This window comes from Schistocerca serialis, unplaced genomic scaffold (genome assembly GCF_023864345.2).
Source record: "Schistocerca serialis cubense isolate TAMUIC-IGC-003099 unplaced genomic scaffold, iqSchSeri2.2 HiC_scaffold_1351, whole genome shotgun sequence".
Taxonomy (NCBI): domain Eukaryota; kingdom Metazoa; phylum Arthropoda; class Insecta; order Orthoptera; family Acrididae; genus Schistocerca; species Schistocerca serialis.
Window position 1 is genome coordinate 5,510,137 of NW_026047571.1, and position 144,179 is coordinate 5,654,315.

The window sequence follows — 144,179 nt, forward strand, 5'->3', positions numbered from 1 at the left end:
CATTACTCTCAGAAACGTTTACATTTATCGTCTGGCAACTAATGCAGCGTGATGACGTTTGCGGTCGCACCACTCTGTACGAAGTAGGAGCTTCTGTTGTTGCAGTCACCAAGAAAGAGGCACAGAAATTCAAGTTTTAGTTTCTGAAATTTCAGTTTTTGGCTGCTTTTGCTGCCTTGTAGTTGACCTAGGACCTTAAGATTTTGCATGAACCGAACTCTGGCAGCCACATTACACGAGAAAAAGCGAGAAGTGGTACTTCGTAGTAATAACCGCAGAAAACATAACGTTTACAACATTTGTTTTCGTATCCACGTAACTGAAAATCTTCACATTGGACGCATTACTCTCAGAAACGTTTACATTTATCGTCTGGCAACTAATGCAGCGTGATGACGTTTGCGGTCGCACCACTCTGTACGAGGTAGAAGCTTCTAAGTTGTTGCAGTCACCAAGAAAGAGGCACAGAAATTCAAGTTTTAGTTTTTGAAAATTCAGTTTTTGGCTGCTTTTACTGCCTTGTAGTTGACCTAGGACCTTAAGATTTTGCATGAACCGAACTCTGGCAGCCACATTACACGAGAATAAGAGAGAAGTGGTAATTCGTAGTAAAAACCGCAGAAAACATAACGTTTTCAACATTTGTTTTCGTATCGACGTAACTGAAAATCTTCACATTGGACGCATTACTCTCAGAAACGATTACATTTATCGTCTGGCAACTAATGCAGCGTGATGACGTTTGCGGTCGCACCACTCGGTACGAAGTAGAAGCTTCTAAGTTGCTGCAGTCACCAAGAAAGAGGCAAAGAAATTCAAGTTTTAGTTTTTGAAAATTCAGTTTTTGGCTGCTTTTACTGCCTTGTAGTTGACCTAGGACCTTAAGATTTTGCATGAACCGAACTCTGGCAGCCACATTACACGAGAAAAAGCGAGAAGTGGTATTTCGTAGCAATAACCGCCGAAAACATAAAGTTTACAACATTTGTTTTCGTATCGACGTAACTGAAAATCTTCACATTGGACGCATTACTCTCAGAAACGTTTACATTTATCGTCTGGCAACTAATGCAGCGTGATGACGTTTGCGGTCGCACCACTCTGTACGAGGTAGAAGCTTCTAAGTTGTTGCAGTCACCAAGAAAGAGGCACAGAAATTCAAGTTTTAGTTTTTGAAAATTCAGTTTTTGGCTGCTTTTACTGACTTGTAGTTGACCTAGGACCTTAAGATTTTGCATGAACCGAACTCTGGCAGCCACATTACACGAGAAAAAGCGAGAAGTGGTACTTCGTAGTAATAACAGCAGAAAACATAACGTTTACAACATTTGTTTTCGTATCGACGTAACTGAAAATCTTCACATTGGACGCATTACTCTCAGAAACGTTTAAATTTATCGTCTGGCAACTAATGCAGCGTGATGACGTTTGCGGTCGCACCACTCTGTACGAGGTAGAAGCTTCTAAGTTGTTGCAGTCACCAAGAAAGAGGCACAGAAATTCAAGTTTTAGTTTCTGAAAATTCAGTTTTTGGCTGCTTTTGCTGCCTTGTAGTTGACCTAGGACCTTAAGATTTTGCATGAACCGAACACTGGCAGCCACATTACACGAGAAAAAGCGAGAAGTGGTAATTCGTAGCAAAAACTGCAGAAAACATAACGTTTTCAACATTTGTTTTCGAAATGACGTAACTGAAAATCTTCACATTGGACGCATTACTCTCAGAAACGTTTACATTTATCGTCTGGCAACTAATGCAGCGTGATGACGTTTGCGGTCGCACCACTCTGTACGAAGTAGGAGCTTCTGTTGTTGCAGTCACCAAGAAAGAGGCACAGAAATTCAAGTTTTAGTTTCTGAAATTTCAGTTTTTGGCTGCTTTTGCTGCCTTGTAGTTGACCTAGGACCTTAAGATTTTGCATGAACCGAACTCTGGCAGCCACATTACACGAGAAAAAGCGAGAAGTGGTACTTCGTAGTAATAACCGCAGAAAACATAACGTTTACAACATTTGTTTTCGTATCCACGTAACTGAAAATCTTCACATTGGACGCATTACTCTCAGAAACGTTTACATTTATCGTCTGGCAACTAATGCAGCGTGATGACGTTTGCGGTCGCACCACTCTGTACGAGGTAGAAGCTTCTAAGTTGTTGCAGTCACCAAGAAAGAGGCACAGAAATTCAAGTTTTAGTTTTTGAAAATTCAGTTTTTGGCTGCTTTTACTGCCTTGTAGTTGACCTAGGACCTTAAGATTTTGCATGAACCGAACTCTGGCAGCCACATTACACGAGAATAAGAGAGAAGTGGTAATTCGTAGTAAAAACCGCAGAAAACATAACGTTTTCAACATTTGTTTTCGTATCGACGTAACTGAAAATCTTCACATTGGACGCATTACTCTCAGAAACGATTACATTTATCGTCTGGCAACTAATGCAGCGTGATGACGTTTGCGGTCGCACCACTCGGTACGAAGTAGAAGCTTCTAAGTTGCTGCAGTCACCAAGAAAGAGGCACAGAAATTCAAGTTTTAGTTTTTGAAAATTCAGTTTTTGGCTGCTTTTACTGCCTTGTAGTTGACCTAGGACCTTAAGATTTTGCATGAACCGAACTCTGGCAGCCACATTACACGAGAAAAAGCGAGAAGTGGTATTTCGTAGCAATAACCGCCGAAAACATAAAGTTTACAACATTTGTTTTCGTATCGACGTAACTGAAAATCTTCACATTGGACGCATTACTCTCAGAAACGTTTACATTTATCGTCTGGCAACTAATGCAGCGTGATGACGTTTGCGGTCGCACCACTCTGTACGAGGTAGAAGCTTCTAAGTTGTTGCAGTCACCAAGAAAGAGGCACAGAAATTCAAGTTTTAGTTTTTGAAAATTCAGTTTTTGGCTGCTTTTACTGACTTGTAGTTGACCTAGGACCTTAAGATTTTGCATGAACCGAACTCTGGCAGCCACATTACACGAGAAAAAGCGAGAAGTGGTACTTCGTAGTAATAACAGCAGAAAACATAACGTTTACAACATTTGTTTTCGTATCGACGTAACTGAAAATCTTCACATTGGACGCATTACTCTCAGAAACGTTTAAATTTATCGTCTGGCAACTAATGCAGCGTGATGACGTTTGCGGTCGCACCACTCTGTACGAGGTAGAAGCTTCTAAGTTGTTGCAGTCACCAAGAAAGAGGCACAGAAATTCAAGTTTTAGTTTCTGAAAATTCAGTTTTTGGCTGCTTTTGCTGCCTTGTAGTTGACCTAGGACCTTAAGATTTTGCATGAACCGAACACTGGCAGCCACATTACACGAGAAAAAGCGAGAAGTGGTAATTCGTAGCAAAAACTGCAGAAAACATAACGTCTAAAGACCAAGAACTCTCATGGATATGACGGGGTATCTAGCAGAATACTGAAGTATTGTTCCACGTATGTTAGCTCAGTACTTAGCCATATCTGTAACTTTTCCTTTAGGAGTGGTCGGTTTCCTGACCGATTAAAGTACTCGGTAGTGAAGCCACTTTATAAAAAGGGAGACAGGGATAATGTTGACAATTATAGACCTATTTCTATGCCATCGGTGTTTGCTAAAGTTATCGAGAGGGTTGTATATACAAGGTTACTGCAGCATTTAAATTCACATAATTTGCTGTCAAATGTACAGTTTGGTTTTAGAAATGGCTTAACAACTGAAAATGCTATATTCTCTTTTCTCTGTGAGGTTTTGGACGGATTAAATAAAAGGTTGCGAACGCTAGGTGTTTTCTTTGATTTAACGAAGGCTTTTGACTGTGTTGACCACAAAATATTACTGCAGAAGTTGGAACATTATGGAGTAAGGGGAGTAGCTTACAATTGGTTCGCCTCCTACTTTAAGAACAGAAAGCAGAAGGTAATCCTCCGCAATATTGAGAGTGGTAATGATGTTCAGTCCCAATGGGGCACTGTTAAATGGGGCGTTCCCCAAGGGTCGGTGCTGGGGCCACTGTTGTTCCTTATTTATGTAAATGATATGCCTTCTAGTATTACAGGTGATTCAAAAATATTTCTCTTTGCTGATGACACCACCTTGGTAGTGAAGGATCTTGTGTGTAATATTGAAACATTATCAAATAATGTAGTTCATGAAGTAAGTTCGTGGCTTGTGGAAAATAATTTGATGCTAAATCACAGTAAGACTCAGTTTTTACAGTTTCTAACCCACAATTCAACAAGAACTGACATTTTAATCAGACAGAATGGGCATGTTATAAGCGAGACGGAACAGTTCAAGTTCCTAGGCGTACGGATAGATAGTAAGCTGTTGTGGAAAGCCCATGTTCAGGATCTTGTTCAGAAACTAAATGCCGCTTTATTTACCATTAGAACAGTATCTGAAATAAGTGACATTTCAACACGAAAAGTAGTATACTTCGCATATTTTCATACGCTTATGTCATATGGTATTATTTTTTGGGGTAATTCTTCTGATTCAAAAAGGGTATTTTTGGCTCAAAAACGGGCTGTTCGAGCTATGTATGGTGTAAGCTCGAAAACCTCTTGTCGACCCCTATTCAATAGTCTGGGAATTTTGACATTGCCCTCACAGTATGTATTTTCTTTAATGTCGTTTGTTGTTAGCAATATTAGCTTATTCCCAAGAGTTAGCAGCTTTCACTCAGTTAATACTAGGCAGAAATCAAATCTGCATGTGGAATGCACTTCCTTGACTCTTGTGCAGAAAGGAGTGCAGTATTCTGCTGCATCCATTTTCAATAAGCTACCACAAGAACTCAAAAATCTTAGCAGTAGCCCAAACACTTTTAAGTCTAAACTGAAGAGTTTCCTCATGGCTCACTCCTTCTATTCTGTCGAGGAGCTCCTGGAAGAGATAAAAAATTAAGCAAATTCCAGTGTTACATTCTTGATTTTCTTTATTTAAACTAACGACTTGTTTCATTTTATCTGTTTCTACAATCGTGTTATAATTTCATGTATTGACTCGTTCCATGACCATGGAGACTTCTCCTAAATGTGGTCCCACGGAACAATAAATAAATAAATAAATAAAAAATAAATTTGTTTTCGAAATGACGTAACTGAAAATCTTCACATTGGACGCATTACTCTCAGAAACGTTTACATTTATCGTCTGGCAACTAATGCAGCGTGATGACGTTTGCGGTCGCACCACTCTGTACGAAGTAGGAGCTTCTGTTGTTGCAGTCACCAAGAAAGAGGCACAGAAATTCAAGTTTTAGTTTCTGAAATTTCAGTTTTTGGCTGCTTTTGCTGCCTTGTAGTTGACCTAGGACCTTAAGATTTTGCATGAACCGAACTCTGGCAGCCACATTACACGAGAAAAAGCGAGAAGTGGTACTTCGTAGTAATAACCGCAGAAAACATAACGTTTACAACATTTGTTTTCGTATCCACGTAACTGAAAATCTTCACATTGGACGCATTACTCTCAGAAACGTTTACATTTATCGTCTGGCAACTAATGCAGCGTGATGACGTTTGCGGTCGCACCACTCTGTACGAGGTAGAAGCTTCTAAGTTGTTGCAGTCACCAAGAAAGAGGCACAGAAATTCAAGTTTTAGTTTTTGAAAATTCAGTTTTTGGCTGCTTTTACTGCCTTGTAGTTGACCTAGGACCTTAAGATTTTGCATGAACCGAACTCTGGCAGCCACATTACACGAGAATAAGAGAGAAGTGGTAATTCGTAGTAAAAACCGCAGAAAACATAACGTTTTCAACATTTGTTTTCGTATCGACGTAACTGAAAATCTTCACATTGGACGCATTACTCTCAGAAACGTTTACATTTATCGTCTGGCAACTAATGCAGCGTGATGACGTTTGCGGTCGCACCACTCGGTACGAAGTAGAAGCTTCTAAGTTGCTGCAGTCACCAAGAAAGAGGCACAGAAATTCAAGTTTTAGTTTTTGAAAATTCAGTTTTTGGCTGCTTTTACTGCCTTGTAGTTGACCTAGGACCTTAAGATTTTGCATGAACCGAACTCTGGCAGCCACATTACACGAGAAAAAGCGAGAAGTGGTATTTCGTAGCAATAACCGCCGAAAACATAAAGTTTACAACATTTGTTTTCGTATCGACGTAACTGAAAATCTTCACATTGGACGCATTACTCTCAGAAACGTTTACATTTATCGTCTGGCAACTAATGCAGCGTGATGACGTTTGCGGTCGCACCACTCTGTACGAGGTAGAAGCTTCTAAGTGTTGCAGTCACCAAGAAAGAGGCACAGAAATTCAAGTTTTAGTTTTTGAAAATTCAGTTTTTGGCTGCTTTTACTGACTTGTAGTTGACCTAGGACCTTAAGATTTTGCATGAACCGAACTCTGGCAGCCACATTACACGAGAAAAAGCGAGAAGTGGTACTTCGTAGTAATAACAGCAGAAAACATAACGTTTACAACATTTGTTTTCGTATCGACGTAACTGAAAATCTTCACATTGGACGCATTACTCTCAGAAACGTTTAAATTTATCGTCTGGCAACTAATGCAGCGTGATGACGTTTGCGGTCGCACTACTCTGTACGAGGTAGAAGCTTCTAAGTTGTTGCAGTCACCAAGAAAGAGGCACAGAAATTCAAGTTTTAGTTTCTGAAAATTCAGTTTTTGGCTGCTTTTGCTGCCTTGTAGTTGACCTAGGACCTTAAGATTTTGCATGAACCGAACACTGGCAGCCACATTACACGAGAAAAAGCGAGAAGTGGTAATTCGTAGCAAAAACTGCAGAAAACATAACGTTTTCAACATTTGTTTTCGTATCGACGTAACTGAAAATCTTCACATTGGACGCATTACTCTCAGAAACGTTTACATTTATCGTCTGGCAACTAATGCAGCGTGATGACGTTTGCGGTCGCACCACTCTGTACGAAGTAGAAGCTTCTGTTGTTGCAGTCACCAAGAAAGAGGCACAGAAATTCAAGTTTTAGTTTCTGAAAATTCAGTTTTTGGCTGCTTTTGCTGCCTTGTAGTTGACCTAGGACCTTAAGATTTTGCATGAACCGAACCCTGGCAGCCACATTACACGAGAAAAAGCGAGAAGTGGTAATTCGTAGTAAAAACCGCAGAAAACATAACGTTTTCAACATTTGTTTTCGAAATGACGTAACTGAAAATCTTCACATTGGACGCATTACTCTCAGAAACGTTTACATTTATCGTCTGGCAACTAATGCAGCGTGATGACGTTTGCGATCGAACCACTCTGTACGAAGTAGAAGCTTCTAAGCTGTTGCAGTCACCAAGAAAGAGGCACAGAAATTCAAGTTTTAGTTTTTGAAAATTCAGTTTTTGGCTGCTTTTGCTGCCTTGTAGTTGACCTAGGACCTTAAGATTTTGCATGAACCGAACTCTGGCAGCCACATTACACGAGAAAAAGCGAGAAGTGGTAATTCGTAATAAAAACCGCAGAAAACATAAGGTTTTCAACATTTGTTTTCGTATCGACGTAACTGAAAATCTTCACATTGGACGCATTACTCTCGCAAACGTTTCCATTTATCGTCTGGCAACTAATTCAGCGTGATGACGTTTGCGGTCGCACCACTCTGTACGAAGTAGAAGCTTCTAAGTTGTTGCAGTCACCAAGAAAGAGGCACAGAAATTCAAGTTTTAGTTTTTGAAAATTCAGTTTTTGGCTGCTTTTGCTGCCTTGTAGTTGACCTAGGACCTTAAGATTTTGCATGAACCGAACTCTGGCAGCCACATTACACGAGAAAAAGCGAGAAGTGGTAATTCGTAGTAAAAACCGCAGAAAACATAACGTTTTCAACATTTGTTTTCGAAATGACGTAAATGTAAATCTTCACATAGGACGCATTACTTTCAGAAACGTTTACGTTTATCGTCTGGCAACTAATGCCGCGTGATGACGTTTGCGGGCGCACCACTCTGTACGAAGTAGAAGCTTCTAAGTTGTTGCAGTCACCAAGAAAGAGGCACAGAAATTCAAATTTAGTTTTTGAAAATTCAGTTTTTGGCTGCTTTTGCTGCCTTGTAGTTGTCCTAGGACCTTAAGATTTTGCATGAACCGAACTCTGGCAGCCACATTACACGAGAAAAAGCGAGAAGTGGTAATTCGTAGTAAAAAACGCAGAAAACATAACGTTGTCAACATTTGTTTTCGAAATAACGTAACTGAAAATCTTCACATTGGACGCATTACTCTCAGAAACGTTTACATTTATCGTCTGGTAACTAATGCCGCGTGATGACGTTTGCGGTCGCACCACTCTGTACGAAGTAGAAGCTTCTAAGTTGTTGCAGTCACCAAGAAAGAGGCACAGAAATTCAAGCTTTAGTTTTTGAAAATTCAGTTTTTGGCTGCTTTTGCTGCCTTGTAGTTGACCTAGGACCTTAAGATTTTGCATGAACCGAACTCTGGCAGCCACATTACACGAGAAAAAGCGAGAAGTGGTAATTCATAGTAAAAACCGCAGAAAACATAACGTTTTCAACATTTGTTTTCGTATCGACGTAACTGAAAATCTTCACATTGGACGCATTACTCTCAGAAACGTTTACAACTATCGTCTGGCAACTAATGCAGCGTGATGACGTTTGCGGTCGCTCCACTCTGTACGAAGTAGAAGCTTGTAAGTTGTTGCAGTCACCAAGAAAGAGGCACAGAAATTCAAGTTTTAGTTTTTGAAAATTCAGTTTTTGGCTGCTTTTGCTGCCTTGTAGTTGACCTAGGACCTTAAGATTTTGCATGAACCGAACTCTGGCAGCCACATTACACGAGAAAAAGCGAGAAGTGGTAATTCGTAGTAAAAACCGCAGAAAACATAACGTTTTCAACATTTGTTTTCGTATCGACGTAACTGAAAATCTTCACATTGGACGCATTACTCTCAGAAACGTTTACATTTATCGTCTGGCAACTAATGCAGCGTGATGACGTTTGCGGTTGCACCACTCTGTACGAAGTAGAAGCTTCTAAGTTGTTGCAGTCACCAAGAAAGAGGCACAGAAATTCAAGTTTTAGTTGCTGAAAATTCAGTTTTTGGCTGCTTTTGCTGCCTTGTAGTTGACATAGGACCTTAAGATTTTGCATGAACCGAACTCTGGCAGCCACATTACAAGAGAAAAAGCGAGAAGTGGTAATTCGTAGCAAAAACCGCAGAAAACATAACGTTTTCAACATTTGTTTTCGAAATGACGTAACTGAAAATCTTCACATTGGACGCATTACTCTCAGAAACGTTTACATTTATCGTCTGGCAACTAATGCAGCGTGATGACGTTTGCGGTCGCACCACTCTGTACGAAGTAGAAGCTTCTAAGTTGTTGCAGTCACCAAGAAAGAGGCACAGAAATTCAAGTTTTAGTTTTTGAAAATTCAGTTTTTGGCTCCTTTTGCTGCCTTGTAGTTGACCTAGGACCTTAAGATTTTGCATGAACCGAACTCTGGCAGCCACATTACACGAGAATAAGAGACAAGTGGTAATTCGTAGTAAACACCGCAGAAAACATAACGTTTTCAACATTTGTTTTCGTATCGACGTAACTGAAAATCTTCACATTGGACGCATTACTCTCAGAAACGTTTACATTTATCGTCTGGCAACTAATGCCGCGTGATGACGTTTGCGGTCGCACCACTCGGTACGAAGTAGAAGCTTCTAAGTTGCTGCAGTCACCAAGAAAGAGGCACAGAAATTCAAGTTTTAGTTTTTGAAAATTCAGTTTTTGGCTGCTTTTACTGCCTTGTAGTTGACCTAGGACCTTAAGATTTTGCATGAACCGAACTCTGGCAGCCACATTACACGAGAAAAAGCGAGAAGTGGTAATTCGTAGTAAAAACCGCAGAAAACATAACGTTTTCAACATTTGTTTTCGTATCGACGTAACTGAAAATCTTCACATTGGACGCATTACTCTCAGAAACGTTTACATTTATCGTCTGGCAACTAATGCAGCGTGATGACGTTTGCGGTCGCACCACTCTGTACGAAGTAGAAGCTTCTAAGTTGTTGCAGTCACCAAGAAAGAGGCACAGAAATTCAAGTTTTAGTTTTTGAAAATTCAGTTTTTGGCTCCTTTTGCCGCCTTGTAGTTGACCTAGGACCTTAAGATTTTGCATGAACCGAACTCTGGCAGCCACATTACACGAGAATAAGAGAGAAGTGGTAATTCGTAGTAAAAACCGCAGAAAACATAACGTTTTCAACATTTGTTTTCGTATCGACGTAACTGAAAATCTTCACATTGGACGCATTACTCTCAGAAACGTTTACATTTATCGTCTGGCAACTAATGCAGCGTGATGACGTTTGCGGTCGCACCACTCGGTACGAAGTAGAAGCTTCTAAGTTGCTGCAGTCACCAAGAAAGAGGCACAGAAATTCAAGTTTTAGTTTTTGAAAATTCAGTTTTTGGCTGCTTTTACTGCCTTGTAGTTGACCTAGGACCTTAAGATTTTGCATGAACCGAACTCTGGCAGCCACATTACACGAGAAAAAGCGAGAAGTGGTATTTCGTAGTAATAACCGCAGAAAACATAAAGTTTACAACATTTGTTTTCGTATCGACGTAACTGAAAATCTTCACATTGGACGCATTACTCTCAGAAACGTTTACATTTATCGTCTGGCAACTAATGCAGCGTGATGACGTTTGCGGTCGCACCACTCTGTACGAGGTAGAAGCTTCTAAGTTGTTGCAGTCACCAAGAAAGAGGCACAGAAATTCAAGTTTTAGTTTTTGAAAATTCAGTTTTTGGCTGCTTTTACTGACTTGTAGTTGACCTAGGACCTTAAGATTTTGCATGAACCGAACTCTGGCAGCCACATTACACGAGAAAAAGCGAGAAGTGGTACTTCGTAGTAATAACCGCGGAAAACATAACGTTTACAACATTTATTTTCGTATCGACGTAACTGAAAATCTTCACATTGGACGCATTACTCTCAGAAACGTTTACATTTATCGTCTGGCAACTAATGCAGCGTGATGACGTTTGCGGTCGCACCACTCTGTACGAGGTAGAAGCTTCTAAGTTGTTGCAGTCACCAAGAAAGAGGCACAGAAATTCAAGTTTTAGTTTTTGAAAATTCAGTTTTTGGCTGCTTTTGCTGCCTTGTAGTTGACCTAGGACCTTAAGATTTTACATGAACCGAACTCTGGCAGCCACATTACACGGGAAAAAGCGAGAAGTGGTAATTCGTAGTAAAAACCGCAGACATAACGTTTTCAACATTTGTTTTCGTATCGACGTAACTGAAAATCTTCACATTGGACGCATTACTCTCAGAAACGTATACATTTATCGTCTGGCAACTAATGCAGCGTGATGACGTTTGCAGTCGCACCACTCTGTACGAAGTAGAAGCTTCTAAGTTGTTGCAGTCACCAAGAAAGAGGCACAGAAATTCAAGTTTTAGTTTCTGAAAATTCAGTTTTTGGCTGCTTTTGCTGCCTTGTAGTTGACCTAGGACCTTAAGATTTTGCATGAACCGAACTCTGGCAGCCACATTACACGAGAAAAAGCGAGAAGTGGTAATTCGTAGCAAAAACCGCAGAACACATAACGTTTTCAACATTTGTTTTCGAAATGACGTAACTGAAAATCTTCACATTGGACGCATTACTCTCAGAAACGTTTACATTTATCGTCTGGCAACTAATGCAGCGTGATGACGTTTGCGGTCGCACCACTCTGTACGAAGTAGAAGCTTCTAAGTTGTTGCAGTCACCAAGAAAGAGGCACAGAAATTCAAGTTTTAGTTTCTGAAAATTCAGTTTTTGGCTGCTTTTGCTGCCTTGTAGTTGACCTAGGACCTTAAGATTTTGCATGAACCGAACTCTGGCAGCCACATTACACGAGAAAAAGCGAGAAGTGGTAATTCGTAGCAAAAACCGCAGAAAACATAACGTTTTCAACATTTGTTTTCGAAATGACGTAAATGAAAATCTTCACATTGGACGCATTACTCTCAGAAACGTTTACATTTATCGTCTGGCAACTAATGCAGCGTGATGACGTTTGCGGTCGCACCACTCTGTACGAAGTAGAAGCTTCTAAGTTGTTGCAGTCACCAAGAAAGAGGCACAGAAATTCAAGTTTTAGTTTTTGAAAATTCAGTTTTTGGCTGCTTTTACTGCCTTGTAGTTGACCTAGGACCTTAAGATTTTGCATGAACCGAACTCTGGCAGCCACATTACACGAGAAAAAGCGAGAAGTGGTACTTCGTAGTAATAACCGCAGAAAACATAACGTTTACAACATTTGTTTTCGTATCGACGTAACTGAAAATCTTCACATTGGACGCATTACTCCCAGAAACGTTTACATTTATCGTCTGGCAACTAATGCAGCGTGATGACGTTTGCGGTCGCACCACTCTGTACGAGGTAGAAGCTTCTAAGTTGTTGCAGTCACCAAGAAAGAGGCACAGAAATTCAAGTTTTAGTTTTTGAAAATTCAGTTTTTGGCTGCTTTTACTGCCTTGTAGTTGACCTAGGACCTTAAGATTTTGCATGAACCGAACTCTGGCAGCCACATTACACGAGAAAAAGCGAGAAGTGGTAATTCGTAGTAAAAACCGCAGAAAACATAACGTTTTCAACATTTGTTTTCGTATCGACGTAACTGAAAATCTTCACATTGGACGCATTACTCTCAGAAACGTTTGCATTTATTGCCTGGCAACTAATGCAGCGTGATGACGTTTGCGGTCGCACCACTCTGTACGAAGTAGAAGCTTCTATGTTGTTGCAGTCACCAAGAAAGAGGCACAGAAATTCAAGTTTTAGTTTCTGAAAATTCAGTTTTTGGCTGCTTTTGCTGCCTTGTAGTTGACCTAGGACCTTAAGATTTTGCATGAACCGAACTCTGGCAGCCACATTACACGAGAAAAAGCGAGAAGTGGTAATTCGTAGCAAAAACCGCAGAAAACATAACGTTTTCAACATTTGTTTTCGAAATGACGTAACTGAAAATCTTCACATTGGACGCATTACTCTCAGAAACGTTTACATTTATCGTCTGGCAACTAATGCCGCGTGATGACGTTTGCGGTCGAACCACTCTGTACGAAGTAGAAGCTTCTAAGATGTTGCAGTCACCAAGAAAGAGGCACAGAAATTCAAGTTTTAGTTTTTGAAAATTCAGTTTTTGGCTGCTTTTGCTGCCTTGTAGTTGACCTAGGACCTTAAGATTTTGCATGAACCGAACCCTGGCAGCCACATTACACGAGAAAAAGCGAGAAGTGGTAATTCGTAGTAAAAACCGCAGAAAACATAACGTTTTCAACATTTGTTTTCGAAATGACGTAACTGAAAATCTTCACATTGGACGCATTACTCTCAGAAACGTTTACATTTATCGTCTGGCAACTAATGCAGCGTGATGACGTTTGCGATCGCACCACTCTGTACGAAGTAGAAGCTTCTAAGTTGTTGCAGTCACCAAGAAAGAGGCACAGAAATTCAAGTTTTAGTTTTTGAAAATTCAGTTTTTGGGTGCTTTTGCTGCCTTGTAGTTGACCTAGGACCTTAAGATTTTGCATGAACCGAACTCTGGCAGCCACATTACACGAGAAAAAGCGAGAAGTGGTAATTCGTAGTAAAAACCGCAGAAAACATAACGTTTTCAACATTTGTTTTCGTATCGACGTAACTGAAAATCTTCACATTGGACGCATTACTCTCACAAACGTTTCCATTTATCGTCTGGCAACTAATTCAGCGTGATGACGTTTGCGGTCGCACCACTCTGTACGAAGTAGAAGCTTCTAAGTTGTTGCAGTCACCAAGAAAGAGGCACAGAAATTCAAGTTTTAGTTTTTGAAAATTCAGTTTTTGGCTCCTTTTGCTGCCTTGTAGTTGACCTAGGACCTTAAGATTTTGCATGAACCGAACTCTGGCAGCCACATTACACGAGAAAAAGCGAGAAGTGGCAATTCGTAGTAAAATCCGCAGAAAACATAACGTTTTCAACATTTGTTTTCGAAATGACGTAACTGTAAATCTTCACATTGGACGCATTACTTTCAGAAACGTTTACGTTTATTGTCTGGCAACTAATGCCGCGTGATGACGTTTGCGGGCGCACCACTCTGTACGAAGTAGAAGCTTCTAAGTTGTTGCAGTCACCAAGAAAGAGGCACAGAAATTCAAGTTTTAGTTTCTGAAAATTCAGTTTTTGGCTGCTTTTGCTGCCTTGTAGTTGACCTAGGACCTTAAGATTTTGCATGAACCGAACTCTGGCAGCCACATTACACGAGAAAAAGCGAGAAGTGGTAATTCGTAGCAAAAACCGCAGAACACATAACGTTTTCAACATTTGTTTTCGAAATGACGTAACTGAAAATCTTCACATTGGACGCATTACTCTCAGAAACGTTTACATTTATCGTCTGGCAACTAATGCAGCGTGATGACGTTTGCGGTCGCACCACTCTGTACGAAGTAGAAGCTTCTAAGTTGTTGCAGTCACCAAGAAAGAGGCACAGAAATTCAAGTTTTAGTTTCTGAAAATTCAGTTTTTGGCTGCTTTTGCTGCCTTGTAGTTGACCTAGGACCTTAAGATTTTGCATGAACCGAACTCTGGCAGCCACATTACACGAGAAAAAGCGAGAAGTGGTAATTCGTAGCAAAAACCGCAGAAAACATAACGTTTTCAACATTTGTTTTCGAAATGACGTAAATGAAAATCTTCACATTGGACGCATTACTCTCAGAAACGTTTACATTTATCGTCTGGCAACTAATGCAGCGTGATGACGTTTGCGGTCGCACCACTCTGTACGAAGTAGAAGCTTCTAAGTTGTTGCAGTCACCAAGAAAGAGGCACAGAAATTCAAGTTTTAGTTTTTGAAAATTCAGTTTTTGGCTGCTTTTACTGCCTTGTAGTTGACCTAGGACCTTAAGATTTTGCATGAACCGAACTCTGGCAGCCACATTACACGAGAAAAAGCGAGAAGTGGTACTTCGTAGTAATAACCGCAGAAAACATAACGTTTACAACATTTGTTTTCGTATCGACGTAACTGAAAATCTTCACATTGGACGCATTACTCCCAGAAACGTTTACATTTATCGTCTGGCAACTAATGCAGCGTGATGACGTTTGCGGTCGCACCACTCTGTACGAGGTAGAAGCTTCTAAGTTGTTGCAGTCACCAAGAAAGAGGCACAGAAATTCAAGTTTTAGTTTTTGAAAATTCAGTTTTTGGCTGCTTTTACTGCCTTGTAGTTGACCTAGGACCTTAAGATTTTGCATGAACCGAACTCTGGCAGCCACATTACACGAGAAAAAGCGAGAAGTGGTAGTTCGTAGTAAAAACCGCAGAAAACATAACGTTTACAACATTTGTTTTCGTATCGACGTAACTGAAAATCTTCACATTGGACGCATTACTCTCAGAAACGTTTGCATTTATTGTCTGGCAACTAATGCAGCGTGATGACGTTTGCGGTCGCACCACTCTGTACGAAGTAGAAGCTTCTATGTTGTTGCAGTCACCAAGAAAGAGGCACAGAAATTCAAGTTTTAGTTTCTGAAAATTCAGTTTTTGGCTGCTTTTGCTGCCTTGTAGTTGACCTAGGACCTTAAGATTTTGCATGAACCGAACTCTGGCAGCCACATTACACGAGAAAAAGCGAGAAGTGGTAATTCGTAGCAAAAACCGCAGAAAACATAACGTTTTCAACATTTGTTTTCGAAATGACGTAACTGAAAATCTTCACATTGGACGCATTACTCTCAGAAACGTTTACATTTATCGTCTGGCAACTAATGCCGCGTGATGACGTTTGCGGTCGAACCACTCTGTACGAAGTAGAAGCTTCTAAGATGTTGCAGTCACCAAGAAAGAGGCACAGAAATTCAAGTTTTAGTTTTTGAAAATTCAGTTTTTGGCTGCTTTTGCTGCCTTGTAGTTGACCTAGGACCTTAAGATTTTGCATGAACCGAACCCTGGCAGCCACATTACACGAGAAAAAGCGAGAAGTGGTAATTCGTAGTAAAAACCGCAGAAAACATAACGTTTTCAACATTTGTTTTCGAAATGACGTAACTGAAAATCTTCACATTGGACGCATTACTCTCAGAAACGTTTACATTTATCGTCTGGCAACTAATGCAGCGTGATGACGTTTGCGATCGCACCACTCTGTACGAAGTAGAAGCTTCTAAGTTGTTGCAGTCACCAAGAAAGAGGCACAGAAATTCAAGTTTTAGTTTTTGAAAATTCAGTTTTTGGGTGCTTTTGCTGCCTTGTAGTTGACCTAGGACCTTAAGATTTTGCATGAACCGAACTCTGGCAGCCACATTACACGAGAAAAAGCGAGAAGTGGTAATTCGTAGTAAAAACCGCAGAAAACATAACGTTTTCAACATTTGTTTTCGTATCGACGTAACTGAAAATCTTCACATTGGACGCATTACTCTCACAAACGTTTCCATTTATCGTCTGGCAACTAATTCAGCGTGATGACGTTTGCGGTCGCACCACTCTGTACGAAGTAGAAGCTTCTAAGTTGTTGCAGTCACCAAGAAAGAGGCACAGAAATTCAAGCTTTAGTTTTTGAAAATTCAGTTTTTGGCTGCTTTTGCTGCCTTGTAGTTGACCTAGGACCTTAAGATTTTGCATGAACCGAACTCTGGCAGCCACATTACACGAGAAAAAGCGAGAAGTGGCAATTCGTAGTAAAATCCGCAGAAAACATAACGTTTTCAACATTTGTTTTCGAAATGACGTAACTGTAAATCTTCACATTGGACGCATTACTTTCAGAAACGTTTACGTTTATTGTCTGGCAACTAATGCCGCGTGATGACGTTTGCGGGCGCACCACTCTGTACGAAGTAGAAGCTTCTAAGTTGTTGCAGTCACCAAGAAAGAGGCACAGAAATTCAAATTTAGTTTTTGAAAATTCAGTTTTTGGCTGCTTTTGCTACCTTGTAGTTGTCCTAGGACCTTAAGATTTTGCATGAACCGAACTCTGGCAGCCACATTACACGAGAAAAAGCGAGAAGTGGTAATTCGTAGTAAAAAACGCAGAAAACATAACGTTGTCAACATTTGTTTTCGAAATAACGTAACTGAAAATCTTCACATTGGACGCATTACTCTCAGAAACGTTTACATTTATCGTCTGGCAACTAATGCCGCGTGATGACGTTTGCGGTCGCACCACTCTGTACGAAGTAGAAGCTTCTAAGTTGTTGCAGTCACCAAGAAAGAGGCACAGAAATTCAAGCTTTAGTTTTTGAAAATTCAGTTTTTGGCTGCTTTTGCTGCCTTGTAGTTGACCTAGGACCTTAAGATTTTGCATGAACCGAACTCTGGCAGCCACATTACACGAGAAAAAGCGAGAAGTGGTAATTCGTAGTAAAAACCGCAGAAAACATAACGTTTTCAACATTTGTTTTCGTATCGACGTAACTGAAAATCTTCACATTGGACGCATTACTCTCAGAAACGTTTACATTTATCGTCTGGCAACTAATGCAGCGTGATGACGTTTGCGGTCGCACCACTCTGTACGAAGTAGAAGCTTCTAAGTTGTTGCAATCACCAAGAAAGAGGCACAGAAATTCAAGTTTTAGTTTCTGAAAATTCAGTTTTTGGCTGCTTTTGCTGCCTTGTAGTTGACCTAGGACCTTAAGATTTTGCATGAACCGAACTCTGGCAGCCACATTACAAGAGAAAAAGCGAGAAGTGGTAATTCGTAGCAAAAACCGCAGAAAACATAACGTTTTCAACATTTGTTTTCGAAATGACGTAACTGAAAATCTTCACATTGGACGCATTACTCTCAGAAACGTTTACATTTATCGTCTGGCAACTAATGCAGCGTGATGACGTTTGCGGTCGCACCACTCTGTACGAAGTAGAAGCTTCTAAGTTGTTGCAGTCACCAAGAAAGAGGCACAGAAATTCAAGTTTTAGTTTTTGAAAATTCAGTTTTTGGCTCCTTTTGCTGCCTTGTAGTTGACCTAGGACCTTAAGATTTTGCATGAACCGAACTCTGGCAGCCACATTACACGAGAATAAGAGAGAAGTGGTAATTCGTAGTAAAAACCGCAGAAAACATAACGTTTTCAACATTTCTTTTCGTATCGACGTAACTGAAAATCTTCACATTGGACGCATTACTCTCAGAAACGTTTACATTTATCGTCTGGCAACTAATGCAGCGTGATGACGTTTGCGGTCGCTCCACTCTGTACGAAGTAGAAGCTTCTATGTTGTTGCAGTCACCAAGAAAGAGGCACAGAAATTCAAGTTTTAGTTTTTGAAAATTCAGTTTTTGGCTGCTTTTGCTGCCTTGTAGTTGACCTAGGACCTTAAGATTTTGCATGAACCGAACTCTGGCAGCCACATTACACGAGAAAAAGCGAGAAGTGGTAATTCGTAGTAAAAACCGCAGAAAACATAACGTTTTCAACATTTGTTTTCGTATCGACGTAACTGAAAATCTTCACATTGGACGCATTACTCTCACAAACGTTTACATTTATCGTCTGGCAACTAATGCAGCGTGATGACGTTTGCGGTCGCACCACTCGGTACGAAGTAGAAGCTTCTAAGTTGCTGCAGTCACCAAGAAAGAGGCACAGAAATTCAAGTTTTAGTTTTTGAAAATTCAGTTTTTGGCTGCTTTTACTGCCTTGTAGTTGACCTAGGACCTTAAGATTTTGCATGAACCGAACTCTGGCAGCCACATTACACGAGAAAAAGCGAGAAGTGGTATTTCGTAGTAATAACCGCAGAAAACATAAAGTTTACAACATTTGTTTTCGTATCGACGTAACTGAAAATCTTCACATTGGACGCATTACTCTCAGAAACGTTTACATTTATCGTCTGGCAACTAATGCAGCGTGATGACGTTTGCGGTCGCACCACTGTGTACGAGGTAGAAGCTTCTAAGTTGTTGCAGTCACCAAGAAAGAGGCACAGAAATTCAAGTTTTAGTTTTTGAAAATTCAGTTTTTGGCTGCTTTTACTGACTTGTAGTTGACCTAGGACCTTAAGATTTTGCATGAACCGAACTCTGGCAGCCACATTACACGAGAAAAAGCGAGAAGTGGTATTTCGTAGTAATAACCGCAGAAAACATAACGTTTACAACATTTGTTTTCGTATCGACGTAACTGAAAATCTTCACATTGGACGCATTACTCTCAGAAACGTTTACATTTATCGTCTGCCAACTAATGCAGCGTGATGACGTTTGCGGTCGCACCACTCTGTACGAGGTAGAAGCTTCTAAGTTGTTGCAGTCAGAAAGAAAGAGGCACAGAAATTCAAGTTTTAGTTTTTGAAAATTCAGTTTTTGGCTGCTTTTGCTGCCTTGTAGTTGACCTAGGACCTTAAGATTTTGCATGAACCGAACTCTGGCAGCCACATTACACGGGAAAAAGCGAGAAGTGGTACTTCGTAGTAATAACCGCAGAAAACATAACGTTTACAACATTTGTTTTCGTATCGACGTAACTGAAAATCTTCACATTGGACGCATTACTCTCACAAACGTTTACATTTATCGTCTGGCAACTAATGCAGCGTGATGACGTTTGCGGTCGCACCACTCTGTACGAGGTAGAAGCTTCTAAGTTGTTGCAGTCACCAAGAAAGAGGCACAGAAATTCAAGTTTTAGTTTCTGAAAATTCAGTTTTTGGCTGCTTTTGCTGCCTTGTAGTTGACCTAGGACCTTAAGATTTTGCATGAACCGAACACTGGCAGCCACATTACACGAGAAAAAGCGAGAAGTGGTAATTCGTAGCAAAAACTGCAGAAAACATAACGTTTTCAACATTTGTTTTCGAAATGACGTAACTGAAAATCTTCACATTGGACGCATTACTCTCAGAAACGTTTACATTTATCGTCTGGCAACTAATGCAGCGTGATGACGTTTGCGGTCGCACCACTCTGTACGAAGTAGGAGCTTCTGTTGTTGCAGTCACCAAGAAAGAGGCACAGAAATTCAAGTTTTAGTTTCTGAAATTTCAGTTTTTGGCTGCTTTTGCTGCCTTGTAGTTGACCTAGGACCTTAAGATTTTGCATGAACCGAACTCTGGCAGCCACATTACACGAGAAAAAGCGAGAAGTGGTACTTCGTAGTAATAACCGCAGAAAACATAACGTTTACAACATTTGTTTTCGTATCGACGTAACTGAAAATCTTCACATTGGACGCATTACTCTCAGAAACGTTTACATTTATCGTCTGGCAACTAATGCAGCGTGATGACGTTTGCGGTCGCACCACTCTGTACGAGGTAGAAGCTTCTAAGTTGTTGCAGTCACCAAGAAAGAGGCACAGAAATTCAAGTTTTAGTTTTTGAAAATTCAGTTTTTGGCTGCTTTTACTGCCTTGTAGTTGACCTAGGACCTTAAGATTTTGCATGAACCGAACTCTGGCAGCCACATTACACGAGAATAAGAGAGAAGTGGTAATTCGTAGTAAAAACCGCAGAAAACATAACGTTTTCAACATTTGTTTTCGTATCGACGTAACTGAAAATCTTCACATTGGACGCATTACTCTCAGAAACGTTTACATTTATCGTCTGGCAACTAATGCAGCGTGATGACGTTTGCGGTCGCACCACTCGGTATGAAGTAGAAGCTTCTAAGTTGCTGCAGTCACCAAGAAAGAGGCACAGAAATTCAAGTTTTAGTTTTTGAAAATTCAGTTTTTGGCTGCTTTTACTGCCTTGTAGTTGACCTAGGACCTTAAGATTTTGCATGAACCGAACTCTGGCAGCCACATTACACGAGAAAAAGCGAGAAGTGGTATTTCGTAGCAATAACCGCCGAAAACATAAAGTTTAAAACATTTGTTTTCGTATCGACGTAACTGAAAATCTTCACATTGGACGCATTACTCTCAGAAACGTTTACATTTATCGTCTGGCAACTAATGCAGCGTGATGACGTTTGCGGTCGCACCACTCTGTACGAGGTAGAAGCTTCTAAGTTGTTGCAGTCACCAAGAAAGAGGCACAGAAATTCAAGTTTTAGTTTCTGAAAATTCAGTTTTTGGCTGCTTTTGCTGCCTTGTAGTTGACCTAGGACCTTAAGATTTTGCATGAACCGAACACTGGCAGCCACATTACACGAGAAAAAGCGAGAAGTGGTAATTCGTAGCAAAAACTGCAGAAAACATAACGTTTTCAACATTTGTTTTCGTATCGACGTAACTGAAAATCTTCACATTGGACGCATTACTCTCAGAAACGTTTACATTTATCGTCTGGCAACTAATGCAGCGTGATGACGTTTGCGGTCGCACCACTCTGTACGAAGTAGAAGCTTCTGTTGTTGCAGTCACCAAGAAAGAGGCACAGAAATTCAAGTTTTAGTTTCTGAAAATTCAGTTTTTGGCTGCTTTTGCTGCCTTGTAGTTGACCTAGGACCTTAAGATTTTGCATGAACCGAACTCTGGCAGCCACATTACACGAGAAAAAGCTAGAAGTGGTAATTCGTAGCAAAAACCGCAGAAAACATAACGTTTTCAACATTTGTTTTCGAAATGACGTAACTGAAAATCTTCACATTGGACGCATTACTCTCAGAAACGTTTACATTTATCGTCTGGCAACTAATGCAGCGTGATGACGTTTGCGGTCGCACCACTCTGTACGAAGTAGAAACTTCTAAGTTGTTGCAGTCACCAAAAAAGAGGCACAGAAATTCAAGTTTTAGTTTTTGAAAATTCAGTTTTTGGTTGCTTTTACTGCCTTGTAGTTGACCTAGGACCTTAAGATTTTGCATGAACCGAACTCTGGCAGCCACATTACACGAGAAAAAGCGAGAAGTGGTACTTCGTAATAATAACCGCAGGAAACATAACGTTTACAACATTTGTTTTCGTATCGACGTAACTGAAAATCTTCACATTGGACGCATTACTCTCAGAAACGTTTACATTTATCGTCTGGCAACTAATGCAGCGTGATGACGTTTGCGGTCGCACCACTCTGTACGAGGTAGAAGCTTCTAAGTTGTTGCAGTCACCAAGAAAGAGGCACAGAAATTCAAGTTTTAGTTTTTGAAAATTCAGTTTTTGGCTGCTTTTACTGCCTTGTAGTTGACCTAGGACCTTAAGATTTTGCATGAACCGAACTCTGGCAGCCACATTACACGAGAAAAAGCGAGAAGTGGTAATTCGTAGTAAAAACCGCAGAAAACATAACGTTTTCAACATTTGTTTTCGTATCGACGTAACTGAAAATCTTCACATTGGACGCATTACTCTCAGAAACGTTTGCATTTATTGTCTGGCAACTAATGCAGCGTGATGACGTTTGCGGTCGCACCACTCTGTACGAAGTAGAAGCTTCTAAGTTGTTGCAGTCACCAAGAAAGAGGCACAGAAATTCAAGTTTTGGTTTCTGAAAATTCAGTTTTTGGCTGCTTTTGCTGCTATGTAGTTGACCTAGGACCTTAAGATTTTGCATGAACCGAACTCTGGCAGCCACATTACACGAGAAAAAGCGAGAAGTGGTAATTCGTAGCAAAAACCGCAGAAAACATAACGTTTTCAACATTTGTTTTCGAAATGACGTAACTGAAAATCTTCACATTGGACGCATTACTCTCAGAAACGTTTACATTTATCGTCTGGCAACTAATGCCGCGTGATGACGTTTGCGGTCGCACCACTCTGTACGAAGTAGAAGCTTCTAAGATGTTGCAGTCACCAAGAAAGAGGCACAGAAATTCAAGTTTTAGTTTTTGAAAATTCAGTTTTTGGCTGCTTTTGCTGCCTTGTAGTTGACCTAGGACCTTAAGATTTTGCATGAACCGAACCCTGGCAGCCACATTACACGAGAAAAAGCGAGAAGTGGTAATTCGTAGTAAAAACCGCAGAAAACATAACGTTTTCAACATTTGTTTTCGAAATGACTTAACTGAAAATCTTCACATTGGACGCATTACTCTCCGAAAAGTTTACATTTATCGTCTGGCAACTAATGCAGCGTGATGACGTTTGCGATCGAACCACTCTGTACGAAGTAGAAGCTTCTAAGTTGTTGCAGTCACCAAGAAAGAGGCACAGAAATTCAAGTTTTAGTTTTTGAAAATTCAGTTTTTGGCTGCTTTTGCTGCCTTGTAGTTGACCTAGGACCTTAAGATTTTGCATGAACCGAACTCTGGCAGCCACATTACACGAGAAAAAGCGAGAAGTGGTAATTCGTAATAAAAACCGCAGAAAACATAACGTTTTCAACATTTGTTTTCGTATCGACGTAACTGAAAATCTTCACATTGGACGCATTACTCTCGCAAACGTTTCCATTTATCGTCTGGCAACTAATTCAGCGTGATGACGTTTGCGGTCGCACCACTCTGTACGAAGTAGAAGCTTCTAAGTTGTTGCAGTCACCAAGAAAGAGGCACAGAAATTCAAGTTTTAGTTTTTGAAAATTCAGTTTTTGGCTGCTTTTGCTGCCTTGTAGTTGACCTAGGACCTTAAGATTTTGCATGAACCGAACTCTGGCAGCCACATTACACGAGAAAAAGCGAGAAGTGGTAATTCGTAGTAAAAACCGCAGAAAACATAACGTTTTCAACATTTGTTTTCGAAATGACGTAACTGTAAATCTTCACATTGGACGCATTACTTTCAGAAACGTTTACGTTTATCGTCTGGCAACTAATGCCGCGTGATGACGTTTGCGGGCGCACCACTCTGTACGAAGTAGAAGCTTCTAAGTTGTTGCAGTCACCAAGAAAGAGGCACAGAAATTCAAGTTTTAGTTTTTGAAAATTCAGTTTTTGGCTGCTTTTGCTGCCTTGTAGTTGACCTAGGACCTTAAGATTTTGCATGAACCGAACTCTGGCAGCCACATTACACGAGAAAAAGCGAGAAGTGGTAATTCGTAGTAAAAAACGCAGAAAACATAACGTTGTCAACATTTGTTTTCGAAATAACGTAACTGAAAATCTTCACATTGGACGCATTACTCTCAGAAACGTTTACATTTATGGTCTGGTAACTAATGCCGCGTGATGACGTTTGCGGTCGCACCACTCTGTACGAAGTAGAAGCTTCTAAGTTGTTGCAGTCACCAAGAAAGAGGCACAGAAATTCAAGCTTTAGTTTTTGAAAATTCAGTTTTTGGCTGCTTTTGCTGCCTTGTAGTTGACCTAGGACCTTAAGATTTTGCATGAACCGAACTCTGGCAGCCACATTACACGGGAAAAAGCGAGAAGTGGTAATTCGTAGTAAAAACCGCAGAAAACATAACGTTTTCAACATTTGTTTTCGTATCGACGTAACTGAAAATCTTCACATTGGACGCATTACTCTCAGAAACGTTTACAACTATCGTCTGGCAACTAATGCAGCGTGATGACGTTTGCGGTCGCTCCACTCTGGACGAAGTAGAAGCTTCTAAGTTGTTGCAGTCACCAAGAAAGAGGCACAGAAATTCAAGTTTTAGTTATTGAAAATTCAGTTTTTGGCTGCTTTTGCTGCCTTGTAGTTGACCTAGGAGCTTAAGATTTTGCATGAAACGAACTCTGGCAGCCACATTACACGAGAAAAAGCGAGAAGTGGTAATTCGTAGTAAAAACCGCAGAAAACATAACGTTTTCAACATTTGTTTTCGTATCGACGTAACTGAAAATCTTCACATTGGACGCATTACTCTCAGAAACGTTTACATTTATCGTCTGGCAACTAATGCAGCGTGATGACGTTTGCGGTTGCACCACTCTGTACGAAGTAGAAGCTTCTAAGTTGTTGCAGTCACCAAGAAAGAGGCACAGAAATTCAAGTTTTAGTTTCTGAAAATTCAGTTTTTGGCTGCTTTTGCTGCCTTGTAGTTGACCTAGGACCTTAAGATTTTGCATGAACCGAACTCTGGCAGCCACATTACAAGAGAAAAAGCGAGAAGTGGTAATTCGTAGCAAAAACCGCAGAAAACATAACGTTTTCAACATTTGTTTTCGAAATGACGTAACTGAAAATCTTCACATTGGACGCATTACTCTCAGAAACGTTTACATTTATCGTCTGGCAACTAATGCAGCGTGATGACGTTTGCGGTCGCACCACTCTGTACGAAGTAGAAGCTTCTAAGTTGTTGCAGTCACCAAGAAAGAGGCACAGAAATTCAAGTTTTAGTTTTTGAAAATTCAGTTTTTGGCTCCTTTTGCTGCCTTGTAGTTGACCTAGGACCTTAAGATTTTGCATGAACCGAACTCTGGCAGCCACATTACACGAGAATAAGAGAGAAGTGGTAATTCGTAGTAAAAACCGCAGAAAACATAACGTTTTCAACATTTGTTTTCGTATCGACGTAACTGAAAATCTTCACATTGGACGCATTACTCTCAGAAACGTTTACATTTATCGTCTGGCAACTAATGCAGCGTGATGACGTTTGCGGTCGCACCACTCGGTACGAAGTAGAAGCTTCTAAGTTGCTGCAGTCACCAAGAAAGAGGCACAGAAATTCAAGTTTTAGTTTTTGAAAATTCAGTTTTTGGCTGCTTTTACTGCCTTGTAGTTGACCTAGGACCTTAAGATTTTGCATGAACCGAACTCTGGCAGCCACATTACACGAGAAAAAGCGAGAAGTGGTAATTCGTAGTAAAAACCGCAGAAAACATAACGTTTTCAACATTTGTTTTCGTATCGACGTAACTGAAAATCTTCACATTGGACGCATTACTCTCAGAAACGTTTACATTTATCGTCTGGCAACTAATGCAGCGTGATGACGTTTGCGGTCGCACCACTCTGTACGAAGTAGAAGCTTCTAAGTTGTTGCAGTCACCAAGAAAGAGGCACAGAAATTCAAGTTTTAGTTTTTGAAAATTCAGTTTTTGGCTCCTTTTGCTGCCTTGTAGTTGACCTAGGACCTTAAGATTTTGCATGAACCGAACTCTGGCAGCCACATTACACGAGAATAAGAGAGAAGTGGTAATTCGTAGTAAAAACCGCAGAAAACATAACGTTTTCAACATTTGTTTTCGTATCGACGTAACTGAAAATCTTCACATTGGACGCATTACTCTCAGAAACGTTTACATTTATCGTCTGGCAACTAATGCAGCGTGATGACGTTTGCGGTCGCACCACACGGTACGAAGTAGAAGCTTCTAAGTTGCTGCAGTCACCAAGAAAGAGGCACAGAAATTCAAGTTTTAGTTTTTGAAAATTCAGTTTTTGGCTGCTTTTACTGCCTTGTAGTTGACCTAGGACCTTAAGATTTTGCATGAACCGAACTCTGGCAGCCACATTACACGAGAAAAAGCGAGAAGTGGTATTACGTAGTAATAACCGCAGAAAACATAAAGTTTACAACATTTGTTTTCGTATCGACGTAACTGAAAATCTTCACATTGGACGCATTACTCTCAGAAACGTTTACATTTATCGTCTGGCAACTAATGCAGCGTGATGACGTTTGCGGTCGCACCACTCTGTACGAGGTAGAAGCTTCTAAGTTGTTGCAGTCACCAAGAAAGAGGCACAGAAATTCAAGTTTTAGTTTTTGAAAATTCAGTTTTTGGCTGCTTTTACTGACTTGTAGTTGACCTAGGACCTTAAGATTTTGCATGAACCGAACTCTGGCAGCCACATTACACGAGAAAAAGCGAGAAGTGGTACTTCGTAGTAATAACCGCAGAAAACATAACGTTTACAACATTTGTTTTCGTATCGACGTAACTGAAAATCTTCACATTGGACGCATTACTCTCAGAAACGTTTACATTTATCGTCTGGCAACTAATGCAGCGTGATGACGTTTGCGGTCGCACCACTCTGTACGTGGTAGAAGCTTCTAAGTTGTTGCAGTCACCAAGAAAGAGGCACAGAAATTCAAGTTTTAGTTTTTGAAAATTCAGTTTTTGGCTGCTTTTGCTGCCTTGTAGTTGACCTAGGACCTTAAGATTTTACGTGAACCGAACTCTGGCAGCCACATTACACGGGAAAAAGCGAGTAGTGGTAATTCGTAGTAAAAACCGCAGACATAACGTTTTCAACATTTGTTTTCGTATCGACGTAACTGAAAATCTTCACATTGGACGCATTACTCTCAGAAACGTTTACATTTATCGTCTGGCAACTAATGCAGCCTGATGACGTTTGCAGTCGCACCACTCTGTACGAAGTAGAAGCTTCTAAGTTGTTGCAGTCACCAAGAAAGAGGCACAGAAATTCAAGTTTTAGTTTCTGAAAATTCAGTTTTTGGCTGCTTTTGCTGCCTTGTAGTTGACCTAGGACCTTAAGATTTTGCATGAACCGAACTCTGGCAGCCACATTACACGAGAAAAAGCGAGAAGTGGTAATTCGTAGCAAAAACCGCAGAACACATAACGTTTTCAACATTTGTTTTCGAAATGACGTAACTGAAAATCTTCACATTGGACGCATTACTCTCAGAAACGTTTACATTTATCGTCTGGCAACTAATGCAGCGTGATGACGTTTGCGGTCGCACCACTCTGTACGAAGTAGAAGCTTCTAAGTTGTTGCAGTCACCAAGAAAGAGGCACAGAAATTCAAGTTTTAGTTTCTGAAAATTCAGTTTTTGGCTGCTTTTGCTGCCTTGTAGTTGACCTAGGACCTTAAGATTTTGCATGAACCGAACTCTGGCAGCCACATTACACGAGAAAAAGCGAGAAGTGGTAATTCGTAGCAAAAACCGCAGAAAACATAACGTTTTCAACATTTGTTTTCGAAATGACGTAAATGAAAATCTTCACATTGGACGCATTACTCTCAGAAACGTTTACATTTATCGTCTGGCAACTAATGCAGCGTGATGACGTTTGCGGTCGCACCACTCTGTACGAAGTAGAAGCTTCTAAGTTGTTGCAGTCACCAAGAAAGAGGCACAGAAATTCAAGTTTTAGTTTTTGAAAATTCAGTTTTTGGCTGCTTTTACTGCTTTGTAGTTGACCTAGGACCTTAAGATTTTGCATGAACCGAACTCTGGCAGCCACATTACACGAGAAAAAGCGAGAAGTGGTACTTCGTAGTAATAACCGCAGAAAACATAACGTTTACAACATTTGTTTTCGTATCGACGTAACCGAAAATCTTCACATTGGACGCATTACTCCCAGAAACGTTTACATTTATCGTCTGGCAACTAATGCAGCGTGATGACGTTTGCGGTCGCACCACTCTGTACGAGGTAGAAGCTTCTAAGTTGTTGCAGTCACCAAGAAAGAGGCACAGAAATTCAAGTTTTAGTTTTTGAAAATTCAGTTTTTGGCTGCTTTTACTGCCTTGTAGTTGACCTAGGACCTTAAGATTTTGCATGAACCGAACTCTGGCAGCCACATTACACGAGAAAAAGCGAGAAGTGGTAATTCGTAGTAAAAACCGCAGAAAACATAACGTTTTCAACATTTGTTTTCGAAATGACGTAACTGAAAATCTTCACATTGGACGCATTACTCTCAGAAACGTTTGCATTTATTGTCTGGCAACTAATGCAGCGTGATGACGTTTGCGGTCGCACCACTCTGTACGAAGTAGAAGCTTCTATGTTGTTGCAGTCACCAAGAAAGAGGCACAGAAATTCAAGTTTTAGTTTCTGAAAATTCAGTTTTTGGCTGCTTTTGCTGCCTTGTAGTTGACCTAGGACCTTAAGATTTTGCATGAACCGAACTCTGGCAGCCACATTACACGAGAAAAAGCGAGAAGTGGTAATTCGTAGCAAAAACCGCAGAAAACATAACGTTTTCAACATTTGTTTTCGAAATGACGTAACTGAAAATCTTCACATTGGACGCATTACTCTCAGAAACGTTTACATTTATCGTCTGGCAACTAATGCCGCGTGATGACGTTTGCGGTCGAACCACTCTGTACGAAGTAGAAGCTTCTAAGATGTTGCAGTCACCAAGAAAGAGGCACAGAAATTCAAGTTTTAGTTTTTGAAAATTCAGTTTTTGGCTGCTTTTGCTGCCTTGTAGTTGACATAGGACCTTAAGATTTTGCATGAACCGAACCCTGGCAGCCACATTACACGAGAAAAAGCGAGAAGTGGTAATTCGTAGTAAAAACCGCAGAAAACATAACGTTTTCAACATTTGTTTTCGAAATGACGTAACTGAAAATCTTCACATTGGACGCATTACTCTCAGAAACGTTTACATTTATCGTCTGGCAACTAATGCAGCGTGATGACGTTTGCGATCGCACCACTCTGTACGAAGTAGAAGCTTCTAAGTTGTTGCAGTCACCAAGAAAGAGGCACAGAAATTCAAGTTTTAGTTTTTGAAAATTCAGTTTTTGGGTGCTTTTGCTGCCTTGTAGTTGACCTAGGACCTTAAGATTTTGCATGAACCGAACTCTGGCAGCCACATTACACGAGAAAAAGCGAGAAGTGGTAATTCGTAGTAAAAACCGCAGAAAACATAACGTTTTCAACATTTGTTTTCGTATCGACGTAACTGAAAATCTTCACATTGGACGCATTACTCTCACAAACGTTTCCATTTATCGTCTGGCAACTAATTCAGCGTGATGACGTTTGCGGTCGCACCACTCTGTACGAAGTAGAAGCTTCTAAGTTGTTGCAGTCACCAAGATAGAGGCACAGAAATTCAAGTTTTAGTTTTTGAAAATTCATTTTTTGGCTGCTTTTGCTGCCTTGTAGTTGACCTAGGACCTTAAGATTTTGCATGAACCGAACTCTGGCAGCCACATTACACGAGAAAAAGCGAGAAGTGGCAATTCGTAGTAAAAACCGCAGAAAACATAACGTTTTCAACATTTGTTTTCGAAATGACGTAACTGTAAATCTTCACATTGGACGCATTACTTTCAGAAACGTTTACGTTTATTGTCTGGCAACTAATGCCGCGTGATGACGTTTGCGGGCGCACCACTCTGTACGAAGTAGAAGCTTCTAAGTTGTTGCAGTCACCAAGAAAGAGGCACAGAAATTCAAATTTAGTTTTTGAAAATTCAGTTTTTGGCTGCTTTTGCTGCCTTGTAGTTGTCCTAGGACCTTAAGATTTTGCATGAACCGAACTCTGGCAGCCACATTACACGAGAAAAAGCGAGAAGTGGTAATTCGTAGTAAAAAACGCAGAAAACATAACGTTGTCAACATTTGTTTTCGAAATAACGTAACTGAAAATCTTCACATTGGACGCATTACTCTCAGAAACGTTTACATTTATCGTCTGGCAACTAATGCCGCGTGATGACGTTTGCGGTCGCACCACTCTGTACGAAGTAGAAGCTTCTAAGTTGTTGCAGTCACCAAGAAAGAGGCACAGAAATTCAAGCTTTAGTTTTTGAAAATTCAGTTTTTGGGTGCTTTTGCTGCCTCGTAGTTGACCTAGGACCTTAAGATTTTGCATGAACCGAACTCTGGCAGCCACATTACACGAGAAAAAGCGAGAAGTGGTAATTCGTAGTAAAAACCGCAGAAAACATAACGTTTTCAACATTTGTTTTCGTATCGACGTAACTGAAAATCTTCACATTGGACGCATTACTCTCAGAAACGTTTACATTTATCGTCTGGCAACTAATGCAGCGTGATGACGTTTGCGGTCGCACCACTCTGTACGAAGTAGAAGCTTCTAAGTTGTTGCAGTCACCAAGAAAGAGGCACAGAAATTCAAGTTTTAGTTTCTGAAAATTCAGTTTTTGGCTGCTTTTGCTGCCTTGTAGTTGACCTAGGACCTTAAGATTTTGCATGAACCGAACTCTGGCAGCCACATTACAAGAGAAAAAGCGAGAAGTGGTAATTCGTAGCAAAAACCGCAGAAAACATAACGTTTTCAACATTTGTTTTCGTATCGACGTAACTGAAAATCTTCACATTGGACGCATTACTCTCAGAAACGTTTACATTTATCGTCTGGCAACTAATGCAGCGTGATGACGTTTGCGGTCGCACCACTCTGTACGAAGTAGAAGCTTCTAAGTTGTTGCAGCCACCAAGAAAGAGGCACAGAAATTCAAGTTTTAGTTTTTGAAAATTCAGTTTTTGGCTCCTTTTGCTGCCTTGTAGTTGACCTAGGACCTTAAGATTTTGCATGAACCGAACTCTGGCAGCCACATTACACGAGAATAAGAGAGAAGTGGTAATTCGTAGTAAAAACCGCAGAAAACATAACGTTTTCAACATTTCTTTTCGTATCGACGTAACTGAAAATCTTCACATTGGACGCATTACTCTCAGAAACGTTTACATTTATCGTCTGGCAACTAATGCAGCGTGATGACGTTTGCGGTCGCTCCACTCTGTACGAAGTAGAAGCTTCTAAGTTGTTGCAGTCACCAAGAAAGAGGCACAGAAATTCAAGTTTTAGTTTTTGAAAATTCAGTTTTTGGCTGCTTTTGCTGCCTTGTAGTTGACCTAGGACCTTAAGATTTTGCATGAACCGAACTCTGGCAGCCACATTACACGAGAAAAAGCGAGAAGTGGTAATTCGTAGTAAAAACCGCAGAAAACATAACGTTTTCAACATTTGTTTTCGTATCGACGTAACTGAAAATCTTCACATTGGACGCATTACTCTCACAAACGTTTACATTTATCGTCTGGCAACTAATGCAGCGTGATGACGTTTGCGGTCGCACCACTCGGTACGAAGTAGAAGCTTCTAAGTTGCTGCAGTCACCAAGAAAGAGGCACAGAAATTCAAGTTTTAGTTTTTGAAAATTCAGTTTTTGGCTGCTTTTACTGCCTTGTAGTTGACCTAGGACCTTAAGATTTTGCATGAACCGAACTCTGGCAGCCACATTACACGAGAAAAAGCGAGAAGTGGTATTTCGTAGTAATAACCGCAGAAAACATAAAGTTTACAACATTTGTTTTCGTATCGACGTAACTGAAAATCTTCACATTGGACGCATTACTCTCAGAAACGTTTACATTTATCGTCTGGCAACTAATGCAGCGTGATGACGTTTGCGGTCGCACCACTGTGTACGAGGTAGAAGCTTCTAAGTTGTTGCAGTCACCAAGAAAGAGGCACAGAAATTCTAGTTTTAGTTTTTGAAAATTCAGTTTTTGGCTGCTTTTACTGACTTGTAGTTGACCTAGGACCTTAAGATTTTGCATGAACCGAACTCTGGCAGCCACATTACACGAGAAAAAGCGAGAAGTGGTATTTCGTAGTAATAATCGCAGAAAACATAACGTTTACAACATTTGTTTTCGTATCGACGTAACTGAAAATCTTCACATTGGACGCATTACTCTCAGAAACGTTTACATTTATCGTCTGGCAACTAATGCAGCGTGATGACGTTTGCGGTCGCACCACTCTGTACGAGGTAGAAGCTTCTAAGTTGTTGCAGTCAGAAAGAAAGAGGCCCAGAAATTCAAGTTTTAGTTTTTGAAAATTCAGTTTTTGGCTGCTTTTGCTGCCTTGTAGTTGACCTAGGACCTTAAGATTTTGCATGAACCGAACTCTGGCAGCCACATTACACGGGAAAAAGCGAGAAGTGGTAATTCGTAGTAAAAACCGCAGACATAACGTTTTCAACATTTGTTTTCGTATCGACGTAACTGAAAATCTTCACATTGGACGCATTACTCTCAGAAACGTTTACATTTATCGTCTGGCAACTAATGCAGCGTGATGACGTTTGCGGTCGCACCACTCTGTACGAAGTAGAAGCTTCTAAGTTGTTGCAGTCACCAAGAAAGAGGCACAGAAATTCAAGTTTTAGTTTCTGAAAATTCAGTTTTTGGCTGCTTTTGCTGCCTTGTAGTTGACCTAGGACCTTAAGATTTTGCATGAACCGAACTCTGGCAGCCACATTACACGAGAAAAAGCGAGAAGTGGTAATTCGTAGCAAAAACCGCAGAAAACATAACGTTTTCAACATTTGTTTTCGAAATGACGTAACTGAAAATCTTCACATTGGACGCATTACTCTCAGAAACGTTTACATTTATCGTCTGGCAACTAATGCAGCGTGATGACGTTTGCGGTCGCACCACTCTGTACGAAGTAGAAGCTTCTAAGTTGTTGCAGTCACCAAGAAAGAGGCACAGAAATTCAAGTTTTAGTTTCTGAAAATTCAGTTTTTGGCTGCTTTTGCTGCCTTGTAGTTGACCTAGGACCTTAAGATTTTGCATGAACCGAACTCTGGCAGCCACATTACACGAGAAAAAGCGAGAAGTGGTAATTCGTAGCAAAAACCGCAGAAAACATAACGTTTTCAACATTTGTTTTCGAAATGACGTAAATGAAAATCTTCACATTGGACGCATTACTCTCAGAAACGTTTACATTTATCGTCTGGCAACTAATGCAGCGTGATGACGTTTGCGGTCGCACCACTCTGTACGAAGTAGAAGCTTCTAAGTTGTTGCAGTCACCAAGAAAGAGGCACAGAAGTTCAAGTTTTAGTTTTTGAAAATTCAGTTTTTGGCTGCTTTTACTGCTTTGTAGTTGACCTAGGACCTTAAGATTTTGCATGAACCGAACTCTGGCAGCCACATTACACGAGAAAAAGCGAGAAGTGGTACTTCGTAGTAATAACCGCAGAAAACATAACGTTTACAACATTTGTTTTCGTATCGACGTAACTGAAAATCTTCACATTGGACGCATTACTCCCAGAAACGTTTACATTTATCGTCTGGCAACTAATGCAGCGTGATGACGTTTGCGGTCGCACCACTCTGTACGAGGTAGAAGCTTCTAAGTTGTTGCAGTCACCAAGAAAGAGGCACAGAAATTCAAGTTTTAGTTTTTGAAAATTCAGTTTTTGGCTGCTTTTACTGCCTTGTAGTTGACCTAGGACCTTAAGATTTTGCATGAACCGAACTCTGGCAGCCACATTACACGAGAAAAAGCGAGAAGTGGTAATTCGTAGTAAAAACCGCAGAAAACATAACGTTTTCAACATTTGTTTTCGAAATGACGTAACTGAAAATCTTCACATTGGACGCATTACTCTCAGAAACGTTTGCATTTATTGTCTGGCAACTAATGCAGCGTGATGACGTTTGCGGTCGCACCACTCTGTACGAAGTAGAAGCTTCTATGTTGTTGCAGTCACCAAGAAAGAGGCACAGAAATTCAAGTTTTAGTTTCTGAAAATTCAGTTTTTGGCTGCTTTTGCTGCCTTGTAGTTGACCTAGGACCTTAAGATTTTGCATGAACCGAACTCTGGCAGCCACATTACACGAGAAAAAGCGAGAAGTGGTAATTCGTAGCAAAAACCGCAGAAAACATAACGTTTTCAACATTTGTTTTCGAAATGACGTAACTGAAAATCTTCACATTGGACGCATTACTCTCAGAAACGTTTACATTTATCGTCTGGCAACTAATGCCGCGTGATGACGTTTGCGGTCGAACCACTCTGTACGAAGTAGAAGCTTCTAAGATGTTGCAGTCACCAAGAAAGAGGCACAGAAATTCAAGTTTTAGTTTTTGAAAATTCAGTTTTTGGCTGCTTTTGCTGCCTTGTAGTTGACATAGGACCTTAAGATTTTGCATGAACCGAACCCTGGCAGCCACATTACACGAGAAAAAGCGAGAAGTGGTAATTCGTAGTAAAAACCGCAGAAAACATAACGTTTTCAACATTTGTTTTCGAAATGACGTAACTGAAAATCTTCACATTGGACGCATTACTCTCAGAAACGTTTACATTTATCGTCTGGCAACTAATGCAGCGTGATGACGTTTGCGATCGCACCACTCTGTACGAAGTAGAAGCTTCTAAGTTGTTGCAGTCACCAAGAAAGAGGCACAGAAATTCAAGTTTTAGTTTTTGAAAATTCAGTTTTTGGGTGCTTTTGCTGCCTTGTAGTTGACCTAGGACCTTAAGATTTTGCATGAACCGAACTCTGGCAGCCACATTACACGAGAAAAAGCGAGAAGTGGTAATTCGTAGTAAAAACCGCAGAAAACATAACGTTTTCAACATTTGTTTTCGTATCGACGTAACTGAAAATCTTCACATTGGACGCATTACTCTCACAAACGTTTCCATTTATCGTCTGGCAACTAATTCAGCGTGATGACGTTTGCGGTCGCACCACTCTGTACGAAGTAGAAGCTTCTAAGTTGTTGCAGTCACCAAGATAGAGGCACAGAAATTCAAGTTTTAGTTTTTGAAAATTCATTTTTTGGCTGCTTTTGCTGCCTTGTAGTTGACCTAGGACCTTAAGATTTTGCATGAACCGAACTCTGGCAGCCACATTACACGAGAAAAAGCGAGAAGTGGCAATTCGTAGTAAAAACCGCAGAAAACATAACGTTTTCAACATTTGTTTTCGAAATGACGTAACTGTAAATCTTCACATTGGACGCATTACTTTCAGAAACGTTTACGTTTATTGTCTGGCAACTAATGCCGCGTGATGACGTTTGCGGGCGCACCACTCTGTACGAAGTAGAAGCTTCTAAGTTGTTGCAGTCACCAAGAAAGAGGCACAGAAATTCAAATTTAGTTTTTGAAAATTCAGTTTTTGGCTGCTTTTGCTGCCTTGTAGTTGTCCTAGGACCTTAAGATTTTGCATGAACCGAACTCTGGCAGCCACATTACACGAGAAAAAGCGAGAAGTGGTAATTCGTAGTAAAAAACGCAGAAAACATAACGTTGTCAACATTTGTTTTCGAAATAACGTAACTGAAAATCTTCACATTGGACGCATTACTCTCAGAAACGTTTACATTTATCGTCTGGCAACTAATGCCGCGTGATGACGTTTGCGGTCGCACCACTCTGTACGAAGTAGAAGCTTCTAAGTTGTTGCAGTCACCAAGAAAGAGGCACAGAAATTCAAGCTTTAGTTTTTGAAAATTCAGTTTTTGGGTGCTTTTGCTGCCTCGTAGTTGACCTAGGACCTTAAGATTTTGCATGAACCGAACTCTGGCAGCCACATTACACGAGAAAAAGCGAGAAGTGGTAATTCGTAGTAAAAACCGCAGAAAACATAACGTTTTCAACATTTGTTTTCGTATCGACGTAACTGAAAATCTTCACATTGGACGCATTACTCTCAGAAACGTTTACATTTATCGTCTGGCAACTAATGCAGCGTGATGACGTTTGCGGTCGCACCACTCTGTACGAAGTAGAAGCTTCTAAGTTGTTGCAGTCACCAAGAAAGAGGCACAGAAATTCAAGTTTTAGTTTCTGAAAATTCAGTTTTTGGCTGCTTTTGCTGCCTTGTAGTTGACCTAGGACCTTAAGATTTTGCATGAACCGAACTCTGGCAGCCACATTACAAGAGAAAAAGCGAGAAGTGGTAATTCGTAGCAAAAACCGCAGAAAACATAACGTTTTCAACATTTGTTTTCGTATCGACGTAACTGAAAATCTTCACATTGGACGCATTACTCTCAGAAACGTTTACATTTATCGTCTGGCAACTAATGCAGCGTGATGACGTTTGCGGTCGCACCACTCTGTACGAAGTAGAAGCTTCTAAGTTGTTGCAGCCACCAAGAAAGAGGCACAGAAATTCAAGTTTTAGTTTTTGAAAATTCAGTTTTTGGCTCCTTTTGCTGCCTTGTAGTTGACCTAGGACCTTAAGATTTTGCATGAACCGAACTCTGGCAGCCACATTACACGAGAATAAGAGAGAAGTGGTAATTCGTAGTAAAAACCGCAGAAAACATAACGTTTTCAACATTTCTTTTCGTATCGACGTAACTGAAAATCTTCACATTGGACGCATTACTCTCAGAAACGTTTACATTTATCGTCTGGCAACTAATGCAGCGTGATGACGTTTGCGGTCGCTCCACTCTGTACGAAGTAGAAGCTTCTAAGTTGTTGCAGTCACCAAGAAAGAGGCACAGAAATTCAAGTTTTAGTTTTTGAAAATTCAGTTTTTGGCTGCTTTTGCTGCCTTGTAGTTGACCTAGGACCTTAAGATTTTGCATGAACCGAACTCTGGCAGCCACATTACACGAGAAAAAGCGAGAAGTGGTAATTCGTAGTAAAAACCGCAGAAAACATAACGTTTTCAACATTTGTTTTCGTATCGACGTAACTGAAAATCTTCACATTGGACGCATTACTCTCACAAACGTTTACATTTATCGTCTGGCAACTAATGCAGCGTGATGACGTTTGCGGTCGCACCACTCGGTACGAAGTAGAAGCTTCTCAGTTGCTGCAGTCACCAAGAAAGAGGCACAGAAATTCAAGTTTTAGTTTTTGAAAATTCAGTTTTTGGCTGCTTTTACTGCCTTGTAGTTGACCTAGGACCTTAAGATTTTGCATGAACCGAACTCTGGCAGCCACATTACACGAGAAAAAGCGAGAAGTGGTATTTCGTAGTAATAACCGCAGAAAACATAAAGTTTACAACATTTGTTTTCGTATCGACGTAACTGAAAATCTTCACATTGGACGCATTACTCTCAGAAACGTTTACATTTATCGTCTGGCAACTAATGCAGCGTGATGACGTTTGCGGTCGCACCACTGTGTACGAGGTAGAAGCTTCTAAGTTGTTGCAGTCACCAAGAAAGAGGCACAGAAATTCTAGTTTTAGTTTTTGAAAATTCAGTTTTTGGCTGCTTTTACTGACTTGTAGTTGACCTAGGACCTTAAGATTTTGCATGAACCGAACTCTGGCAGCCACATTACACGAGAAAAAGCGAGAAGTGGTATTTCGTAGTAATAATCGCAGAAAACATAACGTTTACAACATTTGTTTTCGTATCGACGTAACTGAAAATCTTCACATTGGACGCATTACTCTCAGAAACGTTTACATTTATCGTCTGGCAACTAATGCAGCGTGATGACGTTTGCGGTCGCACCACTCTGTACGAGGTAGAAGCTTCTAAGTTGTTGCAGTCAGAAAGAAAGAGGCCCAGAAATTCAAGTTTTAGTTTTTGAAAATTCAGTTTTTGGCTGCTTTTGCTGCCTTGTAGTTGACCTAGGACCTTAAGATTTTGCATGAACCGAACTCTGGCAGCCACATTACACGGGAAAAAGCGAGAAGTGGTAATTCGTAGTAAAAACCGCAGACATAACGTTTTCAACATTTGTTTTCGTATCGACGTAACTGAAAATCTTCACATTGGACGCATTACTCTCAGAAACGTTTACATTTATCGTCTGGCAACTAATGCAGCGTGATGACGTTTGCGGTCGCACCACTCTGTACGAAGTAGAAGCTTCTAAGTTGTTGCAGTCACCAAGAAAGAGGCACAGAAATTCAAGTTTTAGTTTCTGAAAATTCAGTTTTTGGCTGCTTTTGCTGCCTTGTAGTTGACCTAGGACCTTAAGATTTTGCATGAACCGAACTCTGGCAGCCACATTACACGAGAAAAAGCGAGAAGTGGTAATTCGTAGCAAAAACCGCAGAAAACATAACGTTTTCAACATTTGTTTTCGAAATGACGTAACTGAAAATCTTCACATTGGACGCATTACTCTCAGAAACGTTTACATTTATCGTCTGGCAACTAATGCAGCGTGATGACGTTTGCGGTCGCACCACTCTGTACGAAGTAGAAGCTTCTAAGTTGTTGCAGTCACCAAGAAAGAGGCACAGAAATTCAAGTTTTAGTTTCTGAAAATTCAGTTTTTGGCTGCTTTTGCTGCCTTGTAGTTGACCTAGGACCTTAAGATTTTGCATGAACCGAACTCTGGCAGCCACATTACACGAGAAAAAGCGAGAAGTGGTAATTCGTAGCAAAAACCGCAGAAAACATAACGTTTTCAACATTTGTTTTCGAAATGACGTAACTGAAAATCTTCACATTGGACGCATTACTCTCAGAAACGTTTACATTTATCGTCTGGCAACTAATGCAGCGTGATGACGTTTGCGGTCGCACAACTCTGTACGAAGTAGAAGCTTCTAAGTTGTTGCAGTCACCAAGAAAGAGGCACAGAAATTCAAGTTTTAGTTTTTGAAAATTCAGTTTTTGGCTGCTTTTACTGCCTTGTAGTTGACCTAGGACCTTAAGATTTTGCATGAACCGAACTCTGGCAGCCACATTACACGAGAAAAAGCGAGAAGTGGTACTTCGTAGTAATAACCGCAGAAAACATAACGTTTACAACATTTGTTTTCGTATCGACGTAACTAAAAATCTTCACATTGGACGCATTACTCTCAGAAACGTTTACATTTATCGTCTGGCAACTAATGCAGCGTGATGACGTTTGCGGTCGCACCACTCTGTACGAGGTAGAAGCTTCTAAGTTGTTGCAGTCACCAAGAAAGAGGCACAGAAATTCAAGTTTTAGTTTTTGAAAATTCAGTTTTTGGCTGCTTTTACTGCCTTGTAGTTGACCTAGGACCTTAAGATTTTGCATGAACCGAACTCTGGCAGCCACATTACACGAGAAAAAGCGAGAAGTGGTAATTCGTAGTAAAAACCGCAGAAAACATAACGTTTTCAACATTTGTTTTCGTATCGACGTAACTGAAAATCTTCACATTGGACGCATTACTCTCAGAAACGTTTGCATTTATTGTCTGGCAACTAATGCAGCGTGATGACGTTTGCGGTCGCACCACTCTGTACGAAGTAGAAGCTTCGAAGTTGTTGCAGTCACCAAGAAAGAGGCACAGAAATTCAAGTTTTAGTTTCTGAAAATTCAGTTTTTGGCTGCTTTTGCTGCCTTGTAGTTGACCTAGGACCTTAAGATTTTGCATGAACCGAACTCTGGCAGCCACATTACACGAGAAAAAGCGAGAAGTGGTAATTCGTAGCAAAAACCGCAGAAAACATAACGTTTTCAACATTTGTTTTCGAAACGACGTAACTGAAAATCTTCACATTGGACGCATTACTCTCAGAAACGTTTACATTTATCGTCTGGCAACTAATGCCGCGTGATGACGTTTGCGGTTGCACCACTCTGTACGAAGTAGAAGCTTCTAAGATGTTGCAGTCACCAAGAAAGAGGCACAGAAATTCAAGTTTTAGTTTTTGAAAATTCAGTTTTTGGCTGCTTTTGCTGCCTTGTAGTTGACCTAGGACCTTAAGATTTTGCATGAACCGAACCCTGGCAGCCACATTACACGAGAAAAAGCGAGAAGTGGTAATTCGTAGTAAAAACCGCAGAAAACATAACGTTTTCAACATTTGTTTTCGAAATGACGTAACTGAAAATCTTCACATTGGACGCATTACTCTCAGAAACGTTTACATTTATCGTCTGGCAACTAATGCAGCGTGATGACGTTTGCGATCGCACCACTCTGTACGAAGTAGAAGCTTCTAAGTTGTTGCAGTCACCAAGAAAGAGGCACAGAAATTCAAGTTTTAGTTTTTGAAAATTCAGTTTTTGGCTGCTTTTGCTGCCTTGTAGTTGACCTAGGACCTTAAGATTTTGCATGAACCGAACTGTGGCAGCCACATTACACGAGAAAAAGCGAGAAGTGGTAATTCGTAGTAAAAACCGCAGAAAACATAACGTTTTCAACATTTGTTTTCGTATCGACGTAACTGAAAATCTTCACATTGGACGCATTACTCTCACAAACGTTTACATTTATCGTCTGGCAACTAATGCCGCGTGATGACGTTTGCGGTCGCACCACTCTGTACGAAGTAGAAGCTTCTAAGTTGTTGCAGTCACCAAGAAAGAGGCACAGAATTTCAAGTTTTAGTTTTTGAAAATTCAGTTTTTGGCTGCTTTTGCTGCCTTGTAGTTGACCTAGGACCTTAAGATTTTGCATGAACCGAACTCTGGCAGCCACATTACACGAGAAAAAGCGAGAAGTGGTAATTCGTAGTAAAAACCGCAGAAAACATAACGTTTTCAACATTTGCTTTCGTATCGACGTAACTGAAAATCTTCACATTGGACGCATTACTCTCAGAAACGTTTACATTTATCGTCTGGCAACTAATGCAGCATGATGACGTTTGCGGTCGCACCACTCTGTACGAGGTAGAAGCTTCTAAGTTGTTGCAGTCACCAAGAAAGAGGCACAGAAATTCAAGTTTTAGTTTTTGAAAATTCAGTTTTTGGCTGCTTTTGCTGCCTTGTAGTTGACCTAGGACCTTAAGATTTTGCATGAACCGAACTCTGGCAGCCACATTACACGAGAAAAAGCGAGAAGTGGTACTTCGTAGTAAAAACCGCAGAAAACATAACGTTTTCTACATTGTTTTCGTATGGACGTAACTGAAATTCTTCACAATGGACGCATTACTCTCAGAAACGTTTACATTTATCGTCTGGCAACTAATGCAGCGTGATGACGTTTGCGGTCGCACCACTCTGTACGAAGTAGAAGCTTCTAAGTTGTTGCAGTCACCAAGAAAGAGGCACAGAAATTCAAGTTTTAGTTTTTGAAAATTCAGTTTTTGGCTGCTTTTGCTGCCTTGTAGTTGACCTAGGACCTTAAGATTTTGCATGAACCGAACTGTGGCAGCCACATTACACGAGAAAAAGCGAGAAGTGGTAATCCGTAGTAAAAACCGCAGAAAACATAACGTTTTCAACATTTGTTTTCGAAATGACGTAACTGAAAATCTTCACATTGGACGCATTACTCTCAGAAACGTTTACATTTATCGTCTGGCAACTAATGCCGTGTGATGACGTTTGCGGTCGCACCACTCTGTACGAAGTAGAAGCTTCTAAGTTGTTGCAGTCACCAAGAAAGAGGCACAGAAATTAAAGTTTTAGTTTTTGAAAATTCAGTTTTTGGCTGCTTTTGCTGCCTTGTAGTTGACCTAGGACCTTAAGATTTTGCATGAACCGAACTCTGGCAGCCACATTACACGAGAAAAAGCGAGAAGTGGTAATTCGTAGTAAAAACCGCAGAAAACATAACGTTTTCAACATTTGTTTTCGAAATGACGTAACTGAAAATCTTCACATTGGACGCATTACTCTCAGAAACGTTTACATTTATGGTCTGGCAACTAATGCAGCGTGATGACGTTTGCGGTCGCACCACTCTGTACGAAGTAGAAGCTTCTAAGTTGTTGCAGTCACCAAGAAAGAGGCACAGAAGTTCAAGTTTTAGTTTTTGAAAATTCAGTTTTTGGCTGCTTTTGCTGCCTTGTAGTTGACCTAGGACCTTACGATTTTGCATGAACCGAACTCTGGCAGCCACATTACACGAGAAAAAGCGAGAAGTGGTAATTCGTAGTAAAAACCGCAGAAAACATAACGTTTTCAACATTTGTTTTCGAAATAACGTAACTGAAAATCTTCACATTGGACGCATTACTCTCAGAAACGTTTACATTTATCGTCTGGCAACTAATGCCGCGTGATGACGTTTGCGGTCGCACCACTCTGTACGAAGTAGAAGCTTCTAAGTTGTTGCAGTCACCAAGAAAGAGGCACAGAAATTCAAGCTTTAGTTTTTGAAAATTCAGTTTTTGGCTGCTTTTGCTGCCTTGTAGTTGACCTAGGACCTTAAGATTTTGCATGAACCGAACTCTGGCAGCCACATTACACGAGAAAAAGCGAGAAGTGGTAATTCGTAGTAAAAACCGCAGAAAACATAACGTTTTCAACATTTAATTTCGTATCGACGTAACTGAAAAATCTTCACATTGGACGCATTTCTCTCAGAAACGTTTACAACTATCGTCTGGCAACTAATGCAGCGTGATGACGTTTGCGGTCGCTCCACTCTGTACGAAGTAGAAGCTTCTAAGTTGTTGCAGTCACCAAGAAAGAGGCACAGAAATTCAAGTTTTAGTTTTTGAAAATTCAGTTTTTGGCTGCTTTTGCTGCCTTGTAGTTGACCTAGGACCTTAAGATTTTGCATGAACCGAACTCTGGCAGCCACATTACACGAGAAAAAGCGAGAAGTGGTAATTCGTAGTAAAAACCGCGGAAAACATAACGTTTTCAACATTTGTTTTCGTATCAAAGTAACTGAAAATCTTCACATTGGACGCATTACTCTCAGAAACGTTTACATTTATCGTCTGGCAACTAATGCAGCGTGATGACGTTTGCGGTCGCACCACTCTGTACGAAGTAGAAGCTTCTAAGTTGTTGCAGTCATCAAGAAAGAGGCACAGAAATTCAAGTTTTAGTTTTTGAAAATTCAGTTTTTGACTGCTTTTGCTGCCTTGTAGTTGACCTAGGACCTTAAGATTTTGCATGAACCGAACTCTGGCAGCCACATTACACGAGAAAAAGCGAGAAGTGGTAATTCGTAGTAAAAACCGCAGAAAACATAACGTTTTCAACATTTGTTTTCGTATCGACGTAACTGAAAATCTTCACATTGGACGCATTACTCTCAGAAACGTTTACATTTATCGTCTGGCAACTAATGCAGCGTGATGACGTTTGCGGTCGCACCACTCTGTACGAAGTAGAAGCTTCTAAGTTGTTGCAGTCACCAAGAAAGAGGCACAGAAATTCAAGTTTTAGTTTTTGAAAATTCAGTTTTTGGCTGCTTTTAATGCCTTGTAGTTGACCTACGACCTTAAGATTTTGCATGAACCGAACTCTGGCAGCCACATTACACGAGAAAAAGCGAGAAGTGGTACTTCGTAGTAATAACCGCAGAAAACATAACGTTTACAACATTTGTTTTCGTATCGACGTAACTGAAAATCTTCACATTGGACGCATTACTCTCAGAAACGTTTACATTTATTGTCTGGCAACTAATGCAGCGTGATGACGTTTGCGGTCGCACCACTCTGTACGAGGTAGAAGCTTCTAAGTTGTTGCAGTCACCAAGAAAGAGGCACAGAAATTCAAGTTTTAGTTTTTGAAAATTCTGTTTTTTGCTGCTTTTGCTGCCTTGTGGTTGACCTAGGACCTTAAGATTTTGCATGAACCGAACTCTGGCAGCCACATTACACGAGAAAAAGCGAGAAGTGGTAATTCGTAGTAAAAACCGCAGAAAACATAACGTTTTCAACATTTGTTTTCGAAATGACGTAACTGTAAATCTTCACATTGGACGCATTACTCTCAGAAACGTTTACGTTTATCGTCTGGCAACTAATGCCGCGTGATGACGTTTGCGGTCGCACCACTCTGTACGAAGTAGAAGCTTCTAAGTTGTTGCAGTCACCAAGAAAGAGGCACAGAAATTCAAATTTAGTTTTTGAAAATTCAGTTTTTGGCTGCTTTTGCTGCCTTGTAGTTGTCCTAGGACCTTAAGATTTAGCATGAACCGAACTATGGCAGCCACATTACACGAGAAAACGCGAGAAGTGGTAATTCGTAGTAAAAAACGCAGAAAACATAACGTTTTCAACATTTGTTTTCGAAATAACGTAACTGAAAATCTTCACATTGGACGCATTACTCTCAGAAACGTTTACATTTATCGTCTGGCAACTAATGCCGCGTGATGACGTTTGCGGTCGCACCACTCTGTACGAAGTAGAAGCTTCTAAGTTGCTGCAGTCACCAAGAAAGAGGCACAGAAATTCAAGCTTTAGTTTTTGAAAATTCAGTTTTTGGCTGCTTTTGCTGCCTTGTAGTTGACCTAGGACCTTAAGATTTTGCATGAACCGAACTCTGGCAGCCACATTACACGAGAAAAAGCGAGAAGTGGTAATTCGTAGTAAAAACCGCAGAAAACATAACGTTTTCAACATTTCTTTTCGTATCGACGTAACGGAAAATCTTCACATTGGACGCATTACTCTCAGAAACGTTTACATTTATCGTCTGGCAACTAATGCAACGTGATGACGTTTGCGGTCGCACCACTCTGTACGAAGTAGAAGCTTCTAAGTTGTTGCAGTCACCAAGAAAGAGGCACAGAAATTCAAGTTTTAGTTTTCGAAAATTCAGTTTTTGGCTGCTTTTACTGCCTTGTAGTTGACCTAGGACCTTAAGATTTTGCATGAACCGATCTCTGGCAGCCACATTACACGAGAAAAAGCGAGAAGTGGTACTTCGTAGTAATAACCGCAGAAAACATAACGTTTACAACATTTGTTTTCGTATCGACGTAACTGAAAATCTTCACATTGGACGCATTACTCTCAGAAACGTTTACATTTATCGTCTGGCAACTAATGCAGCGTGATGACGTTTGCGGTCGCACCACTCTGTACGAGGTAGAAGCTTCTAAGTTTTTGCAGTCACCAAGAAAGAGGCACAGAAATTCAAGTTTTAGTTTTTGAAAATTCAGTTTTTGGCTGCTTTTGCTGCCTTGTAATTGTCCTAGGACCTTAAGATTTTGCATGAACCGAACTCTGGCAGCCACATTACACGGGAAAAAGCGAGAAGTGGTAATTCGTAGTAAAAACCGCAGACATAACGTTTTCAACATTTGTTTTCGTATCGACGTAACTGAAAATCTTCACATTGGACGCTTTACTCTCAGAAACGTTTACATTTATCGTCTGGCAACTAATGCAGCGTGATGACGTTTGCGGTCGCACCACTCTGTACGAAGTAGAAGCTTCTAAGTTGTTGCAGTCACCAAGAAAGAGGCACAGAAATTCAAATTTAGTTTTTGAAAATTCAGTTTTTGGCTGCTTTTGCTGCCTTGTAGTGTCCTAGGACCTTAAGATTTTGCATGAACCGAACTCTGGCAGCCACATTACACGAGAAAAAGCGAGAAGTGGTAATTCGTAGTAAAAAACGCAGAAAACATAACGTTTTCAACATTTGTTTTCGAAATAACGTAACTGAAAATCTTCACATTGGACGCATTACTCTCAGAAACGTTTACATTTATCGTCTGGCAACTAATGCCGCGTGATGACGTTTGCGGTCGCACCACTCTGTACGAAGTAGAAGCTTCTAAGTTGTTGCAGTCACCAAGAAAGTGGCACAGAAATTCAAGTTTTAGTTTTTGAAAATTCAGTTTTTGGCTGCTTTTGCTGCCTTGTAGTTGACCTAGGACCTTAAGATTTTGCATGAACCGAACTCTGGCAGCCACATTACACGAGAAAAAGGAGAAGTGGTAATTCGTAGTAAAAACCGCAGAAAACATAACGTTTTCAACATTTGTTTTCGTATCGACGTAACTGAAAATCTTCACATTGGACGCACTACTCTCAGAAACGTTTACAACTATCGTCTGGCAACTAATGCAGCGTGATGACGTTTGCGGTCGCACCACTCTGTACGAAGTAGAAGCTTCTAAGTTGTTGCAGTCACCAAGAAAGAGGCACAGAAATTCAAGTTTTGGTTTTTGAAAATTCAGTTTTTGACTGCTTTTGCTGCCTTGTAGTTGACCTAGGACCTTAAGATTTTGCATGAACCGAACTCTGGCAGCCACATTACACGAGAAAAAGCGAGAAGTGGTAATTCGTAGTAAAAACCGCAGAAAACATAACGTTTTCAACATTTGTTTTCGTATCGACGTAACTGAAAATCTTCACATTGCACGCATTACTCTCAGAAACGTTTACATTTATCGTCTGGCAACTAATGCAGCGTGATGACGTTTGCGGTCGCACCACCCTGTACGAAGTAGAAGCTTCTAAGTTGTTGCAGTCACCAAGAAAGAGGCACAGAAATTCAAGTTTTAGTTTTTGAAAATTCAGCTTTTGGCTGCTTTTACTGCCTTGTAGTTGACCTAGGACCTTAAGATTTTGCATGAACCGAACTCTGGCAGCCACATTACACGGGAAAAAGCGAGAAGTGGTAATTCGTAGTAAAAACCGCAGACATAACGTTTCAACATTTATTTTCGTATCGACGTAACTGTAAATCTTCACATTGGACGCATTACTCTCAGAAACGTTTACATTTATCGTCTGGCAACTAAAGCAGCGTGGTGACGTTTGCGGTCGCACCACTCTGTACGAAGTAGAAGCTTCTAAGTTGTTGCAGTCACCAAGAAAGAGGCACAAAAATTCAAGTTTTAGTTTTTGAAAATTCAGTTTTTGGCTGCTTTTGCTACCTTGTTGTTGACCTAGGACCTTAAGATTTTGCATGAACCGAACTCTGGCAGCCACATTACACGAGAAAAAGCGAGAAGTGGTAATTCGTAGTAAAAACCGCAGAAAACATAACGTTTTCAACATTTGTTTTCGTATCGACGTAACTGAAAATCTTCACATTGGACGCATTACTCTCAGAAACGTTTACATTTATCGTCTGGCAACTAATGCAGCGTGATGACGTTTGCGGTCGCACCACTCTGTACGAAGTAGAAGCTTCTAAGTTGTTGCAGTCACCAAGAAAGAGGCACAGAAATTCAAGTTTTAGTTTTTGAAAATTCAGTTTTTGGCTGCTTTTGCTGCCTTGTAGTTGACCTAGGACCTTAAGATTTTGCATGAACCGAACTCTGGCAGCCACATTACACGAGAAAAAGCGAGAAGTGGTAATTCGTAGTAAAAACCGCAGAAAACATAACGTTTTCTACATTGTTTTCGTATCGACGTAACTGAAAATCTTCACATTGGATGCATTACTCTCAGAAACGTTTACATTTATCGTCTGGCAACTAATGCAGCGTGATGACGTTAGCGGTCGCACCATTCTGTACGAAGTAGAAGCTTGTAAGTTGTTGCAGTCACCAAGAAAGAGGCACAGAAAATCAAGTTTTAGTTTTTGAAAATTCAGTTTTTGGCTGCTTTTGCTGCATTGTAGTTGACCTAGGACCGTAAGATTTTGCATGAACCGAACTCTGGCAGCCGCATTACACGAGAAAAAGCGAGAAGTGGTAATTCGTAGTAAAAACCGCAGAAAACATAACGTTTTCAACATTTGTTTTCGTATCGACGTAACTGAAAATCTTCACATTGGATGCATTACTCTCAGAAACGTTTACATTTATCGTCTGGCAACTAATGCAGCGTGATGACGTTTGCGGCCGCACCATTCTGTACGAAGTAGAAGCTTGTAAGTTGTTGCAGTCACCAAGAAAGAGGCACAGAAAATCAAGTTTTAGTTTTTGAAAATTCAGTTTTTGGCTGCTTTTGCTGCATTGTAGTTGACCTAGGACCGTAAGATTTTGCATGAACCGAACTCTGGCAGCCGCATTACACGGGAAAAAGCGAGAAGTGGTAATTCGTAGTAAAAACCGCAGAAAACATAACGTTTTCAACATTTGTTTTCGTATCGAAGTAACTGAAAATCTTCACATTGGACGCATTACTCTCAGAAACGTTTACATTTATCGTCTGGCAACTAATGCAGCGTGATGACGTTTGCGGTCGCACCACTCTGTACGAAGTAGAAGCTTCTAAGTTGTTGCAGTCACCAAGAAAGAGGCACAGAAATTCAAGTTTTAGTTTTTGAAAATTCAGTTTTTGGTTGCTTTTGCCGCCTTGTAGTTCACCTAGGACCTTAAGATTTTGCATGAACCGAACTCTGGCAGCCACATTACACGAGAAAAAGCCAGAAGTGGTAATTCGTAGTAAAAACCGCAGAAAACATAACGTTTTCTACATTGTTTACGTATCGACGTACTGAAAATCTTCACATTGGACGCATTACTCTCAGAAACGTTTACATTTATCGTCTGGCAACTAATGCAGCGTGACGACGTTTGCGGTCGCACCACTCTGTACGAAGTAGAAGCTTCTAAGTTGTTGCAGTCACCAAGAAAGAGGCACAGAAATTCAAGTTTTAGTTATTGAAAATTCAGTTTTTGGCTGCTTTTGCTGCCTTGTAGTTGACCTAGGACCTTAAGATTTTGCATGAACCGAACTCTGGCAGCCACATTACACGAGAAAAAGCGAGAAGTGGTAATGCCTAGTAAAAACCGCAGACATAACGTTTTCAACATTTGTTTTCGTATCGACGTAACTGAAAATCTTCACATTGGACGCATTACTCTCAGAAACGTTTACATTTATCGTCTGGGAACTAATGCAGCGTGATGACGTTTGCGGTCGCACCACTCTGTACGAAGTAGAAGCTTCTATGTTGTTGCAGTCACCAAGAAAGAGGCACAGAAATTCAAGTTTTAGTTTTTGAAAATTCAGTTTTTGGCTGCTTTTGCTACCTTGTAGTTGACCTAGGACCTTAAGATTTTGCATGAACCGAACTCTGGCAGCCACATTACACGAGAAAAAGCGAGAAGTGGTAATTCGTAGTAAAAACCGCAGAAAACATAACGTTTTCAACATTTTTTTCGTATCGACGTAACTGAAAATCTTCACATTGGACGCATTACTCTCAGAAACGTTTACATTTATCGTCTGGCAACTAATGCAGCGTGATGACGTTTGCAGTCGCACCACTCTGTACGAAGTAGAAGCTTCTAAGTTGTTGCAGTCACCAAGAAAGAGGCACAGAAATTCAAGTTTTAGTTTTTGAAAATTCAGTTTTTGGCTGCTTTTGCTGCCTTGTAGTTGACCTAGGACCTTAAGATTTTGCATGAACCGAACTCTGGCAGCCACATTACACGAGAAAAAGCGAGAAGTGGTAATTCGTAGTAAAAACCGCAGAAAACATAACGTCTTCAACATTTATTTTCGAAATGACGTAACTGAAAATCTTCACATTGGACGCATTACTCTCAGAAACGTTTACATTTATCGTCTGGCAACTAATGCAGCGTGATGACGTTTGCGGTCGCACCATTCTGTACGAAGTAGAAGCTTCTAAGTTGTTGCAGTCACCAAGAAAGAGGTACAGAAATTCAAGTTTTAGTTTTTGAAAATTCAGTTTTTGGCTGCTTTTGCTGCACTGTAGTTGACCTGGGACCTTAAGATTTTGCATGAACCGAACTCTGGCAGCCGCATTACACGAGAAAAAGCGAGAAGTGCTAATTCGTAGTAAAAACCGCAGAAAACATAACGTTTTCAACATTTGTTTTCGTATCGAAGTAACTGAAAATCTTCACATTGGACGCATTACTCTCAGAAACGTTTACATTTATCGTCTGGCAACTAATGCCGCGTGATGACGTTTGTGGTCGCACCACTCTGTACGAAGTAGAAGCTTCTAAGTTGATGCAGTCACCAAGAAAGGGGCACAGAAATTCAAGTTTTAGTTTTTGAAAATTTAGTTTTTGCTTGCTTTTGCTGCCTTGTAGTTCACCTAGGACCTTAAGATTTTGCATGAACCGAACTCTGGCAGCCACATTACACGAGAAAAAGCGAGAAGTGGTAATTCGTAGTAAAAACCGCAGAAAACATAACGTTTTCTACATTGTTTTCGTATCGACGTACTGAAAATCTTCACATTGGACGCATTACTCTCAGAAACGTTTACATTTATCGTCTGGCAACTAATGCAGCGTGACGACGTTAGCGGTCGCACCACTCTGTATGAAGTAGAAGCTTCTAAGTTGTTGCAGTCACCAAGAAAGAGGCACAGAAATTCAAGTTTTAGTTTTTGAAAATTCAGTTTTTGGCTCCTTTTGCTGCCTTGTAGTTGACCTAGGACCTTAAGATTTTGCATGAACCGAACTCTGGCAGCCACATTACACGAGAAAAAGCGAGAAGTGGTAATTCGTAGTAAAAACCGCAGATATAACGTTTTCAACATTTGTTTTCGTATCGACGTAACTGAAAATCTTCACATTGGACGCATTACTCTCAGAAACGTTTACATTTATCGTCTGGCAACTAATGCAGCGTGATGACGTTTGCGGTCGAACCACTCTGTACGAAGTAGAAGCTTCTAAGTTGTTGCAGTCACCAAGAAAGAGGCACAGAAATTCAAGTTTTAGTTTTTGAAAATTCAGTTTTTGGCTGCTTTTGCTACCTTGTAGTTGACCTAGGACCTTAAGATTTTGCATGAACCGAACTCTGGCAGCCACATTACACGAGAAAAAGCGAGAAGTGGTAATTCGTAGTAAAAACCGCAGAAAACATAACGTTTTCAACATTTGTTTTCGTATCGACGTAACTGAAAATCTTCACATTGGACGCATTACTCTCAGAAACGTTTACATTTATCGTCTGGCAACTAATGCAGCGTGATGACGTTTGCGGTCGCACCACTCTGTACGAAGTAGACGCTTCTAAGTTGTTGCAGTCACCAAGAAAGAGGCACAGAAATTCAAGTTTTAGTTTTTGAAAATTCCGTTTTTGGCTGCTTTTGCTGCCTTGTAGTTGACCTAGGACCTTAAGATTTTGCATGAACCGAACTCTGGCAGCCACATTACACGAGAAAAAGCGAGAAGTGGTAATTCGTAGTAAAAACCGCAGAAAACATAACGTTTTCAACATTTGTTTTCGTATCGAAGTAACTGAAAATCTTCACATTGGACGCATTACTCTCAGAAACGTTTACATTTATCGTCTGGCAACTAATGCAGCGTGATGACGTTTGCGGTCGCACCACTCTGTACGAAGTAGAAGCTTCTAAGTTGATGCAGTCACCAAGAAAGAGGCACAGAAATTCAAGTTTTAGTTTTTGAAAATTCAGTTTTTGGCTGCTTTTGCTGCCTTGAAGTTCACCTCGGACCTTAAGGTTTTGCATGAACCGAACTCTGGCAGCCACATTACACGAGAAAAAGCGAGAAGTGGTAATTCGTAGTAAAAACCGCAGAAAACATAACGTTTTCTACATTGTTTTCGTATCGACGTACTGAAAATCTTCACATTGGACGCATTACTCTCAGAAACGTTTACATTTATCGTCTGGCAACTAATGCAGCGTGACGACGTTTGCGGTCGCACCACTCTGTACGAAGTAGAAGCTTCTAAGTTGTTGCAGTCACCAAGAAAGAGGCACAGAAATTCAAGTTTTAGTTTTTGAAAATTCAGTTTTTGGCTGCTTTTGCTGCCTTGTAGTTGACCTAGGACCTTAAGATTTTGCATGAACCGAACTCTGGCAGCCACATTACACGAGAAAAAGCGAGAAGTGGTAATTCGTAGTAAAAACCGCAGATATAACGTTTTCAACATTTGTTTTCGTATCGACGTAACTGAAAATCTTCACATTGGACGCATTACTCTCAGAAACGTTTACATTTATCGTCTGGCAACTAATGCAGCGTGATGACGTTTGCGGTCGAACCACTCTGTACGAAGTAGAAGCTTCTAAGTTGTTGCAGTCACCAAGAAAGAGGCACAGAAATTCAAGTTTTAGTTTTTGAAAATTCAGTTTTTGGCTGCTTTTGCTACCTTGTAGTTGACCTAGGACCTTAAGATTTTGCATGAACCGAACTCTGGCAGCCACATTACACGAGAAAAAGCGAGAAGTGGTAATTCGTAGTAAAAACCGCAGAAAACATAACGTTTTCAACATTTGTTTTCGTATCGACGTAACTGAAAATCTTCACATTGGACGCATTACTCTCAGAAACGTTTACATTTATCGTCTGGCAACTAATGCAGCGTGATGACGTTTGCGGTCGCACCACTCTGTACGAAGTAGACGCTTCTAAGTTGTTGCAGTCACCAAGAAAGAGGCACAGAAATTCAAGTTTTAGTTTTTGAAAATTCAGTTTTTGGCTGCTTTTGCTGCCTTGTAGTTGACCTAGGACCTTAAGATTTTGCATGAACCGAACTCTGGCAGCCACATTACACGAGAAAAAGCGAGAAGTGGTAATTCGTAGTAAAAACCGCAGAAAACATAACGTTTTCAACATTTGTTTTCGTATCAAAGTAACTGAAAATCTTCACATTGGACGCATTACTCTCAGAAACGTTTACATTTATCGTCTGGCAACTAATGCAGCGTGATGACGTTTGCGGTCGCACCACTCTGTACGAAGTAGAAGCTTCTAAGTTGATGCAGTCACCAAGAAAGAGGCACAGAAATTCAAATTTTAGTTTTTGAAAATTCAGTTTTTGGCTGCTTTTGCTGCCTTGTAGTTCACCTAGGACCTTAAGGTTTTGCATGAACCGAACTCTGGCAGCCACATTACACGAGAAAAAGCGAGAAGTGGTAATTCGTAGTAAAAACCGCAGAAAACATAACGTTTTCTACATTGTTTTCGTATCGACGTACTGAAAATCTTCACATTGGACGCATTACTCTCAGAAACGTTTACATTTATCGTCTGGCAACTAATGCAGCGTGACGACGTTTGCGGTCGCACCACTCTGTACGAAGTAGAAGCTTCTAAGTTGTTGCAGTCACCAAGAAAGAGGCACAGAAATTCAAGTTTTAGTTTTTGAAAATTCAGTTTTTGGCTGCTTTTGCTGCCTTGTAGTTGACCTAGGACCTTAAGATTTTGCATGAACCGAACTCTGGCAGCCACATTGCACGAGAAAGAGCGAGAAGTGGTAATTCGTAGTAAAAACCGCAGATATAACGTTTTCAACATTTGTTTTCGTATCGACGTAACTGAAAATCTTCACATTGGACGCATTACTCTCAGAAACGTTTACATTTATCGTCTGGCAACTAATGCAGCGTGACGACGTTTGCGGTCGCACCACTCTGTACGAAGTAGAAGCTTCTAAGTTGTTGCAGTCACCAAGAAAGAGGCACAGAAATTCAAGTTTTAGTTTTTGTAAATTCAGTTTTTGGCTGCTTTTGCTACCTTGTAGTTGACCTAGGACCTTAAGATTTTGCATGAACCGAACTCTGGCAGCCACATTACACGAGAAAAAGCGAGAAGTGGTAATTCGTAGTAAAAACCGCAGAAAACATAACGTTTTCAACATTTGTTTTCGTATCGACGTAACTGAAAATCTTCACATTGGACGCATTACTCTCAGAAACGTTTACATTTATCGTCTGGCAACTAATGCAGCGTGATGACGTTTGCGGTCGCACCACTCTGTACGAAGTCTAAGCTTCTAAGTTGTTGCAGTCACCAAGAAAGAGGCACAGAAATTCTAGTTTTAGTTTTTGAAAATTCAGTTTTTGGCTGCTTTTGCTGCCTTGTAGTTGACCTAGGACCTTAAGATTTTGCATGAACCGAACTCTGGCAGCCACATTACACGAGAAAAAGCGAGAAGTGGTAATTCGTAGTAAAAACCGCAGAAAACATAACGTTTTCAACATTTGTTTTCGAAATGACGTAAATGAAAATCTTCACATTGGACGCATTACTCTCAGAAACGTTTACATTTATCGTCTGGCAATTAATGCAGCGTGATGACGTTTGCGGTCGCACCATTCTGTACGAAGTAGAAGCTTCTAAGTTGTTGCAGTCACCAAGAAAGAGGCACAGAAATTCAAGTTTTAGTTTTTGAAAATTCAGTTTTTGGCTGCTTTTGCTGCATTGTAGTTGACCTAGGACCTTAAGATTTTGCATGAACCGAACTCTGGCAGCCGCAGTACACGAGGAAAAGCGAGAAGTGGTAATTCGTAGTAAAAACCGCAGAAAACATAACGTTTTCAACATTTGTTTTCGTATCGAAGTAACTGAAAATCTTCACATTGGACGCATTACTCTCAGAAACGTTTACATTTATCGTCTGGCAACTAATGCAGCGTGATGACGTTTGCGGTCGCACCACTCTGTACGAAGTCTAAGCTTCTAAGTTGTTGCAGTCACCAAGAAAGAGGCACAGAAATTCAAGTTTTAGTTTTTGAAAATTCAGTTTTTGGCTGCTTTTGCTGCCTTGTAGTTGACCTAGGACCTTAAGATTTTGCATGAACCGAACTCTGGCAGCCACATTACACGAGAAAAAGCGAGAAGTGGTAATTCGTAGTAAAAACCGCAGAAAACATAACGTGTTCAACATTTGTTTTCGTATCGACGTAACTGAAAATCTTCACATTGGACGCATTACTCTCAGAAACGTTTACATTTATCGTCTGGCAACTAATGCAGCGTGATGACGTTTGCGGTCGCACCACTCTGTACGAAGTCTAAGCTTCTAAGTTGTTGCAGTCACCAAGAAAGAGGCACAGAAATTCAAGTTTTAGTTTTTGAAAATTCAGTTTTTGGCTGCTTTTGCTGCCTTGTAGTTGACCTAGGACCTTAAGATTTTGCATGAACCGAACTCTGGCAGCCACATTACACGAGAAAAAGCGAGAAGTGGTAATTCGTAGTAAAAACCGCAGAAAACATAACGTTTTCAACATTTGTTTTCGAAATGACGTAACTGAAAATCTTCACATTGGACGCATTACTCTCAGAAACGTTTACATTTATCGTCTGGCAATTAATGCAGCGTGATGACGTTTGCGGTCGCACCATTCTGTACGAAGTAGAAGCTTCTAAGTTGTTGCAGTCACCAAGAAAGAGGCACAGAAATTCAAGCTTTAGTTTTTGAAAATTCAGTTTTTGGCTGCTTTTGCTGCATTGTAGTTGACCTAGGACCTTAAGATTTTGCATGAACCGAACTCTGGCAGCCGCAGTACACGAGAAAAAGCGAGAAGTGGTAATTCGTAGTAAAAACCGCAGAAAACATAACGTTTTCAACATTTGTTTTCGTATCGAAGTAACTGAAAATCTTCACATTGGACGCATTACTCTCAGAAACGTTTACATTTATCGTCTGGCAACTAATGCAGCGTGATGACGTTTGCGGTCGCACCACTCTGTACGAAGTAGAAGCTTCTAAGTTGTTGCAGTCACCAAGAAAGAGGCACAGAAATTCAAGTTTCAGTTTTTGGAAATTCAGTTTTTGGCTGCTTTTGTTGCCTTGTAGTTGGCCTAGGACCTTAAGATTTTGCATGAACCGAACTCTGGCAGCCACATTACACGAGAAAAAGCGAGAAGTGGTAATTCGTAGTAAAAACCGCAGAAAACATAACGTTTTCTACATTATTTTCGTATCGACGTACTGAAAATCTTCACATTGGACGCATTACTCTCAGAAACGTTTACATTTATCGTCTGGCAACTAATGCCGCGTGATGACGTTTGCGGTCGCACCACTCTGTACGAAGTAGAAGCTTCTAAGTTGTTGCAGTCACCAAGAAAGAGGCACAGAAATTCAAGCTTTAGTTTTTGAAAATTCAGTTTTTGGCTGCTTTTGCTGCCTTGTAGTTGACCTAGGACCTTAAGATTTTGCATGAACCGAACTCTGGCAGCCACATTACACGAGAAAAAGCGAGAAGCGGTAATTCGTAGTAAAAACCGCAGAAAACATAACGTGTTCAACATTTGTTTTCGTATCGACGTAACTGAAAATCTTCACATTGGACGCATTACTCTCAGAAACGTTTACATTTATCGTCTGGCAACTAATGCAGCGTGATGACGTTTGCGGTCGCACCACTCTGTACGAAGTAGAAGCTTCTAAGTTGTTGCAGTCACCAAGAAAGAGGCGCAGAAATTCAAGTTTTAGTTTTTGAAAATTCAGTTTTTGGCTGCTTTTGCTGCCTTGTAGTTGACCTAGGACCTTAAGATTTTGCATGAACCGAACTCTGGCAGCCACATTACACAAGAAAAAGCGAGAAGTGGTAATTTTTAGTAAAAACCGCAGAAAACGTAACGTTTTCAACATTTGTTTTCGTATCGACGTAACTGAAAATCTTCACATTGGACGCATTACTCTCAGAAACGTTTACATTTATCGTCTGGCAACTAATGCAGCGTGATGACGTTTGCGGTCGCACCACTCTGTACGAAGTAGAAACTTCTAAGTTGTTGCAGTCACCAAGAAAGAGGCACAGAAATTCAAGTTTTAGTTTTTGAAAATTCAGTTTTTGGCTGCTTTTGCTGCCTTGTAGTTGACCTAGGACCTTAAGATTTTGCATGAACCGAACTCTGGCAGCCACATTACACGAGAAAAAGCGAGAAGTGGTAATTCGTAGTAAAAACCGCAGAAAACATAACGTTTTCAACATTTGTTTTCGTATCGACGTAACTGAAAATCTTCACATTGGACGCATTACTCTCAGAAACGTTTACATTTATCGTCTGGCAACTAATGCAGCGTGATGACGTTTGCGGTCGCACCACTCAGTACGAAGTAGAAGCTTCTAAGTTGTTGCAGTCACCAAGAAAGAGGCACAGAAATTCAAGGTTTAGTTTTTGAAAATTCAGTTTTTGGCTGCTTTTGCTGCCTTGTGGTTGACCTAGGACCTTAAGATTTGCATGAACCGAACTCTGGCAGCCACTTTACACGAGAAAGAGCGAGAAGTGGTAATTCGTAGTAAAAACCGCAGAAAACATAACGTTTTCAACATTTGTTTTCGTATCGACGTAACTGAAAATCTTCACATTGGACGCATTACTCTCACAAACGTTTACATTTATCGTCTGGCAACTAATGCAGCGTGATGACGTTTGCGGTCGCACCACTCTGTACGAAGTAGAAGCTTCTAAGTTGTTGCTGTCACCAAGAAAGAGGCACAGAAAATCAAGTTTTAGTTTTTGAAAATTCAGTTTTTGGCTGCTTTTGCTGCCTTGTAGCTGACCTAGGACCTTAAGATTTTGCATGAACCGAACTCTGGCAGCCACATTAAACGAGAAAAAGCGAGAAGTGGTAATTCGTAGTAAAAACCGCAGAAAACATAACGTTTTCTACATTGTTTTCGTATCGACGTAACTGAAAATCTTCACATTGGACGCACTACTCTCAGAAACGTTTACATTTATCGTCTGGCAACTAATGCAGCGTGATGACGTTTGCGGTCGCACCACTCTGTACGAAGTCTAAGCTTCTAAGTTGTTGCAGTCACCAAGAAAGAGGCACAGAAATTCAAGTTTTAGTTTTTGAAAATTCAGTTTTTGGCTGCTTTTGCTGCATTGTAGTTGACCTAGGACCTTAAGATTTTGCATGAACCGAACTCTGGCAGCCGCAGTACACGAGAAAAAGCGAGAAGTGGTAATTCGTAGTAAAAACCGCAGAAAACATAACGTTTTCAACATTTGTTTTCGTATCGAAGTAACTGAAAATCTTCACATTGGACGCATTACTCTCAGAAACGTTTACATTTATCGTCTGGCAACTAATGCAGCGTGATGACGTTTGCGGTCGCACCACTCTGTACGAAGTAGAAGCTTCTAAGTTGTTGCAGTCACCAAGAAAGAGGCACAGAAATTCAAGTTTTAGTTTTTGCAAATTCAGTTTTTGGCTGCTTTTGTTGCCTTGTAGTTGGCCTAGGACCTTAAGATTTTGCATGAACCGAACTCTGGCAGCCATATTACACGAGAAAAAGCGAGAAGTGGTAATTCGTAGTAAAAACCGCAGAAAACATAACGTTTTCTACATTATTTTCGTATAGACGTACTGAAAATCTTCACATTGGACGCATTACTCTCAGAAACGTTTACATTTATCGTCTGGCAACTAATGCCGCGTGATGACGTTTGCGGTCGCACCACTCTGTACGAAGTAGAAGCTTCTAAGTTGTTGCAGTCACCAAGAAAGAGGCACAGAAATTCAAGCTTTAGTTTTTGAAAATTCAGTTCTTGGCTGCTTTTGCTGCCTTGTAGTTGACCTAGGACCTTAAGATTTTGCATGAACCGAACTCTGGCAGCCACATTACACGAGAAAAAGCGAGAAGCGGTAATTCGTAGTAAAAACCGCAGAAAACATAACGTGTTCAACATTTGTTTTCGTATCGACGTAACTGAAAATCTTCACATTGGACGCATTACTCTCAGAAACGTTTACATTTATCGTCTGGCAACTAATGCAGCGTGATAACGTTTGCGGTCGCACCACTCTGTACGAAGTAGAAACTTCTAAGTTGTTGCAGTCACCAAGAAAGAGGCACAGAAATTCAAGGTTTAGTTTTTGAAAATTCAGTTTTTGGCTGCTTTTGCTGCCTTGTGGTTGACCTAGGACCTTAAGATTTTGCATGAACCGAACTCTGGCAGCCACATTACACGAGAAAAAGCGAGAAGTGGTAATTCGTAGTAAAAACCGCAGAAAACATAACGTTTTCAACATTTGTTTTCGTATCGACGTAACTGAAAATCTTCACATTGGACGCATTACTCTCACAAACGTTTACATTTATCGTCTGGCAACTAATGCAGCGTGATGACGTTTGCGGTCGAACCACTCTGTACGAAGTAGAAGCTTCTAAGTTGTTGCTGTCACCAAGAAAGAGGCACAGAAATTCAAGTTTTAGTTTTTGAAAATTCAGTTTTCGGCTGCTTTTGCTGCCTTGTAGTTGACCTAGGACCTTAAGATTTTGCATGAACCGAACTCTGGCAGCCACATTACACGAGAAAAAGCGAGAAGTGGTAATTCGTAGTAAAAACCGCAGAAAACATAACGTTTTCTACATTGTTTTCGTATCGACGTAACTGAAAATCTTCGCATTGGACGCATTACTCTCAGAAACGTTTACATTTATCGTCTGGCAACTAATGCAGCGTGATGACGTTTGCGGTCGCACCACTCTGTACGAAGTAGAAGCTTCTAAGTTGTTGCAGTCACCAAGAAAGAGGCACAGAAATTCAAGTTTTAGTTTTTGAAAATTCAGTTTTTGGCTGCTTTTGCTGCCTTGTAGCTGACCTAGGACCTTAAGATTTTGCATGAACCGAACTCTGGCAGCCACATTACACGAGAAAAAGCGAGAAGTGGTAATTCGTAGTAAAAACCGCAGAAAACATAACGTTTTCTACATTGTTTTCGTATCGACGTAACTGAAAATCTTCACATTGGACGCATTACTCTCAGAAACGTTTACATTTATCGTCTGGCAACTAATGCAGCGTGATGACGTTTGCGGTCGCACCACTCTGTACGAAGTAGAAGCTTCTAAGTTGTTGCAGCCACCAAGAAAGAGGCACAGAAATTCAAGTTTTAGTTTTTGAAAATTCAGTTTTTGGCTGCTTTTGCTGCCTTGTAGTTGACCTAGGACCTTAAGATTTAGCATGAACCGAACTCTGGCAGCCGCATTACACGAGAAAAAGCGAGAAGTGGTAATTCGTAGTAAAAACCGCAGCAAACATAACGTTTTCAACATTTGTTTTCGAAATGACGTAACTGAAAATTTTCACATTGGACGCATTTCTCTGAAACGTTTACATTTATCGTCTGGCAACTAATGCCGCGTGATGACGTTTGCGGTGGCACCACTCTGTACGAAGTAGAAGCTTCTAAGTTGTTGCACTCACCAAGAAAGAGGCACAGAAATTCAAGTTTTAGTTTTTGAAAATTCAGTTTTTGGCTGCTTTTGCTACATTGTAGTTGACCTAGGACCTTAAGATTTTGCATGAACCGAACTCTGGCAGCCACATTACACGATAAAAAGCGAGAAGTGGTAATTCGTAGTAAAAACCGCAGAAAACATAACGTTTTCAACATTTGTTTTCGAAATGACGTAACTGAAAATCTTCACATTGGACGCATTACTCTCAGAAACGTTTACATTTATCGTCTGGCAACTAATGCAGCGTGATGACGTTTGCGGTCGCACCACTCTGTACGAAGTAGAAGCTTCTAAGTTGTTGCAGTCACCAAGAAAGAGGCACAGAAATTCAAGTTTTAGTTTTTGAAAATTCAGTTTTTGGCTGCTTTTGCTGCCTCGTAGTTGACCTAGAACCTTAAGATTTTGCATGAACCGAACTCTGGCAGCCACATTACACGAGAAAAAGCGAGAAGTGGTAATTCGTAGTAAAAACCGCAGAAAACACAACGTTTTCTACATTGTTTCCGTATCGACGTAACTGAAAATCATCACATTGGAGGCATTACTCTCAGAAACGTTTACATTTATCGTCTGGCAACTAATGCAGCGTGATGACGTTTGCGGTCGCACCACTCTGTACGAAGTAGAAGCTTCTAAGTTGTTGCAGTCACCAAGAAAGAGGCACAGAAATTCAAGTTTTAGTTTTTGAAAATTCAGTTTTTGGCTGCTTTTGCTGCCTCGTAGTTGACCTAGAACCTTAAGATTTTGCATGAACCGAACTCTGGCAGCCACATTACACGAGAAAAAGCGAGAAGTGGTAATTCGTAGTAAAAACCGCAGGAAACATAACGTTTTCAACATTTGTTTTCGAAATGACGTAACTGAAAATCTTCACATTGGACGCTTTACTCTCAGAAACGTTTACATTTATCGTCTGGCAACTAATGCCGCGTGATGACGTTTGCGGTCGCACCACTCTGTACGAAGTAGAAGCTTCTAAGTTGTTGCAGTCACCAAGAAAGAGGCACAAAAATTCAAGTTTTACTTTTTGAAAATTCAGTTTTTGGCTGCTTTTGCTGCCTTGTGGTTGACCTAGGACCTTACGATTTTGCATGAACCGAACTCGGGCAGCCACATTACACGAGAAAAAGCGAGAAGTGGTAATTCGTAGTAAAAACCGCAGAAAACATAACGTTTTCAACGTTTGTTTTCGAAATGACGTAACTGAAAATTTTCACATTGGACGCATTACTCTCAGAAACGTTTACATTTATCGTCTGGCAACTAATGCCGCGTGATGACGTTTGCGGTCGCACCACTCTGTACGAAGTAGAAGCTTCTAAGTCGTTGCAGTCACCAAGAAAGAGGCACAGAAATTCAAGTTTTAGTTTTTGTAAATTCAGTTTTTGGCTGCTTTTGCTGCCTTGTAGTTGACCTAGGACCTTAAGATTTTGCATGAACCGAACTCTGGCAGCCACATTATACGAGAAAAAGCGAGAAGTGGTAATTCGCAGTAAAAACCGCAGAAAACATAACGTTTTCAACATTTGTTTTCGAAATGACGTAATTGAAAATCTTCACATTGGACGCATTCCTCTCAGAAACGTTTACATTTATCGTCTGGGAACTAATGCAGCGTGATGACGTTTGCGGTCGCACCACTCTGTACGAAGTAGAAGCTTCTATGTTGTTGCAGTCACCAAGAAAGAGACACAGAAATTCAAGTTTTAGTTTTTGAAAATTCAGTTTTCGGCTGCTTTTGCTGCCTTGTAGTTGACCTAGGACCTTAAGATTTTGCATGAACCGAACTCTGGCAGCCACATTACACGAGAAAAAGCGAGAAGCGGTAATTCGTAGTAAAAACCGCAGAAAACATAACGTTTTCTACATTGTTTTCGTATCGACGTAACTGAAAATCTTCGCATTGGACGCATTACTCTCAGAAACGTTTACATTTATCGTCTGGCAACTAATGCAGCGTGATGACGTTTGCGGTCGCACCACTCTGTACGAAGTAGAAGCTTCTAAGTTGTTGCAGTCACCAAGAAAGAGGCACAGAAATTCAAGTTTTAGTTTTTGAAAATTCAGTTTTTGGCTGCTTTTGCTGCCTTGTAGCTGACCTAGGACCTTAAGATTTTGCATGAACCGAACTCTGGCAGCCACATTACACGAGAAAAAGCGAGAAGTGGTAATTCGTAGTAAAAACCGCAGAAAACATAACGTTTTCAACATTTGTTTTCGTATCGAAGTAACTGAAAATCTTCACATTGGACGCATTACTCTCAGAAACGTTTACATTTATCGTCTGGCAACTAATGCAGCGTGATGACGTTTGCGGTCGCACCACTCTGTACGAAGTAGAAGCTTCTAAGTTGTTGCAGTCACCAAGAAAGAGGCACAGAAATTCAAGTTTCAGTTTTTGCAAATTCAGTTTTTGGCTGCTTTTGTTGCCTTGTAGTTGGCCTAGGACCTTAAGATTTTGCATGAACCGAACTCTGGCAGCCACATTACACGAGAAAAAGCGATAAGTGGTAATTCGTAGTAAAAACCGCAGAAAACATAACGTTTTCAACATTTGTTTTCGTATCGACGTAACTGAAAATCTTCACATTGGACGCATTACTCTCAGAAACGTTTACATTTATCGTCTGGCAACTAATGCAGCGTGATGACGTTTGCGGTCGCACCACTCAGTACGAAGTAGAAGCTTCTAAGTTGTTGCAGTCACCAAGAAAGAGGCACAGAAATTCAAGGTTTAGTTTTTGAAAATTCAGTTTTTGGCTGCTTTTGCTGCCTTGTGGTTGACCTAGGACCTTAAGATTTGCATGAACCGAACTCTGGCAGCCACTTTACACGAGAAAGAGCGAGAAGTGGTAATTCGTAGTAAAAACCGCAGAAAACATAACGTTTTCAACATTTGTTTTCGTATCGACGTAACTGAAAATCTTCACATTGGACGCATTACTCTCACAAACGTTTACATTTATCGTCTGGCAACTAATGCAGCGTGATGACGTTTGCGGTCGCACCACTCTGTACGAAGTAGAAGCTTCTAAGTTGTTGCTGTCACCAAGAAAGAGGCACAGAAAATCAAGTTTTAGTTTTTGAAAATTCAGTTTTTGGCTGCTTTTGCTGCCTTGTAGCTGACCTAGGACCTTAAGATTTTGCATGAACCGAACTCTGGCAGCCACATTACACGAGAAAAAGCGAGAAGTGGTAATTCGTAGTAAAAACCGCAGAAAACATAACGTTTTCTACATTGTTTTCGTATCGACGTAACTGAAAATCTTCACATTGGACGCACTACTCTCAGAAACGTTTACATTTATCGTCTGGCAACTAATGCAGCGTGATGACGTTTGCGGTCGCACCACTCTGTACGAAGTCTAAGCTTCTAAGTTGTTGCAGTCACCAAGAAAGAGGCACAGAAATTCAAGTTTTAGTTTTTGAAAATTCAGTTTTTGGCTGCTTTTGCTGCCTTGTAGTTGACCTAGGATCTTAAGATTTTGCATGAACCGAACTCTGGCAGCCACATTACACGAGAAAAAGCGAGAAGTGGTAATTCGTAGTAAAAACCGCAGAAAATATAACGTTTTCAACATTTGTTTTCGAAATGACGTAACTGAAAATCTTCACATTGGACGCATTACTCTCAGAAACGTTTACATTTATCGTCTGGCAATTAATGCAGCGTGATGACGTTTGCGGTCGCACCATTCTGTACGAAGTAGAAGCTTCTAAGTTGTTGCAGTCACCAAGAAAGAGGCACAGAAATTCAAGCTTTAGTTTTTGAAAATTCAGTTTTTGGCTGCTTTTGCTGCATTGTAGTTGACCTAGGACCTTAAGATTTTGCATGAACCGAACTCTGGCAGCCGCAGTACACGAGAAAAAGCGAGAAGTGGTAATTCGTAGTAAAAACCGCAGAAAACATAACGTTTTCAACATTTGTTTTCGTATCGAAGTAACTGAAAATCTTCACATTGGACGCATTACTCTCAGAAACGTTTACATTTATCGTCTGGCAACTAATGCAACGTGATGACGTTTGCGGTCGCACCACTCTGTACGAAGTAGAAGCTTCTAAGTTGTTGCAGTCACCAAGAAAGAGGCACAGAAATTCAAGTTTTAGTTTTTGCAAATTCAGTTTTTGGCTGCTTTTGTTGCCTTGTGGTTGGCCTAGGACCTTAAGATTTTGCATGAGCCGAATTCTGGCAGCCACATTACACGAGAAAAAGCGAGAAGTGGTAATTCGTAGTAAAAACCGCAGAAAACATAACGTTTTCTACATTATTTTCGTATCGACGTACTGAAAATCTTCACATTGGACGCATTACTCTCAGAAACGTTTACATTTATCGTCTGGCAACTAATGCCGCGTGATGACGTTTGCGGTCGCACCACTCTGTACGAAGTAGAAGCTTCTAAGTTGTTCCAGTCACCAAGAAAGAGGCACAGAAATTCAAGCTTTAGTTTTTGAAAATTCAGTTTTTGGCTGCTTTTGCTGCCTTGTAGTTGACCTAGGACCTTAAGATTTTGCATGAACCGAACTCTGGCAGCCACATTACACGAGAAAAAGCGAGAAGCGGTAATTCGTAGTAAAAACCGCAGAAAACATAACGTGTTCAACATTTGTTTTCGTATCGACGTAACTGAAAATCTTCACATTGGACGCATTACTCTCAGAAACGTTTACATTTATCGTCTGGCAACTAATGCAGCGTGATGACGTTTGCGGTCGCACCACTCTGTACGAAGTAGAAGCTTCTAAGTTGTTGCAGTCACCAAGAAAGAGGCACAGAAATTCAAGTTTTAGTTTTTGAAAATTCAGTTTTTGGCTGCTTTTGCTGCCTTGTAGTTGACCTAGGACCTTAAGATTTTGCATGAACCGAACTCTGGCAGCCACATTACACAAGAAAAAGCGAGAAGTGGTAATTTTTAGTAAAAACCGCAGAAAACGTAACGTTTTCAACATTTGTTTTCGTATCGACGTAACTGAAAATCTTCACATTGGACGCATTACTCTCAGAAACGTTTACATTTATCGTCTGGCAACTAATGCAGCGTGATGACGTTTGCGGTCGCACCACTCTGTACGAAGTAGAAACTTCTAAGTTGTTGCAGTCACCAAGAAAGAGGCACAGAAATTCAAGTTTTAGTTTTTGAAAAGTCAGTTTTTGGCTGCTTTTGCTGCCTTGTAGTTGACCTAGGACCTTAAGATTTTGCATGAACCGAACTCTGGCAGCCACATTACACGAGAAAAAGCGAGAAGTGGTAATTCGTAGTAAAAACCGCAGAAAACATAACGTTTTCAACATTTGTTTTCGTATCGACGTAACTGAAAATCTTCACATTGGACGCATTACTCTCAGAAACGTTTACATTTATCGTCTGGCAACTAATGCAGCGTGATGACGTTTGCGGTCGCACCACTCAGTACGAAGTAGAAGCTTCTAAGTTGTTGCAGTCACCAAGAAAGAGGCACAGAAATTCAAGGTTTAGTTTTTGAAAATTCAGTTTTTGGCTGCTTTTGCTGCCTTGTGGTTGACCTAGGACCTTAAGATTTTGCATGAACCGAACTCTGGCAGCCACATTACACGAGAAAAAGCGAGAAGTGGTAATTCGTAGTAAAAACCGCAGAAAACATAACGTTTTCAACATTTGTTTTCGTATCGACGTAACTGAAAATCTTCACATTGGACGCATTACTCTCACAAACGTTTACATTTATCGTCTGGCAACTAATGCAGCGTGATGACGTTTGCGGTCGCACCACTCTGTACGAAGTAGAAGCTTCTAAGTTGTTGCTGTCACCAAGAAAGAGGCACAGAAATTCAAGTTTTAGTTTTTGAAAATTCAGTTTTCGGCTGCTTTTGCTGCCTTGTAGTTGACCTAGGACCTTAAGATTTTGCATGAACCGAACTCTGGCAGCCACATTACACGAGAAAAAGCGAGAAGTGGTAATTCGTAGTAAAAACCGCAGAAAACATAACGTTTTCTACATTGTTTTCGTATCGACGTAACTGAAAATCTTCGCATTGGACGCATTACTCTCAGAAACGTTTACATTTATCGTCTGGCAACTAATGCAGCGTGATGACGTTTGCGGTCGCACCACTCTGTACGAAGTAGAAGCTTCTAAGTTGTTGCAGTCACCAAGAAAGAGGCACAGAAATTCAAGTTTTAGTTTTTGAAAATTCAGTTTTTGGCTGCTTTTGCTGCCTTGTAGCTGACCTAGGACCTTAAGATTTTGCATGAACCGAACTCTGGCAGCCACATTACACGAGAAAAAGCGAGAAGTGGTAATTCGTAGTAAAAACCGCAGAAAACATAACGTTTTCTACATTGTTTTCGTATCGACGTAACTGAAAATCTTCACATTGGACGCATTACTCTCAGAAACGTTTACATTTATCGTCTGGCAACTAATGCAGTGTGATGACGTTTGCGGTCGCACCACTCTGTACGAAGTAGAAGCTTCTAAGTTGTTGCAGCCCCAAGAAAGAGGCACAGAAATTCAAGTTTTAGTTTTTGAAAATTCAGTTTTTGGCTGCTTTTGCTGCCTTGTAGTTGACCTAGGACCTTAAGATTTAGCATGAACCGAACTCTGGCAGCCGCATTACACGAGAAAAAGCGAGAAGTGGTAATTCGTAGTAAAAACCGCAGCAAACATAACGTTTTCAACATTTGTTTTCGAAATGACGTAACTGAAAATTTTCACATTGGACGCATTTCTCTGAAACGTTTACATTTATCGTCTGGCAACTAATGCCGCGTGATGACGTTTGCGGTGGCACCACTCTGTACGAAGTAGAAGCTTCTAAGTTGTTGCAGTCACCAAGAAAGAGGCACAGAAATTCAAGTTTTAGTTTTTGAAAATTCAGTTTTTGGCTGCTTTTGCTGCCTTGTAGTTGACCTAGGACCTTACGATTTTGCATGAACCGAACTCTAGCAGCCATATTACACGAGAAAAAGCGAGAAGTGGTAATTCGTACTAAAAACCGCAGAAAACGTAACGTTATCAACATTTGTTTTCGTATCGACGTAACTGAAAATCTTCACATTGGACGCATTACTCTCAGAAACGTTTACATTTATCATCTGGCAACTAATGCAGCGTGATGACGTTTGCGGTCGCACCACTCTGTACGAAGTAGAAGCTTCTAAGTTGTTGCAGTCACCAAGAAAGAGGCACAGAAATTCAAGTTTTAGTTTTTGAAAATTCAGTTTTTGGCTGCTTTTGCTACATTGTAGTTGACCTAGGACCTTAAGATTTTGCATGAACCGAACTCTGGCAGCCACATTACACGATAAAAAGCGAGAAGTGGTAATTCGTAGTAAAAACCGCAGAAAACATAACGTTTTCAACATTTGTTTTCGAAATGCCGTAACTGAAAATCTTCACATTGGACGCATTACTCTCAGAAACGTTTACATTTATCGTCTGGCAACTAATGCAGCGTGATGACGTTTGCGGTCGCACCACTCTGTACGAAGTAGAAGCTTCTAAGTTGTTGCAGTCACCAAGAAAGAGGCACAGAAATTCAAGTTTTAGTTTCTGAAAATTCAGTTTTTGGCTGCTTTTGCTGCCTTGTAGCTGACGTAGGACCTTAAGATTTTGCATGAACTGAACTCTGGCAGCCACATTACACGAGAAAAAGCGAGAAGTGGTAATTCGTAGTAAAAACCGCAGAAAACACAACGTTTTCTACATTGTTTCCGTATCGACGTAACTGAAAATCATCACATTGGAGGCATTACTCTCAGAAACGTTTACATTTATCGTCTGGCAACTAATGCAGCGTGATGACGTTTGCGGTCGCACCACTCTGTACGAAGTAGAAGCTTCTAAGTTGTTGCAGTCACCAAGAAAGAGGCACAGAAATTCAAGTTTTAGTTTTTGAAAATTCAGTTTTTGGCTGCTTTTGCTACATTGTAGTTGACCTAGGACCTTAAGATTTTGCATGAACCGAACTCTGGCAGCCACATTACACGATAAAAAGCGAGAAGTGGTAATTCGTAGTAAAAACCGCAGAAAACATAACGTTTTCAACATTTGTTTTCGAAATGACGTAACTGAAAATCTTCACATTGGACGCATTACTCTCAGAAACGTTTACATTTATCGTCTGGCAACTAATGCAGCGTGATGACGTTTGCGGTGGCACCACTCTGTACGAAGTAGAAGCTTCTAAGTTGTTGCAGTCACCAAGAAAGAGGCACAGAAATTCAAGTTTTAGTTTTTGAAAATTCAGTTTTTGGCTGCTTTTGCTGCCTTGTAGTTGACCTAGGACCTTAAGATTTTGCATGAACCGAACTCTGGCAGCCATATTACACGAGAAAAAGCGAGAAGTGGTAATTCGTACTAAAAACCGCAGAAAACGTAACGTTTTCAACATTTGTTTTCGTATCGACGTAACTGAAAATATTCACATTGGACGCATTACTCTCAGAAACGTTTACATTTATCATCTGGCAACTAATGCAGCGTGATGACGTTTGCGGTCGCACCACTCTGTACGAAGTAGAAGCTTCTAAGTTGTTGCAGTCACCAAGAAAGAGGCACAGAAATTCAAGTTTTAGTTTTTGAAAATTCAGTTTTTGGCTGCTTTTGCTGCCTTGTAGTTGACCTAGGACCTTAAGATTTTGCATGAACCGAACTCTGGCAGCCACATTACACGAGAAAAAGCGAGAAGTGGTAATTCGTAGTAAAAACCGCAGAAAACATAATGTTTTCTACATTGTTTTCGTATCGACGTAACTGAAAATCTTCACATTGGACGCATTACTCTCAGAAACTTTTACATTTATCGTCTGGCAACTAATGCCGCGTGATGACGTTTGCGGTCGCACCACTCTGTACGAAGTAGAAGCTTCTAAGTTGTTGCAGTCACCAAGAAAGAGGCACAGAAATTCAAGTTTCAGTTTTTGCAAATTCAGTTTTTGGCTGCTTTTGTTGCCTTGTAGTTGGCCTAGGACCTTAAGATTTTGCATGAACCGAACTCTGGCAGCCACATTACACGAGAAAAAGCGAGAAGTGGTAATTCGTAGTAAAAACCGCAGAAAACATAACGTTTTCAACATTTGTTTTCGTTTCGACGTAACTGAAAATCTTCACATTGGACGCATTACTCTCAGAAACGTTTACATTTATCGTCTGGCAACTAATGCAGCGTGATGACGTTTGCGGTCGCACCACTCAGTACGAAGTAGAAGCTTCTAAGTTGTTGCAGTCACCAAGAAAGAGGCACAGAAATTCAAGGTTTAGTTTTTGAAAATTCAGTTTTTGGCTGCTTTTGCTGCCTTGTGGTTGACCTAGGACCTTAAGATTTGCATGAACCGAACTCTGGCAGCCACTTTACACGAGAAAGAGCGAGAAGTGGTAATTCGTAGTAAAAACCGCAGAAAACATAACGTTTTCAACATTTGTTTTCGTATCGACGTAACTGAAAATCTTCACATTGGACGCATTACTCTCACAAACGTTTACATTTATCGTCTGGCAACTAATGCAGCGTGATGACGTTTGCGGTCGCACCACTCTGTACGAAGTAGAAGCTTCTAAGTTGTTGCTGTCACCAAGAAAGGGGCACAGAAAATCAAGTTTTAGTTTTTGAAAATTCAGTTTTTGGCTGCTTTTGCTGCCTTGTAGCTGACCTAGGACCTTAAGATTTTGCATGAACCGAACTCTGGCAGCCACATTACACGAGAAAAAGCGAGAAGTGGTAATTCGTAGTAAAAACCGCAGAAAACATAACGTTTTCTACATTGTTTTCGTATCGACGTAACTGAAAATCTTCACATTGGACGCATTACTCTCAGAAACGTTTACATTTATCGTCTGGCAACTAATGCCGCGTGATGACGTTTGCGGTCGCACCACTCTGTACGAAGTAGAAGCTTCTAAGTTGTTGCAGTCACCAAGAAAGAGGCACAGAAATTCAAGCTTTAGTTTTTGAAAATTCAGTTTTTGGCTGCTTTTGCTGCCTTGTAGTTGACCTAGGACCTTAAGATTTTGCATGAACCGAACTCTGGCAGCCACATTACACGAGAAAAAGCGAGAAGCGGTAATTCGTAGTAAAAACCGCAGAAAACATAACGTGTTCAACATTTGTTTTCGTATCGACGTAACTGAAAATCTTCACATTGGACGCATTACTCTCAGAAACGTTTACATTTATCGTCTGGCAACTAATGCAGCGTGATGACGTTTGCGGTCGCACCACTCTGTACGAAGTAGAAGCTTCTAAGTTGTTGCAGTCACCAAGAAAGAGGCACAGAAATTCAAGTTTTAGTTTTTGAAAATTCAGTTTTTGGCTGCTTTTGCTGCCTTGTAGTTGACCTAGGACCTTAAGATTTTGCATGAACCGAACTCTGGCAGCCACATTACACAAGAAAAAGCGAGAAGTGGTAATTTTTAGTAAAAACCGCAGAAAACGTAACGTTTTCAACATTTGTTTTCGTATCGACGTAACTGAAAATCTTCACATTGGACGCATTACTCTCAGAAACGTTTACATTTATCGTCTGGCAACTAATGCAGCGTGATGACGTTTGCGGTCGCACCACTCTGTACGAAGTAGAAACTTCTAAGTTGTTGCAGTCACCAAGAAAGAGGCACAGAAATTCAAGTTTTAGTTTTTGAAAATTCAGTTTTTGGCTGCTTTTGCTGCCTTGTAGTTGACCTAGGACCTTAAGATTTTGCATGAACCGAACTCTGGCAGCCACATTACACGAGCAAAAGCGAGAAGTGGTAATTCGTAGTAAAAACCGCAGAAAACATAACGTTTTCAACATTTGTTTTCGTATCGACGTAACTGAAAATCTTCACATTGGACGCATTACTCTCAGAAACGTTTACATTTATCGTCTGGCAACTAATGCAGCGTGATGACGTTTGCGGTCGCACCACTCAGTACGAAGTAGAAGCTTCTAAGTTGTTGCAGTCACCAAGAAAGAGGCACAGAAATTCAAGGTTTAGTTTTTGAAAATTCAGTTTTTGGCTGCTTTTGCTGCCTTGTGGTTGACCTAGGACCTTAAGATTTTGCATGAACCGAACTCTGGCAGCCACATTACACGAGAAAAAGCGAGAAGTGGTAATTCGTAGTAAAAACCGCAGAAAACATAACGTTTTCAACATTTGTTTTCGTATCGACGTAACTGAAAATCTTCACATTGGACGCATTACTCTCACAAACGTTTACATTTATCGTCTGGCAACTAATGCAGCGTGATGACGTTTGCGGTCGCACCACTCTGTACGAAGTAGAAGCTTCTAAGTTGTTGCTGTCACCAAGAAAGAGGCACAGAAATTCAAGTTTTAGTTTTTGAAAATTCAGTTTTCGGCTGCTTTTGCTGCCTTGTAGTTGACCTAGGACCTTAAGATTTTGCATGAACCGAACTCTGGCAGCCACATTACACGAGAAAAAGCGAGAAGTGGTAATTCGTAGTAAAAACCGCAGAAAACATAACGTTTTCTACATTGTTTTCGTATCGACGTAACTGAAAATCTTCGCATTGGACGCATTACTCTCAGAAACGTTTACATTTATCGTCTGGCAACTAATGCAGCGTGATGACGTTTGCGGTCGCACCACTCTGTACGAAGTAGAAGCTTCTAAGTTGTTGCAGTCACCAAGAAAGAGGCACAGAAATTCAAGTTTTAGTTTTTGAAAATTCAGTTTTTGGCTGCTTTTGCTGCCTTGTAGCTGACCTAGGACCTTAAGATTTTGCATGAACCGAACTCTGGCAGCCACATTACACGAGAAAAAGCGAGAAGTGGTAATTCGTAGTAAAAACCGCAGAAAACATAACGTTTTCTACATTGTTTTCGTATCGACGTAACTGAAAATCTTCACATTGGACGCATTACTCTCAGAAACGTTTACATTTATCGTCTGGCAACTAATGCAGTGTGATGACGTTTGCGGTCGCACCACTCTGTACGAAGTAGAAGCTTCTAAGTTGTTGCAGCCACCAAGAAAGAGGCACAGAAATTCAAGTTTTAGTTTTTGAAAATTCAGTTTTTGGCTGCTTTTGCTGCCTTGTAGTTGACCTAGGACCTTAAGATTTAGCATGAACCGAACTCTGGCAGCCGCATTACACGAGAAAAAGCGAGAAGTGGTAATTCGTAGTAAAAACCGCAGCAAACATAACGTTTTCAACATTTGTTTTCGAAATGACGTAACTGAAAATTTTCACATTGGACGCATTTCTCTGAAACGTTTACATTTATCGTCTGGCAACTAATGCCGCGTGATGACGTTTGCGGTGGCACCACTCTGTACGAAGTAGAAGCTTCTAAGTTGTTGCAGTCACCAAGAAAGAGGCACAGAAATTCAAGTTTTAGTTTTTGAAAATTCAGTTTTTGGCTGCTTTTGCTGCCTTGTAGTTGACCTAGGACCTTAAGATTTTGCATGAACCGAACTCTAGCAGCCATATTACACGAGAAAAAGCGAGAAGTGGTAATTCGTACTAAAAACCGCAGAAAACGTAACGTTTTCAACATTTGTTTTCGTATCGACGTAACTGAAAATCTTCACATTGGACGCATTACTCTCAGAAACGTTTACATTTATCATCTGGCAACTAATGCAGCGTGATGACGTTTGCGGTCGCACCACTCTGTACGAAGTAGAAGCTTCTAAGTTGTTGCAGTCACCAAGAAAGAGGCACAGAAATTCAAGTTTTAGTTTTTGAAAATTCAGTTTTTGGCTGCTTTTGCTACATTGTAGTTGACCTAGGACCTTAAGATTTTGCATGAACCGAACTCTGGCAGCCACATTACACGAGAAAAAGCGAGAAGTGGTAATTCGTAGTAAAAACCGCAGAAAACATAACGTTTTCAACATTTGTTTTCGAAATGACGTAACTGAAAATCTTCACATTGGACGCATTACTCTCAGAAACGTTTACATTTATCGTCTGGCAACTAATGCAGCGTGATGACGTTTGCGGTCGCACCACTCTGTACGAAGTAGAAGCTTCTAAGTTGTTGCAGTCACCAAGAAAGAGGCACAGAAATTCAAGTTTTAGTTTCTGAAAATTCAGTTTTTGGCTGCTTTTGCTGCCTTGTAGCTGACGTAGGACCTTAAGATTTTGCATGAACCGAACTCTGGCAGCCACATTACACGAGAAAAAGCGAGAAGTGGTAATTCGTAGTAAAAACCGCAGAAAACACAACGTTTTCTACATTGTTTCCGTATCGACGTAACTGAAAATCATCACATTGGAGGCATTACTCTCAGAAACGTTTACATTTATCGTCTGGCAACTAATGCAGCGTGATGACGTTTGCGGTCGCACCACTCTGTACGAAGTAGAAGCTTCTAAGTTGTTGCAGTCACCAAGAAAGAGGCACAGAAATTCAAGTTTTAGTTTTTGAAAATTCAGTTTTTGGCTGCTTTTGCTACATTGTAGTTGACCTAGGACCTTAAGGTTTTGCATGAACCGAACTCTGGCAGCCACATTACACGATAAAAAGCGAGAAGTGGTAATTCGTAGTAAAAACCGCAGAAAACATAACGTTTTCAACATTTGTTTTCGAAATGACGTAACTGAAAATCTTCACATTGGACGCATTACTCTCAGAAACGTTTACATTTATCGTCTGGCAACTAATGCAGCGTGATGACGTTTGCGGTGGCACCACTCTGTACGAAGTAGAAGCTTCTAAGTTGTTGCAGTCACCAAGAAAGAGCCACAGAAATTCAAGTTTTAGTTTTTGAAAATTCAGTTTTTGGCTGCTTTTGCTGCCTTTTAGTTGACCTAGGACCTTAAGATTTTGCATGAACCGAACTCTAGCAGCCATATTACACGAGAAAAAGCGAGAAGTGGTAATTCGTACTAAAAACCGCAGAAAACGTAACGTTTTCAACATTTGTTTTCGTATCGACGTAACTGAAAATCTTCACATTGGACGCATTACTCTCAGAAACGTTTACATTTATCATCTGGCAACTAATGCAGCGTGATGACGTTTGCGGTCGCACCACTCTGTACGAAGTAGAAGCTTCTAAGTTGTTGCAGTCACCAAGAAAGAGGCACAGAAATTCAAGTTTTAGTTTTTGAAAATTCAGTTTTTGGCTGCTTTTGCTACATTGTAGTTGACCTAGGACCTTAAGATTTTGCATGAACCGAACTCTGGCAGCCACATTACACGATAAAAAGCGAGAAGTGGTAATTCGTAGTAAAAACCGCAGAAAACATAACGTTTTCAACATTTGTTTTCGAAATGACGTAACTGAAAATCTTCACATTGGACGCATTACTCTCAGAAACGTTTACATTTATCGTCTGGCAACTAATGCAGCGTGATGACGTTTGCGGTCGCACCACTCTGTACGAAGTAGAAGCTTCTAAGTTGTTGCAGTCACCAAGAAAGAGGCACAGAAATTCAAGTTTTAGTTTTTGAAAATTCAGTTTTTGGCTGCTTTTGCTGCCTCGTAGTTGACCTAGAACCTTAAGATTTTGCATGAACCGAACTCTGGCAGCCACATTACACGAGAAAAAGCGAGAAGTGGTAATTCGTAGTAAAAACCGCAGGAAACATAACGTTTTCAACATTTGTTTTCGAAATGACGTAAATGAAAATCTTCACATTGGACGCTTTACTCTCAGAAACGTTTACATTTATCGTCTGGCAACTAATGCCGCGTGATGACGTTTGCGGTCGCACCACTCTGTACGAAGTAGAAGCTTCTAAGTTGTTGCAGTCACCAAGAAAGAGGCACAAAAATTCAAGTTTTACTTTTTGAAAATTCAGTTTTTGGCTGCTTTTGCTGCCTTGTGGTTGACCTAGGACCTTACGATTTTGCATGAACCGAACTCGGGCAGCCACATTACACGAGAAAAAGCGAGAAGTGGTAATTCGTAGTAAAAACCGCAGAAAACATAACGTTTTCAACGTTTGTTTTCGAAATGACGTAACTGAAAATTTTCACATTGGACGCATTACTCTCAGAAACGTTTACATTTATCGTCTGGCAACTAATGCCGCGTGATGACGTTTGCGGTCGCACCACTCTGTACGAAGTAGAAGCTTCTAAGTCGTTGCAGTCACCAAGAAAGAGGCACAGAAATTCAAGTTTTAGTTTTTGTAAATTCAGTTTTTGGCTGCTTTTGCTGCCTTGTAGTTGACCTAGGACCTTAAGATTTTGCATGAACCGAACTCTGGCAGCCACATTATACGAGAAAAAGCGAGAAGTGGTAATTCGTAGTAAAAACCGCAGAAAACATAACGTTTTCAACATTTGTTTTCGAAATGACGTAATTGAAAATCTTCACATTGGACGCATTACTCTCAGAAACGTTTACATTTATCGTCTGGGAACTAATGCAGCGTGATGACGTTTGCGGTCGCACCACTCTGTACGAAGTAGAAGCTTCTATGTTGTTGCAGTCACCAAGAAAGAGACACAGAAATTCAAGTTTTAGTTTTTGAAAATTCTGTTTTCGGCTGCTTTTGCTGCCTTGTAGTTGACCTAGGACCTTAAGATTTTGCATGAACCGAACTCTGGCAGCCACATTACACGAGAAAAAGCGAGAAGTGGTAATTCGTAGTAAAAACCGCAGAAAACATAACGTTTTCTACATTGTTTTCGTAGCGACGTAACTGAAAATCTTCGCATTGGACGCATTACTCTCAGAAACGTTTACATTTATCGTCTGGCAACTAATGCAGCGTGATGACGTTTGCGGTCGCACCACTCTGTACGAAGTAGAAGCTTCTAAGTTGTTGCAGTCACCAAGAAAGAGGCACAGAAATTCAAGTTTTAGTTTTTGAAAATTCAGTTTTTGGCTGCTTTTGCTGCCTTGTAGCTGACCTAGGACCTTAAGATTTTGCATGAACCGAACTCTGGCAGCCACATTACACGAGAAAAAGCGAGAAGTGGTAATTCGTAGTAAAAACCGCAGAAAACATAACGTTTTCTACATTGTTTTCGTATCGACGTAACTGAAAATCTTCACATTGGACGCACTACTCTCAGAAACGTTTACATTTATCGTCTGGCAACTAATGCAGCGTGATGACGTTTGCGGTCGCACCACTCTGTACGAAGTAGAAGCTTCTAAGTTGTTGCAGTCACCAAGAAAGAGGCACAGAAATTCAAGTTTTAGTTTTTGAAAATTCAGTTTTTGGCTGCTTTTGCTGCCTTGTAGTAGACCTAGGACCTTAAGATTTTGCATGAACCGAACTCTGGCAGCCACATTACACGAGAAAAAGCGAGAAGTGGTAATTCGTAGTAAAAACCGCAGAAAACATAACGTTTTCTACATTGTTTTCGTATCGACGTAACTGAAAATCTTCACATTGGACGCATTACTCTCAGAAACGTTTACATTTATCGTCTGGCAACTAATGCAGCGTGATGACGTTTGCGGTCGCACCACTCTGTACGAAGTAGAAGCTTCTAAGTTGTTGCAGCCACCAAGAAAGAGGCACAGAAATTCAAGTTTTAGTTTTTGAAAATTCAGTTTTTGGCTGCATTTTCTGCCTTGTAGTTGACCTAGGACCTTAAGATTTAGCATGAACCGAACTCTGGCAGCCGCATTACACGAGAAAAAGCGAGAAGTGGTAATTCGTAGTAAAAACCGCAGCAAACATAACGTTTTCAACATTTGTTTTCGAAATGACGTAACTGAAAATTTTCACATTGGACGCATTACTCTCAGAAACGTTTACATTTATCGTCTGGCAACTAATGCCGCGTGATGACGTTTGCGGTGGCACCACTCTGTACGAAGTAGAAGCTTCTAAGTTGTTGCAGTCACCAAGAAAGAGGCACAGAAATTCAAGTTTTAGTTTTTGAAAATTCAGTTTTTGGCTGCTTTTGCTGCCTTGTAGTTGACCTAGGACCTTAAGATTTTGCATGAACCGAACTCTAGCAGCCATATTACACGAGAAAAAGCGAGAAGTGGTAATTCGTACTAAAAACCGCAGAAAACGTAACGTTTTCAACATTTGTTTTCGTATCGACGTAACTGAAAATCTTCACATTGGACGCATTACTCTCAGAAACGTTTACATTTATCATCTGGCAACTAATGCAGCGTGATGACGTTTGCGGTCGCACCACTCTGTACGAAGTAGAAGCTTCTAAGTTGTTGCAGTCACCAAGAAAGAGACACAGAAGTTCAAGTTTTAGTTTTTGAAAATTCAGTTTTTGGCTGCTTTTGCTACATTGTAGTTGACCTAGGACCTTAAGATTTTGCATGAACCGAACTCTGGCAGCCACATTACACGATAAAAAGCGAGAAGTGGTAATTCGTAGTAAAAACCGCAGAAAACATAACGTTTTCAACATTTGTTTTCGAAATGACGTAACTGAAAATCTTCACATTGGACGCATTACTCTCAGAAACGTTTACATTTATCGTCTGGCAACTAATGCAGCGTGATGACGTTTGCGGTCGCACCACTCTGTACGAAGTAGAAGCTTCTAAGTTGTTGCAGTCACCAAGAAAGAGGCACAGAAATTCAAGTTTTAGTTTTTGAAAATTCAGTTTTTGGCTGCTTTTGCTGCCTCGTAGTTGACCTAGAACCTTAAGATTTTGCATGAACCGAACTCTGGCAGCCACATTACACGAGAAAAAGCGAGAAGTGGTAATTCGTAGTAAAAACCGCAGAAAACACAACGTTTTCTACATTGTTTCCGTATCGACGTAACTGAAAATCATCACATTGGAGGCATTACTCTCAGAAACGTTTACATTTATCGTCTGGCAACTAATGCAGCGTGATGACGTTTGCGGTCGCACCACTCTGTACGAAGTAGAAGCTTCTAAGTTGTTGCAGTCACCAAGAAAGAGGCACAGAAATTCAAGTTTTAGTTTTTGAAAATTCAGTTTTTGGCTGCTTTTGCTGCCTCGTAGTTGACCTAGAACCTTAAGATTTTGCATGAACCGAACTCTGGCAGCCACATTACACGAGAAAAAGCGAGAAGTGGTAATTCGTAGTAAAAACCGCAGAGAACATAACGTTTTCAACGTTTGTTTTCGAAATGACGTAACTGAAAATTTTCACATTGGACGCATTACTCTCAGAAACGTTTACATTTATCGTCTGGCAACTAATGCCGCGTGATGACGTTTGCGGTCGCACCACTCTGTACGAAGTAGAAGCTTCTAAGTCGTTGCAGTCACCAAGAAAGAGGCACAGAAATTCAAGTTTTAGTTTTTGTAAATTCAGTTTTTGGCTGCTTTTGCTGCCTTGTAGTTGACCTAGGACCTTAAGATTTTGCATGAACCGAACTCTGGCAGCCACATTATACGAGAAAAAGCGAGAAGTGGTAATTCGTAGTAAAAACCGCAGAAAACATAACGTTTTCAACATTTGTTTTCGAAATGACGTAATTGAAAATCTTCACATTGGACGCATTACTCTCAGAAACGTATACATTTATCGTCTGGGAACTGATGCAGCGTGATGACGTTTGCGGTCGCACCACTCTGTACGAAGTAGAAGCTTCTATGTTGTTGCAGTCACCAAGAAAGAGACACAGAAATTCAAGTTTTAGTTTTTGAAAATTCAGTTTTTGGCTGCTTTTGCTGCCTTGTAGTTGACCTAGGACCTTAAGATTTTGCATGAACCGAACTCAGGCAGCCACATTACACGAGAAAAAGCGAGAAGTGGTAATTCGTAGTAAAAACCGCAGAAAACATAACGTTTTCAACATTTGTTTTCGTATCGACGTAACTGAAAATCTTCATATTGGACGCATTACTTTCAGTATCGTTTACATTTATCGTCTGGCAACTAATGCAGCGTGATGACGTTTGCGGTCGCACCACTCTGTACGAAGTAGAAGCTTCTAAGTTGTTGCAGCCACCAAGAAAGAGGCACAGAAATTCAAGTTTTAGTTTTTGAAAATTCAGTTTTTGGCTGCATTTTCTGCCTTGTAGTTGACCTAGGACCTTAAGATTTAGCATGAACCGAACTCTGGCAGCCGCATTACACGAGAAAAAGCGAGAAGTGGTAATTCGTAGTAAAAACCGCAGCAAACATAACGTTTTCAACATTTGTTTTCGAAATGACGTAACTGAAAATTTTCACATTGGACGCATTACTCTCAGAAACGTTTACATTTATCGTCTGGCAACTAATGCCGCGTGATGACGTTTGCGGTGGCACCACTCTGTACGAAGTAGAAGCTTCTAAGTTGTTGCAGTCACCAAGAAAGAGGCACAGAAATTCAAGTTTTAGTTTTTGAAAATTCAGTTTTTGGCTGCTTTTGCTGCCTTGTAGTTGACCTAGGACCTTAAGATTTTGCATGAACCGAACTCTAGCAGCCATATTACACGAGAAAAAGCGAGAAGTGGTAATTCGTACTAAAAACCGCAGAAAACGTAACGTTTTCAACATTTGTTTTCGTATCGACGTAACTGAAAATCTTCACATTGGACGCATTACTCTCAGAAACGTTTACATTTATCATCTGGCAACTAATGCAGCGTGATGACGTTTGCGGTCGCACCACTCTGTACGAAGTAGAAGCTTCTAAGTTGTTGCAGTCACCAAGAAAGAGACACAGAAGTTCAAGTTTTAGTTTTTGAAAATTCAGTTTTTGGCTGCTTTTGCTACATTGTAGTTGACCTAGGACCTTAAGATTTTGCATGAACCGAACTCTGGCAGCCACATTACACGATAAAAAGCGAGAAGTGGTAATTCGTAGTAAAAACCGCAGAAAACATAACGTTTTCAACATTTGTTTTCGAAATGACGTAACTGAAAATCTTCACATTGGACGCATTACTCTCAGAAACGTTTACATTTATCGTCTGGCAACTAATGCAGCGTGATGACGTTTGCGGTCGCACCACTCTGTACGAAGTAGAAGCTTCTAAGTTGTTGCAGTCACCAAGAAAGAGGCACAGAAATTCAAGTTTTAGTTTTTGAAAATTCAGTTTTTGGCTGCTTTTGCTGCCTCGTAGTTGACCTAGAACCTTAAGATTTTGCATGAACCGAACTCTGGCAGCCACATTACACGAGAAAAAGCGAGAAGTGGTAATTCGTAGTAAAAACCGCAGAAAACACAACGTTTTCTACATTGTTTCCGTATCGACGTAACTGAAAATCATCACATTGGAGGCATTACTCTCAGAAACGTTTACATTTATCGTCTGGCAACTAATGCAGCGTGATGACGTTTGCGGTCGCACCACTCTGTACGAAGTAGAAGCTTCTAAGTTGTTGCAGTCACCAAGAAAGAGGCACAGAAATTCAAGTTTTAGTTTTTGAAAATTCAGTTTTTGGCTGCTTTTGCTGCCTCGTAGTTGACCTAGAACCTTAAGATTTTGCATGAACCGAACTCTGGCAGCCACATTACACGAGAAAAAGCGAGAAGTGGTAATTCGTAGTAAAAACCGCAGAGAACATAACGTTTTCAACGTTTGTTTTCGAAATGACGTAACTGAAAATTTTCACATTGGACGCATTACTCTCAGAAACGTTTACATTTATCGTCTGGCAACTAATGCCGCGTGATGACGTTTGCGGTCGCACCACTCTGTACGAAGTAGAAGCTTCTAAGTCGTTGCAGTCACCAAGAAAGAGGCACAGAAATTCAAGTTTTAGTTTTTGTAAATTCAGTTTTTGGCTGCTTTTGCTGCCTTGTAGTTGACCTAGGACCTTAAGATTTTGCATGAACCGAACTCTGGCAGCCACATTATACGAGAAAAAGCGAGAAGTGGTAATTCGTAGTAAAAACCGCAGAAAACATAACGTTTTCAACATTTGTTTTCGAAATGACGTAATTGAAAATCTTCACATTGGACGCATTACTCTCAGAAACGTATACATTTATCGTCTGGGAACTAATGCAGCGTGATGACGTTTGCGGTCGCACCACTCTGTACGAAGTAGAAGCTTCTATGTTGTTGCAGTCACCAAGAAAGAGACACAGAAATTCAAGTTTTAGTTTTTGAAAATTCAGTTTTTGGCTGCTTTTGCTGCCTTGTAGTTGACCTAGGACCTTAAGATTTTGCATGAACCGAACTCAGGCAGCCACATTACACGAGAAAAAGCGAGAAGTGGTAATTCGTAGTAAAAACCGCAGAAAACATAACGTTTTCAACATTTGTTTTCGTATCGACGTAACTGAAAATCTTCATATTGGACGCATTACTTTCAGTATCGTTTACATTTATCGTCTGGCAACTAATGCAGCGTGATGACGTTTGCGGTCGCACCACTCTGTACGAAGTAGAAGCTTCTAAGTTGTTGCAGTCACCAAGAAAGGGGCACAGAAATTCAAGTTTTAGTTTTTGAAAAATCAGTTTTTGGCTGCTTTTGCTGCCTTGTAGTTGACCTAGGACCTTAAGATTTTGCATGAACCGAACTCTGGCAGCCACATTACACGAGAAAAAGCGAGAAGTAGTAATTCGTAGTAAACACCGCAGAAAACATAACGTTTTCTACATTGTTTTCGTATCGACGTACTGAAAATCTTCACATTGGACGCATTACTCTCAGAAACGTTTACATTTATCGTCTGGCAACTAATGCAGCGTGACGACGTTTGCGGTCGCACCACTCTGTACGAAGTAGAAGCTTCTAAGTTGTTGCAGTCACCAAGAAAGAGGCACAGAAATTCAAGTTTTAGTTATTGAAAATTCAGTTTTTGGCTGCTTTTGCTGCCTTGTAGTTGACCTAGGACCTTAAGATTTTGCATGAACCGAACTCTGGCAGCCACATTACACGAGAAAAAGCGAGAAGTGGTAATTCGTAGTAAAAACCGCAGAAAACATAACGTTTTCTACATTGTTTTCGTATCGACGTAACTGAAAATCTTCACATTGGACGCATTACTCTCACAAACGTTTACATTTATCGTCTGGCAACTAATGCAGCGTGATGACGTTTGCGGTCGCACCACTCTGTACGAAGTAGAAGCTTCTAAGTTGTTGCAGTCACCAAGAAAGAGGCACAGAAATTCAAGTTTTAGTTTTTGAAAATTCAGTTTTTGGCTGCTTTTGCTGCCTCGTAGTTGACCTAGGACCTTAAGATTTTGCATGAACCGAACTCTGGCAGCCACATTACACGAGAAAAAGCGAGAAGTGGTAATTCGTAGTAAAAACCGCAGTCAACATAACGTTTTCTACATTGTTTTCGTATCGACGTAACTGAAAATCATCACATTGGAGGCATTACTCTCAGAAACGTTTACATTTATCGTCTGGCAACTAATGCAGCGTGATGACGTTTGCGGTCGCACCACTCTGTACGAAGTAGAAGCTTCTAAGTTGTGCAGTCACCAAGAAAGAGGCACAGAAATTCAAGTTTTAGTTTTTGAAAATTCAGTTTTTGGCTGCTTTTGCTGCCTCGTAGTTGACCTAGAACCTTAAGATTTTGCATGAACCGAACTCTGGCAGCCACATTACACGAGAAAAAGCGAGAAGTGGTAATTCGTAGTAAAAACCGCAGAAAACATAACGTTTTCAACATTTGTTTTCGAAATGACGTAAGTGAAAATCTTCACATTGGACGCTTTCCTCTCAGAAACGTTTACATTTATCGTCTGGCAACTAATGCCGCGTGATGACGTTTGCGGTCGCACCACTCTGTACGAAGTAGAAGCTTCTAAGTTGTTGCAGTCACCAAGAAAGAGGCACAGATATTCAAGTTTTAGTTTTTGAAAATTCAGTTTTTGGCTGCTTTTGCTGCCTTGTAGTTGACCTAGGACCTTACGATTTTGCATGAACCGAACTCTGGCAGCCACATTACACGAGAAAAAGCTAGAAGTGGTAATTCGTAGTAAAAACCGCAGAAAACATAACGTTTTCTACATTGTTTTCGTATCGACGTAACTGAAAATCTTCACATTGGACGCATTACTCTCAGAAACGTTTACATTTATCGTCTGGCAACTAATGCAGCGTGATGACGTTTGCGGTCGCACCACTCTGTACGAAGTAGAAGCTTCTACGTGGTTGCAGTCACCAAGAAAGAGGCACAGAAATTCAAGTTTTAGTTTTTGTAAATTCAGTTTTTGGCTGCTTTTGCTGCCTTGTAGTTGACCTAGGACCTTAAGATTTTGCATGAACCGAACTCTGGCAGCCACATTACACGAGAAAAAGCGAGAAGTGGTAATTCGTAGTAAAAACCGCAGAAAACATAACGTTTTCAACATTTGTTTTCGAAATGACGTAATTGAAAATCTTCACATTGGACGCATTACTCTCAGAAACGTTTACATTTATCGTCTGGCAACTAATGCAGCGTGATGACGTTTGCGGTCGCACCACTCTGTACGAAGTAGAAGCTTCTAAGTTGTTGCAGTCACCAGGAAAGAGGCACAGAAATTCAAGTTTTAGTTTTTGAAAATTCAGTTTTTGGCTGCTTTTGCTGCCTTGTAGTTGACCTGGGACCTTAAGATTTTGCATGAACCGAACTCTGGCAGCCACATTACACGAGAAAAAGCGAGAAGTGGTAATTCGTAGTAAAAACCGCAGAAAACATAACGTTTTCAACATTTGTTTTCGTATCGACGTAACTGAAAATCTTCATATTGGACGCATTACTTTCAGTATCGTTTACATTTATCGTCTGGCAACTAATGCAGCGTGATGACGTTTGCGGTCGCACCACTCTGTACGAAGTAGAAGCTTCTAAGTTGTTGCAGTCACCAAGAAAGGGGCACAGAAATTCAAGTTTTAGTTTTTGAAAAATCAGTTTTTGGCTGCTTTTGCTGCCTTGTAGTTGACCTAGGACCTTAAGATTTTGCATGAACCGAACTCTGGCAGCCACATTACACGAGAAAAAGCGAGAAGTAGTAATTCGTAGTAAACACCGCAGAAAACATAACGTTTTCTACATTGTTTTCGTATCGACGTACTGAAAATCTTCACATTGGACGCATTACTCTCAGAAACGTTTACATTTATCGTCTGGCAACTAATGCAGCGTGACGACGTTTGGGGTCGCACCACTCTGTACGAAGCAGAAGCTTCTAAGTTGTTGCAGTCACCAAGAAAGAGGCACAGAAATTCAAGTTTTAGTTATTGAAAATTCAGTTTTTGGCTGCTTTTGCTGCCTTGTAGTTGACCTAGGACTTTAACATTTTGCATGAACCGAACTCTGGCAGCCACATTACACGAGAAAAAGCGAGAAGTGGTAATTCGTAGTAAAAACCGCAGAAAACATAACGTTTTCTACATTGTTTTCGTATCGACGTAACTGAAAATCTTCACATTGGACGCATTACTCTCACAAACGTTTACATTTATCGTCTGGCAACTAATGCAGCGTGATGACGTTTGCGGTCGCACCACTCTGTACGAAGTAGAAGCTTCTAAGTTGTTGCAGTCACCAAGAAAGAGGCACAGAAATTCAAGTTTTAGTTTTTGAAAATTCAGTTTTTGGCTGCTTTTGCTGCCTCGTAGTTGACCTAGGACCTTAAGATTTTGCATGAACCGAACTCTGGCAGCCACATTACACGAGAAAAAGCGAGAAGTGGTAATTCGTAGTAAAAACCGCAGTCAACATAACGTTTTCTACATTGTTTTCGTATCGACGTAACTGAAAATCATCACATTGGAGGCATTACTCTCAGAAACGTTTACATTTATCGTCTGGCAACTAATGCAGCGTGATGACGTTTGCGGTCGCACCACTCTGTACGAAGTAGAAGCTTCTAAGTTGTGCAGTCACCAAGAAAGAGGCACAGAAATTCAAGTTTTAGTTTTTGAAAATTCAGTTTTTGGCTGCTTTTGCTGCCTCGTAGTTGACCTAGAACCTTAAGATTTTGCATGAACCGAACTCTGGCAGCCACATTACACGAGAAAAAGCGAGAAGTGGTAATTCGTAGTTAAATCCGCAGAAAACATAACGTTTTCAACATTTGTTTTCGAAATGACGTAAGTGAAAATCTTCACATTGGACGCTTTCCTCTCAGAAACGTTTACATTTATCGTCTGGCAACTAATGCCGCGTGATGACGTTTGCGGTCGCACCACTCTGTACGAAGTAGAAGCTTCTAAGTTGTTGCAGTCACCAAGAAAGAGGCACAGATATTCAAGTTTTAGTTTTTGAAAATTCAGTTTTTGGCTGCTTTTGCTGCCTTGTAGTTGACCTAGGACCTTACGATTTTGCATGAACCGAACTCTGGCAGCCACATTACACGAGAAAAAGCTAGAAGTGGTAATTCGTAGTAAAAACCGCAGAAAACATAACGTTTTCTACATTGTTTTCGTATCGACGTAACTGAAAATCTTCACATTGGACGCATTACTCTCAGAAACGTTTACATTTATCGTCTGGCAACTAATGCAGCGTGATGACGTTTGCGGTCGCACCACTCTGTACGAAGTAGAAGCTTCTACGTGGTTGCAGTCACCAAGAAAGAGGCACAGAAATTCAAGTTTTAGTTTTTGTAAATTCAGTTTTTGGCTGCTTTTGCTGCCTTGTAGTTGACCTAGGACCTTAAGATTTTGCATGAACCGAACTCTGGCAGCCACATTACACGAGAAAAAGCGAGAAGTGGTAATTCGTAGTAAAAACCGCAGAAAACATAACGTTTTCAACATTTGTTTTCGAAATGACGTAATTGAAAATCTTCACATTGGACGCATTACTCTCAGAAACGTTTACATTTATCGTCTGGCAACTAATGCAGCGTGATGACGTTTGCGGTCGCACCACTCTGTACGAAGTAGAAGCTTCTAAGTTGTTGCAGTCACCAGGAAAGAGGCACAGAAATTCAAGTTTTAGTTTTTGAAAATTCAGTTTTTGGCTGCTTTTGCTGCCTTGTAGTTGACCTGGGACCTTAAGATTTTGCATGAACCGAACTCTGGCAGCCACATTACACGAGAAAAAGCGAGAAGTGGTAATTCGTAGTAAAAACCGCAGAAAACATAACGTTTTCAACATTTGTTTTCGTATCGACGTAACTGAAAATCTTCATATTGGACGCATTACTTTCAGTATCGTTTACATTTATCGTCTGGCAACTAATGCAGCGTGATGACGTTTGCGGTCGCACCACTCTGTACGAAGTAGAAGCTTCTAAGTTGTTGCAGTCACCAAGAAAGGGGCACAGAAATTCAAGTTTTAGTTTTTGAAAAATCAGTTTTTGGCTGCTTTTGCTGCCTTGTAGTTGACCTAGGACCTTAAGATTTTGCATGAACCGAACTCTGGCAGCCACATTACACGAGAAAAAGCGAGAAGTAGTAATTCGTAGTAAACACCGCAGAAAACATAACGTTTTCTACATTGTTTTCGTATCGACGTACTGAAAATCTTCACATTGGACGCATTACTCTCAGAAACGTTTACATTTATCGTCTGGCAACTAATGCAGCGTGACGACGTTTGCGGTCGCACCACTCTGTACGAAGCAGAAGCTTCTAAGTTGTTGCAGTCACCAAGAAAGAGGCACAGAAATTCAAGTTTTAGTTATTGAAAATTCAGTTTTTGGCTGCTTTTGCTGCCTTGTAGTTGACCTAGGACCTTAACATTTTGCATGAACCGAACTCTGGCAGCCACATTACACGAGAAAAAGCGAGAAGTGGTAATTCGTAGTAAAAACCGCAGAAAACATAACGTTTTCTACATTGTTTTCGTATCGACGTAACTGAAAATCTTCACATTGGACGCATTACTCTCACAAACGTTTACATTTATCGTCTGGCAACTAATGCAGCGTGATGACGTTTGCGGTCGCACCACTCTGTACGAAGTAGAAGCTTCTAAGTTGTTGCAGTCACCAAGAAAGAGGCACAGAAATTCAAGTTTTAGTTTTTGAAAATTCAGTTTTTGGCTGCTTTTGCTGTCTTGTAGTTGACCTAGGACCTTAAGATTTTGCATGAACCGAACTCTGGCAGCCACATTACACAAGAAAAAGCGAGAAGTGGTAATTCGTAGTAAAAACCGCAGAAAACATAACGTTTTCAACATTTGTTTTCGAAATGACGTAACTGAAAATCTTCACATTGGACGCATTACTCTCAGAAACGTTTACATTTATCGTCTGGCAACTAATGCAGCGTGATGACGTTTGCGGTCGCACCACTCTGTACGAAGTAGAAGCTTCTAAGTTGTTGCAGTCACCAAGAAAGAGGCACAGAAATTCAAGTTTTAGTTTTTGAAAATTCAGTTTTTGGCTGCTTTTGCTGCCTTGTAGTTGACCTAGGACCTTAAGATTTTGCATGAACCGAACTCTGGCAGCCACATTACACGAGAAAAAGCGAGAAGTGGTAATTCGTAGTAAAAACAGCAGAAAACATAACGTTTTCAACATTTGTTTTCGTATCGACGTAACTGAAAATCTTCACATTGGACGCATTACTCTCAGAAACGTTTACATTTATCGTCTGGCAACTAATGCAGCGTGATGATGTTTGCGGTCGCACCACTCTGTACGAAGTAGAAGCTTCGAAGTTGTTGCAGTCACCAAGAAAGAGGCACAGAAATTCAAGTTTTAGTTTTTGAAAATTCAGTTTTTGGCTGCTTTTGCTGCCTTGTAGTTGACCTAGGACCTTAAGATTTTGCATGAACCGAACTCTGACAGCCACATTACACGAGAAAAAGCGAGAAGTGGTAATTCGTAGTCACAACCGCAGAAAACATAACGTTTTCAACATTTGTTTTCGTATCGACGTAACTGAAAATCTTCACATTGGACGCATTACTCTCAGAAACGTTTACATTTATCGTCTGGCAACTAATGCAGCGTGATGACGTTTGCGATCGCACCACTCTGTACGAAGTAGAAGCTTCTAAGTTGTTGCAGTCACCAAGAACGAGGCACAGAAATTCAAGTTTTAGTTTTTGAAAATTCAGTTTTTGGCTGCTTTTGCTGCCTTGTAGTTGACCTAGGACCTTAAGATTTTGCATGAAGCGAACTCTGGCAGCCACATTACACGAGAGAAAGCGAGAAGTGGTAATTCGTCGTAGAAACCGCAGAAAACATAACGTTTTCAACATTTGTTTTCGAAATGACGTAACTGAAAATCTTCACATTGGACGCATTACTCTCAGAAACGTTTACATTTATCGTCTGGCAACTAATGCAGCGTGATGACATTTGCGGTCGCACCACTCTGTACGAAGTAGAAGCTTCTAAGTTGTTGCAGTCACCAAGAAAGAGGCACAGAAATTCAAGTTTTAGTTTTTGAAAATTCAGTTTTTGGCTGCTTTTGCTGCCTTGTAGTTGACCTAGGACCTTAAGATTTTGCATGAACCGAACTCTGGCACCCACATTACACGAGAAAAAGCGAGACGTGGTAATTCGTAGTAAAAACCGCAGAAAACATAACGTTTTCAACATTTGTTTTCGAAATGACGTAACTGAAAATCTTCACATTGGACGCATTACTCTCAGAAACGTTTACATTTATCGTCTGGCAACTAATGCAGCGTGATGACGTTTGCGGTCGCACCACTCTGTACGAAGTAGAAGCTTCTAAGTTGTTGCAGTCACCAAGAAAGAGGCACAGAAATTCAAGTTTTAGTTTTTGAAAATTCAGTTTTTGGCTGCTTTTGCTGCCTTGTATTTGACCTAGGACCTTCAGATTTTGCATGAACCGAACTCTGGCACCCACATTACACGAGAAAAAGCGAGAAGTGGTAATTCGTCGTAAAAACCGCAGAAAACATAACGTTTTCAACATTTGTTTTCGAAATGACGTAACTGAAAATCTTCACATTGGACGCATTACTCTCAGAAACGTTTACATTTATCGTCTGGCAACTAATGCAGCGTGATGACGTTTGCGGTCGCACCACTCTGTACGAAGTAGAAGCTTCTAAGTTGTTGCAGTCACCAGGAAAGAGGCACAGAAATTCAAGTTTTAGTTTTTGAAAATTCAGTTTTTGGCTGCTTTTGCTGCCTTGTAGTTGACCTGGGACCTTAAGATTTTGCATGAAGCGAACTCTGGCAGCCACATTACACGAGAGAAAGCGAGAAGTGGTAATTCGTCGTAGAAACCGCAGAAAACATAACGTTTTCAACATTTGTTTTCGAAATGACGTAACTGAAAATCTTCACATTGGACGCATTACTCTCAGAAACGTTTACATTTATCGTCTGGCAACTAATGCAGCGTGATGACATTTGCGGTCGCACCACTCTGTACGAAGTAGAAGCTTCTAAGTTGTTGCAGTCACCAAGAAAGAGGCACAGAAATTCAAGTTTTAGTTTTTGAAAATTCAGTTTTTGGCTGCTTTTGCTGCCTTGTAGTTGACCTAGGACCTTAAGATTTTGCATGAACCGAACTCTGGCACCCACATTACACGAGAAAAAGCGAGACGTGGTAATTCGTAGTAAAAACCGCAGAAAACATAACGTTTTCAACATTTGTTTTCGAAATGACGTAACTGAAAATCTTCACATTGGACGCATTACTCTCAGAAACGTTTACATTTATCGTCTGGCAACTAATGCAGCGTGATGACGTTTGCGGTCGCACCACTCTGTACGAAGTAGAAGCTTCTAAGTTGTTGCAGTCACCAAGAAAGAGGCACAGAAATTCAAGTTTTAGTTTTTGAAAATTCAGTTTTTGGCTGCTTTTGCTGCCTTGTATTTGACCTAGGACCTTCAGATTTTGCATGAACCGAACTCTGGCACCCACATTACACGAGAAAAAGCGAGAAGTGGTAATTCGTCGTAAAAACCGCAGAAAACATAACGTTTTCAACATTTGTTTTCGAAATGACGTAACTGAAAATCTTCACATTGGACGCATTACTCTCAGAAACGTTTACATTTATCGTCTGGCAACTAATGCAGCGTGATGACGTTTGCGGTCGCACCACTCTGTACGAAGTAGAAGCTTCTAAGTTGTTGCAGTCACCAGGAAAGAGGCACAGAAATTCAAGTTTTAGTTTTTGAAAATTCAGTTTTTGGCTGCTTTTGCTGCCTTGTAGTTGACCTGGGACCTTAAGATTTTGCATGAACCGAACTCTGGCAGCCACATTACACGAGAAAAAGCGAGAAGTGGTAATTCGTAGTAAAAACCGCAGAAAACATAACGTTTTCAACATTTGTTTTCGTATCGACGTAACTGAAAATCTTCATATTGGACGCATTACTTTCAGTATCGTTTACATTTATCGTCTGGCAACTAATGCAGCGTGATGACGTTTGCGGTCGCACCACTCTGTACGAAGTAGAAGCTTCTAAGTTGTTGCAGTCACCAAGAAAGGGGCACAGAAATTCAAGTTTTAGTTTTTGAAAAATCAGTTTTTGGCTGCTTTTGCTGCCTTGTAGTTGACCTAGGACCTTAAGATTTTGCATGAACCGAACTCTGGCAGCCACATTACACGAGAAAAAGCGAGAAGTAGTAATTCGTAGTAAACACCGCAGAAAACATAACGTTTTCTACATTGTTTTCGTATCGACGTACTGAAAATCTTCACATTGGACGCATTACTCTCAGAAACGTTTACATTTATCGTCTGGCAACTAATGCAGCGTGACGACGTTTGCGGTCGCACCACTCTGTACGAAGCAGAAGCTTCTAAGTTGTTGCAGTCACCAAGAAAGAGGCACAGAAATTCAAGTTTTAGTTATTGAAAATTCAGTTTTTGGCTGCTTTTGCTGCCTTGTAGTTGACCTAGGACCTTAACATTTTGCATGAACCGAACTCTGGCAGCCACATTACACGAGAAAAAGCGAGAAGTGGTAATTCGTAGTAAAAACCGCAGAAAACATAACGTTTTCTACATTGTTTTCGTATCGACGTAACTGAAAATCTTCACATTGGACGCATTACTCTCACAAACGTTTACATTTATCGTCTGGCAACTAATGCAGCGTGATGACGTTTGCGGTCGCACCACTCTGTACGAAGTAGAAGCTTCTAAGTTGTTGCAGTCACCAAGAAAGAGGCACAGAAATTCAAGTTTTAGTTTTTGAAAATTCAGTTTTTGGCTGCTTTTGCTGCCTCGTAGTTGACCTAGGACCTTAAGATTTTGCATGAACCGAACTCTGGCAGCCACATTACACGAGAAAAAGCGAGAAGTGGTAATTCGTAGTAAAAACCGCAGTCAACATAACGTTTTCTACATTGTTTTCGTATCGACGTAACTGAAAATCATCACATTGGAGGCATTACTCTCAGAAACGTTTACATTTATCGTCTGGCAACTAATGCAGCGTGATGACGTTTGCGGTCGCACCACTCTGTACGAAGTAGAAGCTTCTAAGTTGTGCAGTCACCAAGAAAGAGGCACAGAAATTCAAGTTTTAGTTTTTGAAAATTCAGTTTTTGGCTGCTTTTGCTGCCTCGTAGTTGACCTAGAACCTTAAGATTTTGCATGAACCGAACTCTGGCAGCCACATTACACGAGAAAAAGCGAGAAGTGGTAATTCGTAGTAAAAACCGCAGATAACATAACGTTTTCAACATTTGTTTTCGAAATGACGTAAGTGAAAATCTTCACATTGGACGCTTTCCTCTCAGAAACGTTTACATTTATCGTCTGGCAACTAATGCCGCGTGATGACGTTTGCGGTCGCACCACTCTGTACGAAGTAGAAGCTTCTAAGTTGTTGCAGTCACCAAGAAAGAGGCACAGATATTCAAGTTTTAGTTTTTGAAAATTCAGTTTTTGGCTGCTTTTGCTGCCTTGTAGTTGACCTAGGACCTTACGATTTTGCATGAACCGAACTCTGGCAGCCACATTACACGAGAAAAAGCGAGAAGTGGTAATTCGTAGTAAAAACCGCAGAAAACATAACGTTTTCTACATTGTTTTCGTATCGACGTAACTGAAAATCTTCACATTGGACGCATTACTCTCAGAAACGTTTACATTTATCGTCTGGCAACTAATGCAGCGTGATGACGTTTGCGGTCGCACCACTCTGTACGAAGTAGAAGCTTCTAAGTGGTTGCAGTCACCAAGAAAGAGGCACAGAAATTCAAGTTTTAGTTTTTGTAAATTCAGTTTTTGGCTGCTTTTGCTGCCTTGTAGTTGACCTAGGACCTTAAGATTTTGCATGAACCGAACTCTGGCAGCCACATTACACGAGAAAAAGCGAGAAGTGGTAATTCGTAGTAAAAACCGCAGAAAACATAACGTTTTCAACATTTGTTTTCGAAATGACGTAATTGAAAATCTTCACATTGGACGCATTACTCTCAGAAACGTTTACATTTATCGTCTGGCAACTAATGCAGCGTGATGACGTTTGCGGTCGCACCACTCTGTACGAAGTAGAAGCTTCTAAGTTGTTGCAGTCACCAGGAAAGAGGCACAGAAATTCAAGTTTTAGTTTTTGAAAATTCAGTTTTTGGCTGCTTTTGCTGCCTTGTAGTTGACCTGGGACCTTAAGATTTTGCATGAACCGAACTCTGGCAGCCACATTACACGAGAAAAAGCGAGAAGTGGTAATTCGTAGTAAAAACCGCAGAAAACATAACGTTTTCTACATTGTTTTCGTATCGACGTAACTGAAAATCTTCACATTGGACGCATTACTCTCAGAAACGTTTACATTTATCGTCTGGCAACTAATGCAGCGTGATGACGTTTGCGATCGCACCACTGTGTATGAAGTAGAAGCTTCTAAGTTGTTGCAGTCACCAAGAAAGAGGCCCAGAAATTCAAGTTTTAGTTTTTGAAAATTCAGTTTTTGGCTGCTTTTGCTGCCTTGTAGTTGACCTAGGACCTTAAGATTTTGCATGAACCGAACTCTGGCAGCCACATTACACGAGAAAAAGCGAGAAGTGGTAATTCGTAGTAAAAACCGCAGAAAACATAACGTTTTCTACATTGTTTTCGTATCGACGTAACTGAAAATCTTCACATTGGACGCATTACTCTCAGAAACGTTTACATTTATTGTCTGGCAACTAATGCAGCTTGATGACGTTTGCGGTCGCACCACTCTGTACGAAGTAGAAGCTTCTAAGTTGTTGCAGTCACCAAGAAAGAGGCACAGAAATTCAAGTTTTACTTTTTGAAAATTCAGTTTTTGGCTGCTTTTGCTGCCTTGTAGTTGACCTAGGACCTTAAGATTTAGCATGAACCGAACTCTGGCAGCCACATTACACGAGAAAAAGCGAGAAGTGGTAATTCGTAGTAAAAACCGCAGAAAACATAACGTTTTCTACAATGTTTTCCTATCGACGTAACTGAAAATCTTCACATTGGACGCATTACTCTCAGAAACGTTTACATTTATCGTCTGGCAACTAATGCAGCGTGATGACGTTTGCGGTCGCACCACTCTGTATGAAGTAGAAGCTTCTAAATTGTTGCAGTCACCAAGAAAGAGGCACAGAAATTCAAGTTTTAGTTTTTGAAAATTCAGTTTTTGGCTGCTTTTGCTGCCTTGTAGTTGACCTAGGACCTTAAGATTTTGCATGAACCGAACTCTGGTAGCCACATTACACGAGAAAAAGCGAGAAGTGGTAATTCGTAGTAAAAACCGCAGAAAACATAACGTTTTCTACATTGTTTTCGTATCGACCTAACTGAAAATCTTCACATTGGACGCATTACTCTCAGTAACGTTTACATTTATCGTCTGGCAACTAATGCAGCGTGATGACGTTTGCGGTCGCACCACTCTGTATGAAGTAGAAGCTTCTAAGTTGTTGCAGTCACCAAGAAAGAGGCACAGAAATTCAAGTTTTAGTTTTTGAAAATTCAGTTTTTGGTTGCTTTTGCTGCCTTGTAGTTGACCTAGGACCTTAAGATTTTGCATGAACCGAACTCTGGCAGCCACATTACACGAGAAAAAGCGAGAAGTGGTAATTCGTAGTAAAAACCGCAGAAAACATAACGTATTCTACATTGTTCTCGTATCGACGTAACTGAAAATCTTCACATTGGACGCATTACTCTCAGAAACGTTTACATTTATCGTCTGGCAACTAATGCAGCGTGATGACGTTTGCGGTCGCACCACTCTGTACGAAGTAGAGCTCCTAAGTTGTTGCAGCCACCAAGAAAGAGGCACAGAAATTCAAGTTTTAGTTTTTGAAAATTCAGTTTTTGGCTGCTTATGCTGCCTTGTAGTTGACCTACGACCTTAAGATTTTGCATGATCCGAACTCTGGCAGCCACATTACACGAGAAAAAGCGGGAACTGGTAATTCGTAGTAAAAACTGCAGAAAACATAACGTTTTCTACATTGTTTTCGTATCGACGTAACTGAAAATCTTCACATTGGACGCATTACTCTCAGAAACGTTTACATTTATCGTCTGGCAACTAATGCAGCTTGATGACGTTTGCGGTCGCACCACTCTGTACGAAGTAGAAGCTTCTAAGTTGTTGCAGTCACCAAGAAAGAGGCACAGAAATTCAAGTTTTAGTTTTTGAAAATTCAGTTTTTGGCTGCTTTTGCTGCCTTGTAGTTGACCTAGGACCTTAAGATTTTGCATGAACCGAACTCTGGCAGCCACATTACACGAGAAAAAGCGAGAAGTGGTAATTCGTAGTAAAAACCGCAGAAAACATAACGTTTTCTACATTGTTTTCGTATCGACGTACTGAAAATCTTCACATTGGACGCATTACTCTCAGAAACGTTTACATTTATCGTCTGTCAACTAATGCAGCGTGACGACGTTTGCGGTCGCCCCACTCTGTACGAAGTAGAAGCTTCTAAGTTGTTGCAGTCACCAAGAAAGAGGCACAGAAATTCAAGTTTTAGTTATTGAAAATTCAGTTTTTGGCTGCTTTTGCTGCCTTGTAGTTGACCTAGGACCTTAAGATTTTGCATGAACCGAACTCTGGCAGCCACATTACACGAGAAAAAGCGAGAAGTGGTAATTCGTAGTAAAAACCGCAGAAAACATAACGTTTTCAACATTTGTTTTCGAAATGACGTAACTGAAAATCTTCACATTGGACGCATTACTCTCAGAAACGTTTACATTTATCGTCTGGCAACTAATGCAGCGTGATGACGTTTGCGGTCGCACCACTCTGTATGAAGTAGAAGCTTCTAAGTTGTTGCAGTCACCAAGAAAGAGGCACAGAAATTCAAGTTTTAGTTTTTGAAAATTCAGTTTTTGGCTGCTTTTGCTGCCTTGTAGTTGACCTAGGACCTTAAGATTTTGCATGAACCGAACTCTGGCAGCCACATTACACGAGAAAAAGCGAGAAGTGGTAATTCGTAGTAAAAACCGCATAAAACATAACGTTTTCTACATTGTTTTCGTATCGACGTAACTGAAAATCTTCACATTGAACGCATTACTCTCAGAAACGTTTACATTTATCGTCTGGCAACTAATGCAGTGTGATGACGTTTGCGGTCGCACCACTCTGTATGAAGTAGAAGCTTCTAAGTTGTTGCAGTCACCAAGAAAGAGGCACAGAAATTCAAGTTTTAGTTTTTGAAAATTCAGTTTTTGGCTGCTTTTGCTGCCTTGTAGTTGACCTAGGACCTTACGATTTAGCATGAACCGAACTCTGGCAGCCACATTACACGAGAAAAAGCGAGAAGTGGTAATTCGTAGTAAAAACCGCAGAAGACATGACGTTTTCTACATTGTTTTCGTATCGACGTAACTGAAAATCTTCACATTGGACGCATTACTCTCAGAAACGTTTCCATTTATCGTCTGGCAACTAATGCAGCGTGATGACGTTTGCGGTCGCACCACTCTGTACGAAGTAGAAGCATCTAAGTTGTTGCAGTCACCAAGACAGAGCCACACGAAATTCAAGTTTTAGTTTTTGAAAATTCAGTTTTTGGCTGCTTTTGCTGCCTTGTAGTTGACCTAGGACCTTAAGATTTTGCATGAACCGAACTCTGGTAGCCACATTACACGAGAAAAAGCGAGAAGTGGTAATTCGTAGTAAAAACCGCAGAAAACATAACGTTTTCTACATTGTTTTCGTATCGACCTAACTGAAAATCTTCACATTGGACGCATTACTCTCAGTAACGTTTACATTTATCGTCTGGCAACTAATGCAGCGTGATGACGTTTGCGGTCGCACCACTCTGTACGAAGTAGAAGCTTCTAAGTTGTTGCAGTCACCAAGAAAGAGGCACAGAAATTCAAGTTTTAGTTTTTGAAAATTCAGTTTTTGGCTGCTTTTGCTGCCTTGTAGTTGACCTAGGACCTTAAGATTTTGCATGAACCGAACTCTGGCAGCCACATTACACGAGCAAAAGCGAGAAGTGGTAATTCGTAGTAAAAACCGCAGAAAACATAACGTTTTCTACATTGTTTTCGTATCGACGTACTGAAAATCTTCACATTGGACGCATTACTCTCAGAAACGTTTACATTTATCGTCTGTCAACTAATGCAGCGTGACGACGTTTGCGGTCGCCCCACTCTGTACGAAGTAGAAGCTTCTAAGTTGTTGCAGTCACCAAGAAAGAGGCACAGAAATTCAAGTTTTAGTTATTGAAAATTCAGTTTTTGGCTGCTTTTGCTGCCTTGTAGTTGACCTGGGACCTTAAGATTTTGCATGAACCGAACTCTGGCAGCCACATTACACGAGAAAAAGCGAGAAGTGGTAATTCGTAGTAAAAACCGCAGAAAACATAACGTTTTCTACATTGTTTTCGTATCGACGTAACTGAAAATCTTCACATTGGACGCATTACTCTCAGAAACGTTTACATTTATCGTCTGGCAACTAATGCAGCGTGATGACGTTTGCGATCGCACCACTGTGTATGAAGTAGAAGCTTCTAAGTTGTTGCAGTCACCAAGAAAGAGGCCCAGAAATTCAAGTTTTAGTTTTTGAAAATTCAGTTTTTGGCTGCTTTTGCTGCCTTGTAGTTGACCTAGGACCTTAAGATTTTGCATGAACCGAACTCTGGCAGCCACATTACACGAGAAAAAGCGAGAAGTGGTAATTCGTAGTAAAAACCGCAGAAAACATAACGTTTTCTACATTGTTTTCGTATCGACGTAACTGAAAATCTTCACATTGGACGCATTACTCTCAGAAACGTTTACATTTATTGTCTGGCAACTAATGCAGCTTGATGACGTTTGCGGTCGCACCACTCTGTACGAAGTAGAAGCTTCTAAGTTGTTGCAGTCACCAAGAAAGAGGCACAGAAATTCAAGTTTTACTTTTTGAAAATTCAGTTTTTGGCTGCTTTTGCTGCCTTGTAGTTGACCTAGGACCTTAAGATTTAGCATGAACCGAACTCTGGCAGCCACATTACACGAGAAAAAGCGAGAAGTGGTAATTCGTAGTAAAAACCGCAGAAAACATAACGTTTTCTACAATGTTTTCCTATCGACGTAACTGAAAATCTTCACATTGGACGCATTACTCTCAGAAACGTTTACATTTATCGTCTGGCAACTAATGCAGCGTGATGACGTTTGCGGTCGCACCACTCTGTATGAAGTAGAAGCTTCTAAATTGTTGCAGTCACCAAGAAAGAGGCACAGAAATTCAAGTTTTAGTTTTTGAAAATTCAGTTTTTGGCTGCTTTTGCTGCCTTGTAGTTGACCTAGGACCTTAAGATTTTGCATGAACCGAACTCTGGTAGCCACATTACACGAGAAAAAGCGGGAACTGGTAATTCGTAGTAAAAACTGCAGAAAACATAACGTTTTCTACATTGTTTTCGTATCGACGTAACTGAAAATCTTCACATTGGACGCATTACTCTCAGAAACGTTTACATTTATCGTCTGGCAACTAATGCAGCTTGATGACGTTTGCGGTCGCACCACTCTGTACGAAGTAGAAGCTTCTAAGTTGTTGCAGTCACCAAGAAAGAGGCACAGAAATTCAAGTTTTAGTTTTTGAAAATTCAGTTTTTGGCTGCTTTTGCTGCCTTGTAGTTGACCTAGGACCTTAAGATTTTGCATGAACCGAACTCTGGCAGCCACATTACACGAGAAAAAGCGAGAAGTGGTAATTCGTAGTAAAAACCGCAGAAAACATAACGTTTTCTACATTGTTTTCGTATCGACGTACTGAAAATCTTCACATTGGACGCATTACTCTCAGAAACGTTTACATTTATCGTCTGTCAACTAATGCAGCGTGACGACGTTTGCGGTCGCCCCACTCTGTACGAAGTAGAAGCTTCTAAGTTGTTGCAGTCACCAAGAAAGAGGCACAGAAATTCAAGTTTTAGTTATTGAAAATTCAGTTTTTGGCTGCTTTTGCTGCCTTGTAGTTGACCTAGGACCTTAAGATTTTGCATGAACCGAACTCTGGCAGCCACATTACACGAGAAAAAGCGAGAAGTGGTAATTCGTAGTAAAAACCGCAGAAAACATAACGTTTTCAACATTTGTTTTCGAAATGACGTAACTGAAAATCTTCACATTGGACGCATTACTCTCAGAAACGTTTACATTTATCGTCTGGCAACTAATGCAGCGTGATGACGTTTGCGGTCGCACCACTCTGTATGAAGTAGAAGCTTCTAAGTTGTTGCAGTCACCAAGAAAGAGGCACAGAAATTCAAGTTTTAGTTTTTGAAAATTCAGTTTTTGGCTGCTTTTGCTGCCTTGTAGTTGACCTAGGACCTTAAGATTTTGCATGAACCGAACTCTGGCAGCCACATTACACGAGAAAAAGCGAGAAGTGGTAATTCGTAGTAAAAACCGCATAAAACATAACGTTTTCTACATTGTTTTCGTATCGACGTAACTGAAAATCTTCACATTGAACGCATTACTCTCAGAAACGTTTACATTTATCGTCTGGCAACTAATGCAGTGTGATGACGTTTGCGGTCGCACCACTCTGTATGAAGTAGAAGCTTCTAAGTTGTTGCAGTCACCAAGAAAGAGGCACAGAAATTCAAGTTTTAGTTTTTGAAAATTCAGTTTTTGGCTGCTTTTGCTGCCTTGTAGTTGACCTAGGACCTTACGATTTAGCATGAACCGAACTCTGGCAGCCACATTACACGAGAAAAAGCGAGAAGTGGTAATTCGTAGTAAAAACCGCAGAAGACATGACGTTTTCTACATTGTTTTCGTATCGACGTAACTGAAAATCTTCACATTGGACGCATTACTCTCAGAAACGTTTCCATTTATCGTCTGGCAACTAATGCAGCGTGATGACGTTTGCGGTCGCACCACTCTGTACGAAGTAGAAGCATCTAAGTTGTTGCAGTCACCAAGACAGAGCCACACGAAATTCAAGTTTTAGTTTTTGAAAATTCAGTTTTTGGCTGCTTTTGCTGCCTTGTAGTTGACCTAGGACCTTAAGATTTTGCATGAACCGAACTCTGGCAGCCACATTACACGAGAAAAAGCGAGAAGTGGTAATTCGTAGTAAAAACCGCAGAAAACATAATGTTTTCAACATTTGTTTTCGAAATGACGTAACTGAAAATCTTCACATTGGACGCATTACTCTCAGAAACGTTTACATTTATCGTCTGGCAACTAATGCAGCGTGATGACGTTTGCGGTCGCACCACTCTGTACGAAGTAGAAGCTTCTAAGTTGTTGCAGTCACCAAGAAAGAGGCACAGAAATTCAGGTTTTAGTGTTTGAAAATTTAGTTTTTGGCTGCTTTTGCTGCCTTGTAGTTCACCTAGGACCTTAAGATTTTGCATGAACCGAACTCTGGCAGCCACATTACACGAGAAAAAGCGAGAAGTGGTAATTCGTAGTATAAACCGCAGAAAACATAACGTTTTCTACATTGTTTTCGTATCGACGTAACTGAAAATCTTCACATTGGACGCATTACTCTCAGAAACGTTTACATTTATCGTCTGGCAACTAATGCAGCGTGATGACGTTTGCGGTCGCACCACTCTGTACGAAGTAGAAGCTTCTAAGTTGTTGCAGTCACCAAGAAAGAGGCACAGAAATTCAAGTTTTAGTTTTTGAAAATTCAGTTTTTGGCTGCTTTTGCTGCCTTGTAGTTGACCTAGGACCTTAAGATTTTGCATGAACCGAACTCTGGCAGACACATTACACGAGAAAAAGCGAGAAGTGGTAATTCGTAGTAAAAACCGCAGAAAACATAACGTTTTCAACATTTGTTTTCGAAATGACGTAACTGAAAATCTTCACATTGGACGCATTACTCTCAGAAACGTTTACATTTATCGTCTGGCAACTAATGCAGCGTGATGACGTTTGCGGTCGCACCACTGTGTATGAAGTAGAAGCTTCTAAGTTGTTGCAGTCACCAAGAAAGAGGCCCAGAAATTCAAGTTTTAGTTTTTGAAAATTCAGTTTTTGGCTGCTTTTGCTGCCTTGTAGTTGACCTAGGACCTTAAGATTTTGCATGAACCGAACTCTGGCAGCCACATTACACGAGAAAAAGCGAGAAGTGGTAATTCGTAGTAAAAACCGCAGAAAACATAACGTTTTCAACATTGTTTTCGTATCGACGTAACTGAAAATCTTCACATTGGACGCATTACTCTCAGAAACGTTTACATTTATCGTCTGGCAACTAATGCAGCGTGATGACGTTTGCGATCGCACCACTGTGTATGAAGTAGAAGCTTCTAAGTTGTTGCAGTCACCAAGAAAGAGGCCCAGAAATTCAAGTTTTAGTTTTTGAAAATTCAGTTTTTGGCTGCTTTTGCTGCCTTGTAGTTGACCTAGGACCTTAAGATTTTGCATGAACCGATCTCTGGCAGCCACATTACACGAGAAAAAGCGAGAAGTGGTAATTCGTAGTAAAAACCGCAGAAAACATAACGTTTTCTACATTGTTTTCGTATCGACGTAACTGAAAATCTTCACATTGGACGCATTACTCTCAGAAACGTTTACATTTATCGTCTGGCAACTAATGCAGCTTGATGACGTTTGCGGTCGCACCACTCTGTACGAAGTAGAAGCTTCTAAGTTGTTGCAGTCACCAAGAAAGAGGCACAGAAATTCAAGTTTTAGTTTTTGAAAATTCAGTTTTTGGCTGCTTTTGCTGCCTTGTAGTTGACCTAGGACCTTTAGATTTAGCATGAACCGAACTCTGGCAGCCACATTACACGAGAAAAAGCGAGAAGTGGTAATTCGTAGTAAAAACCGCAGAAAACATAACGTTTTCTACATTGTTTTCCTATCGACGTAACTGAAAATCTTCACATTGGACGCATTACTCTCAGAAACGTTTACATTTATCGTCTGGCAACTAATGCAGCGTGATGACGTTTGCGGTCGCACCACTCTGTATGAAGTAGAAGCTTCTAAATTGTTGCAGTCACCAAGAAAGAGGCACAGAAATTCAAGTTTTAGTTTTTGAAAATTCAGTTTTTGGCTGCTTTTGCTGCCTTGTAGTTGACCTAGGACCTTACGATTTTGCATGAACCGAACTCTGGTAGCCACATTACACGAGAAAAAGCGAGAAGTGGTAATTCGTAGTAAAAACCGCAGAAAACATAACGTTTTCTACATTGTTTTCGTATCGACCTAACTGAAAATCTTCACATTGGACGCATTACTCTCAGTAACGTTTACATTTATCGTCTGGCAACTAATGCAGCGTGATGACGTTTGCGGTCGCACCACTCTGTATGAAGCAGAAGCTTCTAAGTTGTTGCAGTCACCAAGAAAGAGGCACAGAAATTCAAGTTTTAGTTTTTGAAAATTCAGTTTTTGGCTGCTTTTGCTCCTTGTAGTTGACCTAGGACCTTAAGATTTTGCATGAACCGAACTCTGGCAGCCACATTACACGAGAAAAAGCGAGAAGTGGTAATTCGTAGTAAAAACCGCAGAAAACAGAACGTTTTCAACATTTGTTTTCGTATCGACGTAACTGAAAATCTTCACATTGGACGCATTACTCTCAGAAACGTTTACATTTATCGTCTGGCAACTAATGCAGCGTGATGACGTTTGCGGTCGCACCACTCTGTGCGAAGTAGAAGCTTCTAAGTTGTTGCAGTCACCAAGAAAGAGGCACAGAAATTCAAGTTTTTGTTTTTGAAAAATCAGTTTTTGGCTGCTTTTGCTGCCTTGTAGTTGACCTAGGACCTTAAGATTTTGCATGAACTGAACTCTGGCAGCCACATTACACAAGAAAAAGCGAGAAGTGGTAATTCGTAGTAAATACCGCAGAAAACATAACGTTTTCAACATTTGTTTTCGAAATGACGTAACTGAAAATCTTCACATTGGACGCATTACTCTCAGAAACGTTTACATTTATCGTCTGGCAACTAATGCCGCGTGATGACGTTTGCGGTCGCACCACTCTGTACGAAGTAGAAGCTTCTAAGTTGTTGCAGTCACCAAGAAAGAGGCACAGAAATTCAAGTTTTAGTTTTCGAAAATTCAGTTTTTGGTTGCTTTTGCTGCCTTGTAGTTGACCTAGAACCTCAAGATTTTGCATGAACCGAACTCTGGCAGCCACATTACACGAGAAAAAGCGAGAAGTGGTAATTCGTAGTAAAAACCGCAGAAAACATAACGTTTTCTACATTGTTTTGGTATCGACGTAACTGAAAATCTTCACATTGGACGCATTACTCTCAGAAACGTTTACATTTATCGTCTGGCAACTAATGCCGCGTGATGACGTTTGCGGTCGCACCATTCTGTACGAAGTAGAAGCTTCTAAGTTGTTGCAGTCACCAAGAAAGAGGCACAGAAATTCAAGTTTTAGTTTTTGAAAATTCAGTTTTTGGCTGCTTTTGCCGTCTTGTAGTTGACCTAGGACCTTAAGATTTTGTATGAACCGAACTCTGGCAGCCACATTACACGAGAAAAAGCGAGAAGTGGTAATTCGTAGTAAAAACCGCAGGAAACATAACGTTTTCATCATTTGTTTTCGAAATGACGCAACTGAAAATCTTCACATTGGAGGCATTACTCTCAGAAACGTTTACATTTATCGTCTGGCAACTAATGCCGCGTGATGACGTTTGCGTTCGCACCACTCTGTACGAAGTAGAAGCTTCTAAGTTGTTGCAGTCACCAAGAAAGAGGCACAGAAATTCAAGTTTTTGTTTTTGAAAATTCAGTTTTTGGCTGCTTTTGCTGCCTTGTAGTTGACCTAGGACCTTACGATTTTGCATGAACCGAACTCTGGCAGCCACATTACACGAGATAAAGCGAGAAGAGGTAATTCGTAGTAAAAACCGCAGAAAACATAACGTTTTCTACATTGTTTTCGTATCGACGTAACTGAAAATCTTCACATTGGACGCATTACTCTCAGAAACGTTTACATTTATCGTCTGGCAACTAATGCCGCGTGATGACGTTTGCGGTCGCACCACTCTGTACGAAGTAGAAGCTTCTAAGTTGTTGCAGTCACCAAGAAAGAGGCACAGAAATTCAAGTTTTAGTTTTTGAAAATTCAGTTTTTGGCTGCTTTTGCTGCCTTGTAGTTGACCTAGGACCTTAAGATTTTGCATGAACCGAACTCTGGCAGCCACATTACACGAGAAATAGCGAGAAAGGGTAATTCGTAGTAAAAACCGCAGAAAACATACGTTTTCTACATTGTTTTGGTATCGACGTAACTGAAAATCTTCACATTGGACGCATTACTCTCAGAAACGTTGACATTTATCGTCTGGCAACTAATGCCGCGTGATGACGTTTGCGGTCGCACCTCTCTGTACGAAGTAGAAGCTTCTAAGTTGTTGCAGTCACCAAGAAAGAGGCACAGAAATTCAAGTTATAGTTTTTGAAAATTCGGTTTTTGGCTGCTTTTGCTGCCTTGTAGTTGACCTAGGACCTTAAGATCTTGCATGAACCGGACTCTGGCAGCCACATTACACGAGAAAAAGCGAGATGTGGTAATTCGTAGTAAAAACCGCAGAAAACATAACGTTTTCTACATTGTTTTCGTATCGACGTAACTGAAAATCTTCACATTGGACGCATTACTCTCAGAAACGTTTACATTTATCGTCTGGCAACTAATGCCGCGTGATGACGTTTGCGGTCGCACCACACTATACGAAGTAGAAGCTTCTAAGTTGTTGCAGTCACCAAGAAAGAGGCACAGAAATTCAAGTTTTAGTTTTTGAAAATTCAGTTTTTGGCTGCTTTTGCTGCCTTGTAGTTGACCTAGGACCTTAAGATTTTGCATAAACCGAACTCTGGCAGCCACATTACACGAGAAAAAGCGAGAAGTGGTAATTCGTAGTAAAAACCGCAGAAAACATAACGTTTTCTACATTGTTTTCGTATCGACGTAACTGAAAATCTTCACATTGGACGCATTACTCTCAGAAACGTTTACATTTATCGTCTGGCAACTAATGCCGCGTGATGACGTTTGCGGTCGCACCACTCTGTACGAAGTAGAAGCTTCTAAGTTGTTGCAGTCACCAAGAAAGAGGCACAGAAATTCAAGTTTTAGTTTTCGAAAATTCAGTTTTTGGTTGCTTTTGCTGCCTTGTAGTTGACCTAGGACCTCAAGATTTTGCATGAACCGAACTCTGGCAGCCACATTACACGAGAAAAAGCGAGAAGTGGTAATTCGTAGTAAAAACCGCAGAAAACATAACGTTTTCTACATTGTTTTGGTATCGACGTAACTGAAAATCTTCACATTGGACGCATTACTCTCAGAAACGTTTACATTTATCGTCTGGCAACTAATGCCGCGTGATGACGTTTGCGGTCGCACCATTCTGTACGAAGTAGAAGCTTCTAAGTTGTTGCAGTCACCAAGAAAGAGGCACAGAAATTCAAGTTTTAGTTTTTGAAAATTCAGTTTTTGGCTGCTTTTGCCGCCTTGTAGTTACCTAGGACCTTAAGATTTTGTATGAACCGAACTCTGGCAGCCACATTACACGAGAAAAAGCGAGAAGTGGTAATTCGTAGTAAAAACCGCAGAAAACATAACGTTTTCATCATTTGTTTTCGAAATGACGCAACTGTAAATCTTCACATTGGACGCATTACTCTCAGAAACGTTTACATTTATCGTCTGGCAACTAATGCCGCGTGATGACGTTTGCGTTCGCACCACTCTGTACGAAGTAGAAGCTTCTAAGTTGTTGCAGTCACCAAGAAAGAGGCACAGAAATTCAAGTTTTTGTTTTTGAAAATTCAGTTTTTGGCTGCTTTTGCTGCCTTGTAGTTGACATAGGACCTTAAGATTTTGCATGAACCGAACTCTGGCAGCCACATTACACGAGATAAAGCGAGAAGTGGTAATTCGTAGTAAAAACCGCAGAAAACATAACGTTTTCTACATTGTTTTCGTATCGACGTAACTGAAAATCTTCACATTGGACGCATTACTCTCAGAAACGTTTACATTTATCGTCTGGCAACTAATGCCGCGTGATGACGTTTGCGGTCGCACCACTCTGTACGAAGTAGAAGCTTCTAAGTTGTTGCAGTCACCAAGAAAGAGGCACAGAAATTCAAATTTTAGTTTTTGAAAATTCAGTTTTTGGCTGCTTTTGCTGCCTTGTAGTTGACCTAGGACCTTAAGATTTTGCATGAACCGAACTCTGGCAGCCACATTACACGAGAAATAGCGAGAAGTGGTAATTCGTAGTAAAAACCGCAGAAAACATACGTTTTCTACATTGTTTTGGTATCGACGTAACTGAAAATCTTCACATTGGACGCATTACTCTCAGAAACGTTTACATTTATCGTCTGGCAACTAATGCCGCGTGATGACGTTTGCGGTCGCACCTCTCTGTACGAAGTAGAAGCTTCTAAGTTGTTGCAGTCACCAAGAAAGAGGCACAGAAATTCAAGTTATAGTTTTTGAAAATTCGGTTTTTGGCTGCTTTTGCTGCCTTGTAGTTGACCTAGGACCTTAAGATCTTGCATGAACCGGACTCTGGCAGCCACATTACACGAGAAAAAGCGAGATGTGGTAATTCGTAGTAAAAACCGCAGAAAACATAACGTTTTCTACATTGTTTTCGTATCGACGTAACTGAAAATCTTCACATTGGACGCATTACTCTCAGAAACGTTTACATTTATCGTCTGGCAACTAATGCCGCGTGATGACGTTTGCGGTCGCACCACACTGTACGAAGTAGAAGCTTTTAAGTTGTTGCAGTCACCAAGAAAGAGGAACAGAAATTCAAGTTTTAGTTTTTGAAAATTCAGTTTTTGGCTGCTTTTGCTGCCTTGTAGTTGACCTAGGACCTTAAGATTTTGCATAAACCGAACTCTGGCAGCCACATTACACGAGAAAAAGCGAGAAGTGGTAATTCGTAGTAAAAACCGCAGAAAACATAACGTTTTCTACATTGTTTTCGTATCGACGTAACTGAAAATCTTCACATTGGACGCATTACTCTCAGAAACGTTTACATTTATCGTCTGGCAACTAATGCCGCGTGATGACGTTTGCGGTCGCACCACTCTGTACGAAGTAGAAGCTTCTAAGTTGTTGCAGTCACCAAGAAAGAGGCACAGAAATTCAAGTTTTAGTTTTTGAAAATTCAGTTTTTGGCTGCTTTTGCTGCCTTGTAGTTGACCTAGGACCTGAAGATTTTGCATGAACCGAAATCTGGCAGCCAGTTTACACGAGAAAAAGCGAGAAGTGGTAATTCGTAGTAAAAACCGCAGAAAACATAACGTTTTCTACATTGTTTTCGTATCGACGTAACTGAAAATCTTCACATTGGACGCATTACTCTCAGAAACGTTTACATTTATCATCTGGCAACTAATGCCGCGTGATGACGTTTGCGGTCGCACCACTCTGTACGAAGTAGAAGCTTCTAAGTTGTTGCAGTCACCAAGAAAGAGGCACAGAAATTCAAGTTTTAGTTTTTGAAAATTCAGTTTTTGGCTGCTTTTCCTGCCTTGTAGTTGACCTAGGACCTTAAGATTTTGCATGAACCGAACTCTGGCAGCCACATTACACGAGAAAAAGCGAGAAGTGGTAATTCGTAGTAAAAACCGCAGAAAACATAACGTTTTCATCATTTGTTTTCGAAATGACGTAACTGAAAATCTTCACATTGGACGCATTACTCTCAGAAACGTTTACATTTATCGTCTGGCAACCAATGCCGCGTGATGACGTTTGCGGTCGCACCACTCTGTACGAAGTAGAAGCTTCTAAGTTGTTGCAGTCACCAAGAAAGGGGCACAGAAATTCAAGTTTTAGTTTTCGAAAATTCAGTTTTTGACTGCTTTTGCTGCCTTGTAGTTGACCTAGGACCTCAAGATTTTGCATGAACCGAACTCTGGCAGCCACATTACACGAGAAAAAGCGAGAAGTGGTAATTCGTAGTAAAAACCGCAGAAAACATAACGTTTTCTACATTGTTTTCGTATCGACGTAACTGAAAATCTTCACATTGGACGCATTACTCTCAGAAACGTTTACATTTATCGTCTGGCAACTAATGCCGCGTGATGACGTTTGCGGTCGCACCACTCTGTACGAAGTAGAAGCTTCTAAGTTGTTGCAGTCACCAAGAAAGAGGCACAGAAATTCAAGTTTTAGTTTTTGAAAATTCAGTTTTTGGCTGCTTTTGCTGCCTTGTAGTTGACCTAGGACCTTAAGATTTTGCATGAACCGAACTCTGGTAGCCACATTACACGAGAAAAAGCGAGAAGTGGTAATTCGTAGTAAAAACCGCAGAAAACATAACGTTTTCTACATTGTTTTCGTATCGACGTAACTGAAAATCTTCACATTGGACGCATTACTCTCAGAAACGTTTACATTTATCGTCTGGCAACTAATGCCGCGCGATGGCGTTTGCGGTCGCACCACTCTGTACGAAGTAGAAGCTTCTAAGTTGTTGCAGTCACCAAGAAAGAGGCACAGAAATTCAAGTTTTAGTTTTTGAAAATTCAGTTTTTGGCTGCTTTTGCTGCCTTGTAGTTGACCTAGGACCTTAAGATTTTGCATGAACCGAACTCTGGCAGCCACATTACACGAGAAAAAGCGAGAAGTGGTAATTCGTAGTAAAAACCGCAGAAAACATAACGCTTTCTACATTGTTTTCGTATCGATGTAACTGAATATCTTCACATTGGACGCATTACTCTCAGAAACGTTTACATTTATCGTCTGGCAACTAATGCCGCGTGATGACGTTTGCGGTCGCACCACTCTGTACGAAGTAGAAGCTTCTAAGATTTTGCAGTCGGCAAGAGAGAGGCACAGAAATTCAAGTTTTAGTTTTTGAAAATTCAGTTTTTGGCTGCTTTTGCTGCCTTGTAGTTGACCTAGGACCTTAAGATTTTGCATGAACTGAACTCTGGCAGCCACATTACACGAGAAAAAGCGAGAAGTGGTAATTCGTAGTAAAAACCGCAGAAAACATAACGTTTTCTACATTGTTTTCGTATCGACGTAACTGAAAATCTTCACATTGGACGCATTACTCTCAGAAACGTTTACATTTATCGTCTGGCAACTAATGCCGCGTGATGACGTTTGCGGACGCACCACTCTGTACGAAGTAGTTCTAAGTTGTTGCAGTCACCAAGAAAGAGGCACAGAAATTCAAGTTTTTGTTTTTGAAAATTCAGTTTTTGGCTGCTTTTGCTGCCTTGTAGTTGACCTAGGACCTGAAGATTTTGCATGAACCGAACTCTGGCAGCCACTTTACACGAGAAAAAGCGAGAAGTGGTAATTCGTAGTAAAAACCGCAGAAAACATAACGTTTTCTACATTGTTTTCGTATCGACGTAACTGAAAATCTTCACATTGGACGCATTACTCTCAGAAACGTTTACATTTATCGTCTGGCAACTAGTGCCGCGTGATGACGTTTGCGGTCGCACCACTCTGTACGATGTAGAACCTTCTAAGTTGTTGCAGTCACCAAGAAAGAGGCACAGAAATTCAAGTTTTAGTTTTTGAAAATTCAGTTTTTGGCTGCTTTTGCTTCCTTGTAGTTGACCTAGGACCTTAAGATTTTGCATGAACCGAACTCTGGCAGCCACATTACACGAGAAAAAGCGAGAAGTGGTAATTCGTAGTAAAAACCGCAGAAAACATAACGTTTTCTACATTGTTTTCGTATCGACGTAACTGAAAATCTTCACATTGGACGCATTACTCTCAGAAACGTTTACATTTATCGTCTGGCAACTAATGCCGCGTGATGACGTTTGCGGTCGCACCACTCTGTACGAAGTAGAAGCTTCTAAGTTGTTGCAGTCACCAAGAAAGAGGCACAGAAATTCAAGTTTTAGTTTTTGAAAATTCAGTTTTTGGCTGCTTTTCCTGCCTTGTAGTTGACCTAGGACCTTAAGATTTTGCATGAACCGAACTCTGGCAGCCACATTACACGAGAAAAAGCGAGAAGTGGTAATTCGTAGTAAAAACCGCAGAAAACATAACGTTTTCATCATTTGTTTTCGAAATGACGTAACTGAAAATCTTCACATTGGACGCATTACTCTCAGAAACGTTTACATTTATCGTCTGGCAACCAATGCCGCGTGATGACGTTTGCGGTCGCACCACTCTGTACGAAGTAGAAGCTTCTAAGTTGTTGCAGTCACAAAGAAAGGGGCACAGAAATACAAGTTTTAGTTTTCGAAAATTCAGTTTTTGACTGCTTTTGCTGCCTTGTAGTTGACCTAGGACCTCAAGATTTTGCATGAACCGAACTCTGGCAGCCACATTACACGAGAAAAAGCGAGAAGTGGTAATTCGTAGTAAAAACCGCAGAAAACATAACGTTTTCTACATTGTTTTCGTATCGACGTAACTGAAAATCTTCACATTGGACGCATTACTCTCAGAAACGTTTACATTTATCGTCTGGCAACTAATGCCGCGTGATGACGTTTGCGGTCGCACCACTCTGTACGAAGTAGAAGCTTCTAAGTTGTTGCAGTCACCAAGAAAGAGGCACAGAAATTAAAGTTTTTGTTTTTGAAAATTCAGTTTTTGGCTGCTTTTGCTGCCTTGTAGTTGACCTAGGACCTTAAGATTTTGCATGAACCGAACTCTGGTAGCCACATTACACGAGAAAAAGCGAGAAGTGGTAATTCGTAGTAAAAACCGCAGAAAACATAACGTTTTCTACATTGTTTTCGTATCGACGTAACTGAAAATCTTCACATTGGACGCATTACTCTCAGAAACGTTTACATTTATCGTCTGGCAACTAATGCCGCGCGATGGCGTTTGCGGTCGCACCACTCTGTACGAAGTAGAAGCTTCTAAGTTGTTGCAGTCACCAAGAAAGAGGCACAGAAATTCAAGTTTTAGTTTTTGAAAATTCAGTTTTTGGCTGCTTTTGCTGCCTTGTAGTTGACCTAGGACCTTAAGATTTTGCATGAACCGAACTCTGGCAGCCACATTACACGAGAAAAAGCCAGAAGTGGTAATTCGTAGTAAAAACCGCGGAAAACATAACGCTTTCTACATTGTTTTCGTATCGATGTAACTGAATATCTTCACATTGGACGCATTACTCTCAGAAACGTTTACATTTATCGTCTGGCAACTAATGCCGCGTGATGACGTTTGCGGTCGCACCACTCTGTACGAAGTAGAAGCTTCTAAGATTTTGCAGTCGGCAAGAGAGAGGCACAGAAATTCAAGTTTTAGTTTTTGAAAATTCAGTTTTTGGCTGCTTTTGCTGCCTTGTAGTTGACCTAGGACCTTAAGATTTTGCATGAACCGAACTCTGGCAGCCACATTACACGAGAAAAAGCGAGAAGTGGTAATTCGTAGTAAAAACCGCAGAAAACATAACGCTTTCTACATTGTTTTCGTATCGATGTAACTGAATATCTTCACATTGGACGCATTACTCTCAGAAACGTTTACATTTATCGTCTGGCAACTAATGCCGCGTGATGACGTTTGCGGTCGCACCACTCTGTACGAAGTAGAAGCTTCTAAGATTTTGCAGTCGGCAAGAGAGAGGCACAGAAATTCAAGTTTTAGTTTTTGAAAATTCAGTTTTTGGCTGCTTTTGCTGCCTTGTAGTTGACCTAGGACCTTAAGATTTGGCATGAACCGAACTCTGGCAGCCACATTACACGAGAAAAAGCGAGAAGTGGTAATTCGTAGTAAAAACCGCAGAAAACATAACGTTTTCTACATTGTTTTCGTATCGACGTAACTGAAAATCTTCACATTGGACGCATTACTCTCAGAAACGTTTACATTTATCGTCTGGCAACTAATGCCGCGTGATGACGTTTGCGGACGCACCACTCTGTACGAAGTAGTTCTAAGTTGTTGCAGTCACCAAGAAAGAGGCACAGAAATTCAAGTTTTTGTTTTTGAAAATTCAGTTTTTGGCTGCTTTTGCTGCCTTGTAGTTGACCTAGGACCTGAAGATTTTGCATGAACCGAACTCTGGCAGCCACATTACACGAGAAAAAGCGAGAAGTGGTAATTCGTAGTAAAAACCGCAGAAAACATAACGTTTTCTACATTGTTTTCGTATCGACGTAACTGAAAATCTTCACATTGGACGCATTACTCTCAGAAACGTTTACATTTATCGTCTGGCAACTAGTGCCGCGTGATGACGTTTGCGGTCGCACCACTCTGTACGATGTAGAACCTTCTAAGTTGTTGCAGTCACCAAGAAAGAGGCACAGAAATTCAAGTTTTAGTTTTTGAAAATTCAGTTTTTGGCTGCTTTTGCTTCCTTGTAGTTGACCTAGGACCTTAAGATTTTGCATGAACCGAACTCTGGCAGCCACATTACACGAGAAAAAGCGAGAAGTGGTAATTCGTAGTAAAAACCGCAGAAAACATAACGTTTTCTACATTGTTTTCGTATCGACGTAACTGAAAATCTTCACATTGGACGCATTACTCTCAGAAACGTTTACATTTATCGTCTGGCAACTAATGCCGCGTGATGACGTTTGCGGTCGCACCACTCTGTACGAAGTAGAAGCTTCTAAGTTGTTGCAGTCACCAAGAAAGACGCACAGAAATTCAAGTTTTAGTTTTTGAAAATTCAGTTTTTGGCTGCTTTTGCTTCCTTGTAGTTGACCTAGGACCTTAAGATTTTGCATGAACCGAACTCTGGCAGCCACATTACACGAGAAAAAGCGAGAAGTGGTAATTCGTAGTAAAAACCGCAGAAAACATAACGTTTTCTACATTGTTTTCGTATCGACGTAACTGAAAATCTTCACATTGGACGCATTACTCTCAGAAACGTTTACATTTATCGTCTGGCAACTAATGCCGCGTGATGACGTTTGCGGTCGCACCACTCTGTACGAAGTAGAAGCTTCTAAGTTGTTGCAGTCACCAAGAAAGAGGCACAGAAATTCAAGTTTTAGTTTTTGAAAATTCAGTTTTTGGCTGCTTTTCCTGCCTTGTAGTTGACCTAGGACCTTAAGATTTTGCATGAACCGAACTCTGGCAGCCACATTACACGAGAAAAAGCGAGAAGTGGTAATTCGTAGTAAAAACCGCAGAAAACATAACGTTTTCATCATTTGTTTTCGAAATGACGTAACTGAAAATCTTCACATTGGACGCATTACTCTCAGAAACGTTTACATTTATCGTCTGGCAACCAATGCCGCGTGATGACGTTTGCGGTCGCACCACTCTGTACGAAGTAGAAGCTTCTAAGTTGTTGCAGTCACAAAGAAAGGGGCACAGAAATACAAGTTTTAGTTTTCGAAAATTCAGTTTTTGACTGCTTTTGCTGCCTTGTAGTTGACCTAGGACCTCAAGATTTTGCATGAACCGAACTCTGGCAGCCACATTACACGAGAAAAAGCGAGAAGTGGTAATTCGTAGTAAAAACCGCAGAAAACATAACGTTTTCTACATTGTTTTCGTATCGACGTAACTGAAAATCTTCACATTGGACGCATTACTCTCATAAACGTTTACATTTATCGTCTGGCAACTAATGCCGCGTGATGACGTTTGCGGTCGCACCACTCTGTACGAAGTAGAAGCTTCTAAGTTGTTGCAGTCACCAAGAAAGAGGCACAGAAATTCAAGTTTTTGTTTTTGAAAATTCAGTTTTTGGCTGCTTTTGCTGCCTTGTAGTTGACCTAGGACCTTAAGATTTTGCATGAACCGAACTCTGGTAGCCACATTACACGAGAAAAAGCGAGAAGTGGTAATTCGTAGTAAAAACCGCAGAAAACATAACGTTTTCTACATTGTTTTCGTATCGACGTAACTGAAAATCTTCACATTGGACGCATTACTCTCAGAAACGTTTACATTTATCGTCTGGCAACTAATGCCGCGCGATGGCGTTTGCGGTCGCACCACTCTGTACGAAGTAGAAGCTTCTAAGTTGTTGCAGTCACCAAGAAAGAGGCACAGAAATTCAAGTTTTAGTTTTTGAAAATTCAGTTTTTGGCTGCTTTTGCTGCCTTGTAGTTGACCTAGGACCTTAAGATTTTGCATGAACCGAACTCTGGCAGCCACATTACACGAGAAAAAGCCAGAAGTGGTAATTCGTAGTAAAAACCGCGGAAAACATAACGCTTTCTACATTGTTTTCGTATCGATGTAACTGAATATCTTCACATTGGACGCATTACTCTCAGAAACGTTTACATTTATCGTCTGGCAACTAATGCCGCGTGATGACGTTTGCGGTCGCACCACTCTGTACGAAGTAGAAGCTTCTAAGATTTTGCAGTCGGCAAGAGAGAGGCACAGAAATTCAAGTTTTAGTTTTTGAAAATTCAGTTTTTGGCTGCTTTTGCTGCCTTGTAGTTGACCTAGGACCTTAAGATTTTGCATGAACCGAACTCTGGCAGCCACATTACACGAGAAAAAGCGAGAAGTGGTAATTCGTAGTAAAAACCGCAGAAAACATAACGTTTTCTACATTGTTTTCGTATCGACGTAACTGAAAATCTTCACATTGGACGCATTACTCTCAGAAACGTTTACATTTATCGTCTGGCAACTAATGCCGCGTGGTGACGTTTGCGGACGCACCACTCTGTACGAAGTAGTTCTAAGTTGTTGCAGTCACCAAGAAAGAGGCACAGAAATTCAAGTTTTTGTTTTTGAAAATTCAGTTTTTGGCTGCTTTTGCTGCCTTGTAGTTGACCTAGGACCTGAAGATTTTGCATGAACCGAACTCTGGCAGCCACTTTACACGAGAAAAAGCGAGAAGTGGTAATTCGTAGTAAAAACCGCAGAAAACATAACGTTTTCTACATTGTTTTCGTATCGACGTAACTGAAAATCTTCACATTGGACGCATTACTCTCAGAAACGTTTACATTTATCGTCTGGCAACTAATGCCGCGTGATGACGTTTGCGGTCGCACCACTCTGTACGATGTAGAACCTTCTAAGTTGTTGCAGTCACCAAGAAAGAGGCACAGAAATTCAAGTTTTAGTTTTTGAAAATTCAGTTTTTGGCTGCTTTTGCTTCCTTGTAGTTGACCTAGGACCTTAAGATTTTGCATGAACCGAACTCTGGCAGCCACATTACACGAGAAAAAGCGAGAAGTGGTAATTCGTAGTAAAAACCGCAGAAAACATAACGTTTTCTACATTGTTTTCGTATCGACGTAACTGAAAATCTTCACATTGGACGCATTACTCTCAGAAACGTTTACATTTATCGTCTGGCAACTAATGCCGCGTGATGACGTTTGCGGTCGCACCACTCTGTACGAAGTAGAAGCTTCTAAGTTGTTGCAGTCACCAAGAAAGAGGCACAGAAATTCAAGTTTTAGTTTTTGAAAGTTCAGTTTTTGGCTGCTTTTGCTGCCTTGTAGTTGACCTAGGACCTGAAGATTTTGCATGAACCGAACTCTGGCAGCCTCATTACACGAGAAAAAGCGAGAAGTGGTAATTCGTAGTAAAAACCGCAGAAGACATAACGTTTTCTACATTGTTTTCGTATCGACGTAACTGAAAATCTTCACATTGGACGCATTACTCTCAGAAACGTTTACATTTATCGTCTGGCAACTAATGCCGCGTGATGACGTTTGCGGTCGCACCACTCTGTACGAAGTAGAAGCTTCTAAGTTGTTGCAGTCACCAAGAAAGAGGCACAGAAATTCAAGTTTTAGTTTTTGAAAATTCAGTTTTTGGCTGCTTTTGCTGCCTTTTAGTTGACCTAGGACCTTAAGATTTTGCATGAACCGAACTCTGGCATCCACATTACACGAGAAAAAGCGAGAAGTGGTAATTCGTAGTAAAAACCGCAGAAAACATAACGTTTTCTACATTGTTTTCGTATCGACGTAACTGAAAATCTTCACATTGGACGCATTACTCTCAGAAACGTTTACATTTATCGTCTGGCAACTAATGCCGCGTGATGACGTTTGCGGTCGCACCACTCTGTACGAAGTAGAAGCTTCTAAGTTGTTGCAGTCACCAAGAAAGAGGCACAGAAATTCAAGTTTTAGTTTTTGAAAATTCAGTTTTTGGCTGCTTTTGCTGCCTTGTAGTTGACCTAGGACCTTACGATTTTGCAGGAACCGAACTCTGGTAGCCACATTACACGAGAAAAAGCGAGAAGTGGTAATTCGTAGTAAAAACCGCAGAAAACATAACGTTTTCTACATTGTTTTCGTATCGACGTAACTGAAAATCTTCACATTGGACGCATTACTCTCAGAAACGTTTACATTTATCGTCTGGCAACTAATGCCGCGTGATGACGTTTGCGGACGCACCACTCTGTACGAAGTAGTTGTAAGTTGTTGCAGTCACCAAGAAAGAGGCACAGAAATTCAAGTTTTTGTTTTTGAAAATTCAGTTTTTGGCTGCTTTTGCTGCCTTGTAGTTGACCTAGGACCTTAAGATTTTGCATGAACCGTACTCTGGCAGCCACATTACACGAGAAAAAGCGAGAAGTGGTAATTCGTAGTAAAAACCGCAGAAAACATAACGTTCTCTACATTGTTTTCGTATCGACGTAACTGAAAACCTTCACATTGGACGCATTACTCTCAGAAACGTTTACATTTATCGTCTGGCAACTAATGCCGCGTGATGACATTTTCGGTCGCACCACTCTGTACGAAGTAGAAGCTTCTAAGTTGTTGCAGTCACCAAGAAAGAGGCACAGAAATTCAAGTTTTAGTTTTTGAAAATTCAGTTTTTGGCTGCTTTTGCTGCCTTGTAGTTGACCTAGGACCTTAAGATTTTGCATGAACCGACCTCTGGCAGCCACATTACACGAGAAAAAGCGAGAAGTGGTAATTCGTAGTAAAAACCGCAGAAAACATAACGTTTTCTACATTGTTTTCGTATCGACGTAACTGAAAATCTTCACATTGGACGCATTACTCTCAGAAACGTTTACATTTATCGTCTGGCAACTAATGCCGCGTGATGACGTTTGCGGTCGCACCACTCTGTACGAAGTAGAAGCTTCTAAGTTGTTGCAGTCACCAAGAAAGAGGCACAGAAATTCGAGTTTTAGTTTTTGAAAATTCAGTTTTTGGCTGCTTTTGCTGCCTTGTAGTTGACCTAGGACCTTAAGATTTTGCATGAACCGAACTCTGGCAGCCACATTACACGAGAAAAAGCGAGAAGTGGTAATTCGTAGTAAAAACCGCAGAAAACATAACGTTTTCAACATTTGTTTTCGAAATGACGTAACTGAAAATCTTCACATTGGACGCATTACTCTCAGAAACGTTTACATTTATCGTCTCTCAACTAATGCCGCGTGATGACGTTTGCGGTCGCACCACTCTGTACGAAGTAGAAGCTTCTAAGTTGTTGCAGTCACCAAGAAAGAGGCACAGAAATTCAAGTTTTAGTTTTTGAAAATTCAGTTTTCGGCTGCTTTTGCTGCCTTGTCGTTGACCGAGGACCTTAAGATTTTGCATGAACCGAACTCTGGCAGCCACATTACACGAGAAAAAGCGAGAAGTGGTAATTCGTAGTAAAAACCGCAGAAAACATAACGTTTTCTACATTGTTTTCGTATCGACGTAACTGAAAATCTTCACATTGGACGCATTACTCTCAGAAACGTTTACATTTATCGTCTGGCAACTAATGCCGCGTGATGACGTTTGCGGTCGCACCACTCTGTACGAAGTAGAAGCTTCTAAGTTGTTGCAGTCACCAAGAAAGAGGCACAGAAATTCAAGTTTTAGTTTTTGAAAATTCAGTTTTTGTCTGCTTTTGCTGCCTTGTGGTTGACCTAAGACCTTAAGATTTTGCTTGAACCGAACTCTGGCAGCCACATTACACGAGAAAAAGCGAGAAGTGGTAATTCGTAGTAAAAACCGCAGAAAACATAACGTTTTCCACATTGTTTTCGTATCGACGTAACTGAAAATCTTCACATTGGACGCATTACTCTCAGAAACGTTTACACTTATCGTCTGGCAACTAATGCCGCGTGATGACGTTTGCTGTCGCACCACTCTGTACGAAGTAGAAGCTTCTAAGTTGTTGCAGTCACCAAGAAAGAGGCACAGAAATTCAAGTTTTAGTTTCTGAAAATTCAGTTTTTGGCTGCTTTTGCTGCCTTGTAGTTGACCTAGGACCTTAAGATTTTGCATGAACCGAACTCTGGCAGCCACATTACACGAGAAAAAGCGAGAAGTGGTAGTTCGTAGTAAAAACAGCAGAAAACATAACGTTTTCTACATTGTTTTCGTATCGACGTAACTGAAAATATTCACATTGGACGCATTACTCTCAGAAACGTTTACATTTATCGTCTGGCAACTAATGCCGCGTGATGACGTTTGCGGTCGCACCACTCTGTACGAAGTAGAAGCTTCTAAGTTGTTGCAGTCACCAAGAAAGAGGCACAGAAATTCGAGTTTTAGTTTTTGAAAATTCAGTTTTTGGCTGCTTTTGCTGCCTTGTAGTTGACCTAGGACCTTAAGATTTTGCATGAACCGAACTCTGGCAGCCACATTACACGAGAAAAAGCGAGAAGTGGTAATTCGTAGTAAAAACCGCAGAAAACATAACGTTTTCAACATTTGTTTTCGAAATGACGTAACTGAAAATCTTCACATTGGACGCATTACTCTCAGAAACGTTTACATTTATCGTCTCTCAACTAATGCCGCGTGATGACATTTACGGTCGCACCACTCTGTACGAAGTAGAAGCTTCTAAGTTGTTGCAGTCACCAAGAAAGAGGCACAGAAATTCAAGTTTTAGTTTTTGAAAATTCAGTTTTTGGCTGCTTTTGCTGCCTTGTAGTTGACCTAGGACCTTAAGATTTTGCATGAACCGAACTCTGGCAGCCACATTACACGAGAAAAAGCGAGAAGTGGTAATTTGTAGTAAAAACCGCAGAAAACATAACGTTTTCTACATTGTTTTCGTATCGACGTAACTGAAAATCTTCACATTGGACGCATTACTCTCAGAAACGTTTACATTTATCGTCTGGCAACTAATGCCGCGTGATGACGTTTGCGGTCGCACCACTCTGTACGAAGTAGAAGCTTCTAAGTTGTTGCAGTCACCAAGAAAGAGGCACAGAAATTCAAGTTTTAGTTTTTGAAAATTCAGTTTTTGGCTGCTTTTGCTGCCTTGTAGTTGACCTAGGACCTTAAGATTTTGCATGAACCGAACTCTGGCAGCCACATTACACGAGAAAAAGCGAGAAGTGGTAATTCGTAGTAAAAACCGCAGAAAACATAACGTTTTCTACATTGTTTTGGTATCGACGTAACTGAAAATCTTCACATTGGACGCATTACTCTCAGAAACGTTTACATTTATCGTCTGGCAACTAATGCCGCGTGATGACGTTTGCGGTCGCACCATTCTGTACGAAGTAGAAGCTTCTAAGTTGTTGCAGTCACCAAGAAAGAGGCACAGAAATTCAAGTTTTAGTTTTTGAAAATTCAGTTTTTGGCTGCTTTTGCCGTCTTGTAGTTGACCTAGGACCTTAAGATTTTGTATGAACCGAACTCTGGCAGCCACATTACACGAGAAAAAGCGAGAAGTGGTAATTCGTAGTAAAAACCGCAGAAAACATAACGTTTTCATCATTTGTTTTCGAAATGACGCAACTGAAAATCTTCACATTGGACGCATTACTCTCAGAAACGTTTACATTTATCGTCTGGCAACTAATGCCGCGTGATGACGTTTGCGTTCGCACCACTCTGTACGAAGTAGAAGCTTCTAAGTTGTTGCAGTCACCAAGAAAGAGGCACAGAAATTCAAGTTTTTGTTTTTGAAAATTCAGTTTTTGGCTGCTTTTGCTGCCTTGTAGTTGACCTAGGACCTTAAGATTTTGCATGAACCGAACTCTGGCAGCCACATTACACGAGATAAAGCGAGAAGAGGTAATTCGTAGTAAAAACCGCAGAAAACATAACGTTTTCTACATTGTTTTCGTATCGACGTAACTGAAAATCTTCACATTGGACGCATTACTCTCAGAAACGTTTACATTTATCGTCTGGCAACTAATGCCGCGTGATGACGTTTGCGGTCGCACCTCTCTGTACGAAGTAGAAGCTTCTAAGTTGTTGCAGTCACCAAGAAAGAGGCACAGAAATTCAAGTTTTAGTTTTTGAAAATTCAGTTTTTGGCTGCTTTTGCTGCCTTGTAGTTGACCTAGGACCTTAAGATTTTGCATGAACCGAACTCTGGCAGCCACATTACACGAGAAATAGCGAGAAAGGGTAATTCGTAGTAAAAACCGCAGAAAACATACGTTTTCTACATTGTTTTGGTATCGACGTAACTGAAAATCTTCACATTGGACGCATTACTCTCAGAAACGTTTACATTTATCGTCTGGCAACTAATGCCGCGTGATGACGTTTGCGGTCGCACCACTCTGTACGAAGTAGAAGCTTCTAAGTTGTTGCAGTCACCAAGAAAGAGGCACAGAAATTCAAGTTTTAGTTTTTGAAAATTCAGTTTTTGGCTGCTTTTGCTGCCTTGTAGTTGACCTAGGACCTTAAGATTTTGCATGAACCGAACTCTGGCAGCCACATTACACGAGAAAAAGCGAGAAGTGGTAATTCGTAGTAAAAACCGCAGAAAACATAACGTTTTCTACATTGTTTTCGTATCGACGTAACTGAAAATCTTCACATTGGACGCATTACTCTCAGAAACGTTTACATTTATCGTCTGGCAACTAATGCCGCGTGATGACGTTTGCGGTCGCACCATTCTGTACGAAGTAGAAGCTTCTAAGTTGTTGCAGTCACCAAGAAAGAGGCACAGAAATTCAAGTTTTAGTTTTTGAAAATTCAGTTTTTGGCTGCTTTTGCCGTCTTGTAGTTGACCTAGGACCTTAAGATTTTGTATGAACCGAACTCTGGCAGCCACATTACACGAGAAAAAGCGAGAAGTGGTAATTCGTAGTAAAAACCGCAGAAAACATAACGTTTTCATCATTTGTTTTCGAAATGACGCAACTGAAAATCTTCACATTGGACGCATTACTCTCAGAAACGTTTACATTTATCGTCTGGCAACTAATGCCGCGTGATGACGTTTGCGTTCGCACCACTCTGTACGAAGTAGAAGCTTCTAAGTTGTTGCAGTCACCAAGAAAGAGGCACAGAAATTCAAGTTTTTGTTTTTGAAAATTCAGTTTTTGGCTGCTTTTGCTGCCTTGTAGTTGACCTAGGACCTTAAGATTTTGCATGAACCGAACTCTGGCAGCCACATTACACGAGATAAAGCGAGAAGAGGTAATTCGTAGTAAAAACCGCAGAAAACATAACGTTTTCTACATTGTTTTCGTATCGACGTAACTGAAAATCTTCACATTGGACGCATTACTCTCAGAAACGTTTACATTTATCGTCTGGCAACTAATGCCGCGTGATGACGTTTGCGGTCGCACCTCTCTGTACGAAGTAGAAGCTTCTAAGTTGTTGCAGTCACCAAGAAAGAGGCACAGAAATTCAAGTTTTAGTTTTTGAAAATTCAGTTTTTGGCTGCTTTTGCTGCCTTGTAGTTGACCTAGGACCTTAAGATTTTGCATGAACCGAACTCTGGCAGCCACATTACACGAGAAATAGCGAGAAAGGGTAATTCGTAGTAAAAACCGCAGAAAACATACGTTTTCTACATTGTTTTGGTATCGACGTAACTGAAAATCTTCACATTGGACGCATTACTCTCAGAAACGTTGACATTTATCGTCTGGCAACTAATGCCGCGTGATGACGTTTGCGGTCGCACCTCTCTGTACGAAGTAGAAGCTTCTAAGTTGTTGCAGTCACCAAGAAAGAGGCACAGAAATTCAAGTTATAGTTTTTGAAAATTCGGTTTTTGGCTGCTTTTGCTGCCTTGTAGTTGACCTAGGACCTTAAGATCTTGCATGAACCGGACTCTGGCAGCCACATTACACGAGAAAAAGCGAGATGTGGTAATTCGTAGTAAAAACCGCAGAAAACATAACGTTTTCTACATTGTTTTCGTATCGACGTAACTGAAAATCTTCACATTGGACGCATTACTCTCAGAAACGTTTACATTTATCGTCTGGCAACTAATGCCGCGTGATGACGTTTGCGGTCGCACCACACTGTACGAAGTAGAAGCTTCTAAGTTGTTGCAGTCACCAAGAAAGAGGCACAGAAATTCAAGTTTTAGTTTTTGAAAATTCAGTTTTTGGCTGCTTTTGCTGCCTTGTAGTTGACCTAGGACCTTAAGATTTTGCATAAACCGAACTCTGGCAGCCACATTACACGAGAAAAAGCGAGAAGTGGTAATTCGTAGTAAAAACCGCAGAAAACATAACGTTTTCTACATTGTTTTCGTATCGACGTAACTGAAAATCTTCACATTGGACGCATTACTCTCAGAAACGTTTACATTTATCGTCTGGCAACTAATGCCGCGTGATGACGTTTGCGGTCGCACCACTCTGTACGAAGTAGAAGCTTCTAAGTTGTTGCAGTCACCAAGAAAGAGGCACAGAAATTCAAGTTTTAGTTTTCGAAAATTCAGTTTTTGGTTGCTTTTGCTGCCTTGTAGTTGACCTAGGACCTCAAGATTTTGCATGAACCGAACTCTGGCAGCCACATTACACGAGAAAAAGCGAGAAGTGGTAATTCGTAGTAAAAACCGCAGAAAACATAACGTTTTCTACATTGTTTTGGTATCGACGTAACTGAAAATCTTCACATTGGACGCATTACTCTCAGAAACGTTTACATTTATCGTCTGGCAACTAATGCCGCGTGATGACGTTTGCGGTCGCACCATTCTGTACGAAGTAGAAGCTTCTAAGTTGTTGCAGTCACCAAGAAAGAGGCACAGAAATTCAAGTTTTAGTTTTTGAAAATTCAGTTTTTGGCTGCTTTTGCCGCCTTGTAGTTGACCTAGGACCTTAAGATTTTGTATGAACCGAACTCTGGCAGCCACATTACACGAGAAAAAGCGAGAAGTGGTAATTCGTAGTAAAAACCGCAGAAAACATAACGTTTTCATCATTTGTTTTCGAAATGACGCAACTGAAAATCTTCACATTGGACGCATTACTCTCAGAAACGTTTACATTTATCGTCTGGCAACTAATGCCGCGTGATGACGTTTGCGTTCGCACCACTCTGTACGAAGTAGAAGCTTCTAAGTTGTTGCAGTCACCAAGAAAGAGGCACAGAAATTCAAGTTTTTGTTTTTGAAAATTCAGTTTTTGGCTGCTTTTGCTGCCTTGTAGTTGACCTAGGACCTTAAGATTTTGCATGAACCGAACTCTGGCAGCCACATTACACGAGATAAAGCGAGAAGTGGTAATTCGTAGTAAAAACCGCAGAAAACATAACGTTTTCTACATTGTTTTCGTATCGACGTAACTGAAAATCTTCACATTGGACGCATTACTCTCAGAAACGTTTACATTTATCGTCTGGCAACTAATGCCGCGTGATGACGTTTGCGGTCGCACCACTCTGTACGAAGTAGAAGCTTCTAAGTTGTTGCAGTCACCAAGAAAGAGGCACAGAAATTCAAGTTTTAGTTTTTGAAAATTCAGTTTTTGGATGCTTTTGCTGCCTTGTAGTTGACCTAGGACCTTAAGATTTTGCATGAACCGAACTCTGGCAGCCACATTACACGAGAAATAGCGAGAAGTGGTAATTCGTAGTAAAAACCGCAGAAAACATACGTTTTCTACATTGTTTTGGTATCGACGTAACTGAAAATCTTCACATTGGACGCATTACTCTCAGAAACGTTTACATTTATCGTCTGGCAACTAATGCCGCGTGATGACGTTTGCGGTCGCACCTCTCTGTACGAAGTAGAAGCTTCTAAGTTGTTGCAGTCACCAAGAAAGAGGCACAGAAATTCAAGTTATAGTTTTTGAAAATTCGGTTTTTGGCTGCTTTTGCTGCCTTGTAGTTGACCTAGGACCTTAAGATCTTGCATGAACCGGACTCTGGCAGCCACATTACACGAGAAAAAGCGAGATGTGGTAATTCGTAGTAAAAACCGCAGAAAACATAACGTTTTCTACATTGTTTTCGTATCGACGTAACTGAAAATCTTCACATTGGACGCATTACTCTCAGAAACGTTTACATTTATCGTCTGGCAACTAATGCCGCGTGATGACGTTTGCGGTCGCACCACACTGTACGAAGTAGAAGCTTTTAAGTTGTTGCAGTCACCAAGAAAGAGGCACAGAAATTCAAGTTTAAGTTTTTGAAAATTCAGTTTTTGGCTGCTTTTGCTGCCTTGTAGTTGACCTAGGACCTTAAGATTTTGCATAAACCGAACTCTGGCAGCCACATTACACGAGAAAAAGCGAGAAGTGGTAATTCGTAGTAAAAACCGCAGAAAACATAACGTTTTCTACATTGTTTTCGTATCGACGTAACTGAAAATCTTCACATTGGACGAATTACTCTCAGAAACGTTTACATTTATCGTCTGGCAACTAATGCCGCGTGATGACGTTTGCGGTCGCACCGCTCTGTACGAAGTAGAAGCTTCTAAGTTGTTGCAGTCACCAAGAAAGAGGCACAGAAATTCAAGTTTTAGTTTTTGAAAATTCAGTTTTTGGCTGCTTTTGCTGCCTTGTAGTTGACCTAGGACCTGAAGATTTTGCATGAACCGAAATCTGGCAGCCAGTTTACACGAGAAAAAGCGAGAAGTGGTAATTCGTAGTAAAAACCGCAGAAAACATAACGTTTTCTACATTGTTTTCGTATCGACGTAACTGAAAATCTTCACATTGGACGCATTACTCTCAGAAACGTTTACATTTATCATCTGGCAACTAATGCCGCGTGATGACGTTTGCGGTCGCACCACTCTGTACGAAGTAGAAGCTTCTAAGTTGTTGCAGTCACCAAGAAAGAGGCACAGAAATTCAAGTTTTAGTTTTTGAAAATTCAGTTTTTGGCTGCTTTTCCTGCCTTGTAGTTGACCTAGGACCTTAAGATTTTGCATGAACCGAACTCTGGCAGCCACATTACACGAGAAAAAGCGAGAAGTGGTAATTCGTAGTAAAAACCGCAGAAAACATAACGTTTTCATCATTTGTTTTCGAAATGACGTAACTGAAAATCTTCACATTGGACGCATTACTCTCAGAAACGTTTACATTTATCGTCTGGCAACCAATGCCGCGTGATGACGTTTGCGGTCGCACCACTCTGTACGAAGTAGAAGCTTCTAAGTTGTTGCAGTCACCAAGAAAGGGGCACAGAAATTCAAGTTTTAGTTTTCGAAAATTCAGTTTTTGACTGCTTTTGCTGCCTTGTAGTTGACCTAGGACCTCAAGATTTTGCATGAACCGAACTCTGGCAGCCACATTACACGAGAAAAAGCGAGAAGTGGTAATTCGTAGTAAAAACCGCAGAAAACATAACGTTTTCTACATTGTTTTCGTATCGACGTAACTGAAAATCTTCACATTGGACGCATTACTCTCAGAAACGTTTACATTTATCGTCTGGCAACTAATGCCGCGTGATGACGTTTGCGGTCGCACCACTCTGTACGAAGTAGAAGCTTCTAAGTTGTTGCAGTCACCAAGAAAGAGGCACAGAAATTCAAGTTTTTGTTTTTGAAAATTCAGTTTTTGGCTGCTTTTGCTGCCTTGTAGTTGACCTAGGACCTTAAGATTTTGCATGAACCGAACTCTGGTAGCCACATTACACGAGAAAAAGCGAGAAGTGGTAATTCGTAGTAAAAACCGCAGAAAACATAACGTTTTCTACATTGTTTTCGTATCGACGTAACTGAAAATCTTCACATTGGACGCATTACTCTCAGAAACGTTTACATTTATCGTCTGGCAACTAATGCCGCGCGATGGCGTTTGCGGTCGCACCACTCTGTACGAAGTAGAAGCTTCTAAGTTGTTGCAGTCACCAAGAAAGAGGCACAGAAATTCAAGTTTTAGTTTTTGAAAATTCAGTTTTTGGCTGCTTTTGCTGCCTTGTAGTTGACCTAGGACCTTAAGATTTTGCATGAACCGAACTCTGGCAGCCACATTACACGAGAAAAAGCGAGAAGTGGTAATTCGTAGTAAAAACCGCAGAAAACATAACGCTTTCTACATTGTTTTCGTATCGATGTAACTGAATATCTTCACATTGGACGCATTACTCTCAGAAACGTTTACATTTATCGTCTGGCAACTAATGCCGCGTGATGACGTTTGCGGTCGCACCACTCTGTACGAAGTAGAAGCTTCTAAGATTTTGCAGTCGGCAAGAGAGAGGCACAGAAATTCAAGTTTTAGTTTTTGAAAATTCAGTTTTTGGCTGCTTTTGCTGCCTTGTAGTTGACCTAGGACCTTAAGATTTTGCATGAACCGAACTCTGGCAGCCACATTACACGAGAAAAAGCGAGAAGTGGTAATTCGTAGTAAAAACCGCAGAAAACATAACGTTTTCTACATTGTTTTCGTATCGACGTAACTGAAAATCTTCACATTGGACGCATTACTCTCAGAAACGTTTACATTTATCGTCTGGCAACTAATGCCGCGTGATGACGTTTGCGGACGCACCACTCTGTACGAAGTAGTTCTAAGTTGTTGCAGTCACCAAGAAAGAGGCACAGAAATTCAAGTTTTTGTTTTTGAAAATTCAGTTTTTGGCTGCTTTTGCTGCCTTGTAGTTGACCTAGGACCTGAAGATTTTGCATGAACCGAACTCTGGCAGCCACTTTACACGAGAAAAAGCGAGAAGTGGTAATTCGTAGTAAAAACCGCAGAAAACATAACGTTTTCTACATTGTTTTCGTATCGACGTAACTGAAAATCTTCACATTGGACGCATTACTCTCAGAAACGTTTACATTTATCGTCTGGCAACTAGTGCCGCGTGATGACGTTTGCGGTCGCACCACTCTGTACGATGTAGAACCTTCTAAGTTGTTGCAGTCACCAAGAAAGAGGCACAGAAATTCAAGTTTTAGTTTTTGAAAATTCAGTTTTTGGCTGCTTTTGCTTCCTTGTAGTTGACCTAGGACCTTAAGATTTTGCATGAACCGAACTCTGGCAGCCACATTACACGAGAAAAAGCGAGAAGTGGTAATTCGTAGTAAAAACCGCAGAAAACATAACGTTTTCTACATTGTTTTCGTATCGACGTAACTGAAAATCTTCACATTGGACGCATTACTCTCAGAAACGTTTACATTTATCGTCTGGCAACTAATGCCGCGTGATGACGTTTGCGGTCGCACCACTCTGTACGAAGTAGAAGCTTCTAAGTTGTTGCAGTCACCAAGAAAGAGGCACAGAAATTCAAGTTTTAGTTTTTGAAAATTCAGTTTTTGGCTGCTTTTGCTTCCTTGTAGTTGACCTAGGACCTTAAGATTTTGCATGAACCGAACTCTGGCAGCCACATTACACGAGAAAAAGCGAGAAGTGGTAATTCGTAGTAAAAACCGCAGAAAACATAACGTTTTCTACATTGTTTTCGTATCGACGTAACTGAAAATCTTCACATTGGACGCATTACTCTCAGAAACGTTTACATTTATCGTCTGGCAACTAATGCCGCGTGATGACGTTTGCGGTCGCACCACTCTGTACGAAGTAGAAGCTTCTAAGTTGTTGCAGTCACCAAGAAAGAGGCACAGAAATTCAAGTTTTAGTTTTTGAAAATTCAGTTTTTGGCTGCTTTTCCTGCCTTGTAGTTGACCTAGGACCTTAAGATTTTGCATGAACCGAACTCTGGCAGCCACATTACACGAGAAAAAGCGAGAAGTGGTAATTCGTAGTAAAAACCGCAGAAAACATAAAGTTTTCATCATTTGTTTTCGAAATGACGTAACTGAAAATCTTCACATTGGACGCATTACTCTCAGAAACGTTTACATTTATCGTCTGGCAACCAATGCCGCGTGATGACGTTTGCGGTCGCACCACTCTGTACGAAGTAGAAGCTTCTAAGTTGTTGCAGTCACCAAGAAAGGGGCACAGAAATTCAAGTTTTAGTTTTCGAAAATTCAGTTTTTGACTGCTTTTGCTGCCTTGTAGTTGACCTAGGACCTCAAGATTTTGCATGAACCGAACTCTGGCAGCCACATTACACGAGAAAAAGCGAGAAGTGGTAATTCGTAGTAAAAACCGCAGAAAACATAACGTTTTCTACATTGTTTTCGTATCGACGTAAATGAAAATCTTCACATTGGACGCATTACTCTCAGAAACGTTTACATTTATCGTCTGGCAACTAATGCCGCGTGATGACGTTTGCGGTCGCACCACTCTGTACGAAGTAGAAGCTTCTAAGTTGTTGCAGTCACCAAGAAAGAGGCACAGAAATTCAAGTTTTTGTTTTTGAAAATTCAGTTTTTGGCTGCTTTTGCTGCCTTGTAGTTGACCTAGGACCTTAAGATTTTGCATGAACCGAACTCTGGTAGCCACATTACACGAGAAAAAGCGAGAAGTGGTAATTCGTAGTAAAAACCGCAGAAAACATAACGTTTTCTACATTGTTTTCGTATCGACGTAACTGAAAATCTTCACATTGGACGCATTACTCTCAGAAACGTTTACATTTATCGTCTGGCAACTAATGCCGCGCGATGGCGTTTGCGGTCGCACCACTCTGTACGAAGTAGAAGCTTCTAAGTTGTTGCAGTCACCAAGAAAGAGGCACAGAAATTCAAGTTTTAGTTTTTGAAAATTCAGTTTTTGGCTGCTTTTGCTGCCTTGTAGTTGACCTAGGACCTTAAGATTTTGCATGAACCGAACTCTGGCAGCCACATTACACGAGAAAAAGCGAGAAGTGGTAATTCGTAGTAAAAACCGCGGAAAACATAACGCTTTCTACATTGTTTTCGTATCGATGTAACTGAATATCTTCACATTGGACGCATTACTCTCAGAAACGTTTACATTTATCGTCTGGCAACTAATGCCGCGTGGTGACGTTTGCGGACGCACCACTCTGTACGAAGTAGTTCTAAGTTGTTGCAGTCACCAAGAAAGAGGCACAGAAATTCAAGTTTTTGTTTTTGAAAATTCAGTTTTTGGCTGCTTTTGCTGCCTTGTAGTTGACCTAGGACCTGAAGATTTTGCATGAACCGAACTCTGGCAGCCACTTTACACGAGAAAAAGCGAGAAGTGGTAATTCGTAGTAAAAACCGCAGAAAACATAACGTTTTCTACATTGTTTTCGTATCGACGTAACTGAAAATCTTCACATTGGACGCATTACTCTCAGAAACGTTTACATTTATCGTCTGGCAACTAGTGCCGCGTGATGACGTTTGCGGTCGCACCACTCTGTACGATGTAGAACCTTCTAAGTTGTTGCAGTCACCAAGAAAGAGGCACAGAAATTCAAGTCTTAGTTTTTGAAAATTCAGTTTTTGGCTGCTTTTGCTTCCTTGTAGTTGACCTAGGACCTTAAGATTTTGCATGAATCGAACTCTGGCAGCCACATTACACGAGAAAAAGCGAGAAGTGGTAATTCGTAGTAAAAACCGCAGAAAACATAACGTTTTCTACATTGTTTTCGTATCGACGTAACTGAAAATCTTCACATTGGACGCATTACTCTCAGAAACGTTTACATTTATCGTCTGGCAACTAATGCCGCGTGATGACGTTTGCGGTCGCACCACTCTGTACGAAGTAGAAGCTTCTAAGTTGTTGCATTCACCAAGAAAGAGGCACAGAAATTCAAGTTTTAGTTTTTGAAAGTTCAGTTTTTGGCTGCTTTTGCTGCCTTGTAGTTGACCTAGGACCTGAAGATTTTGCATGAACCGAACTCTGGCAGCCTCATTACACGAGAAAAAGCGAGAAGTGGTAATTCGTAGTAAAAACCGCAGAAGACATAACGTTTTCTACATTGTTTTCGTATCGACGTAACTGAAAATCTTCACATTGGACGCATTACTCTCAGAAACGTTTACATTTATCGTCTGGCAACTAATGCCGCGTGATGACGTTTGCGGTCGCACCACTCTGTACGAAGTAGAAGCTTCTAAGTTGCTGCAGTCACCAAGAAAGAGGCACAGAAATTCAAGTTTTAGTTTTTGAAAATTCAGTTTTTGGCTGCTTTTGCTGCCTTGTAGTTGACCTAGGACCTTAAGATTTTGCATGAACCGAACTCTGGCATCCACATTACACGAGAAAAAGCGAGAAGTGGTAATTCGTAGTAAAAACCGCAGAAAACATAACGTTTTCTACATTGTTTTCGTATCGACGTAACTGAAAATCTTCACATTGGACGCATTACTCTCAGAAACGTTTACATTTATCGTCTGGCAACTAATGCCGCGTGATGACGTTTGCGGTCGCACCACTCTGTACGAAGTAGAAGCTTCTAAGTTGTTGCAGTCACCAAGAAAGAGGCACAGAAATTCAAGTTTTAGTTTTCGAAAATTCAGTTTTTGGCTGCTTTTGCTGCCTTGTAGTTGACCTAGGACCTCAAGATTTTGCATGAACCGAACTCTGGCAGCCACATTACACGAGAAAAAGCGAGAAGTGGTAATTCGTAGTAAAAACCGCAGAAAACATAACGTTTTCTACATTGTTTTCGTATCGACGTAACTGAAAATCTTCACATTGGACGCATTACTCTCAGAAACGTTTACATTTATCGTCTGGCAACTAATGCCGCGTGATGACGTTTGCGGTCGCACCACTCTGTACGAAGTAGAAGCTTCTAAGTTGTTGCAGTCACCAAGAAAGAGGCACAGAAATTCAAGTTTTTGTTTTTGAAAATTCAGTTTTTGGCTGCTTGTGCTGCCTTGTAGTTGACCTAGGACCTTAAGATTTTGCAGGAACCGAACTCTGGTAGCCACATTACACGAGAAAAAGCGAGAAGTGGTAATTCGTAGTAAAAACCGCAGAAAACATAACGTTTTCTACATTGTTTTCGTATCGACGTAACTGAAAATCTTCACATTGGACGCATTACTCTCAGAAACGTTTACATTTATCGTCTGGCAACTAATGCCGCGCGATGACGTTTGCGGTCGCACCACTCTGTACGAAGTAGAAGTTTCTAAGTTGTTGCAGTCACCAAGAAAGAGGCACAGAAATTCAAGTTTTTGTTTTTGAAAATTCAGTTTTTGGCTGCTTTTGCTGCCTTGTAGTTGACCTAGGACCTTAAGATTTTGCAGGAACCGAACTCTGGTAGCCACATTACACGAGAAAAAGCGAGAAGTGGTAATTCGTAGTAAAAACCGCAGAAAACATAACGTTTTCTACATTGTTTTCGTATCGATGTAACTGAATATCTTCACATTGGACGCATTACTCTCAGAAACGTTTACATTTATCGTCTGGCAACTAATGCCGCGTGATGACGTTTGCGGTCGCACCACTCTGTACGAAGTAGAAGCTTCTAAGTTGTTGCAGTCGGCAAGAGAGAGGCACAGAAATTCAAGTTTTAGTTTTTGAAAATTCAGTTTTTGGCTGCTTTTGCTGCCTTGTAGTTGACCTAGGACCTTAAGATTTTGCATGAACCGAACTCTGGCAGCCACATTACACGAGAAAAAGCGAGAAGTGGTAATTCGTAGTAAAAACCGCAGAAAACATAACGTTTTCTACATTGTTTTCGTATCGACGTAACTGAAAATCTTCACATTGGACGCATTACTCTCAGAAACGTTTACATTTATCGTCTGGCAACTAATGCCGCGTGATGACGTTTGCGGTCGCACCACTCTGTACGAAGTAGAAGCTTCTAAGTTGTTGCAGTCACCAAGAAAGAGGCACAGAAATTCGAGTTTTAGTTTTTGAAAATTCAGTTTTTGGCTGCTTTTGCTGCCTTGTAGTTGACCTAGGACCTTAAGATTTTGCATGAACCGAACTCTGGCAGCCACATTACACGAGAAAAAGCGAGAAGTGGTAATTCGTAGTAAAAACCGCAGAAAACATAACGTTTTCAACATTTGTTTTCGAAATGACGTAACTGAAAATCTTCACATTGGACGCATTACTCTCAGAAACGTTTACATTTATCGTCTCTCAACTAATGCCGCGTGATGACGTTTGCGGTCGCACCACTCTGAACGAAGTAGAAGCTTCTAAGTTGTTGCAGTCACCAAGAAAGAGGCACAGAAATTCAAGTTTTAGTTTTTGAAAATTCAGTTTTCGGCTGCTTTTGCTGCCTTGTCGTTGACCTAGGACCTTAAGATTTTGCATGAACCGAACTCTGGCAGCCACATTACACGAGAAAAAGCGAGAAGTGGTAATTCGTAGTAAACACCGCAGAAAACATAACGTTTTCTACATTGTTTTCGTATCGACGTAACTGAAAATATTCACATTGGACGCATTACTCTCAGAAACGTTTACATTTATCGTCTGGCAACTAATGCCGCGTGATGACGTTTGCGGTCGCACCACTCTGTACGAAGTAGAAGCTTCTAAGTTGTTGCAGTCACCAAGAAAGAGGCACAGAAATTCAAGTTTTAGTTTTTGAAAATTCAGTTTTTGTCTGCTTTTGCTGCCTTGTGGTTGACCTAAGACCTTAAGATTTTGCTTGAACCGAACTCTGGCAGCCACATTACACGAGAAAAAGCGAGAAGTGGTAATTCGTAGTAAAAACCTCAGAAAACATAACGTTTTCTACATTGTTTTCGTATCGACGTAACTGAAAATCTTCACATTGGACGCATTACTCTCAGAAACGTTTACACTTATCGTCTGGCAACTAATGCCGCGTGATGACGTTTGCTGTCGCACCACTCTGTACGAAGTAGAAGCTTCTAAGTTGTTGCAGTCACCAAGAAAGAGGCACAGAAATTCAAGTTTTAGTTTCTGAAAATTCAGTTTTTGGCTGCTTTTGCTGCCTTGTAGTTGACCTAGGACCTTAAGATTTTGCATGAACCGAACTCTGGCAGCCACATTACACGAGAAAAAGCGAGAAGTGGTAATTCGTAGTAAAAACAGCAGAAAACATAACGTTTTCTACATTGTTTTCGTATCGACGTAACTGAAAATCTTCACATTGGACGCAATTCTCTCAGAAACGTTTACATTTATCGTCTGGCAACTAATGCCGCGTGATGACGTTTGCGGTCGCACCACTCTGTACGAAGTAGAAGCTTCTAAGTTGTTGCAGTCACCAAGAAAGAGGCACAGAAATTCGAGTTTTAGTTTTTGAAAATTCAGTTTTTGGCTGCTTTTGCTGCCTTGTAGTTGACCTAGGACCTTAAGATTTTGCATGAACCGAACTCTGGCAGCCACATTACACGAGAAAAAGCGAGAAGTGGTAATTCGTAGTAAAAACCGCAGAAAACATAACGTTTTCAACATTTGTTTTCGAAATGACGTAACTGAAAATCTTCACATTGGACGCATTACTCTCAGAAACGTTTACATTTATCGTCTCTCAACTAATGCCGCGTGATGACGTTTGCGGTCGCACCACTCTGTACGAAGTAGAAGCTTCTAAGTTGTTGCAGTCACCAAGAAAGAGGCACAGAAATTCAAGTTTTAGTTTTTGAAAATTCAGTTTTTGTCTGCTTTTGCTGCCTTGTCGTTGACCTAGGACCTTAAGATTTTGCATGAACCGATCTCTGGCAGCCACATTACACGAGAAAAAGCGAGAAGTGGTAATTCGTAGTAAAAACCGCAGAAAACACAACGTTTTCTACATTGTTTTCGTATCGACGTAACTGAAAATCTTCACATTGGACGCATTAATCTCAGAAACGTTTACATTTATCGTCTGGCAACTAATGCCGCGTGATGACGTTTGCGGTCGCACCACTCTGTACGAAGTAGAAGCTTCTAAGTTGTTGCAGTCACCAAGAAAGAGGCACAGAAATTCAAGTTTTAGTTTTTGAAAATTCAGTTTTTGTCTGCTTTTGCTGCCTTGTGGTTGACCTAAGACCTTAAGATTTTGCTTGAACCGAACCCTGGCAGCCACATTACACGAGAAAAAGCGAGAAGTGGTAATTCGTAGTAAAAACAGCAGAAAACATAACGTTTTCTACATTGTTTTCGTATCGACGTAACTGAAAATCTTCACATTGGACGCATTACTCTCAGAAACGTTTACACTTATCGTCTGGCAACTAATGCCGCGTGATGACGTTTGCGGTCGCACCACTCTGTACGAAGTAGAAGCTTCTAAGTTGTTGCAGTCACCAAGAAAGAGGCACAGAAATTCAAGTTTTAGTTTTTGAAAATTCAGTTTTTGGCTGCTTTTGCTGCCTTGTAGTTGACCTAGGACCTTAAGATTTTGCATGAACCGAACTCTGGCAGCCACATTACACGAGAAAAAGCGAGAAGTGGTAATTCGTAGTAAAAACCGCAGAAAACATAACGTTTTCTACATTGTTTTCGTATCGACGTAACTGAAAATCTTCACATTGGACGCATTACTCTCAGAAACGTTTACATTTATCGTCTGGCAACTAATGCCGCGTGATGACGTTTGCGGTCGCACCACTCTGTACGAAGTACAAGATTCTAAGTTGTTGCAGTCGGCAAGAGAGAGGCACAGAAATTCAAGTTTTAGTTTTTGCAAATTCAGTTTTTGGCTGCTTTTGCTGCCTTGTAGTTGACCTAGGACCTTAAGATTTTGCATGAACCGAACTCTGGCAGCCACATTACACGAGAAAAAGCGAGAAGTGGTAATTCGTAGTAAAAACCGCAGAAAACATAACGTTTTCTACATTTTTTCGTATCGACGTAACTGAAAATCTTCACATTGGACGCATTACTCTCAGAAACGTTTACATTTGTCGTCTGGCAACTAATGCCGCGTGATGACGTTTGCGGTCGCACCACTCTGTACGAAGTAGAAGCTTCTAAGTTGTTGCAGTCACCAAGAAAGAGGCACAGAAATTCAAGTTTTTGTTTTTGAAAATTCAGTTTTTGGCTGCTTTTGCTGCCTTGTAGTTGACCTAGGACCTTAAGATTTTGCATGAACCGAACTCTGGCAGCCACATTACACGAGAAAAAGCGAGAAGTGGTAATTCGTAGTAAAAACCGCAGAAAACATAAGGTTTTCTACATTTTTTCGTATCGACTTAACTGAAAATCTTCACATTGGACGCATTACTCTCAAAAACGTTTACATTTATCGTCTGGCAACTAATGCCGCGTGATGACGTTTGCGGTCGCACCACTCTGTACGAAGTAGAAGCTTCTAAGTTGTTGCAGTCACCAAGAAAGAGGCACAGAAATTCAAGTTTTAGTTTTTGAAAATTCAGTTTTTGGCTGCTTTTGCTGCCTTGTAGTTGACCTAGGACCTTAAGATTTTGCATGAACCGAACTCTGGCAGCCACATTACACGAGAAAAAGCGAGAAGTGGTAATTCGTAGTAAAAACCACAGAAAACATAACGTTTTCTACATTGTTTTCGTATCGACGTAACTGAAAATCTTCACACTGGACGCATTACTCGCAGAAACGTTTACATTTATCGTCTGGCAACTAATGCCGCGCTATGACGTTTGCGGTCGCACCACTCTGTACGAAGTAGAAGCTTCTAAGTTGTTGCAGTCACCAAGAAAGAGGCACAGAAATTCAAGTTTTAGTTTTTGAAAATTCAGTTTTTGGCTGCTTTTGCTGCCTTGTAGTTGACCTAGGACCTTAAGATTTTGCACGAACCGAACTCTGGTAGCCACATTACACGAGAAAAAGCGAGAAGTGGTAATTCGTAGTAAAAACCGCAGAAAACATAACGTTTTCAACATTTGTTTTCGAAATGACGTAACTGAAAATCTTCACATTGGACGCATTACTCTCAGAAACGTTTACATTTATCGTCTGGCAACTAATGCCGCGTGATGACGTTTGCGGTCGCACCACTCTGTACGAAGTAGAAGCTTCTAAGTTGTTGCAGTCACCAAGAAAGAGGCACAGAAATTCAAGTTTTAGTTTTTGAAAATTCAGTTTTTGGCTGCTTTTGCTGCCTTGTAGTTGACCTAGGACCTTAAGATTTTGCATGAACCGAATTCTGGCAGCCACATTACACGAGAAAAAGCGAGAAGTGGTAATTCGTAGTAAAAACCGCAGAAAACAAAGCGTTTTTACATTGTTTTCGTATCGACGTAACTGAAAATCTTCACATTGGACGCATTACTCACAGAAACGTTTACATTTATCGTCTGGCAACTAATGCCGCGTGATGACGTTTGCGGTCGCACCACTCTGTACGAAGTAGAATCTTTTAAGTTGTTGCAGTCACCAAGAAAGAGGCACAGAAATTCAAGTTTTAGTTTTTGAAAATTCAGTTTTTGGCTGATTTTGCTGCCTTGTAGTTGACCTAGGACCTTAAGATTTTGCATGAACCGAACTCTGGCAGCCACATTACACGAGAAAAAGCGAGAAGTGGTAATTCGTAGTAAAAACCGCAGAGAACATAATGTTTTCTACATTGTTTTCGTATCGACGTAACTGAAAATCTTCACATTGGACGCATTACTCTCAGAAACTTTTACATTTATCGTCTGGCAACTAATGCCGCGTGATGACGTTTGCGGTCGCACCACTCTGTACGAAGTAGAAGCTTCTAAGTTGTTGCAGTCACCAAGAAAGAGGCACAGAAATTCAAGTTTTAGTTTTTGAAAATTCAGTTTTTGGCTGCTTTTGCTGCCTTGTAGTTGACCTAGGACCTTAAGATTTTGCATGAACCGAACTCTGGCAGCCACATTACACGAGAAAAAGCGAGAAGTGGTAATTCGTAGTAAAACCCGCAGAAAACATAACGTCTTCTACATTGTTTTCGTATCGACGTAACTGAAAATCTTCACATTGGACGCATTACTCTCAGAAACGTTTACATTTAACGTCTGGCAACTAATGCCGCGTGATGACGTTTGGGGTCGCACCACTCTGTACGAAGTAGAAGCTTCTAAGTTGTTGCAGTCACCAAGAAAGAGGCACAGAAATTCAAGTTTTAGTTTTTGAAAATTCAGTTTTTGGCTGCTTTTGCTGCCTTGTAGTTGATCTAGGACCTTAAGATTATGCATGAACCGAACGCAGGCAGCCACATTACACGAGAAAAAGCGAGAAGTGGTAATTCGTAGTAAAAACCCCAGAAAACATAACGTTTTCTACATTTGTTTTCGAAATGACGTAACTGAAAATCTTCACATTGGACGCATTACTCTCAGAAACGTTTACATTTATCGTCTGGCAACTAATGCCGCGTGATGACGTTTGCGGTCGCATCACTCTGTACGAAGTAGAAGCTTATAAGTTGTTGCAGTCACCAAGAAAGAGGCACAGAAATTCAAGTTTTAGTTTTTGAAAATTCAGTTTTTGGCTGCTTTTGCTGCCTTGTAGTTGACCTAGGACCTTAAGATTTTGCATGAACCGAACTCTGGCAGCCACATTACACGAGAAAAAGCGAGAAGTGGTAATTCGTAGTAAAAACCGCAGAAAACATAACGTTTTCTACATTGTTTTCGTATCGACGTAATTGAAAATCTTCACATTGGACGCATTACTCTCAGAAACGTTTACATTTATCGTCTGGCAACTAATGCCGCGTGATGACGTTTGCGGTCGCACCACTCTGTACGAAGTAGAAGCTTCTAAGTTGTTGCAGTCACCAAGAAAGAGGCACAGAAATTCAAGTTTTAGTTTTTGAAAATTCAGTTTTTGGCTGCTTTTGCTGCCTTGTAGTTGACCTAGGACCTTAAGATTTTGCATGAACCGAACTCTGGCAGCCACATTACACGAGAAAAAGCGAGAAGTGGTAATTCGTAGTAAAAACCGCAGAAAACATAACGTTTTCTACATTGTTTTCGTATCGACGTAACTGAAAATCTTCACATTGGACGCATTACTCTCAGAAACGTTTACATTTATCGTCTGGCAACTAATGCCGCGTGATGACGTTTGCGGTCGCACCACTCTGTACGAAGTAGAAGCTTCTAAGTTGTTGCAGTCACCAAGAAAGAGGTACAGAAATTCAAGTTTTAGTTTTTGAAAATTCAGTTTTTGGTTGCTTTTGCTGCCTTGTAGTTGACCTAGGACCTTAAGATTTTGCATGAACCGAACTCTGGCAGCCACATTACACGAGAAAAAGCGAGAAGTGGTAATTCGTAGTAAAAACCGCAGAAAACATAACGTTTTCTACATTTTTTCGTATCGACGTAACTGAAAATCTTCACATTGGACGCATTACTCTCAGAAACGTTTACATTTATCGTCTGGCAACCAATGCCGCGTGATGACGTTTGCGGTCGCACCACTCTGTACGAAGTAGAAGCTTCTAAGTTGTTGCAGTCACCAAGAAAGAGGCACAGAAATTCATGTTTTAGTTTTTGAAAATTCAGTTTTTGGCTGCTTTTGCTGCCTTGTAGTTGACCTAGGACCTTAAGATTTTGCATGAACCGGACTCTGGCAGCCACATTATACGAGAAAAAGCGAGAAGTGGTAGTTCGTAGTAAAAACCGCAGAAAACATAACGTTTTCTACATTGTTTTCGTATCGACGTAACTGAAAATCTTCACATTGGACGCATTACTCTCAGAAACGTTTACATTTATCGTCTGGCAACTAATGCCGCGTGATGACGTTTGCGGTCGCACCACTCTGTACGAAGTAGAAGCTTCTAAGTTGTTGCAGTCACCAAGAAAGAGGCACAGAAATTCAAGTTTTAGTTTTTGAAAATTCAGTTTTTGGCTGCTTTTGCTGCCTTGTAGTTGACCTAGGACCTTAAGATTTTGCACGAACCGAACTCTGGCCGCCACATTACACGAGAAAAAGCGAGAAGTGGTAATTCGTAGTAAAAACCGCAGAAAACATAACGTTTTCTACATTGTTTTCGTATCGACGTAACTGAAAATCTTCACACTGGACGCATTACTCGCAGAAACGTTTACATTTATCGTCTGGCAACTAATGCCGCGTGATGACGTTTGCGGTCGCACCACTCTGTACGAAGTAGAAGCTTCTAAGTTGTTGCAGCCACCAAGAAAGAGGCACAGAAATTCAAGTTTTAGTTTTTGAAAATTCAGTTTTTGGCTGCTTTTGCTGCCTTGTAGTTGACCTAGGACCTTAAGATTTTGCATGAACCGAACTCTGGCAGCCACATTACACGAGAAAAAGCGAGAAGTGGTAATTCGTAGTAAAAACCGCAGAAAACATAACGTTTTCAACATTTGTTTTCGAAATGACGTAACTGAAAATCTTCACATTGGACGCATTACTCTCAGAAACGTTTACATTTATCGTCTGGCAACTAATGCCGCGTGATGACGTTTGCGGTCGCACCACTCTGTACGAAGTAGAAGCTTCTAAGTTGTTGCAGTCACCAAGAAAGAGGCACAGAAATTCAAGTTTTTGTTTTTGAAAATTCAGTTTTTGGCTGCTTTTGCTGCCTTGTAGTTCACCTAGGACCTTAAGATTTTGCATGAACCGAATTCTGGCAGCCACATTACACGAGAAAAAGCGAGAAGTGGTAATTCGTAGTAAAAACCGCAGAAAACATAACGTTTTTACATTGTTTTCGTATCGACGTAACTGAAAATCTTCACATTGGACTCATTACTCACAGAAACGTTTACATTTATCGTCTGGCAACTAATGCCGCGTGATGACGTTTGCGGTCGCACCACTCTGTACGAAGTAGAATCTTTTAAGTTGCTGCAGTCACCAAGAAAGAGGCACAGAAATTCAAGTTTTAGTTTTTGAAAATTCAGTTTTTGGCTGCTTTTGCTGCCTTGTAGTTGACCTAGGACTTTAAGATTTTGCATGAACCGAACTCTGGCAGCCACATTACACGAGAAAAAGCGAGAAGTGGTAATTCGTAGTAAAAACCGCAGAAAACATAATGTTTTCTACATTGTTTTCGTATCGACGTAACTGAAAATCTTCACATTGGACGCATTACTCTCAGAAACTTTTACATTTATCGTCTGGCAACTAATGCCGCGTGATGACGTTTGCGGTCGCACCACTCTGTACGAAGTAGAAGCTTCTAAGTTGTTGCAGTCACCAAGAAAGAGGCACAGAAATTCAAGTTTTAGTTTTTGAAAATTCAGTTTTTGGCTGCTTTTGCTGCCTTGTAGTTGACCTAGGACCTTAAGATTTTGCATGAACCGAACTCTGGCAGCCACATTACACGAGAAAAAGCGAGAAGTGGTAATTCGTAGTAAAACCCGCAGAAAACATAACGTTTTCTACATTGTTTTCGTATCGACGTAACTGAAAATCTTCACATTGGACGCATTACTCTCAGAAACGTTTACATTTATCGTCTGGCAACTAATGCCGCGTGATGACGTTTGCGGTCGCACCACTCTGTACGAAGTAGAAGCTTCTAAGTTGTTGCAGTCACCAAGAAAGAGGCACAGAAATTCAAGTTTTAGTTTTTGAAAATTCAGTTTTTGGCTGCTTTTGCTGCCTTGTAGTTGACCTAGGACCTTAAGATTTTGCATGAACCGAACTCTGGCAGCCACATTACACGAGAAAAAGCGAGAAGTGGTAATTCGTAGTAAAAACCGCAGAAAACACAACGTTTTCAACATTTGTTTTCGTATCGACGTAACTGAAAATCTTCACATTGGACGCATTACTCTCAGAAACGTTTACATTTATCGACTGGCAACTAATGCCGCGTAATGACGTTTGCGGTCGCACCACTCTGTACGAAGTAGAAACTTCTAACTTGTTGCAGTCACCAAGAAAGAGGCACAGAAATTCAAGTTTTAGTTTTTGAAAATTCAGTTTTTGGCTGCTTTTGCTGCCTTGTAGTTGACCTAGGACCTTAAGATTTTGCATCAACCGAACTCTGGCAGCCACATTACACGAGAAAAAGCGAGAAGTGGTAATTCGTAGTAAAAACCGCAGAAAACATAACGTTTTCAACATTTGTTTTCGAAATGACGTAACTGAAAATCTTCACATTGGACGCATTACTCTCAGAAACGTCTACATTTATCGTCTGGCAACTAATGCCGCGTGATGACGTTTGCGGTCGCACCACTCTGTACGAAGTAGAAGCTTCTAAGTTGTTGCAGTCACCAAGAAAGAGGCACAGAAATTCAAGTTTTAGTTTTTGAAATTTCAGTTTTTGGCTGCTTTTGCTGCCTTGTAGTTGACCTAGGACCTTAAGATTTTGCATGAACCGAACTCTGGCAGCCACATTACACGAGAAAAAGCGAGAAGTGGTAATTCGTAGTAAAAACCGCAGAAAACATAACGTTTTCTACATTGTTTTCGTATCGACGTAACTGAAAATCTTCACATTGGACGCATTACTCTCAGAAACGTTTACATTTATCGTCTGGCAACTAATGCCGCGTGATGACGTTTGCGGTCGCACCACTCTGTACGAAGTAGAAGCTTCTAAGTTGTTGCAGTCACCAAGAAAGAGGCACAGAAATTCAAGTTTTAGTTTTTGAAAATTCAGTTTTTGGCTGCTTTTGCTGCCTTGTAGTTGACCTAGGACCTTAAGATTTTGCATGAACCGAACTCTGGCAGCCACATTACACGAGAAAAAGCGAGAAGTGGTAATTCGTAGTAAAAACCGCAGAAAACATAACGTTTTCTACATTGTTTTCGTATCGACGTAACTGAAAATCTTCACACTGGACGCATTACTCGCAGAAACGTTTACATTTATCGTCTGGCAACTAACGCCGCGTGATGACGTTTGCGGTCGCACCACTCTGTACGAAGTAGAAGATTCTAAGTTGTTGCAGTCACCAAGAAAGAGGCACAGAAATTCAAGTTTTAGTTTTGAAAAATTCAGTTTTTGGCTGCTTTTGCTGCCTTGTAGTTGACCTAGGACCTTAAGATTTTGCATGAACCGAACTCTGGCAGCCACATTACACGAGAAAAAGCGAGAAGTGGTAATTCGTAGTAAAAACCGCAGAAAACATAACGTTTTCAACATTTGTTTTCGAAATGACGTAACTGAAAATCTTCACATTGGACGCATTACTCTCAGAAACGTTTACATTTATCGTCTGGCAACTAATGCCGCGTGATGACTTTTGCGGTCGCACCACTCTGTACGAAGTAGAAGCTTCTAAGTTGTTGCAGTCACCAAGAAAGAGGCACAGAAATTCAAGTTTTTGTTTTTGAAAATTCAGTTTTTGCCTGCTTTTGCTGCCTTGTAGTTGACCTAGGACCTTAAGATTTTGCATGAACCGAATTCTGGCAGCCACATTACACGAGAAAAAGCGAGAAGTGGTAATTCGTAGTAAAAACCGCAGAAAACATAACGTTTTCTACATTGTTTTCGTATCGACGTAACTGAAAATCTTCACATTGGACGCATTACTCACAGAAACGTTTACATTTATCGTCTGGCAACTAATGCCGCGTGATGACGTTTGCGGTCGCACCACTCTGTACGAAGTAGAATCTTTTAAGTTGTTGCAGTCACCAAGAAAGAGGCACAGAAATTCAAGTTTTAGTTTTTGAAAATTCAGTTTTTGGCTGCTTTTGCTGCCTTGTAGTTGACCTAGGACCTTAAGATTTTGCATGAACCGAACTCTGGCAGCCACATTACACGAGAAAAAGCGAGAAGTGGTAATTCGTAGTAAAAACCGCAGAAAACATAATGTTTTCTACATTGTTTTCGTATCGACGTAACTGAAAATCTTCACATTGGACGCATTACTCTCAGAAACTTTTACATTTATCGTCTGGCAACTAATGCCGCGTGATGACGTTTGCGGTCGCACCACTTTGTACGAAGTAGAAGCTTCTAAGTTGTTGCAGTCACCAAGAAAGAGGCACAGAAATTCAAGTTTTAGTTTTTGAAAATTCAGTTTTTGGCTGCTTTTGCTGCCTTGTAGTTGACCTAGGACCTTAAGATTTTGCATGAACCGAACTCTGGCAGCCACATTACACGAGAAAAAGCGAGAAGTGGTAATTCGTAGTAAAAACCGCAGAAAACATAACGTTTTCAACATTTGTTTTCGAAATGACGTAACTGAAAATCTTCACATTGGACGCATTACTCTCAGAAACGTTTACATTTATCGTCTGGCAACTAATGCCGCGTGATGACGTTTGCGGTCGCACCACTCTGTACGAAGTAGAAGCTTCTAAGTTGTTGCAGTCACCAAGAAAGAGGCACAGAAATTCAAGTTTTTGTTTTTGAAAATTCAGTTTTTGCCTGCTTTTGCTGCCTTGTAGTTGACCTAGGACCTTAAGATTTTGCATGAACCGAATTCTGGCAGCCACATTACACGAGAAAAAGCGAGAAGTGGTAATTCGTAGTAAAAACCGCAGAAAACATAACGTTTTCTACATTGTTTTCGTATCGACGTAACTGAAAATCTTCACATTGGACGCATTACTCACAGAAACGTTTACATTTATCGTCTGGCAACTAATGCCGCGTGATGACGTTTGCGGTCGCACCACTCTGTACGAAGTAGAATCTTTTAAGTTGTTGCAGTCACCAAGAAAGAGGCACAGAAATTCAAGTTTTAGTTTTTGAAAATTCAGTTTTTGGCTGCTTTTGCTGCCTTGTAGTTGACCTAGGACCTTAAGATTTTGCATGAACCGAACTCTGGCAGCCACATTACACGAGAAAAAGCGAGAAGTGGTAATTCGTAGTAAAAACCGCAGAAAACATAATGTTTTCTACATTGTTTTCGTATCGACGTAACTGAAAATCTTCACATTGGACGCATTACTCTCAGAAACTTTTACATTTATCGTCTGGCAACTAATGCCGCGTGATGACGTTTGCGGTCGCACCACTTTGTACGAAGTAGAAGCTTCTAAGTTGTTGCAGTCACCAAGAAAGAGGCACAGAAATTCAAGTTTTAGTTTTTGAAAATTCAGTTTTTGGCTGCTTTTGCTGCCTTGTAGTTGACCTAGGACCTTAAGATTTTGCATGAACCGAACTCTGGCAGCCACATTACACGAGAAAAAGCGAGAAGTGGTAATTCGTAGTTAAAGCCGCAGAAAACATAACGTTTTCTACATTCTTTTCGTATCGACGTAACTGAAAATCTTCACATTGGACGCATTACTCTCAGAAACGTTTACATTTATCGTCTGGCAACTAATGCCGCGCGATGACGTTTGCGGTCGCACCACTCTGTACGAAGTAGAAGCTTCTAAGTTGTTGCAGTCACCAAGAAAGAGGCACAGAAATTCAAGTTTTAGTTTTTGAAAATTCAGTTTTTGGCTGCTTTTGCTGCCTTGTAGTTGACCTAGGACCTTAAGATTTTGCATGAACCGAACTCTGGCAGCCACATTACACGAGAAAAAGCGAGAAGTGGTAATTCGTAGTAAAAACCGCAGAAAACATAACGTTTTCAACATTTGTTTTCGTATCGACGTAACTGAAAATCTTCACATTGGACGCATTACTCTCAGAAACGTTTACATTTATCGACTGGCAACTAATGCCGCGTAATGACGTTTGCGGTCGCACCACTGTGTACGAAGTAGAAACTTCTAAGTTGTTGCAGTCACCAAGAAAGAGGCACAGAAATTCAAGTTTTAGTTTTTGAAAATTCAGTTTTTGGCTGCTTTTGCTGCCTTGTAGTTGACCTAGGGCCTTAAGATTTTGCATGAACCGAACTCTGGCAGCCACATTACACGAGAAAAAGCGAGAAGTGGTAATTCGTAGTAAAAACCGCAGAAAACATAACGTTTTCAACATTTGTTTTCGTATCGACGTAACTGAAAATCTTCACATTGGACGCATTACTCTCAGAAACGTTTACATTTATCGACTGGCAACTAATGCCGCGTAATGACGTTTGCGGTCGCACCACTCTGTACGAAGTAGAAACTTCTAAGTTGTTGCAGTCACCAAGAAAGAGGCACAGAAATTCAAGTTTTAGTTTTTGAAAATTCAGTTTTTGGCTGCTTTTGCTGCCTTGTAGTTGACCTAGGACCTTAAGATTTTGCATGAACCGAACTCTGGCAGCCACATTACACGAGAAAAAGCGAGAAGTGGTAATTCGTAGTAAAAACCACAGAAAATATAACGTTTTCAACATTTGTTTTCGATATGACGTAACTGAAAATCTTCACATTGGACGCATTACTCCCAGAAACGTTTACATTTATCGTCTGGCAACTAATGCCGCGTGATGACGTTTGCGGTCGCACCACTCTGTACGAAGTAGAAGCTTCTAAGTTGTTGCCGTCACCAAGAAAGAGGCACAGAAATTCAAGTTTTTGTTTTTGAAAATTCAGTTTTTGGCTGCGTTTGCTTCCTTGTAGTTGACCTAGGACCTTAAGATTTTGCATGAACCGAACTCTGGCAGCCACATTACACGAGAAAAAGCGAGATGTGGTAATTCGTAGTAAAAACCGCAGAAAACATAACGTTTTCAACATTTGTTTTCGAAATGATGTAACTGAAAATCTTCACATTGGACGCATTACTCTCAGAAACGTTTACATTTATCGTCTGGCAACTAATGCCGTGTGATGACGTTTGCGGTCGCACCACTCTGTACGAAG